At 38.4% G+C, this 144179-nt stretch overlaps 6 protein-coding genes and 1 non-coding gene across 8 annotated transcripts; 3 read left to right on the forward strand and 4 right to left on the reverse strand.

Moving 5' to 3' along the window:
* Positions 1-4667: 4667 nt before the first annotated feature.
* LOC126377217 (uncharacterized) lies at positions 4668-9089 on the forward strand. Its single transcript, XM_050024916.1, has 2 exons — positions 4668-5070; positions 8836-9089. Exons 1-2 carry the CDS (start codon positions 4668-4670, stop codon positions 9087-9089), a joined length of 657 nt encoding a protein of 218 aa, XP_049880873.1.
* Positions 9090-26622: 17533 nt separating this feature from the next.
* Positions 26623-71706, reverse strand: LOC126377047 (uncharacterized). Its single transcript, XM_050024670.1, has 11 exons — positions 71566-71706; positions 42410-43133; positions 37302-37517; positions 35827-36080; positions 34659-34816; positions 33125-33231; positions 31840-31939; positions 31249-31330; positions 30223-30378; positions 28917-29089; positions 26623-27901 (listed from the first exon to the last, which is right to left on the reverse strand). Exons 2-11 carry the CDS (start codon positions 42921-42923, stop codon positions 27760-27762), a joined length of 1902 nt encoding a protein of 633 aa, XP_049880627.1. The 5' UTR covers positions 42924-43133; positions 71566-71706; the 3' UTR covers positions 26623-27759.
* A 6463-nt stretch (positions 71707-78169) lies between these two features.
* Positions 78170-78241, reverse strand: Trnae-cuc (transfer RNA glutamic acid (anticodon CUC)). The gene has a single exon. It is a non-coding gene; the product is annotated as a tRNA-Glu (tRNA).
* A 4058-nt stretch (positions 78242-82299) lies between these two features.
* LOC126377183 (uncharacterized) lies at positions 82300-83604 on the reverse strand. The gene is made up of 3 exons (XM_050024876.1): positions 83069-83604; positions 82850-82996; positions 82300-82495 (listed from the first exon to the last, which is right to left on the reverse strand). Exons 1-3 carry the CDS (start codon positions 83568-83570, stop codon positions 82305-82307), a joined length of 840 nt encoding a protein of 279 aa, XP_049880833.1. The 5' UTR covers positions 83571-83604; the 3' UTR covers positions 82300-82304.
* A 5295-nt stretch (positions 83605-88899) lies between these two features.
* Positions 88900-93388, reverse strand: LOC126377105 (protein SHQ1 homolog). Its single transcript, XM_050024765.1, has one exon. It carries the CDS (start codon positions 93230-93232, stop codon positions 91838-91840), a length of 1395 nt encoding a protein of 464 aa, XP_049880722.1. The 5' UTR covers positions 93233-93388; the 3' UTR covers positions 88900-91837.
* Positions 93389-94457: 1069 nt separating this feature from the next.
* LOC126376942 (fumarylacetoacetate hydrolase domain-containing protein 2-like) lies at positions 94458-98417 on the forward strand. The gene is made up of 6 exons (XM_050024491.1): positions 94458-94615; positions 96788-96866; positions 97058-97201; positions 97540-97704; positions 97944-98110; positions 98261-98417. Exons 1-6 carry the CDS (start codon positions 94458-94460, stop codon positions 98415-98417), a joined length of 870 nt encoding a protein of 289 aa, XP_049880448.1.
* LOC126377151 (fumarylacetoacetate hydrolase domain-containing protein 2-like) lies at positions 96792-110526 on the forward strand. Of its 2 annotated transcripts, XM_050024840.1 has the most exons (6): positions 99130-99657; positions 102379-102457; positions 102944-103087; positions 104909-105073; positions 108611-108777; positions 109380-110526. In XM_050024840.1, the coding sequence occupies exons 1-6, from the start codon at positions 99371-99373 to the stop codon at positions 109534-109536; spliced, it is 999 nt and encodes a 332-aa protein (XP_049880797.1). In that variant the 5' UTR covers positions 99130-99370; the 3' UTR covers positions 109537-110526. The 2 variants fall into 2 exon arrangements, with proteins under 2 accessions (XP_049880798.1, XP_049880797.1); XM_050024841.1 differs by lacking the exons at positions 99130-99657; positions 102379-102457 and adding an exon at positions 96792-96866.
* Positions 110527-144179: the final 33653 nt, after the last annotated feature.

Raw genomic sequence — 144179 nt, forward strand, 5'->3', positions numbered from 1 at the left:
ATAATTTAGTCGAATGAGATACTTTTTTCGAAACGTCAAAGCGAAAATCTTCTATGGAATTTCTATGCATATACTGTCCTGTGACGTCATCAGTAAAAAAAGGTCAAAAGTCGTACTTACTGGTACTTAATTTATAATTAAATTTCGAAAATAAGTCAAAAAGAAAAATGAGATTGATTTATGGTCATTTTAGGCTGGCTTCTATTTCTAGATAAGCATTTTATAATTCATCTTTGATCCAGTCAAATACTGTTTTGTAAAACTCCGTGGTCTCTGCCTTACCCAAAAGAAGCGTGGTCTTTTGAATGTATGTATGTGTGATTGTACAAATCGGCAATTTTGTAGTTAAAAACCTAATACGTACCACTGTCCATCACATTAAAATGCAGTTTATAAAAAGTAGCCCTAAACGGCACATTTTGATCACGCGTGTCCGATTCCTAACGATCTTACAAAATTTCAACAAAACGTTTTCACTCACTTGAGTTGAATCACTTGTAACTTTAAGAAGATATCACTCTTACTGCTTTAGACATAAAGACAGACACCATAAAACAGAAATTTAATGGACAGCAAAACGAGTTTGTAAACATCCGACGAAAAAAAGTCAAAATATTAGTTTTTATAGCTCATAGTGTGACCACAGAAGACAATATATAAAGGTAATAGAATACTTAATTTACACATTGTTTTTACCAACTGGTCACACCAGACGTATTCAATTAAATAGTGAACGAAAAATTTTAATCAAGTTAAAAATTTTGCACAAAATGTTTTCACAAATAATGATACTTTTGACAACCCTAGCTATAGCCAACGCATATCCACAATATCCAAATCAGGAAAGCTCAATCAAACCAATAACTTCTTCAGTCATCAAAAGTGACTGCGCTAAGGGACTATTCAACCCAACTTGTTTCAAAATCGGTGCTATAAAAGTGATTGAAAGTCTTCGTAAAAATAAAGTCATACCTCTATTTCCTGGCATAACATTAGTTCAAGACACAGTTACGAATGATTCAATGTTAACTGAATTAGCCAAGTCTTTGCCATCAGAATCACAAGAAAGGCTGGATAGAATTTTCTTGTATAGTTTGGAAACGTTCTTAGATAGTCATTCGGTGAGGCTAAAGTTAATGGATGAAGCTTCCATGGAGGAAACGAGAAGTTTAGTGGAAGAAGGTAGAGCGAGAAGGAAGAAAAATTCCATGGGTACCCTCGTCGCTATGGCCGCTATGCTGAAGGGTAAGTGAACAAAATTCTAATTATTTATTATTTTTGCACTCACATTCTCTACCAAGTACCAAAGAAGCTCATTAACAAATTGATACATGCATAATATAAACTTGTTCTCTCTTTATTTAAGAGCTGCGCTCTTGTCGGTGGAGTAATCGCCTTTCCTCTCTTCTTCCCGCTAAATCCTTCACATGATACGACACAACCTGGACCTTCTCTTTTATTTGTTTCATAAATGTTCTCCTAGGTCTACCCCTTCCTCTCTTCCCTTCAATTTTTCCTTCTATGATGTTTGTTATAAATGAATCGTGTCGTATCAGGTGGCCAATCATATACTTGTTACGTTCAGTATATTTTTAGTCTGTGTTCTTTGTAAAAAAGCAAGAGATTCTCGATTGTTAATTTTCCTGGTGGCAATTGTAAAACTTTTTAAAAGCAAATAACCGCGCCGATTCTTGCATACACCTCCTAATTTTATTTTAAGTTATACCTGTCTTTTTCTTATCCGTCGAAAAGGAAAGGGACGGATGATTGACAACTGTTAATTTTAAAATGTTGAGCGTTTGTTTCACTTGACACAATGAGTTATCATTCCAATTTTCACTAACACAGTTAACTAGACTATTATAGACGGCGATACGGCTCACCACCTATTATGTAGGTCTAACAAAACGCTCGATTAAGCGTAACCCGTAAAATTATCGATCAATTCAATAAATTTTATCGAAATCGATAAGTTTGTCTTTTTCCCTAACATGCGTGCCACGTGATTTTGTTAGTATTTTAACAGAACGACATGACGTATTTGGGTTCACATATTAGCAATCGACAAAACGACATAATTATATCGTCAGAATCGATAAAATGACCGTGACAAAATTTTATCACGTTGCGCATATTAACCCTACAGTTCATTTTGCGATAAATGTAAGTCTAACCAGCCCAATCAGCAATATAGTAGTCAGCTTGCTATACCCTTCTTCCGTCTTTTGAGGGGTATAACGGCTTCCGTGGTCCAGTGGTTGAGCCTTCTGCTTACGACCCGGAGGTCCCGAGTTCGAAACCCGGTGGGGAAAAAACACTTTCTGATCCCTAGTTTGGTTAGGACATTGCAGGCTGATCACCTGATTTTCCAGAAGTAAGATGATCCGTGCTTCGGAAGGCACGTTAAGCCGTCGGTCCCGGTTACTGCTTACTTATGTAAGTACGTGATCGTTACTTGAATCACGTCAGGGGCCTTTGGCGGCTCAATAATAACCCTGACACCAGGGTAGATGAGGTTGGTTCCACCTCACAACCCACACGATAGAAGAAGAAGAAGGGGTAGTACAGTCATGAGCAATATAATGTACCCACTTTAGGACTCTGTCGCACTAACATATTTGACATTTAATGAGACTTACAGTTCAATTTGTCAAAAAGTTAATGTGACATGGTACCAAAGTGTTTACATATTAGGTAATGCTCGTGACCGTACCCTTTTGCATATCACGTAACAGAAGGGTATATGCCGAAAGATATCCTGCATAGTACCATGATCGTGTTAGATTAAAATCACTCCGGCCAAGTAGTTAATGCCATCTGCGGCAAATCTACAATAAGTCACGTCAAAAAAAAAAAAATGACCGTAGTTTTGGTTTCCGTTGATTTGGAAGCTTGATTTTCTACAGCTTCAAGCTTCAGATTTAAGTAGTATAATTACGTTTATTACAACTTGATACCTCGTCGCGTTTCCGAGTAAAAGGTCTTGACAGACAAAAAAAACTGAGCGACAGATGGAAAGCAAAGTCATCCTATAAGAGTTCCGTTTTCCCTTTTGAGGTTCGAAACCCTAAAAAGATTTTGATGCACGCGACCCTCAAAAAGGAACTACTTTGAAAACTCCGTAAAGACTTGAGATATGCATCCATGTAAAGTATGTAAGTCATTAGGCGACACCCTATATATGCCACGGCCACGGTCAAAGTAATTTGTGTCTTTTGATCATTGACCGCTGGCTTTTTTTCTTAACCCGACCCGCGTGCGGTCAGAAATAGCAAAAACTAGATCACAGTTTAAATCTTTTAATTGCTTTTTTTTTGTTTTACACTTTAATATAGGACGATGTCTGTGGTAGCTAGACATCTTGATCACCAAGTCGGAGGTCCTGGGTTCGATTTCCAAGCTAGGCAATGTAGGAAAGTTAAGTTAGGGAGGAAGTGGTGGAGTGTGTTATGCTCGGTTAATTCAAACATAGCTGGTTTAACTCCGAATAGGGGGTGATAGGGGGTGCTGCCCAAAAGAATGCTTTGTATTTGTGTGTATACAGAGTGTTTGTGACATCGAAATGAGAACTTTGATTTAATTAAAAAAACATGAATTTTGTGACGGAAAATTCCACTTCATATTAACTCAGAATCATGGTCTGAATCATCGCCCTCAGTATTCGTTACGATGTCATTAACACATTGTATATTTATATTATTATATAAGTATGTTGGTGTGTGAAAAACACTGAAATCTGTATTGTAGTTAGGATCATGCAGGTTTGATAAGGACGTGATATACGATCCTGACGACCCGATTACTCTAGCCATAGAGGCGGCCAATCAGCTCGCGACACCAAACACTTCAGAAACCCCGCCGGCGTGGTCGACGATTTCCCTCATTCAGCGCTTATCGCTATCGACCCACTAGGGTCGATTAATACTTTCAAATATTCTTCCTCTCTGACGACGCCCTGAGCCGAGGTTCACGCCCAACTGTGCACCCTCAGGCCTGTTGTCTTAAACGTTGTACCGGGTGAGGGCCTTCAGCGCTCCCCATTTGTCCGGCCAAGTAGTTAATGCCATCTTGGGCAAATCTATAATAAGTCACGTCAAAAAAAAAGCAGGTTTAATATTGTGAATGCAATGCTGAAGCAGGCTTTCTTCACTATAGTAATGTTCTACAACAAAGATTACTAACCGGTAGTTAGGTAATCGCTTCCACAATGAAAAGTGATAAAGAAAAAACATTATTATATGGATCATAAAGACATCTGTATCATTTGACTCTTCTTCGATGACTGGCTACGATAATGAACCAAAACCTCACACTGAGAACGCATGCAGAGAAAATTGCACCTTCTTAACATACTACTAAGTACACTTTCGAATCAGACACGTTTGTCTTTTTGCAATCAGTCTTCTATGAAAATATAATGGATGCAAAAATGCTCTGTACTAATAATCCAACTATGTGAGACATATAAAAAGCTGAACGAAAGAATTGTCTTATCATAGTTCAACCGCATTTGAAACGGACTACACGCGTGGTTTTTGTACGTACATACGAATATGTATCGGTTTTTTGTCATATTAGCTGTGGTGGTAGGGTCAAACGGGTTACCTAATCCTGAAATTCGGAATGAGGAAGTGCCAAAACCAACAGTTGAAACCGCTGCCAGAGCGATGGGAAAGGATTGCGCCAGTGGCATCTTCAGTCCGACGTGTTTGAAAATAGAAGCATTATCCTTGCTTGAAAAATTAAACACTAAAGAAGAAGTGAACCTCCTGCCAGGATTGAGTTTAGTGAAAGACCCTAGCAAGGAGAATGGTAGCAAAGCCGAAGAGTTTGCAGCTGAATTGGCGAGAGCTTTGCCGTCCAAACCCGATGAACGTCTCGACAAATACCTACTGTTCAGATTGGGAAGTTACTTAGATACTCATTCAGTGAAGTTGAGGCTGTTGGATGATAGTGCTACGGAGGAAGCCAGGGCCTTGATTGGTGAAGCGAGAGGCAAGGGAGGCGTCCTCGGGGGAGGGAAGAAAGGAGGCATGGGAGGACTTATGGCTATGGCGTTGATGATGAAAGGTACGTTAATAAGGGAACGAATTACTTGCATATAACGATACATCACGAAATCTTCCCACTTACAAATCGCTATGGCTTCTTTCACTCGTAATGAAATCTTAATATATGCTCGCCGGGTTTGAGTACCTCATGTTTGGATCATGGATAAGGATTTGTGCCCGGTTAATGGCAATAGGCTCCCCCAATTTATGTGGGACTGAAGCAAAGCTGGCGAGGAGCGAGTGTACAGTCATGAGCAATATAATGTACCCACTTTAGGACTCTGTCGCACTAACATATTTGACATTTAGTGAGGCTTCCAGTTCAATTTGTCAAAAAAGTTAATGTGACATGGTACCAAAGTGTATACATATTAATGCTCGTGACCGTACTAGTATATACCTCTGCCTATCTCTTCGAGGATACAGGCGTGAAGCTTTGTTAGTTTAAATTAACATAACTAGTTACTCGTTACCTCTTTAAAGTATCCTAATTTTTTTATAACCAAACTACATAGGTCTACCACTAAATAGAAATGCGTCAAGCTAGAAAATGGGTGCATAATTATGTTTACTACCTACTCCAAATTGAAGGCTTTTTAAAAGTCGAAAGGATAATTCAAATTATCATTCAGGTTTCACATAACGCAACATGACGTATAAATTCACGAGTATATCCCAATTGGGGTAGTCAGATGTACATCCAACGCAAGTTCAACTAAGCAACCACACCTCACCGAGATTTCTGTTAGACCAACGTGATAGATGGTGAGCCGTATCGCCGTCTATAATGGTCGGCCTTCACAGCTACTGTAATTATGTTTTTTTTGTAACTCCTTCATTTTGTATTGGTTGTGAAGTTGATTACCGACTATTTTATGGGCGATGGGATGATTACCTGTCTCTATTTGATTCATCATATCGGTCTAAGGAATTCGTATTAACGATGGCTGCAAGTTGTCTTCGATAACTTGTGGTCTATTGCGGTATAAACACCCCATGAAGGACTACGGGCGTGAAATATTTGCGTACATAATAGTAAAGAAGACATGATTGACAACACATTTTGTGTCAAATTGAGAAACAATTGAAGTTGCATTACATAACTTAGGTTCGCGACTTCATTCCCAACTAAGTTAATCAGAGGTAGCCTGGTTGGAAGAACGCTGGACTCTCATTGAGAGGTCGCAGGTTCGATTCCAGCACGGGTCTAAAACAATAATTTCCAAAATTGTTATCGAATTCATGTTTATCACGTGCTCAGCGGCGAAGGTAAATATCTTGAGGAAATTCACATACTTACTCAAGAAATTTTAATAATGTTTTCGGAGGTATGTGATTCCTGTTCACCATTAGTTCATCACACCCAACAACGGCCTCCGTGGTCCAGTGGTTGAGCGTTGTTCTCACGATCCGGAGGTCCCGGGTTCGAATCCCGGTGGGGACAAATCAGAAAGAAAGAAAGAAAGAAAGAAAGAAAGAAAGAAAGAAAGAAAGAAAGAAAGAAAGAAAGAAAGAAAGAAAGAAAGAAAGAAAGAAAGAAAGAAAGAAATAAAGTATTTATTATTAGAGGACACCACAGTAAGAATACAAACACAGTAGGAGAAAAAAAATATTACACAAATCACAATTATTAACAAAAACGTAAAAGAAACAGAAAAATAATAATAAAATACAAAATATTGGTCGTAACAGTCATGTGGCGGTGGTGGACGTCCTCAATAAATGGACCTCGCTCAGCATAAGCCGCGGCGTGAGCCACGACACGCTGGTATTCTGTGGGCCCAGACACACACAAATCACTTTGTGATCCCTAGTTTCGCTAGGACATTACAGGCTGATCATCTGATTGTCCAAAAGTAAGATGATCCGTGCTTCGGGCACGTTAAGCCGTTGGTCCCGGTTACTACTTACTGATGTAAGTACGTAGTCGTTACGTGAGCCATATCAGGGGTCTTTGGCGGCTCAATAGTAACCCTGACACCAGGGTTGATGAAGTTGGTAATCCACCTCACAACCCACACGATAGAACAAGAAGAACCCACTCCTCGCCTAATAGGGAGCGAATCTCTTGCCATTAACCTGGGTATAAATCTTGGAAACCACGTGATAGGCATCTATTATCTATGGTCCAAACAGGAAATCAAACTCATAAGGAGTGGAACTCTCTGCCGTCTTCTGTATTTCCGAATGCATATAACCCGGGTGTTTACAAGTCCAGAGTGAACATGCACCTTCTGGGCGAGCTCGCTCCATCTTAGGCCTCGTCAATCCCTTCGGGCAAGTCTGGGGCTAAGAGCAAACTCATAAAAAGTAAAAAAAAAGTCGAATTCAGTGGTTTAGAGCCGGGATTTGAACCCACGACTCTACGTAAGTTACGAATTTTCCGAACAGCGATAGCATGTGGTTAAAGTTTCAAATGAGCTTGTGGTTGTCCACCCCGGTAGGATTACAGGCGTGAGTAATGTCTGTCTGTTACTGACGCACTGGCGAGACTAATAAATAATAATACGGATTCGTTGGACCCTTAAAATCAAGATTGGAAAGAAAAGTTAGTAATAAAACACAAGCGATAACCAGAGCGTAGAAATTATAGAGATTTTAACTACACACGTCTGTCGTACAAAGTTGTCGCGGACATAATTAGGTGGTGCGGTATAAAGAATAACCACGCATTTTTTTTATTTCCTTGATTTTCGGTTTGATATTTTCTACGAATCGCAATTTTATACATTTAATTTTAAAATATTGACCACTATAAGGTGAGGAAATATGACAATAGCTATAGTTAAAGCTCAATTAAAAATGCTCAATAATCTCACATACATCATCGGATAGGCATTAATAATTTAAAAGGTGACACATTTTTCCAATAGAATTCCGAATGGAATATCTTGCTAGTTTAGTTATAAGCATTATTTAGTATTTACTAAACTAAATACTTATGAGGAAATAGAAAGAGTAAAGAAAAAAAAAACAAATAATGAAAGTTATCGAGGACAGAAGAGGAGGAATATGATTGGACACTTAATAAGACACGATAAAATTAAAAATGTCATAGAAGGGAAGATAGAAGAAAAGAGATGAAGACCAAGAAGAGCTTACATGGAACAACTTTAACAGAAAACGAATTTTGTGTCTTATAAAGAAGTCAAAGAATTGGCATTTGATATAAGAATGGAGAATGCTACACCGACAAGAGCGTAGCTCTTAAATTAAAACATAACTTAAGCTCACGACTATAACGAGGTAGTCAGAAGTACGTCCAGTCATAAGCAATATAATGTACCCACTTTAGGACTCTGTCGCACTAACATATTTGACATTTAGTGAGACTTACAGTTCAATTTGTCAAAAAAGTTAATGTGACATGGTACTAAAGTGTATACATATTAATGCTCGTGACCGTCCATCAGAAGATGAACTAAGTACCCACGCGTCACCGAGCTTTCTGTTAGACCAACGTGACTTAAATGATGAAATGAATTGAATACTTAAATTACGTCCCTAGGAGTTACAACCATGAGTTAGTCATTAATCTTAAGTGCAATTTTCATTAACGGTCTATAGACCGTTAATTTATGGTGATAGCCTATAGTCTATTTATTTTATTTATTTCTTTAAACACTTTCACCAACCCGCAGTGGAGCAGCGTGGTGGAGTATGCTCTATACCCCCTCCGGTTGATTGAGGGTAGGCCTATGCCCAGCAGTGGGGCTGTTTATGATGATGATGATGATTTCTTTAAGTAACAAACCACTAATCCTACCTTTCTCTGTTTTCACAGGTACCCTAATGTCAATCGGTCTCGGCGGCCTAGCAATGTTGGCTGGTAAGGCTCTAATGACAGCAATGATGTCCCTCCTCCTCTCAGCCATCATCGGCATCAAATCGCTGTCATCAGGCCAAAAATCCACTACTTACGAGATTGTCTCGAAACCTATATATAGCCACTCCCATAGTCACTCCACTGCCCACGAGGATGTGGGCGCATATGGGCATTCTGGGTACGGGAGAAACTTAAACGTAAGAAGACGTTGATTACTCTGTGGTTACTCTGTGTAACTTATTTATTTATGATTATTATTATTCATTGTACACGTAACACGGAAAACAATATGAAAGCATAGGTTGGTTTATCTCTAACGAGATCTCTTTAATATTTTGTTAGGTCATGCAATGTACAAATCAAAATATCAATCAATTATTCGCATAGGATTCAAGAAGAGAATCTAGTAAGAATTGATAAATATTTCATCTACTTAATATTAATTAATAGTTTATTCAAACAACAGCTGGAGTCGCCCATAATTACTGTCCATATGACGTAATTATTAAAGCTTGTTCCAGCATTTGCTTGTAAACTGTCAGATAAGTTTTGGATAGGATATCAGACAGTCAACAGCAAATGGTAAAACAAGCTCTTGGTAATTTTGTGACAAGCCCTGGTGATATTTTTTTTATTTTGTCCCAATCCTGGGCAATAAAATGGTATTTAAAAATGTATTAGTAAAAAACGTATTGTGATTGTCGTATTCGTCAAAGTATTTGTTACCAAAGTGTTGAATACGTTCAGTTTAATAAATTATAATTTATTCTGAAATCATCAAGTACCGAAAAATACTCTAAAATTATTTATTATGACTATTTATTTGTAATTTTAAGTCACGTTTTCATTTTCTGTCTGTAATTATTTATGCTATTTTGTTTTTATGTCTTCTAGTCTGTTATTTATTTTAAGTACTATTTTTTATGTATGTACAAAACCTTATTAAAATAGACTTTTTTTAAAATATTTATTAATTACCTATTTATATTTTGTATTTTTGCTAAGTATAAGTAAGCATAACAATATAGTATAGTAATATATTATGGCGTATTTATGTAATTATCGATACAAAGTCATAATGATGTATTTATACTATTTTAAAATTATTTGCATTTATCAAATTATTTATACTTTATTGTAATTTTATTATGATGTATACTATGTATAATTCTTTGAAACTTTATTTTATGTAATACCTTAGTATATTTAACACATTTTTTATATTTATTTTCTTAATTTGTTCAGTAGCGTTTATAATATTTATTTTACTTATGCATTTATTGTATTATGTTATTATTAATTTATGAACGAGCTTATAATTATCATTTTATTTTATTTTAATAATTTATAGGTTTTTATTGTGTGTTATTTTATACATGTATATAAAAATATGTGTACATCTATGTAATATTGTATCATATTTTACATATTGTTTTTTCCTTGTTTTTTGGTTTGTCTGTTTTTTGTCTGCCTGACATAATAACTGTTCCTACTGCACAAAATGAAAAATAAATTATTGGAAACATGGTTGTGTATTTTAACTATACCTACAGCACAGTTGCAAATCTATAAGGGTCTTTCCAGGCTACGTTCCCAAAAACAATACAGATGGCGTTGTATAGACCTGATAATACCTATTTTCTCATTACTCGAGTACATCATTATTCAAATACAAATATACCTTATTGCACCAAAATAAAAAGAAATAATTACAAAAAACTCGGTACATGGAAAATGGTGGGCTTATCGCTTAAAGCGACAACAATGTACTTAATGGCAGAGTCACGTGTAAAAATAATTGTTGCTTGATATTAAGGTAAGATAATTATGTTTACCTATATTGCCTCTCTCTTTTTTGATCAGAATTATAATTGGTGGAAGATGTGTCGTGCCATCATTTCTACCCAAAAACAAAAAGATAAAAGTTACGTCTTTTATCCATGAAATTAGAAGGTTAAATGAAGACAAATTTGTACAGCGCCATCTATACAGGGTGTTAGTGACATCGTAACGAAAACTTTGACGGGTGATCGAGGCCATGATTCTGAGATGATATCAAGTGGAATTTTCCATCGCAAAAGTATGGAAAAGAAAATAATTTAAAAAAAACAAAAATTTTTAGGAATATTCAGACTGAAAATTCCACTTGATATCAACTCAGAATCATGGTCTGAACCATCCCCGTCAGTATTCGTTACGGTGTCACTAACACCCATACCTACTTGTATGGCTACCGTATGTACTTGTGTGGGGTGTAAGTGACATCGTAACGAATACTGAGGGGGACGATTCAGCTGATTATTCTAAGTTAATATCAAGTGGAATTTTTCATCGCAAAAGTATAGAATTGAAAATAATTAAAAAAAAAACTAAAAAAAATCATGAATTTTGCGACGAAAAATTCCACTTGATATTTACTCAGAATCATGGCGTGAATCATCCCCCTGAGTATTCGTTACGATGTCACTAACACCCTGTATATTTTTTGGGGAACGTAACCTGGAAAGTCCCTCATTAGGTATAATGGAAATATTTTCGTCGACATAGATACAGAAACTCACGCCCGTAATCCCTAATGGAGTGGGCAGAGCCGTAAGTAATCAAACCATCGTATGATGGTGACAAGGACTATCGCCTATAATATTTTTTGTCCATCATGTTAAAGGACACAATCCCTCTGTCGGATTTTACGACATGCCCGAAAAGATAAGCAGCTGATCATAATTATGTGTTCTAAAATCCAAACATGGCTTCAAACCCATAAAAGTCATTTTTGAAGCATTTTATACATAGTTAACAATTTTTAATGGGTCGTGGTGTAATTAAATCTTAAATGAGGTAAAAAACAATTCTTATTATTATTTTTTATCATGGTTCGGCCTCTTAAGATTCTTAAGTTAAGAAGTGTTAGGCTTAACGTGCCTTCCGAAGCACGGAATTATCTTACTTTTTCGGGCAATCTGGTAATTCAAGCCAAGAATCTCCTTACCAAACAAAGCAGTCTCACATAGTGATTTCGATTTCCCCATCGGGAATTGAACCCGGACCTCCAGATCGACAGCCTAACGCTCTAACCACTAGACCACAAAGGCTGATCAAGAAAATTTATTACGAATTATTTAAGTATTTATTTATGATCCAAATATGAATTCGAAAAAGTAAATTCCGAAACCAAATTATATCAATTATTATCATTTGATGACTTCATGGGTTGTCATCTTAACATGAATTCTCTATCATAAAGTCGAATTCAGTGGTTCAGAGCCCGATAAATACATAATGGCCCCGATTCCTGTCGGCACCTCCTAATTTAATTTTAAGTTATACCCGTCATTTTCTTATCCGCCGAAAAGGAAAGGGACGGATGATCGACCATTAACAAGAACCCTGGCGAATATAAAAGGCATCTCGCTTATGTAACCCTTTTAACGTGTGCTGTCAACTAAATTCCGTCAGGTTATTGGCCAATATAAAATTTTGGGAGGGCTTCTTTTACGCGTGTTCCATAAATGTTATGCTTGTCGATTTCCCGTCCCTTTCCCTTTCGGCGGATAAGAAAATGACAGGTATAACTTAAAATAAAATTAGATGGTTTCTACAGGAATTAGCACCATTATATTCCAATCACTTATGAAAGTGTTTGTAATACATAATATCTAATGGTCATTATTGTCTTTTATTTTTGATTTAGAAAGATATTGAAAGAGAAAGTACCTACTTATATTTCTTTTTCTTTTACGTTATCGTTATACATGTAATATCTATTTCATTTCTAAGTGATAGTTTGTATTAAGATAATGTCACTCGTATAAAAAAGTAATCTACATATTGAGTGCCTCTGTGAGACTTCTTCTTCTATCGTGTGGGTTGTGAGATGGAGTACCAACCTCATGAACGCTGGTGTCAGGGTTACTATTGAGCCGCCAAAGGCATGACATGGCTCATATAATGACTATTTCTATCAGTATGTAATAACCGGGACCAACGGCTTAACGTGCCTTCCGAAGCACGGATCATCTTACTTTCAGACAATCAGGTGACCAGCCTGCAATGTCCTAACCGAACAAGGGACCACAAAGTAATTTTTGTGATATGTCCCCACCGGGAATCGAACCAAGAACCTCCGGATCGTGAGTCCAACGCTCAACCACTGGACCACAGAGGTCGTTTACGTCGTCTGTGGTACTGTGATTGGGATAGTCAGAGGTACATCCATCGCAAGATGAAGTAAGTACCACCGCCTTACCAACTGACCTTTCTGTTAGACCAACGTGATAGGTGAGCCGTATCGACGTCTATAATGGCCGAGACAATTGTTTTAATGGAAAACAAACACGTTAATGCGTAACGGAAGCGCGACAACACAAAATGTTACGTTTGTTAAGTTTATTTAGTGGATGTGTTCTCACTCTGAGCAAACAAGACGCCAGCTACCTGAATCTAACAAACACGGAAGTTATTCGAACTTAGGTCATGTCATCTTTTGGATATTCTCAATTTAGTGTTGTCGCGTTTCCGTTACTCGCACTATGGTGATGTTGAACCTATGTTTTAAAACCTCATTAACCACAAAACACCACTTCGAATTGATTATTTAGATTATTCAATGAAGAAAGAAATTGTCCCGTTCCCGCCAAAAAGCCGGAAAACAAACACGTTGAATCATAACTCGTATACGTCAATTGATTTACGAAACGCCAAAACGAAAATTGATCTTTGAGGTAAATATGAAGTACTGGTTTATGAGGTCATCAATAAATTCGAAATTCAAAAACAAGATTGATTTTTGATCATAATAAAATGGCTTATATTATCGATCATTTCAATAAATCTTGTAGAAAAGTAATTTAACGTGATTTTGTTCGTATTTTGACAGAATCAAAATCGTTTATTCAACGTCATTATCATAGATTGTTGTTGAAGGTCAATTTAACATTTATGAATCCACGTCATTTTGCAAGGTGTTATGGCTGAGGAGAAGAAATGACAAGAAACTGCAACAGCAACACATCTTTTAAGTTATATTTAATCACTAAAGAAACACATTTAATACCAGGCATTTTTATCATTTAGGTAATCATTATTCTTAAAAAGCTTTTTTACATACTTAAAGTAAGCTTCACATGAGCTTTAAATTAATTTTCTGACAAATTCAAAATACTGTCTGGTATTTTATTACCCCAAAACAGATGGATTTAGTTTACTAAGCCTAGACATGACTTATTTGGGTTCACATATTAGTACCAATCGACAATATGACATAATTAATTATAAACGATAAATTGACCGGGACAAACTTTATATATAGTTAATTAGTGAAGTTACTGATGTAAGTAAGTAATCGTTACCAGGAGCCATGTCAGGGGCCTTTGGCAACTCAATAGTATTCCTGACACCAGGGGTGATGAGGTTATGGTACTCCACCTCAACCCACACGATAGAAGAAGAAGTGAAGTTAGTGTCGCCAATAACACATCTCGAATACACCCTGACATTTTGTTCAGTGGATATCATGATGAACTGCATGGTGACAGGTTATCAGCCCATCGTCCAAAAAGATAGTCCAACATCGAAAAAAAAAACGCAACTTTTTTTTCAGTACCAACAGAAATCACTCTCCAAAAGCAATCTTGATAATTTAACACCATCCAAGATTAGACTAACTTTTCCATCGGCTTATTTGCTTTATTTACAATCGAAAGTGTCTTGGTTTCGCCGCGAACAATAACAGCTCCACAGCAATCGATGTTTTGTTTTTTTAACTTTTCTACTTACTTCTAGTTTACTTTTTGCAGTTCACAGAACGGTATAAAATAAATTGTGATCGGTTTGAGAGTATCAGTCCGCTTTGAACTACTTACGATATGAAGCTAGCGGCCTGTTAGGAACTGTATCTTGAAAAACATCGTGCAGTGACAAAATGTTGGACAAAAATGTGGTGTTCCTCGCCGCTTTAGTGTTGTGTTTTGTGACGTCAAACGGAGCTATAGAAGGTTCACAACCGAACGCGATAAACGAAGATGTAAAGAACGAAACTCATAAAGGCGAACGGACTGGAAGAGCCGCTCTGCACAAGGAATGCAGCGGTAGCCTCAGCCCTAAATGCATGAAGATCCACGTACTGTCGTTTCTAGAAGACTTAAACTCTCGCGATGAGTTGCCTCTTCTCTTGCCAGGACTTAGCATCGTTAAAGAGAACAACACCAAAACTCCAAGCGCTGAAGAATTAGCAGCTGAATTGACAAGGAAATTCCCAGGAAAACCTGAAGAGAAACTGAACAGGTTCATTTTGCATCGTCTCCAGGATTACTTGGATGGTCACTCGTTGAGGTACAGGTTGCTGGATCCTCAGACTACGAAGAAGGCTATGGATATGGCGGAGGATGAGTCAGTTGGCCGTGGCAAAGGGGGCGGTCTCGGGGGAGGCGGCGGCGGCAAAGGGGGTGGCGCGTTGCTTGCAGCTGCTCTTATGATGAAAGGTAATTATTTCAATTTCAATTTGGAACAATTTAAAAAAAGAAACAAACAATTCCAGAATGACCTCACGACTTTATTTGGGATATAATATTGGGTAAAAAATTAAGACGCTAAACACTATTGGATTGCGCAATCTATAAGCGCTTTTTTTTACATTTTAAGGTAATTATGCATCCAATTTGCATTATAATTATTGTTATGCATCTATTTCGTTATTTGATTCTGTATACTCGTGCATATCGTGCATATCTACATACTTGTGTTATGCTATAATAATATACTCACCTAATATTAATTATTTTTTATAAACATAGGTACTACAGTTGATTCAATACGATTTATACAGAATCGGATAATTGCGATCATCTTCGAGCGCTTTAGATTTTTTATAAATATACGTAAAAGTTCTTTAACAGCATACTATTATGAAGTTTGTTCACGCAGTTATTATTGTTACTTATTTGTATGAAAACCTTAATTAGATGACACAGTTACAAAGTGTTGCAGGCATCGAGACCAAGTTTTGCAGGTTTACCGATGTCTGTATTCCAGTGTTTGTAACATTGTTTTTATAAGAAAAAAAATAAAAAAAATAAAAAAATACAAATTGTACGGAAAAAATAATACATAGACATTCTGTACCTACAATTTTAAAAACGAATAATGAATTCAACAAAATAAAGTAACAAATTGGGATAGACAATAATAAAAGTAATTATGTGACTATTCGTTCTAGGGTGCATCTTCACACATATAAAAAAAAGGTCTTCACAGATAGACGGACAGACGGACGGACAAGAAAGTGATCCTATAAGGGTTCCGTTTTACCTTTTAAGGTTCGGAACCCCAACAAAAAAGAAACCATTTATTTTTGTGTCACACATGTTTTAGTTTGGCTACACACACATCTTATTTTCGCAACTCCATGTTGTGTCTTGATAACTTACTCCAAGCAAATATGAATTTGACAACTTCTACTATCGTACACTTAGAGCCTTTTCTCACTAAGACACCATTTGGCGCTCCCCATTTGTCCGGCCAAGTAGTTAATGCTACCTGCGGCAAATCTCATCATCATCATCAATTTAAGAGCCACGCTCTTGTCGGTGTAGCATTTTCCATTCCAGTCTATCAAAGGCCAATTCCTTGACTTCCCTATAAGACACGACGTTAACCTTTTCTTTAATCTGTTCCATGTAAGCTCTTCTTGGTCTTCCCCTTCCTCTCTTTCCTTCTAGCTACTAAGAAAGTTTGCTTCGCGGCAAATCTAAATCTACAATAAGTCACGTCAAAAAAAATGTGCAACCTCGATCACGTGACCAACAAAATGTATGCAAAAGAAATATTAGTACTCAATATTCTTGATAGATGGCGCCGGCGGCGTCGGCTTAATAATACATAGATCGCAAGAAATTCGCATTGAAAGGAGGAGGACCCGGTTGTGTAATGATTAACACGCTCGTCCCGGCTTGACAATAGCTGCGGGTTCAACTCAGTCACCCGTCCGAGACAGATTTTTTTTTTTCGATTTTAAATTTTCTCTTTGTAATAATGTATGCCAATATTGAGGACCGATCGTCGTGGAGATCCTTGGGGGAGGCCGTCGTACGGCTGATAGATAATGATGATAGCTGGTTGATTGCTGGTTGCGCAGCAAGACTCCAAGTGACAACTGCATAGTGGCCCTTATCCGACAGGCTTTTAAATATTATATCAGCCATTAGCCTAGTTCAGCCTGTTTCTCCAATCACATTAACCATTTTTTTTTTGTTAGAACTTTCTAACCATATTTTATTCCTCAATCAATAATCATTCTTTATCATCATCAGGTACCCTAGCTGCTGCCGCGCTGGGGGCACTAGCACTCCTCGCCGGAAAGGCTCTAATGACAGCACTAATGTCGCTTCTTCTCTCCGCGCTGGTCGGCCTCAAGGGCCACGGCGGACACAAGTCAACGACCTACGAGATCATCACCAAACCAGAAGTCTCCCATCATCACTCCCATAGCCACGAAGAACACCACGAACATGAACACGGCCATCATGGTGGATACAGAAGAGCCTACGACACAGCCTACAATAGCTACATGCCCTATGACACGACCAGTACTAATATGTAATTTTCACACGAAGCATGTAACTGGAATTAAGTACAATAAAATGCAAATATACTTTATTGTACTAAAAAAACAATAACCGAGTTAAGAGACGGTTATGTTGGTAACATTGCGTGAAACCTAGTAAGAGAGATGACCAGGGCACGCGCTTTTCTGGTTAAGTAATTAATGCTGTTCAAACCAAATTCCGGTGTACCTTAAATAAAACTCCTTCGAGTTGGTAAGAAGTGGACTGTATTAAAATAACCAGGAATCATTTTCATAAGTTTAAAGACACAAGAAGAACATGCCTAGTCGGCAAAGCCCATGACGTAAGTCCCGTAATATTGCCAGAGCAAATAATTATTACAGTAAAAATATATCACGACTTTGATGTCGGCAACAACTGCGTTGTCAGGTCAAAGTGATAAGTGCTAGCAAAAGTTGTTGGTAAAGTTACAGTGTTCCGTTTACAAATGCATTCTTGTATTGAGTTTACGCCTACTAATTATGTTAATTAAAGGGTCATAAAGTCAATTATAATTGGCATTTGAGTGTACTTGAGCGCAAGTAGTGATTTGTTAAGAATGCTTAACTGCTTATCTGACCAACAAAAAGATGTATAGTAACTTGAATGCGAGTTATTGTACCCAGTTACTTGCAAAGTGTGAAGTGAATAGCTCTCAAAGTTGTTAATAATGTGTTAAGTTGTAGATATAAGTTATTTATTGTCAACTAATTTATTTCTTGTCGTTGTTATTAATTTGATTGTTCATTGCAGTCTTTTCTGGGTGTGTTATAGATGTTATTTATTTTATTTACTTCGCTTTTGTTTCGCCTTTTTATTCACTAAGCTTACCTTTTTATTTTACTTCCCACCGTTTACTTTTCTTTGCTTCTTGTTTATTTATTTATTTCTTTTTAATAAATAATTATTAGATAAATAATAATAATTATTATTAATTATTAGAATTCATCTTCATCTGCCATTATTATAATTATAATACAATTTATGACAATGTATATTATTTTTTTGTTACTCATTATTTCTCATTGTGTATTTAATATTTTGTACACTTTCATTTTTATTTATTTTAATTGTCACTTGTCTATCGGTTGTTCTGTATATATAACTATTATTTTATCATCTATTTTGTAATATTATCTGTACTTTAAGCGGTATGTATAACTGTGATATAACTCTATTTAATTTATTACCATTTCATCTTAGTTCTTCTTAATAACATAAACCAAATACTATTGTATAATAATTATTTATTGTATTACTGCATATTATATAAATTGAATTATTTCAACAAAATGATTATGTGAAATGATGTATTTTTCATTGATCCCTTTTGACGACTTCTGAAAGGCCTCCGTGGTCCAGTGGTTTGAGCGTTCGGCTCACGATCCAGAGGTCCTGGGTTCAAATCCCGGTGGGGACATATCACGAAAATCACCTTGTGATCCCTAGTTTGGCTAGAACATTACAGGTTGATCACCTGATTGCCCCGGTTACTACTTACTGATGCAAGTTAGTTGTCGTTACATGAGGCATGTCAGGGGCCTTTAGCGGCTCAATAGTAACCCTGACACTAGGGTTAATGGGGTTGGTAATCCACCTCACAACCCACACGATAGAAGAAGAAGATGACTTCTGAATGTGGTACCAAATCTACGTTCGATTCCCTGTTCGGTCAATATCGGAAAGGAACTAATACAATATGTAACCCTTTGTGATCTTGAAATCACAAGATGCCTAGTTTTACAAGTACAAGCAAATAGTTTTTGCTTATTACCTGCCGACGCATCTAATTCTATTTTAAGTTATACCTGTCATTTTATCATCCGTTGAAAAAGAAAGGAACGGGTAATCGACAGGCATAAAATTTATGGAACACACGTCAACTTTAATCAGAAATCTAAAACAACCGTCTAAAAATTTTTCATCGGTCAATATCCCGACAGAATTAAGTAGACAGCATATCAAACGGATTGCATACCAGGGTGACGCCTATTTTATTCGCACGGGTTATTCATTCATTTTAAAATTTACTTGTTGACAATCACCCGTCCCTTTCCTTTTCAGCGGATAAGAAAATTACGAGTATAACTTAAAATAAAATTAGGAGGTGTCTGCAGGAATCGGGGCCAATATATTATGTTAGATAGGTAATTGTCCCATCTTGAAGCTGTTAGAAACCAACAGCGACCGGTCGACTGACTAACTAACACCCATACGTACCCGTACGACTACCTGTACGTACGGTCACAAGCATTAATATACATAATACACTTTGGTACCATGTCACATTACTTTTTTGACAAATTGAACTCTAAGTCTCACTAAATGTCAAATATGTTAGTGCGACAGGGTTCTAAAGTGCTGACATGATATTGCTCATGACTGTACTCGTACGGGGTGTAAGTAACATCGTAATGAATACTGAGGGGGATGATTCAGCTCATAATTCTGAATTAATGAAGTGGAATTCTATAGTCTCTGCTTACCCCGGTGGGAAATAGGCGTGAGTTTATGTATGTATGTATGTAATTTTCTGTCGCAAAAGTAAAAAGAATTTAAAATAATTTAAAAAAAAAACAAAAATATCGAACAACGCGAACAGTGAGAGAGACTATGTATACGTAGTCTAGCGACTTTTCGCCTTGTTCGATTTACATTGATGGTTTTTAATAATTTATCTTTTTTATTTTAAAATTGGATTCTATGCAGCTTAAAACACAATATGGTACTGAAAATAAAGTTAAAAAACAAAGAAATATCCTCACCCCCTTGATTTGAACTCAGAGTCAATGTCTGAATTATACTCCAAAGTTTTCGTTACGATGTTACTAACACCCTGTGTTTTTATCACTGTCACCGCCTTGTTTTGCGATCATTTGCAATAGGAGAGATTGTGGTCAAACGTGAATGTATTTTAAAAATATTTTACTTACTTATACCTATCTTATGCCCGGGAGTTTGTTCTATTTACCCCCAGAAGTAAGACATATTATTATAACATACTAATTATGTTGTGTTTATGTATTTAAAATTATCTCAACCGCACATCCGCATTTCCTAGAAAAGTGATTATAAGTACTTCTCTTTATAAAAGGCTTTATTTACAGTTTACAACTTGATGGACTTAAGAACATTAGGAACTGATAGATAGGATTCATGTACGTTATTCTTAGCAGAATGGGCAGAGCGATAAGTCAATAAGATGTCTACCCGCAGCCGCTCCTAATGATAGCTATGATGGACAGAAATGTGACATGGTGCTCATTTTTATGAAACGGACACAACTTAGGTAATTTGGCAAAATTACTTAGATGGATTAGACGAAATATAACAACATAATATTAATAAATAATAGGTTTTGTTAGAAAGAATAGGCTAGTTTTCAAGTAGTCAAATCAGTTACGTTTTATTTAACGTCAAAACATGAAATTTGTGTAAAAAAGCAACCATGAGCAAAATGAATGAATGTCAAATTAGTGGTGTTCCAATTCAATCGGTATCACTCTATTTGACTCTAATGTGTTTTATAAATAATATCTAAGACATATAAGATTAAAAATATTAAAATAAAGTAATAAAACATAACAATTTAAATTAATAATAAAACGGTTTACTAACAGAATGGAACATAAAGACATAATTGAATTAAACATAATAACACAAATTAGAATAAAGTACAAATTAAATGGACAAATTAAAATAAAGTAATAAAACATGACAAAGTAAAATAATTATAAAACGCTTTTCTAACAGAATGGAACATAAAGACTAATATATTATAATATACATTTTTGTATAAGTAACTCTAATAAATTTCGAACTCTACGTAACAATATTTACATCCGTTTTACGTTTGGATTTGTGCTTTCTTTCAATGCCACAGGGTTAATAAGAGACAAACGTCTATCCTCAAGTCGTCATAAGCCCATAATCCCACCCTTAAACCACAAATTATAATTGATTTGTTTTCACATTCAGCTCAAACAGCGTGACATTTAACCTCCTGCGCTAAAAAAGAGATAATAAATATTTGTTACCCACTCAAACAGATTTCATTCGAAAACATAACTTCTGAGAAAAATGTCTTGGATACTCCTAATTCTTATAACGATAAATACATCACAATCTCTCGTTATTCAAAAAGATAATATAACGATATTCTCGCGTGATCCAAACAGTGATTTTAGTATTCAATACGAGAATGCTGAATCCGCGTCGAGTGTATTCAACGGCGTATATACGGAATGTTTTTTGTATTTATCGTATTCGTGTTTGCAAAAGAAAACACTTTTGTATCTAAATGAATTGAATAAACTTAGTGAGGTATCCGTTATTGGAGAATATGTAAAATTCGGTAAGTACTTTAACTCTATTAACCTTAGTGCCTATAATGTGTAGTGTAGAGTAGGTATAATAATAATAATTCTTTATTGTGCAAGACTTGTACAAGTTGAAAAATATCTTTGTTCAGTAGGAATGAAAGAGGAATACATGTTGTGCCGCCCACACCTAATGTGGGATAAGGACAGGAAGATAGAATTGAAGAACGCAAAAAGTAAAGTTGCTTTAAAAACAAAATAATTTAATTTCTCTCTTGCAGTAAAAGTGAATGATACGGAAACAGAACAGAGCTACGAGGATAATTCAACGAACTTGAAGAACTCAGAAGAACTCTCTTCTCTCATAGACAAAGCTGTAAACAAGTTCTTCAACAGCCACATTCTGAAATTCAGTGCACTTGGGAAAGATGTCTCTACTACTCATACAGGTGAAAAAATATGTTATAATTATGTTAATGTCCTACTAGATTGAGATTTAACTACCGCGGAGGTCCGGGATTTACTAAATATCCGCTCTATGGTGCCAATGCTTATTTGTCAGCCAAAACAAATTGTTTGACTATAATAAGTACGTATGTTACTATTTGAATCATCATCATCCTAATTTAAGAGCCACGCTCTTGTCGGTGTAGCATTCTCCATTCTTGCCATTAATAATGGTCAATTCTTTCACTTCCTTATAAGACACAACGATCGCCTACATTTTAATCCGTTCCATGTAAGCTCTGCTTGGTCTTCCCCTTCCTCTCTTTTCTTGTATGTTTTAATAGATTCCTCGTGACTTATTAAGTGTCCAATCATCTTACCTCTTCTGTCCTCAATAAATGCCTCGTTTCCCTTACCCTTACTAGCACTTCCTCATTAGTAACCCTTTCAGTACAAATTATTCTTTCGATCCTCCTCCAACACCATATTTCAAAGGCTTCTATTTCAATGTCGAACAAAAGTAGCACGAGTCAGCCATTATTTACCGTCGCGGCATGAGCGGCGCGAAATGTATCGAGGTTCTCGACCAATAGCTGTACGACGTTTATCTACGTAGATAGCATTCGCTGTGTCTATTGGTCCAAACCCTTAATATAATTTGGGCCGCACGCGGCGTGGTTGCCGTGCAGACCCCGATGATGAAAACTCCTCGAAACTCAGATCTCAGCGATTTATTTATACATTTATTGTTACAAAATATTGTTACAGACATTATTAATATGACGTCGTTAAACCCCAAGAGGGCATCTATGACTACTAAAAACCGGACGCGTAGTAACATGACGAACTCCGACGCCATCTTGACTAAATCGCTTTATTTTTATTTCCTAAACTGTAGTTACCTACTTAGTGGAAAATTCTATAACTTTTACCTCTTTTCCTGTTGCCATATTGTTTTTCTGTGTTAGCCTGTGAAAAATAAAGTGTTAAATGAATAAATAGATGATATAATTATATTTTTACAATAATCCACCTTTTCATTTCCTCAGTGGAAGAATTCGTGGGTAGAAAGAGGAAAGGCGGCGGCGGGGGAGGAGGCGGGGGCGGGCACGGCGGTGGTGATGACGGCGGCAAGAAGAAGATGATGATGATGGCGATGATGTGCATGAAGATGAAGCTTATGATGGTAATTTAACTTATTTATTTGTACACAATAAAACATAATCCCGGTGGACACCCATACCTACTTGTATAGGTAGCTGTATGTACTTGCACGGGGTGTTAGTTACATCGTAAGGAATACTAAGATACATGATTCAGCTCATTATCCTGAGTTAATATCAAGTGGAATTAACTCAGAATCATGGTCTGAATGATGTCACTAACACCTGTATATAATATATATTTTTCAGATGGTTCCAGCGATGATGGGGATGATGGGAATGATGTCCTTCAAAGGAATGATGTTTAGTATGATGTCATTTATGGTGTCTAAGGTAAGTCACGCATGCTAATCCTTTCCTTATACTTACATAAATATTAATCTCTTGGCCTTATAATTAATCCAATTCTTATATTTGTTATAGATGATGTTACTAATGAAGATACTGGAAAAGAAAGGTGGTGGCGGAGGCGGTGGCGGCGATGGGGTAAGTTCATGCAAAAGTTTCACTTTAAACCAAAACGCCTGTGTAAAATTTTAAGGCAATTGTTGTTGAAAATATGATTGCATTCAGAAATATACAGGCGTTATGATGATTTATTGCGTAATTGGTGCAAGTCTGGGACCGGGGTTTGAACCGGGAGTAATACTTAATAATGACATTATTCACCATTTTATCTGCAGGGTTGGGCGGCAGCAGGCGGCGGAGGGGGCGGGGCTTGGATGCCAGCAGGTATTTTCCCAATATAATCTTTAACTCCATTAACTACATAACGAAATAAGAACGCATTTTAAATTCAGGTGGACAAGACTATGGAGGCGGCGGCGGTGGCGGCGGAGGATACGATGCTAACGGCCAATGGCAAAGCAGATCCATAGCCGAAGACAGAGACAAAATCGACAAACAACCAATAGGACACCTTCCTATCGTGTCTTACGCGCCCCCAGTAAAATACAAGAACAAACACATCAATAACAATCCTTATTCTACTCTTAAAAGCCTCAATGATGAAGTCATAAAGCTAAACGAGACAAAATCAAGGAAAAAAAGAGGAATAGTAGACGTGCTGCAGAGTGCATATATGTATTGGATCAATCGAATGCTTGGAGTCAATAGGCGACAAAATTTTCCCCCAAAATTTCCCAAATACAGGATTATAAATGGTGTTAAATATGTCTACTATCCAATGAGGTTCGTCCCAAAAGTAAAAGCACCGAAAAATCTTCACCAGGAGAATTTGCAGCAAACTGAGACTCCAATTATGATAGCTGAAGATTTTGACAAAGGAGAGATTGTCGAAGGTCCGATTGAACCAAGAATGAACAAAAAGACCCTGAAGAAGATGGAAAAGTTCAAAAATGACGTCGATGAGGTTGTTGAAGAGAATCCCTGGGAATGACTATGGTATTTTTTGAAGTTCTATGCTCTTGAGAATTTGGTTGCGCCGGACTTTAAATCTTTTCTGTTTTTGTAAGAAAATGTTTATAAGAAATAGTGACAGTCATATATGAATACAGGGGGGTCAAAAACGCCACATCAGCAATTCATCTAAAAAGCAATATTGCTATTTGACATTTCTTTACTCAATATTGCTATTTTACTTAATAAGACACGACGAAATCAGAAGGAATGAGAGGGAGGAGAAAACCAAGAAGAGCTTACGTGGAACAAATAAAATAGAAGGCAAACGTTGTGCCTTACAAAGAAAAGCAAAGAATTGGCTTTTGATAGTCAAGAAGGGTGCTACACCGACAAAAGCGTGGCTGTTAATTTGATGATGATATTTCTTGGCATTGTGCACTTCTATTAAAAGCGCAAATGTTAAATAGCAATATTTATTTTTCGATGAATTGCTTCTATGCGCCCCTTTTTACTCCCCAGTTATTTTATAATAGGATGATTCATTCATGAGGGCTAGCAATTGCGGATTTATCCTCCTGGATATGATGTATGGGCGATGGTTTTGTGACCTATCGCCATATTGTTCATCGAGTGAGTCTTAAAAGTTCCGCATTAACTGCCCACCCGGTTAAGCATTAGGAGTGCGAGTCTTGTTTGTGTCTGTCAAGAAGATTATCAGCGGTTAGAATAATATTGGTGCTGATTCCGGTACACACCATCTAGGGTACTCCTTCACAAGGGAGCATTTCTCTGTAATGTAATAATTGTGATTCGATTTTGAGCATTACGTTAGAAAACTGCATAGCTGCTTATTAGCGGTTCTCCTCCCTCACCAATGTAATGCTCGGATCTCTAACATTACATTGCGAAGCGAGTGTTCGCGTTGAGGGAGTAAGTTTATTTTAAGTTATACCTAAATGTAATTTTCTTATCCAACGAAAAGGACGGGTCCCTTCCGTTCGACACGGACGCGTCCGACGGGTTATTGACCTTGAACAAGTTTAATCCATGATAATTACGTTGAATAAATAATTCTGATTTCTGGTAATCGACAGGCATCAAATTTATGGAACACACGTCAATTTTAGGCGGAAATTTAAAACACCCTTCCACAATTTTATAGCGGTCAATAACCTGACAGAATTAACTTGACAGCTCATGTCAAACGGATTGCATATGAGTGAGATGCCTATTTTATTCGCCCGGGTTATTCTTTCATTCTAAAATTAACAGTTGTCAATCATCCGTCCCTTTCCTTTTCGGCGAATAAGAAAATGACAGGTATAACTTAAAATAAAATTAGGTGTCTGCTAGAATCGGGGCCATTTTCTCTTTACGTTGTAATTCTCTGTCATGTTGTCATTTAATTTTATAAAATTAAATAATGTAAAAAGCTAAATTTTGGAAAATATGTTGACTCTTTTATGGTTTGTAAATCAATAAACATCAATTTTGTTTTATTTTGTTTTTTTCCAACTGACACTCCAAAACTATAAAAACCTCATAGTACATATTTAATTATATCCCGTTAGCTTTGAAGCATAGAACCAAATTATTTTTATAAATTAAATAGCTTAACAAAATAAAACAAAATACAATAAATAAATAATTTATTAAAACTATTAACAAAATTATAACAAATTTAAATAATACAGATGACACTTAAAGCTTAAAAATAAACGAATTTAAATAAAAATATTTGAATAAAATATTGGTCATTTGGACATTTTCACAACAATATTAAATAAGTTTAAAGAGAATATTTTTCTAGTAAATGCAATAGTCGACGATATACCTACAGCAGTTTAGTACATGTTGAAATAAATAAATAATTCAAATTAAGTCTACGTCATTCTATACATTACCTACGCTTACGATAAAACTTTTAAGTATATTGACAAGTATTCTATGAACAAATATAACATATTGAATGTTTCTCTACAATTGTTAATATCTATTAGTAACATCAAGCTAATGTCCTAGTGACTGGATTGATTTATATCTAAATATAACAGACGGGATGAGCACGGGCTGCGCTGTCGCGTGTGACGCGATAAATAAAACTTTGACCAATAGACGCAGTGAATGACGTCGAAGCTCGAGATAGTAGTCGCGTTGTGCGCGGTAGCATAACCATGCCAACAGTTAATGTTTTAAGTTATGGGTCACATTCAGTAAATCGAATGAATCGCCTTTTCTACTATGATTCGAATCGTCAATATAATTTACTGTGAAAAATTATAATTAAAGTAGTCAACCCGCACGAGTAACCTTTCGGGCAAGTCGACCACATAGATCCATTGTTAGTGTTAACTGGCACACGTGCCAGTTTTCATGTGTGCGAGTTACCACGTAAGCCAAATTAGCTATTCTATTTTCTAAACGCACCTACAAATTACACGCGGGCGTTGACCTCTGACAGTGCAGAAGGCGTAAAATGTCGTCTGGTGTGAAACTACTCGACACTTTTTCACCAGAACATTTATCAGACATTTTATAGAGCCGATGTAGCCCATTTGGTAGAACGCTTGCCTCTCACTTTGAGGCCGCAGGTTTGAATCCAGCAGTGGCCTAAACCGGTTGTCGAATTTCTTTTGGAATTCCTGTTTGGATCATGAATAATTATCACGTTGCCAGGATTGACATTTACATCCTCGATTTGAGGACTTTACTTACTGGAGTCGAGCATATCATACTGCCAACAAAACAATACGAAAGTCATGACGTCATGTCTCTACTCAACGTCGCTGTAAGTGTAAGAATATTTGAGCCAAATTCGAGGTGAATGTCTCAACTGAGGACAGAGTCGAAGAAGGTTCGATTTAACGTCTTAGAATACGGGTGTTAGACTAGCTACATCTCTTTCTTGCTCGTATTGTAAGTGAAAGACGGCATTCGTTTAAGACCTGTCAAACTAAAATTATGTTTTTGTGTGCGCACGAATGGGCACCATTATTTATTATAATCAGTATCGCAATTCGGATAGGTGGCGGTGCAGTCCTTCCCCTCCTGTCCATCTCTTGCAGCTTGTACGTAGATGTAGTACCGAAGAGCGTTCTTGCTGTCTGCTGGAGGAAGCAGTTCGCTTGAATCTCTGTGGAACGAATATGACAGTTAAGCTCACAACTACATTCCAATTGGTGTAGTCAAAGTCCATCGCAAGATGAACTAAGCACCCGCACTACACCGACCTGTCTACAGCAAAATGTTTTCAATTATTCGTCTTAACGGTGCTGATTTCGGTAGAAATCTCTTAATTTTATTTTAAGTTATATAGTTGTATGCTCCATACCCCCTCCGGTTGATTGAGGGGAGGCCTGTGCCTAGCAGTGGGACGTATATAGGCTGTTTATGTATATACACACAGTTAATAGCTGTTAATTGTGCCTCTTGGCAGTTCACGGAGGACCAAGACACTACGTTATCGGCAAACAGTGTAATACTTAGAAGCCCTGTATTACAAAAGAAATTTTCTTGTACAAATTACATGTTACAAGTGCCAATATTTATTTCACAAGTATATTTTACACTCCGTCTACTTTTTTTGATAAAAATACGTGCGGTTTTTTTACACGTACTTGTAACTTGTAGCTTGTGAACGTGTAGACTTGTAAGATTTGATAAACAGTGCACAGGACACTGTGATTGCACATGCATAGTACAACTGCCCGGACCTGTCCTGTCTCCCCTAAAGCGATTATTACATTTGCTAATCCATCCTGCCAGCTGCGTCAAGGCCTCGGGCGCGGCGATCGGAATCGTGTACTACTGCCGTGTTTATCAAAACTTACAAGTCTACACGTTCACAAGCTACAAGTTACTCAGAAGTTCGTGTAGACTATGTTTATCAAAAAAAGTAGTAGGATTGTAAAATATACTTGTGAAATAAATATTGACACTTGTAACATGTAATTTACATGTGTAATTTTTATAAATTAAAAATTTCTTGTACCTAATACTGGGCTTGTAAGTTTTGATAAACAGGACAATTCGGGCGTAACCATGGTAACCGTTTCCCGATCTCGATGGACGAGTCCGTGACCTTGACGCGTCGGCCTGGGTGGATTGAATATGATAACCGCTTAATAGCTATTAAAAAGTCAACTTACTTGCTAAGTTCGTTGGAAACCAGGTTGCTATACGGGGCATATTTGAATGGTTGTCGGTACAACCCGCACAACGCTCGCTCACGACACCCTCGCTCTGTCGCGCCGAATGACGTCAGAATTTTGTCAACTTTCTCCAGTAACTGACCGTAGAATTTCTCCGCTGCCATCGTTTCCTGGGATAAGTAAGACAAATAATAATACTTTTTATTATTGCGTATTGCAGACAAAAATAAAATATCCTGCGTGGATCATTAAGATCCCCTAGCCAAGTCTCTGCCGCATCCGTCAGACAATGCAGCTCGGCTATGCCACCTGGAACCGGTGTAGAGGGCACTCGTTCACTATGTAAGATAATAATACTTAGACATCATAGATTCAACACAACATGATTTGCCTTATAACTATTATAAAATTCTGTACTTATATTATACTTAATCCACTTCTTATCATGTGGGTTGTGATATGGAATACCAGCCTCATCAAACCTGGTGTCAAGGTTATGATTGGACGTGGTATTATACTTAATAAAGAAAATGTATTATATAAGTACAGAATTTTAGAACTAAATGTTGAAAGTAAAGTAAGGCTTTAGGGATAAGCTTCTTGAATTAATTTCTTGTTATTTAATGCATGATCAGGGACTGAAAATAAACTTTTAATGGATTGCATTGAATTCTTGCTTGAATATTGTACATAAACTAGGGGTATTGTGTCTCGAGATAACGTATTGAATAGTCTGTGTCTGAAAGTGTGCCAACATAATACAGTTCCTAAATCAAAATCTTATAAACTAAAAAAAAGAACGTAGAATAAAAATAATAACATAACATAAGCGTCTGACTATATCCCAATTGATGTAGTCAGAGGTACAACCATCGCAAGATGAACTAAGTACCCGTACCTCACCGAGCTTTCTGTTAAACCAACGTTATAGGTGGTGAGCCGTATCGCCGTCTACAATGATGGAGTCGTATTGGTGAAAACTGCACTTAAAATAAATTAATTATTAGCCACAAGTAATATAATGGAATATGTCATTAACACCAACCCCCAGTGCAGCAGCGTGGTGGAGTATTCTCCATACCCCCTTCTGTTGATTGAGGGGAGGCCTGTGCCCAGCAGTGGGACGTATATAGGCTGCTTATGTTATGTCATTAACAAAAACTTCAAATACTTTACTGGTGGATCACGTACTAGGAGAACCCTGTATTGCGGAGGTCCTAAACAAAGACTTGCAGTGACTTTCGAAGTCCAAAGGTGAATATGATGAACTTCATTTCATTCAAGACACTCTTCGTGATCTTACCGGATCCTGAGCCGCAATTATCTGCTGTTGCTGTTTCACCAGGTCTGTCTCTAGCTTGACTCGATTGTTCTCTTTCAGCTTGGCAGCTGATACCCGGAGTATCTCATCCCTCACTGGCGACGGTGGCGCACGCGCAGCTAGAGCAGCTGCTCTGATCTAAAATCAAAAGCAAATGTCATTATTTTATTTATTTACTTCTTCTTCTATCGTGTGGGTTGTGAGGTGGATTACCTACCAACCACCTCAACCCTGATGTCAGGGTTACTGTTGAGCCGCCAAAGGCCCCTGACATGATCCATGTAACGACTACGTACTTACATCAGTAAGTAATAACCGGGACCAACGGCTTAACGTGGCTTCCGAAGCACGGATCATCTTACTTTTTGGACAATCAGGTGATCAGCCTGCAATGACCTAACCAAACTAGGGATCACAAAGTTATTTTTGTGATATGTCCCCAGCGGGATTTGAACCCGGGACCTCCGGATCGTGAGAACAAACCTCAACCACTGGACCACGGAGTATACATAATTAACATCAGGGTATTGTGTATGTATGTATAAAATGTGTCTATTATTTTATTTTACTTATTTGCGCGCTACACTGCAGCTGTACAAATGTACCATATCATTTGCCGAAGGTTGTCTGGAAGAGATCGCTCTTAGCGATAAGGCCGCCTTTGCCCACCTTAGAGGATGTAAGTTACGCTTTCTCCGAACAAGGTTATCACAGCTTCACTACATAGTATAAAACAAAGTCGCTTTTTCTGTCTCTATATCCTTATATACGCTTAAATCTTTAAAACTACGCAACGGATTTTGATGCAGTTTCTTTTAATAGATAGAGTGATTCAAGAGGAAGGTTTATATGTATAATAAGATCCATTAAATAGTGGAGAAATACTGTTATTTTTAAGGTTTTTAATGTGATGTGGTAAATAATTTCATTTTTTCCTCAGCATTGCACCCGAACGAAGCCGGGGCGGGTCGCTAGTTCAATATAAATTATAAAGTAAATTTTTATTACCAGCGCTTCCTTTTCCGCTTGCGCAGGATCTTTCGGTGTCGTTTTTTTGTTTCTCAAGTATGGGTTCGGCGGTCCAATCGGCCTGAAAAACGACACAACAGGGAGGTTAAAAGGCCACATCGAAGCAATTCATCTGAAAAGCAATATTGCTATTTAACATTTGTTTGCATTGCGCACTTACTTTTATATGCGCAAAAATAACACCCCCCCCCCCCCCCCCCGTACTTGTTTTATAATAGCTGACTAAATGTAAAATATATCAATTCATATCTGGCGCTCAGCTTGATAAATACACCAATACATTTTGAACTATAGAAAATAACATACATACATAAACTCACGCCTATTTCCGACTGGGGTTTGCAGAGACTACGGAATTCCCTTTACTTTGACCCTGACACTTCTCTTGCTTCCTCCATATTCATCAATCGTTTCATACACGCACGTCGAGTAGATCGTAATGAACCAATAACCCGCCAAAATTAAGTTGACAGCACACGGCAAAGAGTCATTGATTCAATCACACATTAATTTTCAAAATGGCGGAAAGCAAATGACGTGTAAGTGGATAACTTTTTAAATTGTATTTACCTGTTAGGATTATTGCTGGCAGAGTGTTTTTGTCCCGGATTTTGAGCCACTGTAGGAACTACGTTGCTGTTCGCTAATTCCCCTGAATTTAGAGATTGTCCTGAAAACAATATTGCATCGACTTTATTTAAGGCAAAACATACAATAAAGAATAATAGGTACTAATAGTTACACCTACTACTAATAGTTAGTTAGAGCGGCGCGATTGTTGAAGTTAAGCAACTTTCGCAAAGGCCGGTCACAGGATGGGTGACCACAAAAAAAAAGTTTTCATCTCGAGCTCCTCCGTGCTTCGGAAGGCACGTTAAGCCGTTGGTCCCGGCTGCATTAGCAGTCGTTAATAACCATCAATCCGCACTAGGCCCGCGTGATGGTTTAAGGCCCGATCTCCCTATCCATCTATAGGGAAGGCCCGTGCCCTTCTAATAGCCATAAGCCGCTAAGGAGTAAGAGGTAGAGCGCGCGAACTGAGTTTTTTTTTTTATTAGTGTGCCCGGGGAATTCGTGCGGAAGTGCGTCTGTAAATAGCCTAAAGTGACCTTTTATTTTATTTTTTCTACTATGGATCATTTCCCTGTTATCCCGTTTTCGCGGGATCTTTTTGTGACATGTGCGCTGCAAATTACATCAAGGGCTTCGACCTATAACCAAATAATGTTTATGTACGCAGATAGCATCCGCTGCGTCTATTGGTCGAAGCCTTCGATATAATTCGCGCCACATACGGTGCGATTTCCATGCCGCAAAGATTTCACAGGTCCCGTTTTTTACAGAAGCGACTACCTACCTGACCGTTCTACCCACGAATCCTATTTTCTAATTAAAAAAATAAAATATCCTGCGTGGATCAAATATTTAGCCAGATATTTTATTTTTGTCTGCCATACGCAAAAATAATAATTAAAAAAAAAATAGTCCATATACGTCCCACTGCTGGGCACAGGCCTCCCCTCAATCAACCGGAGGGGGTATGGAGCATACTCCACCACGCTGCTTCACTGCGGGTTGGAGGAGGTATTTTTTACGGCTAATAGCCAGGACCAACGGCTTAACGTGCCGTCAGAAGCACGGAATAAACTTATTTTTTCAGACAATCAGGTGATTCAAGCTTGTAAATTCCTTACCAAACAAAGGACAGTCTCACAAAGTGATTTCGACAATGTCCCCATCGGGAATCGAACCCGGACCTCCAGATCGTGAGCCAATGCTCTAACCACTAAACCACGGAGGCTGTTCTTATTATGGATTTTCTAATTATGGATGAAATACGTATTATGGAACTTACCAGCACCAGGTGGGAAGCCAAGTCCCCATGCGTTGATTTCATTGACATCGTTTACGTCAGGTTTGAAATTGGCTATTGCGTTTCGATGTATTCCTGACGCTATATATCTGAAAGATAAATCCAATATTTTTATATACATAGGATTATCACTTCTTAGAGCGGTACACAGGTTTGGGCACGTAAAAAGAAGACCTCCAGATTATGTGGGTAATGTTATAGTCAATCTTAACATACCAGGGCTTAGACCAAGAGGACGACCAAAAACAAGATGGGCGGATGTGGTCAAAAAGGACCTGTGCACGTGCAATGTCTCCGAGAACGACACGTCCGATAGAGCGAAGTGGAAGAGAAGTACGAAGACCCCACCATCATATGGGAATAATAAATGCCAAGGAGAGAGAGAGAGCCGCCTATTGTACTTATTCTATTTCTCTTTTATTTTGTATTTTGCTTTTTCCTGTTTGTGCAATAAAGTATTTGTTATGTTATCTTATGTAGAGTTTGCAGTTTTGTTTTTAATTATTTTCAGTTCCATAATTCTATAGTCTCTGCTTACCCCGGTGGGAAATAGGCGTGAGTTTATGTACGTATGTATGTATAATTTTGCAACGAAAAGTTCTTGCTACGATGTCACTAGCGACCTACCCACGGGGACCGAAAAGAAAAATTATACGTGCTTTCACTGGAACATGAAATCATGAAATTAATGACGTCATGCCTTACTGAAGTAAACGCGAGTGACTTTCAGGCGCCGTATAAGAATATCGATTTTAGACTGAGTTCGAAGAAGACCTTGAGGGCGCCTCAACCGAAGACGGTGTCGAGGAAGGTTGGTTAACATCTTGGAATACAGGTGTAAGTATTAGAATGCAGAATCAAAAAAATATATCTCACTTAAGCAGTTCTTTTTCCGTGTACGGTCACGAGTATTAATATGTATGCACTTTGGTACCATGTCACATTAACTTTTTTGACAAATTGAACTGTAAGTCTCACTAAATGTCAAATAATGTTAGTGCGACAGAGTCCTAAAGTGGGTACATTATATTGCTCATGACTGTACGCTGTGAGACTTACAATTCTCTGCCCCCCCTAATAGGCAAGCCAAATCCTTGCATATTTTTTCAAAATCTTCTTCGTTATTATTATGAACGTCAGTGTGGTTACTCATAAATTATTATTTACTGTTTTTATATTATGTATATGTATATTTATAGATTTTGCTTATTATTAGGTATTTTGTGTGTACTATTTATGTAAGCAGGTTATATATTTATATTTTTGTATGTATGTTATATATTTATTTGCATGTATTTATTGGTAAGTTGTACTTATAGTTTGTACCCGCAATTTTTCAATTTTACACTTTTCCTCACTTTATGCTTGTCTGTAAGAAATCGCTTTAAGCGATAAGGCCGCCATTTGCCATATACTTAGTTAAGGGTTTTTTTGTAATTATTCCTTTTTTTATTTTGGTGCAATAAAGTGCATTTGTATTGTATTGTAGTTCTTTCGAATGGTTTCGCATACTTACTCGCTGCCAAGTCCAGGACCAGACAGTTCCCAATCCTGGGGGTAATGCTCGTGTGTTGCGGGGTAGTGGTCGTGGTGGGGGTGAGGGGGTCCCGCCGCGTGGGGACGCACCACTATCGTAGACTCGTGGTGGGGGTGGTGGTATGGCGCGTGTGGTGTCTGGAAATGTAGATAATGATAGATTACTATTAACTTTTCTTATTAAATAATATTTAATCCCACTTATTTGTTTATTTATCAATAAAATACCTAAAGGAGGAGCTCGGTGGCGCAGCGGTTAACGCGCTCGGTCTGCGATTGTTCAAGTTAAGCAACTCAAACAAACAAACATTAAGCTAAGCTTGTTTCACGAATCTGTGTCCACAATCTAATACTGTCTATATCTATAAAATATTTGTAACACTAAGATGGTAGCTGATGCCTATAGCACAGGCTTGAGTCTATTTTAGACATCAGCTGAAATTATTATTCTGTAACTTGCTCCTTACTAATTTTGTAACTCTAAAATTGTTGTTAAATGGCTTTGTGTGGAAATAAATAAATTTTATTATTATTATCTTTTTAAACTATAGTTTATCTTCTCTTTCGGAGGGTATTTACCAGAGACACGGGTCACAGACCAAGTGCCACTGGAAGGAGGGTAATTATGTCTTATTATTATTATTATTTTCTTGTAAGATTAATGTTATCTCAGCTTAATGCTTATTATTATAACTTTCGCAAAGGCCGGTCATAGGACGGGTGACCACGAAAAGAAAAAAAAAGTTAATTTAACGCCTAAAAAATTGGACCCTGTGAGGACGGGATAATGCTAAAGAGATGATCTTCTATAATGGGGTTGTGAGGTGAATTACCAACCTCATCAACCCTCAGGGTTATTACTGAGCTGCCAAAGGCCCCTGGCATGGCTCATATAACGACTACTTACTTACATCAGTAAGTAGTAACCGGGACCAACGGCTTAACGAACCTTCCGAAACACGGATCATCTTACTTTCGGACAATAAGGTGATCAGCCTGTAATGTCCTAACCAAACTAGGGATCATAAAATGATTTTTGTGATAGGGAACCTCCAGATCGAGGGCCCAACGATCAACCACTGGACCACGGAGACCGTCAATAAAAACATTTCTTTTTTATGTTAATAAAATTAGTGTAATTTAATTACCTTATGATGATGCGTTATCAAATGATGATGATGATGGTACTTCGTCGTATGGTAATTATTGTGATACCAAGAGCATAACTTGAAGATGTGGCTCAATGCAGGGAAGATAAACAGTAGTAACTTCAGGAACATCTTCTTGGCAGTAGTGACACCCAGTATAAGAGGCAGAACAAATATTAGTTTCAGTGCTATCAACTTGATAACTAATATTATCGCTAATGCTGCCATCAGTAACTTCCTTTTGATGTATTTCTCTGAAAAATAATATTAAATTATCTGTTACATACCATAACATAAATATAATGGCCTCCGTGGTCCAATGGTTGAGCGTTAGGCTCACGATCTGAAGGTCCGGGTTCGATTCCCGATGGGGACATTGTCGAAATCACTTTATGAGACTGTCCTTTGTTTGGTAATGATTTTTCAGGCTTGAATCACCTGATTGTCCGAAAAAGTAAGATGATTCCGTGCTTTGGAGGGCACGTTAAGCCGTTGGTCCCGGCTATTGGCCGTAAAAACACCTCCACCAACCCGCATTGGAGCAGCGTGGTGGAGTATGCTCCATATCCCCTCCGGTTGATTGAGGGGAGGCCTGTGGCCAGGAGTGGGACGTATATAGGCTGTTTATGTATCTGTTACATAACATAAACAACCTACTTACCCACTGCTGAGCACAGGCCGCCCCTCGATCAATCGGAGGGGGTATGGAGCATACTCCACCACGCTGCTCCACTGCCGGTGGGTAGAAACATTTGAGCTAATAGCCCAGGACCAACGGCTTAACGTGCCTTCCGAAGCACGGAACCATCTTTCTTTACCGGACAACCAAACCAAACTAGGGATCACAAAGTGATTTTTTGTGATAGTCCCCACCGGGATTCGAACCCGGGACCTCCGGATCGTGAGCCCAACGCTCAACCTCTGGACCACAGAGGCCGTTTAGTTCTTATGCCTATGTAACACCACACATGGAATGTAATAAAAATGATTGAGTACTTATTTAGTATCCCTCAGCGCTCCTCATTTGTCCAGCCAAGTAGTTAATGCCTTGAGGCACCTCAAAAACCTTACAATGGTGATTATTGTTATGAATATGTACAGTCGCGTCTAACAATGCATATATATGTATGATTTGAAATATTAGCTCGATACACGTTCGAAAACCTTTGCAGTCGTACTTATTAGATATTTGAAGACGTGACTATACATAGTTCTGGCCACATAATTTTTTTCCAGCTGATTTATATAGTGTCTAGGAAGTTTTTTATGAGTAAGCCAATGCGAGAGCGGCAAGGTCTACCACACGCTCTGCAGTTGTAGTCAATGTTTTCTTTTCCTACTGTGGCTGTGTCTTCTAATAATAGTTTTTTTATTATTTTCTTTTTTTTTTCTTTTTTCTTTCAATGGCAGGAGATCCCGTGACACTTTCGTACCGCCCAATTTTCTCAGCCAACAGATCAAACCATATAACTTACTGATTTTATGAAAGAACAGCCTTCCATGGCCCTCGGAGTCTCTCGGCTCGATGTCAATATGGACTAAGGCACCAGTCTTGGTCAGAGCCCTTGGTGACACCTTCAAAGTCGCCCCGTGAAAGAACAGCTCTGGGAGTTTAACTTTCATATCATGTGTTACTAAGAACTTTACTCCTTTGGAATATAAGCTGTCCGTCACTTCTTCAAACGGCGTTTCTGTAATTAAACACAAAAACAATTAAAAAAAAACAAATAGCCTGTATTATTGTAACGGTGTCAACCTCATTGGTTGACATCCTCCATCGAAATTAACATTCTGGCTGATTAGGTACAGTTCAGAATTCATTCTTAATTCAAATAATTGGAATTAAGCCAATGACAAGAAAAGCCGATGACGATTTTGATGATTATATCTTTTTTCTGGGTAGTGTTTTTTTATATTACTTAGATCAGGGGGATTAAAATGGCCACATCGGAGCAATTCATCTAAGAAAGAAATATTGCAATTTGACTTTTGCGCATATAAAAGTAAGTGCGCATTGTAAACAACTGTCAAATTGCAATATTGCTTTCTTAGATGAATTGCTTCGATGTAGCCATTTTAACCCCTCCAGTAATATCTTAAGTGGCGCAAATAAATATGTTGATTATATAAAAAATCAATTTTGAAAACAATAGAAATAGTTTATTATAAAAGGACGCCACTCACAAAAAAAGACAACAACATCATATCAAATTTCCACTAAAACAATTACAAAAAAGCAAGACGGATGTTTGTCGAAATGACCATAAGGTGGTGGTGGACGTCCTGAGATAAAAGGGCCTCACTCAGCACAAGTCGCGGCGTGAACCATCACGCGTACTTAGGTATGACATTTTAGATCAGTAATATCTTAAAGTGTTTCGATTTCCATACTAGTTTATTTCCTCAAATATAGGCACACGCCACTTAATTTTATAATTAACATAATTTTATTTAACATTGAAACTTATTTCGTTAGCATTTACTTTTCAACAGAAGATACTGTTAAATCATCGTAGAAACGATATTAATATTGTGTATAAAATCCAAAAATAAATAATTAAGTCAAATTCAGCACTAACGCCATCTATTGACGGTTGAGCGCCTAGGTAACCGTGTCGAACCACCTTAAGTGGCGCAAATAAATATTTTAATCGTATAAAAAATAATCAGGTTTGTAAAAAAAATAATAATAATAAAAAAGTTTATTTAGGTAAAATCTACGACACACATATACAATATGTTTGTGATTTTTTTGCATGTCGTAAAAGGCGACAAAGGGACAGCGTCCTGTCGAACATGATGGATCATCTGTAAGAGCGATAGGCTGACCCCCTATCATCATACGGCTTATCATTATCCACCTTACGACTGTGTATCAAAAGTGGCTGCAAATAGTTTCTTGATTATTTGTAGTTCTGCCCACCCCTTCGGGGAATACGGGCGTGAGTTTATGTATGTATGATTTTAAATATCCAATGTCAATCAATCGTTCAAGGCAAACAATTACTTCACGTCTAAAAAAGTTGTGAACCAATTTTACTATTACTTATATCTCTAATCCTCATTGTCTGTCATGCATACTTTCCTTCCTTAGACTCACGCTCCACATTCTATCCATACTGTTTAATTTCACCTTTCTACAACCATGCAATATTACACATTTTTCAATTATAAAATCGCACATTGTTCATAATAGGGTTCCTTGTCTCGACAGATTGATTTATTGCTGTTAGATAACACGTTTTAGTTCCATTTTTAAAATATTCGAATCGGCCTCCATGGTCCAGTGGTTTGAGCATTAGGCTCACGATCCGGAGGTCTATAAGTTCGAATCCCGGTGGGGACATCACAAAAATCACTTTGTGACCCCTAGTTTGGTTATAGGACATTACAGACTGATCACCTGATTGTCCGAAAGTCAGATGATCCGTGCTTCGGAAGGCACGTTAAGCCGTTGGTCCCGGATACTACTTACTGATGTAAGTTAGTAGTCGTTACGTGAGCCATGTAAGTATTTTGTAAAATATTTTATGCATGATTATGAAGAGTAAATTTTTGAAAGTGCCTCTCACTTCACAATTTCAGTAGCGCAATTGTTTCTTAACGATAAAGCGACTTTAATTGCGCATTCTGATGTATTTTTGTCAGTCGCATTGAGTAGTCTATGAGTAACCTATGAAGTAGTCTTTGAAGTAAAAAAATAAAAAGTTTATTTAGGTAAAACCTACGACACACAAAAAAGAAGAAGAAAAAAACAAGAAAAAGAAGAGGAAGAAAAGAGGTTTTTGTGGTAGAAGTCTTTCTGGAAGAACCGAAAGTGGTGTGTCAAAATCGTAGTAACTGGAATTCCGTGGTTTCTGCCAACCCCAATGGGAAATAGGCGTGATCTAATGTATATAAACGCGCTTCGCATCATTCTTCATTATATGCACTGCTGAGGAGTGAAATTCTCTACCGTCTTCTGTATTTCCAAATGCATATAACCCGGGTGCTTTCAAGGCCAGAGTGAACAGGCACCTTCTGGGCGAGCTCCATCTTAGGGCTCGTCTATGCCTTCGGGTAAGTCTGGGGCGAAGAGCAAACCCATATCAAAGGGGAAAAAAATAAAAGAAATGTCTGTAATTTAGAAATATATGCAAACAATGCGCCACCTAAATTACGTAGATATAGAAACAGTTTTGAAAATTCGCCCACCTTTTCACTGACTTATCCAGAACCTTATCTCTATAAGTCAGATTCACTCTTGCCATAACTTTTCCACGTTTTTTATCGATATACGGAAGAGTTACTTTCCTTTGTTTGTAAGTTACCTGTATTGTTTTTCTTTTTTTCTCTTAAACGTTTCCATATTTCACTCTTATCTTTTTACGTGATTCGCACACGACATTATACACAGACGCGATTGGTGATGGAGCGGTCGGTAAGATCGCATTGACTTGTATATCAATACATAGGATTGGAATACATAAACAGCCTATATACGTGCTGGGCAGGCCTCTTCTCAATCAACCGGAGGTGGTACGGAGCATACTCCACCACGCTGCTCCAATGCGGGTTGGTGGAGGTGTTTTTACAGCTAACAGCCGGGACCAACTGCTTAACGTGTCCTCCGAAGCACGGAATCATCTTACTTTTTCGGACAATCAGGTGATTCAAGCCTGAAAAGTCCTTACTAAACAAAGGACAGTCTCACAAAGTGATTTCGACAATGTCTCCGTTAGGAATCGAACCCGGAACTTCAAATCGTGAGCCTAACGCTCTAGCCACTAGACCACGGAGGATGTTACGCTGCTGAGGCTGTTGACGAATGGAATAAAAGTGCCAAACATTAGGGTGCTACCAGACCAATCGATCGATCATCGATCAACGTCGATCGAAGTTGATCGACTGGTCTGGTAACTTTAATTGATCGACAGATACTGTTCGATTAAGCAATCGATCGATTGCCAGGCGGTTGATGACAATAATCGATCCGTCGGTCTGGTAGAAACTATCGATCGACGTCGACTATTCCATTCTACCATCGATCGATGGTCGATCGATTGGTCTGGTAGAAACTATCGATCGACGTCGACTATTCTATTCTACCATCGATCGATGCTGTCGATCGATGATCGATCGATTGGTCTGGTAGCACCCTTAGACAGACAAGAGCCATGAGACAAAGCGTCGATAACGCCAACATACAGGACTGACATCCTTAAACATGCACCAGTCCTTTCGACTTTTCGAATTCTTCGAACGCACTTTCCAAAGATGTAAATTTGTTTCACTGTACCATGACACAATTCCCGACAACTACATTATTTAAGGAAGATGTAAATGTTACTTATTTTGTAGATTATTATTGGTTTATTGTTTTTATTAGTTTGTATTAATTACGTAAGATAGCCGTGGTAATCCAGTTGGTAGAATGCTTGCCTCTCACTTTGAGGTCGCAGGTTCGAATCCAGCACAGGCTTAAACCAATTATAGTCGAATTTGTTTTCGAATTCATGAATTATTATCACGTGCTCAGCGGTGAAGGAAAACATCGTGAGAAAACCTACATTCCCGAGAAATGCATCTAAGGTATGTGACCTAACCTGTATTGGGTTGGTTTTCCCTTCGTGGGTTAGAATGTCAGACAGGCAGTTGCTTCTGAAAAACCGGACCTGTCAAATCTTCAGGTTAGGTAAGCGGACCCTGTGAAAAAAGGGAAAATGCTAGGGAGATGATAATTAACATGACCGGATCTACCTATGGGCTAATTGGGTTGCAGCCCAGGGCCCCGGGGTTACAAGGGGCCACCAAATCCCGCTAAAAAGTAGACCATAATTTAAAAAAAAAATGTCTGTTAAAATATTTTTTGCTATTAGTTGAGTATTAAGATAGGCCCCCAAGTAGTTTCAGCCCAGGGCCCCACAAATTCACAATCCGGCCATGATGATTAATTAAGTAAGATAACATCACCGGCTTAGAAGGTAATGTGTTTCACTATCTAAATAAGTTCATAATATAAATAAATAAATACCTAACACCCGAACCACATATAGTTATATATTATATCCAGCGATTGGTAGTTATAGAGACGTTTAGCTCGTGACAACAAACACTTCAGGACCCCTATACAAAAATATTGTTATAGAATTCAGTAATTTGACTACCAATATCTGTTCCCAGACAGTTAATTCCATGGATTCATATTTTTCACAAACTTTCTGTCTTAAAACTGTTCAAAGGTAAATTCCGAATGTCAATCACTGTATTTGTACAGAGAAAAGTGCATGGTTGATAGTATTCAGTAACCATAACCGTTGGCTGTGGTTGATGTTAACGAGCTATTGTGTCTGTATCTTTGTGGTTACGTGGTTTCTCCGTCGAATTGGACAGTGGAAACCCTACAGTGGCTTATACTGTAAGACCCCAAGACACACAAGTCAAACTCAAACTCAAACATATCCAGTAGTCTCAGTTGAACTAAACGAATTTTTGTGATTTGTTCCCACCGGGATTCTCGCCCGGGACCTCCGAATCGTGAACACAACGCTCAACCACTAAATCACGGGGTCTGAATTATGTAATAAAAAATGTATTATCCCACCTGGTTCTTCTTCTTCGTCGATCTCATTTTCGTCATCAAGTAATCTTTCTTCATCACTACTGCCAGTACGATAGATGACATTCGCTTCTTTAGTATATTTATTTATATCAACACCATTCTTCTTGAAACACACTCCACCGCCCACGTCGATATCACCCTCGAACGCAAGTTTGTCGTCCAAATATGAATAAACGTTCTTCTGAAGACAACTCACTGACGGTTTCACTGTACACTTGTTTAATAAATTGTCCCACAAAGAGTTACCAGTTCTGAATGTCCCATTTTGGTACACATCACTAAAAAAAGATCGTCCTGCTATCGCTTCGATGATTCTCATTTGTTTTGGTATGTCTTCCACTATTGTTTCATTCGTTTCACTAGCATTGACTACGGGTACGTTTGTTGCTAATATAAACGCAAATATAAATGTTAAATCGATTTTTATCGATTTTCTACCGTTTTTTAGTCGATTATGTTTTGCGCTCTCGCTCAAATAACAATGTTCAGAAGCCATTTTTGAAGTATCACTGTTCTAAAACTGTATTTGGTATGTTTATATATTTGTTTAAAAGCAAAGGGCGTGGTCTTCATTGCCCGGTGCAGGCTGTAATTCCATTCTGTTTGGAATTATGAATATTAATGTTGGAATGTAAGCCAGTGTTTCTCCGACTTGTCTGTATTTCCGAAAGTTCTCCGCCTGCTGCGCAGGGTCTGGTCATCTCATCTGAAACAAAGAAAGTCAAATGTTTAAAATATGTATGGTTTGTATGCTTGTCTCACGTGCTTTGTCCGGCCAAGTAGTTAATGCCATCTGCGGCAAATCTACAATAAGTCACGTCAAAAAAAAAAAAAAAAAAATGGGGCACGGGCCTTCCCTATGGATGGATAAGGAGATCGGACCATAAACCACCACGCGGGCCCTGTGCGGATTGGTGGTTATTAACGACTGCTAATCTCCCTATTGGGACGTTAATGGGCTGGTGATGATGAACGACTGCTAATGCAGCCGGGACCAACGGCTTAACGTGCCTTCCGAACGAGATATGTCTGGTTGGTGAAGGGGGGCATTTTGATTCATCATCCTTTACATTTGTCGCCATTTTACATACAGACACTAATTGAACACAAAAAAACGATTTGATCCGTGCTTCGGCAGACACGTTAAGCCGTTGGTCCCAGTTGTTACTTACTGATGTAAGTACGTAGTCGTTACATGAGTCATGTCAGGGGCCTATGGCGGCTCAATAATAACCCTGACACCAGGGTGGTAATCCACCTCACAACCCACACGATAGAAGAAGAACGGAGCGAATTGCTGTACTTTGTTATGTCCAATGTGTGCTTGAGGTAGTTTAAGGGAAAGGAACTAGAGATGAGTCATTTGTGGCCTTTTAAAATACCTTTCTCGGCGTAAGCGCAGAATAACTTAGTCATAGTCACTTTTAGTCAAAGAGGCGAAGGATTGTATGCATGCAGTTTTCACTTTTATGTAGGCCAGAGGTGCTTTAAACAGTTGACTAGCAAAGTAGAGATGTGATAATAACTTACTCCATGACGTCTGGAGTAAGAAGTTGTAAGAAGTTGCCATAATGACAAGTAGGCCATTTGCGAATCCGTTGCCATAATGAGAATTAGCCCTAATGCGCCTAATTCAAATTATCGATCGATCCAATTTCGACAAAATCGATAAGTTTATTTTTTCCCTAACATGCGTGTCACGTTTGTTCGTATTTTACCAGGCTGATCACCTGATTGTCCGAAAGTAAGATGATCCGTGCTGCGGAAGGCACGGTAAGCCGTTGGTCCCGGTTGTTAATTACTGATGTAAGTAAGTAGTCGTTAAATGAGCCATATCAGGGGCCTTTGGCGGCTCAATCATAACCCTGACACCTGGGTTGATGAGGCTGGTATTCCACCACACAACCCACACGATAAGAAGAAGAATGATATTAACGGGGCGGTAACACACAGAGGGATTTATTTGTGGTCGTGCGTCTTCATGTCACTTCGAAAATATATACCCACTAGCGACTCGCCCCGGCTTCGCTCGGGTGCAATGCTGAGGAAGAAATGAAACTATTTACGACATCAAATTTAAAACTTCAAAAATAACAGTATTCCTCTACTATTTAATGGATGTTATTATACGTATAAACCTTCCTCTTGAATTACTCTATCTATTAAAAAAACCGCATCAAAATCCGTTGCGTAGTTTTAAAGATTTAAGCGTACATAGTGATATAGGGCTCGGAGACATAGGGCTGATATAGGGCTCGGGGACATAGTGATATTAGCTCGGAGAATTGCAAAGCTGAAGTGGCAGTGGGCAGGACACATAGCGAGGAGAACCGATGGCCGATGGGGCGGAAAGGTTCTGGAGTGGCGACCACGTGTCGGACGACGCTCAGTGGGTAGGCCCGCTACAAGGTGGACCGACGATCTGGTGAAGGTCGCGGGAAGCCGCTGGATGCGGGCAGCGCAGGACCGATCGTCGTGGAGATCCTTGGGGGAGGCCTATGCCCAGCAGTGGGCGTCGTACGGCTGATGATGATGATGATGAGTGATATAGGGACAGAAAAAGCGACTTTATTTTATACTATGTAGTGAGTTCACATGGCGCACTAGAACATGTGACTTATACGTAAGTGTTATATGAATAAAACATAATTAACCTTGACTGAGAGTTTAAGTTCAAAGCAATTTTGACATTATGCGCGTAACATAACGGTTCTACGGGCTACTCCAGTTTCCCCACAGTTCAGATATTCACAAAACAGTCTCTGAACTACTACACTAGGTACTAAAATTTTACTTACTTTTTTTTTAAATATGTAATTACATTTAGATGATTCCGTGCTTCGGATTGCACGTTAAGACGTTGGTCCCGGCTATTAGCCGTAAAAACACCTCCACCAACCGGCAGTGGAGCAGCGTGGTGGAGTATGCTCCATACCCCCTCCGGTTGATTAAGGGGAGGCCTGTGCCCAGCAGTGGGACGTATATAGGCTGTTGATGTTTGATGATGTAATCACATTTATAATATAATGTCGGATAAAACCTATAAATATATTGGAATTAATCTATTAATTTATTGCAACTAATTAAAAAGAAAACAAACGTAACTTATATAATAAAACACAAGGGGCAAGGTGCCCAACAGTCTGGCAGCATTGGCTCTCTGAATAGCCAGACTTACTCTAAAAAATAAATAAAATGGATTTCATCATCTCCCTAGCATTATCCCGTTTTTGACAGGGTCCCCTTACCTAACCTGAACATTTGACAGGTCCGGATTTTACAAAAGCGACTGCCAGTCTGACCTTCCAACCCGCGAAGGGAAAAGAGCCCAATACAGGATAGGTTTTACATACCTCCGAAAATGTATTTCTCGGGAATGTGGGGTTCCTCACGATGTTTTCCTTCACTGCTGAGCACGTGATAATTATTTATGATCCAAACAAGAATTCGAAAACAAATTCGACAATTCGGGTTTAGGCCTGTGCTGGATTCGAACTTGCGACCTCAAAGTGAGAGACAAGCGTTCTACCAACTGGGCTACCATGGCTTCTCACGGGATTTATACATACATTATAAAAAAAAGTGTTTAGAAAGTGGCTTACGAGGTTTTTACTAAAAGGTGCCGATTTATACCAGATTAACCAGATATTTCAGGACGTCACATAAACAGTGTACTATTCATATACTTAAAACTTCTTTTTAACTAATATTTTTTTTTAGGAACCAACTAATCTAAGAAACTCGAATTGTAGGTAATAATAATAATAATATAACGTTTATTTCAGACCAACACAAATATGTATAACAGTCCATAGATTAGTAGGTAAATAACAATTGTGCTTAATATATTAATTTATAACATTATCCCATCCTCTTTTTTTTGACGTGACTTTTTGCAGATCTGCCGCAAATGGCATTAACTGCTTGGCCGGACAAATGAGGGGGCGCTGGGGGCTCTCACCCGGTACAAAATATACCGGGTTTACTCGCTTATTACAGTAAAACATCATTTTGTATTAAAATTAGTATCAGCAAATAACTACTAGATGTCGCTGTACGAAATTAGAACGCGCTATCGAGGCATACATTCAGCAGAAGTAGGGTACCCTTATTACTTGAATGCTTTCCTAAATTTAAGATTATGCGTTAACTAAAATGTGAATTTTTGAAATCTGCGTTACTTCGTGACACTTGTTATGTTGATAACGTAGGTTAGAAAAAGAGAAATTAGAAATGTCGTTTCACCATGGTATAAAAAATCAGGGGGGTTAAAATGGGCACATCGAGGCAATTCATCTAAGAAAGCAATATTGCAATTTGACATTTGGGCATATAAAAGTAAGTGCGCAAGTTCTAATAGCAAAATGGCTGCTTTTCTTATACCACGGTGAAAACGACATATTTCTATTCTAACCTACGTTACCAACATGACAAGTGTCACGAAGTAGCGCAGATTTCAAAAATTTACATTTAGTTAACATTTAATATTTTAAATTTAGTAAAGTATTCAAGTATTAAGGGTACCCTACTTCTGCGGAATGTATGCCTCGATAGCGCGTTCTAATTTTGTACAGCGACATCTAGTAGTTATTTGCTGATACTAATTTTAATACAAAATGATGTATTCTTTATGTAATAAGCGAGTAAACCTCAGGCAACGTTTACGTTTACACAAGTATATCCATGATAAATAATGATTCTGATTCGTTTAATGCTTATGTTTATTAAGGAATACTTATGGTTGTTTTTAGAAAATGTAGTAGAAAAGTGTAGATAATGTTAGAGAGAAAAGAACTGGGGGGTTAAAATGGCCATATCGAGGCAATTCATCTAAGAAAGCAATATTGAAATTTGACAATACATATTTGCGCATATAAAAGTAAGTGCGCAATGTTATGTAAACAAATATCTAATAGCAAAATGGCTGGTTTTCTTATAACACAGTGAAAACGACATTACTAATCTAACCTACGTTACCAACATGACAAGTGTCACGAAGTAACGCAGACTTCAAAAATTAACATTTATTTAGAGATTATATTTTTAAATTTAGTAAAGTATTCAAGTAATAAGGGTACCCTACTTCTGCGGAATGTATGCCTCGATAGCGCGTTCTAATTTTGTACAGCGACATCTAGTAGTTATTTGCTGATACTCATTTTAATACAAAATGATGTATTCTTTATGTAATAAGCGAGTAAACCTCAGGCAACGTTTACGTTTACACAAATATCCATGATAAATATGTCAAATAATGATTCTGATTCGTTTAATGCTTATGTTTATTAAGGAATACTTATGGTTGTTTTTAGAAAATGTAGTAGAAAAGTGTAGTAAAAAGTGTAAATAATGTTAGAGTAAAGAACTGGGGGGTTAAAATGGCCACATCGAGGCAATTCATTTAAGAAAGCAATAATGCAATTTGACATATTTGCGCATATAAAAGTAAGTGCGCAATGTTATGTAAACAAATATCTAATAGCAAAATGGCTGGTTTTCTTATAACACGGTGAAAACGACATATCTATTCTAACCTACGTTATCTTCATGACAAGTGTCACGAAGGAACGCAGACTTAAAAAAATTAACATTTATTCAAAATTTGGTATATTAATTTTGGTTTAGTAAAGTATTCAAGTAATAAGGGTACCCTACTTCTGCTGAATGTATGCCTCGATAACGCGTTCTAATTTCGTACAGCGACATCTAGTAGTTATGTGCTGATACTAATTTTAATACAAAATGATATTGTATTATTTACTGTAATAAGCGATTTTGTAATTGTAAATGTTGTGTATACCTGTAATTATGACACATACATACATACATAAACTCACGCCTATTTCCCACTGGGGTAGGCAGAAACTATATAATTACATTTGCTTAAATTAAGTACACATAATTATACAAACATTACCTTAGCCTTTGTATTGGCATTACGATATAGATATGTACTGTTGCTATTTAAATACTTAGCGTTTCATAAACTTCATAATAATCTTATATTATATAAATACATAAAGGAGCTCGGTGGCGCAGCGGTTAACGCACTCGGTCTGCGATTGTTGAAGTTAAGCAACTTTCGCAAAGGCCGGTCATAGGATGGGTGACCACGAAAAAAAGTTTTCATCTCGAGCTCCTCCGTGCTTCGGAAGGCACGTTAAGCCGCCTGACATGACTAATATTTAAATATCTTCCTGTACTTTACTTATTTTTCACAGAGTTCGCTTACCTAACCTGTAGATTTGACAGGTCCGGTTTTTTAACAGAAGCGACTGCCTGTCTGACCTTTCAACGCGCAAAGGAAAGACCAGCCCAATACAGGTTAGGTCACATACTCCGAAAATGTATTTCTCGGGAATGTGGGTTTCCTCACGATGTTTTTCGTCACAGCTGAGCATGTGATAATCATTTATGAACCAAACATGAATTCGAAAACAAATTCGACAATCATTGGTTTAGGGCTATACTGGATTCGAACCTGCGACCTCAAAGTGAGAGGCAAGCGTTCTACCAACTGGGCTACCACAACAACGTGGTCTGGAACGTTCCTCATTATAATCAATAAATCGATTACAATCTAATAATTGTTATTTGTAATCAATTACATCGATATTGTATAATATCTGCAATGCTATCGGGCATATCGATATTTAGTAAAATTGTTTAGAGGCTCCATAATCGATTATTCGATACCACCAATTCAAAATTCAAATACGTAGAATGTACGTATGTCGCTGAAACTGATAGTTTACATCAACAAACATCATAAAACAGAATTGCGGACTGAATTTCGACTGTACATTACTTCAACATGTAGCGAACTCCGAAAACATAATAGATCGACAAGTCATTGCTTCGACAGACAAGACAGACAGTACTTAGACAAGACACACCTTCGAATGACCATTACTTAACACAGCCGATTGTTCGACAACGGAATTAGGTAGGGTTCCACAGATGAGGTGGACCTTCAGTGTGAGTGTGGAGCAGCTCCACAGACCATGTCCCACCTAATCGCAAGCCTGTGCCAAACCACTGTGCCCTGAAACCTGCACGCGGAAGGACTTGATAAGCTCTTCCACCGGTGCTGTTGCCGTGGCAGCATTTTGGGCTGACAAATTATAAATTACGTTGTTCGACTGTCATCGACACGAAATAAGAAAAAGGGACATTAAACATCGTCACGAAAAAAATTAAATAATAATTCGTTGTGTAAACGACCAATCAGTGGGTAGGCCCACTACAAGGTGGACCGATGATCTGGTGAAGGTCGCGGGAAGCCGCTGGATGCGGGCAGCGCAGGACCGATCGTCGTGGAGATCCTTGGGGGAGGCCTATGCCCAGCAGTGGGCGTCGTACGGCTGATGATGATGATGATGATGATGATGATGTGTAAACGACATTTCTAACCTACTCGTCTGACGGAGCAAGTAGAACATACATACATAAACTCACGCCCGTAATCCCTAATGGGGTGGGCAGAGCCACAAGTAATCAAAGACAACTTGCAGCCACTGTTGATACACAGTCCAAAGATGGATATGATGAACCTTATAGTGATAAGGGATCAGCCTATCGCCCATAACATTAGTCCATCATGTTAGAGGACACAATCCCTCTGTCGGTTTTTACGACATGCCCGGGAAGAGATCAGCTGAACGTGTTCTATGTAGAAGGAGTAACTGCAAGTAGAAGTGACTTTATAATACATAATATTAAGTGCATGTTTAGATATGCAAATGAAACCATTTTAGTGAGAAAGTAGTCTTAACTTGGCCAATTTTCATCCCGCGATGAATCACGCATAGCGATGTTTCCAATTTAATGATCTAAAGTGATCTGAACCTCAGCGTCATGTATTTTTATTGTAGTGAAACTAATTGGAAATAACTGCATGTATGCTGTAAAATACGCTTGACTGAAAACCTCGCATAAAAAAAAAACGATCGCATTTACTGCCATAACGGCCTCCGTGGTCCAGTAGTTGTACGTTGGACCCACGATCCTAGGTTTGAATCCCGGTTGAGACATAATAGTCTTGTGATCTCTTATAATAGGGGCAAGCCTATTTCCATTAACCGGGCACAAATAGATAGATAGATAAAATACTTTATTGAGCACAATGGACACAAAAATCCTGGGAAACACATGATATCAATTATCGAGTATCTAGGATACTAGATTTCAGTATTTTTATCTTTGTTATCTAGTATCTAGGAGTCCGGTATCCGACGATTATCATGGATAAACTTGTTGAAGGTCAATGTAACATTTTTGTATTTACGTCATTTCGCAAGGTGTTATGGCTTAGGAGAAGAAATGACAAGAAACTGCAACAGCAACACATCTTTTAAATCAATGAGGGTATACATTACAAGTTATTTAATAACTAGATTATTTAGTTTGGTTACGACGTTACAGGCTGATCACCTGATTGTCCGAAAGTAAGATGATCCGTGCTTCGGAAGGCACGTTAAGCCGTTGGCCCCGGTTACTACCCTACTGATGTAAGTAAGTAGTCGTTACTTGAGCCCTGTCAGGGGCCTTTGGCGGCTCAATAATAGTAACCCTGACACCAGGGTTGATGAGGTTGGTAATTCACCTCACAACCCACACGATAGAATAAGAGTAACTTATTTATTTATGGAAAATAACTTATACCGATCTGTTTCTGTATACGTAAGCAAGCAAACTTCAGCCATACACATTTTATTTAGCTTCATGTTATCTCGGCACGCGTCTTCTGAAAGCGTAACGAGTGCGTAGGAATCTGCGCAGAGATCATTCATGTGTGTAATGTTTACAGCGCGCATGCCCACAGATGCGCTTGCGCTTTTTAGAATTTCGTTAAAAAATACTAAGATCCGCAACACCGCAACGAACTGAGAACTGTATATCACTGAATGAGTGAGCGAATTAACACATATTATTATTTCACACGGAAATACAAGTATGTAGTCGTTACATGAGTTATGTCAGAAAAAACACTCCTCGCCAGTTTTTTTAAGTCCCGTGATCTCAGGGCTTGGACTCTAAACCACTGAATTAAAGTTCGGTTTTTTACAGAAGCGCCTGCCTGGCGCCCCGCGAAGGCTGGCCTCACGATGTTTTCCTTCAGCGCTGAACACGTGATAATAATTTATGATCACAACATAAATTCGACAAACACGGGTTTAGGCCTGTGCTGGATTCGAACTTGCGACCTCAAAGTGAGAGGCAAGCGTTCTACCAACTGGGCACACGCAACATAATTATATTTCTTGCTATGAATGGAACTAAATTAAATAATTTTGCATACAAAACAATTATAATCATTTTCCAGCTGGTTACATCTGGTAAGTACGTTTTAGAAAAAAATAAATAGGTAGATGTCGTGTTGTTATACAATTTACGTAAAGATTTCTAGTAAACAAGCTATTTAAATATTAAAAAAAAAGTTTGCAAAAGAAGAAAGAAGTGTCCATTATAGACGGCGATACGGCTCACCACCTATCACGTTGCTTTAAAAGAAAACTCGGTAAAGCGCAGGTACGGTCGCGAGTACTACCTAATATGTATGAAAATGAAAAAATGAAAAAATGCTTTATTTACCAAAATAATTAATACATAGCGGTTGAAGTCTCTTTTAAGTTATAGTTAGTGTTGTTAGTTAGTGTTGTTAGTTTTAAGTTAGTTAATTAGGTGTTAGTTTTTAGTTAGTTAGTGTTTTATGTATACATTTTAAAACCATGTCACATTCAGTTTTTTGACAAATTAAACCGTAAGTCTAATGTCAAATATGATAGTGCGACAGGGTTCTAAAGTGGGGACATCATATTGCTCATGACTGTCTGTACTTAACTTAGTTCTGATGTACCTCTGACTACGTCGTGAGCTTATGTTTTATTGAGAATCGAACCCCGGAGTTCCAAATCGAGAGCGCTCTAACCACAAGACCATGGAGACTGCTGTGTATTTTGTATGAGCGCATATAAATGACTAATTACCTGATTCTATTCGAACTAGTTAAGCGGCCCTCTACTGTGGCCCTCTTTCGCGACCATCGACACTAATACCAACTTTCACTCATTTATTCTGAATTATTTACATTTTGTACAAGTCCACGCATGCCGACCAAACAGCTCGCGACGACAAATAGTACAAAACTCATTCCGCACCCAGTGCAACGACCTCAGTGGTCCAGTCGTTGAGCGTTCAGCTCACGATCCGGAGGTCCCGGGTTCAAATTCCGGTAGGGACATATCACAAAAATTACTTTGTGGTTATTTTGGTTAGGACATTACAGGCTGATCACCTGATTGTCCGAAAGTAAGATGATCCGTGCTTCGGAAGGCACGTTAAGCTGTTGGTCCCGGTTACTACTTACTGATGTAAGTAAGTAGTCATTACATGAGCCATGTCAGGGGCCTTTGGCTCAATAGTAACCCTGACAGCAGGGTTGATGGGGTTGGTACTCCACCTCAGAACCCACACGATAGAAGAAGCTATCGGCCCACTAGGCGATTAATTCTTTCATATGCAATCCTCACAGACGACTCCCTGAGACGAGGTTTGAGCCTAACTAGACACTCTCAGACCGGTTGTGTTAATTTGTATACCGGGTGCCACAACACAACAGCCTCCGTGGTCTAGTGGTTAGAGCGTTGGGTCACGATCTGGAGTTCCGGGTTCGATTCCCGATGGGGACATTATCGAAATCACTTTGTGACACTGTCCTTTGTTTGGTAAGGACTTTTCAGTGCTTAGGTGGGCACGTTAAGCCGTTGGTCCCGGCTATTAGCCGTAAAAACACCTCCACCAACCCGCATTGGACCAGCGTGGTGGAGTATGCTCCGTACCCCCTCCGGGAGGCCTGTGCCCAGCAGTGGGACGTATATAGGCCGTTTATGTATGTATACCGGGTGAGAGCCCTCAGCGCTCCGTTTATCAAAGGTATTTTTTTACTATCTTATAAAACGCGACGTTCGCCTTCTCTTTAATTTGTTCCATGTAATTCTTCTATTTCCTTCTATCTTCTCTTTCAATTCCTCAATAACTCGAAATGTTTACCTCATTTTCCTTACTCTTAGGCTGGTATTAATAAACTAATCTCAGCTTTGAGACTGCTCTCAAGATCATGTCAATGTGACAGTTCTTTTATAAAAACAGGGACTTGAGCATGATCTTAAGGGCAGTCTCAGCTGAGATTAGTTTATTAATACCACCCTAACTAGCAAGATAATTACGTAAGTAAATTTAAGGGACGGGCATAAGTTCATTTATATTTATTTATAAACGTATAACTTTCAAGTCGGAAAGATCAATTACTTAGCGGTCATTGGACAAATGGAAAAATTCGCTGACCCCGTCTGCTTGGCTTCACTTGACCTTAACATGGTAATTTTACGAATTTTACACCTATTCATACATTCATGGAATATGGTAGACTTAACCTACAAAGCCGAGGAAATGGATTCTGGTATGGCTCTAGCGAGAACATTACCGATTGAGAAATTGGTCGGTGTACTGCGGAACGGAAGGCGGTTGGGGCAACCACCGTTCTACACGCCCTATCTATGGAGTGATGGAGGCGATTACTCCACCGACAAGAGCGCAGCTCTTAAATAAAGAGAGAGAACCTACAAAGAAGACAAGATTACGGTTTAGATATTACTATAAATAGAAGCCAACAAAAACCTTTTTTCTTGAGAGTATAAGTTCATAATTTATTTACACGGCCATCCCCGAAGGGCTAGGCAAAGGTGTATACATACGTAATACCCACTCCTCGCCAACAATGTTTAAGTCCCATGTAACAGGGGGCGAGCCTGTTGCCATTAATCGGGCACAAATCCTGAAAACCACATGATATCAATTTATCTATTTACCGGGTGAGAGCCTTCAGCGCTCCGCATTCGTCCGGCGAAGTAGTTAATGCGATCTGCGGCTAATCTACAATAATATGACAATATTTGACGTGACTTATTGTAGATTATATTATTATGTTATGTTATATTATATATGTTTTATGTATGATATGTTATCGACATTTTAACATACATAAAACATAAATAGCCTATACTATATATCCCACTGCTGGGCACAGGCCTCCCCTCAATCAACCGGATGGGGTATGGAGGATACTCCACCACGCTGCTCCACTACGGGTTGGTGGATGATTTTTTCTATGACATTCAGAATTTGCCTTTCAACTGTTTTAAGACAGTAGTTAAACAAAAACTTTACAATAAAGTTAGTGATTATTTAGAAGATGAATGCATGGGATTAACTGTCTGAGAACTGATATTAGGCAGCTAAATTACTCAATTGTATACCAATATTTTATGTTTATTTTTATTTTTTTAAAGAACGTCTAGGGCCCTGTGCCGAGGTTTTTCTTGCAGCTTCTTTTCCCCGGCTATACAGGTTGTGAGAAGCTGCAGTAGTTTTAGGCGGATGAGACGTTCGTTATGTAAAAATTGACGATACAAAGTGTAACTATGTTACCTACCTACTGAATAAAGATATTTTTGAATTTGAATTTGAATTATGATCTCAACACAAGAAATTTAACTCATAAAGTCGTATATAGTGACTGAGCCCGTGAAAATACGATGTAAAGTCAAGCGTTCTTCGATGTATTGGATTTTATGTATGTATGTAAGTAAATTAGCAAGCTCCATATTTTCCTACGGAAGCATACATAAACACGTATTAAGCCTTTAGAAGGTGCGGCGAGACGAAAGTAAGAATGTCTTGATCGCCGAGCTGCAGAGAAAGTGATCGAAACACCTCCATCGAATGAAAATAAAAGTGTATCAAAAACCGTTCGACTATAAGTGGAAACTTTACTTTTACGAGCGCAAACGCAACAGCTGTACTTGCGTCTTCTGTGACTGATAAGTTCCAAAAGTAGAAGCACGCACGTACAGTCATGAGCAATATAATGTACCCACTTTAGGACTCTGTCGCACTAACACATTTGACATTTACAGTTCTATTTGTCAAAAAAGTTAATGTGACATGGTACCAAAGTGTATACATATTAATGCTCGTGGCCGTACACCATAACACATACATACATAAATAGGTATATATGTTAGGTATATATATTTGTATGCATGTAGGAAAGTGAGAATACTATGGAAGGATAGAATGGGTCACGTCAAAAAAAAAAGATCCTGACACACCTTTCGCTTCTTCCACTCTCAACAAAGACTTCATGCATGCTCGCCGGTTTAGAATACTCTTGGCCTGGCCTTTCTTAAAAACATCCTGGATCTGATCGCGTACAGAAATCAGAAATCAGAATAATTTATTCAACGTAATAATTATCATGGATAAACTTGTTGAAGGTCAATGTAACATTTTTGAATTTACGTCATTTCGCAAGGTGTTATGGCTGAGAAGAAGAAATGACAAGAAACTGCAACAGCAACACGTTTTTTAAAAACCAATAAAACCAAGCACGCCTTTTTTTACGTTGGGAAATGCGTTACGCATACCACGAAGCCCGGGGACCCGCCAATCAAAAAAAAACCTATTTTACCAGCTTCTTCACAGGGTCAAACAAATTATGTCAAGTGCAAAGACAATCCTTCAAGTTTTCTCCAACCCGTTTAAACTATTCTAGTTGAGTGCTAGAAACCCGCCTAAGTGTTGTATTGTTTAAAGTACAATGAATAATAAGCGCTTACAACGTTTGCAAACTGAAACTTATTTTGTGCTAGAATATACCTGAAGCTTTCTATCTGGTAAGTAGGTACTAGGCCGATGCGAAACATATAATACTTATTTCAGGATGAAATTGGGAGCAAATAAAAACAATATTTAGGTAATTAGTATCGATAATGGTAAATGATTGATACCAGCAATTCATCTAAGAAAGCAATATTGCTATTTGACATTTGTTTGCATTGCGCACTTACTTTTATATGCGCAAATGTCAAATTGCAATATTGCTTTATTACATGAACTGCTTCGATGTGGCCATTTCAAACCCACAGAAGACACCTAAGATTATTTTAGGTTACACCTGTCATTTTCTTATCCGACGAAAAGGAAAGGGACGAGTAATCGACCGACATAAATTAATTTTATTTAATTTTAGGCAGAAATTCATAAAACCCATCCAAAATTGTACATTGACAGCACACGTCAAATGGGTTGGAAGGTCAGACAGACAGTCGCTTCTGTAAAAAACCGGACCTGTCAAATCCTCAGGTTAGTAAGCGGACCCTGTGAAAAACGAGATAACGCTAGGGAGATAATGAATCATCCGTCCCTTTCCTCTTCGGCGGATAAGAAAATGATGGGTATAACTTAAAATAAAATAAGGAGGTATCTGTAAGAATAGTCAGTCAGGCCCCTGGGGCCTGTTTAATAAAACTTAGGTACAACTGTAATTTACAACGACAATTTGGTGTTCATTACGTAGCTAATATGAAACTGCAAAATATTTGTGATCACAAACTCCGCAATGTACCTACATCAAATTGACATTGTAATTTACAATTGTAAGTTTTATTAAACAGGCCCCAGGAAGGAAGCAGTATTTTGTTTGTTTTATATCAATTCGGACATCAGCTGAGTCGAAGAACATTAGCTCTCTCCCTCCACAGCATACTGAGCGACTTTTAATCTGTTGACAAGTAAGTGTGAAGTGTGTGAATGGTCACAGTGACTTCCTGTGCCACATACATAATATCGGGTGTTAGTGACATCGTAACGCACACGAAGGGGAATGATTCAAATCATGATTCTGAGTTAATATCAAGTGGAATTTTTCGTCGCAAAATTCATGATGTTTTTAGTTTTTATTTAAATTGTTTTCAATTCTATACTTTTGCGATGGAAAATTCCACTTGATATTATTCAGAATAATCAGCTGAATCATCACCCTCAGTATTCGTCACGATAGAAGTAGTAATGGGTGTTAGTGACACCGTAACGAATACTGAGGGGGATGATTCAGATTTCAGACCATGATTCTGAGTTGATATCAAGTGGAATTTCCTGTCGGAAAATTCATATTTTTTAGTGTTTTATTTAAATTATTTTCCGTTCCATACTTTTGCGACGGAAAATTCCACTTGATATCAAGAATCATTGCCTGAATTATACCTCAAAATTTTCGTTACGATGTCACAAACACCCTGTATAAACCAAAGCAGATAAACCGTATTCTATTCGAGTATTACGTCTCATTAAGACTATTCGTGAAGATCCTGACACACTACTTTCGCTTCCTCTACTTTCTACAAAAAATAATTTTGACGGCTTCCGTAGTCTAGTGGTTGAGCTTTAAGTTCACAATCTGGAAGTTCCGGGTTCGAATCCCGTTGGGAACATAAACAAAAATCACTATTGTGATCCCTAGTTTGGTAATGGCATTACAGGTTGATCACTCGAATCTCCGAAAGTAAGGTGATCCGTGCTTCGGAAGGTATGTTAGCAGTGGGTCCCAGCTATTCACTTAAGTAAGTAGGTATGTAGTCGTTACATGAGCCATGTCAGTGGCCTATACATATAAACTCACGCCTATTTCCCACCGGGGTAAGCAGAGACTATGGAATTCTCTCTTGCTTCCTCCACATAAGACAAGTAGATTTTTGATAACAATTCATATTATTGACTTTTATAGTGTGTTTTGTTTGTTTTTCTAAACTACAATAGTTATATGAATGGTATAAATTGGCAACCACGATCTAATGGACACTGTATAGGGAAATCATTTGAAGTTTTTTATTGCGCTTGCGTGCCTCCGCAGTAGTAATCTTTCTCGAGCGATTACATTTTGTACCAGATTGAAATGTTGAGGTCAATGACACTTTGATTTCTAATGTTTACGCATACAAAAATAGATGAAATCACATTTTATATAAAAAAAACTCGTTATGTAAATAAGTTCATGCATGTATGCTTAATTTCAAGTTATTTTAGATATTTTTAGGTACATAATGGTGCTAACACCAGTACACACTACTTAATTTTATTTTAAGTCCTCTTCTTATCGTGTGGGTTGTGAGTTGGAATACCAGCCTCATCAACCCTGGTGTCAGGGATATGATTGAGCCGCCAAACGCCCCTGACATGGCCCATGGCCAAATTTGGATTTTTTGGATTTTAAGTTATACCTGTCTTTTTCTTATTCACAGAAAACACACACAGGCATGAAATTTATGGAACACGCGTCAATATTATACAGAAAAAATAACCTCAAAATTTTGCATTCGCCAATAACCCGACCGAATTAAGTTGACAGCACTCGTCAAACGGGATACGAGATGCCTATTTGATTCGCCCGGGTTATTCATTTATTAATTTTAATACAGAATATGGTCATTCGCTAGGAACAGACACAAATGGTAATAACACCCAGGACACTTCATATTAAACACCTCGTCTCACACAAACACCAAACATTGACGTTATCGTACACGCGCATATGGTGTGTGTGACGTTTGACGCCCATACGATTGAAGACTAAAGTAAGAACGAGGGGGTGAGGTAAAGCTACCTCAGTCGCTGGTGGGGAGTGGCTAGTGGCCGTTCTATACGTAGTCATCATCATCATAATCAGCCCACTAAAGTCCCCACTGCTGGGGCACGGGCCTTCCCTACGGATGGATAGGGAGATCGGGCCTTAAACCATCACGCGGGCCCAGTGCGGATTGATGGTTATTAACGACTGCTAATGCAGCTGGGACCAACGGCTTAACGTGCCTTCCGAAGCACGGAGGAGCTCGAGATGAAAACTTTTTTTTTTGTGGTCACCCATCCTATGACCAGCCTTTGCGAAAGTTGCTTATCTTCAACAATCGCAGACCGAGCGCGTTTACCGCTGCGCCACCGAGCTCCTCATATCCTATACGTAGTATTATTCCTTTTTCTATAACTAAGTACTATCTTTACCTATACACTTCAAAGTGAAAAGCTAGAGTCAATTGTTTAGTAAGTAAGTTCCTTACGCCACATCTTCATTTATCCGCAAGTGAAATCGTAAATGTTTGAATAAGAAACAATAATTATAATAATAATTAAAAACGACACGTTACGTTACGTTCTGCGCGTGCGCATGGTCAGGGACGAAAAGAAAAACATACAATGTTCCAAGCTGGTGCGCAACCCAAGCGTGTCGTGTCGACTTAAGTATCAGACACATCACGTCATCATTATGGGATTTCCTTAAATTCCACACAATTAAAACACCTACTTTTAAAATCAATAAAAATAATTACAAAGTATATGTATACATAGCGTGCGTTACATTATGACATGTCGTCAACTTTTAGTGAAAACCTCGTAAGATTTTTTAAAATTCAAATTCAGAAGGCCACATTTGAACAATTCACCTAAACAAACAAATTGCTATTTGACATTTATCGACATTGCACACTTACTTTTATAAGTGCAAATGTCAAATTGCATATTGCTTTTTAGAATAATTGTTTTAAGGTCTTTTTACAGTATTTTTAAAGAAAACCTCAAAGATAAAGAATACATTATTTATGAATGGAAAGTATCATTTTAAAAATGGCGACTGATGCTCAAGGAGGCCGCAAAGTAGGTATACTGGGCGCAAGTGGCGATAAATATTCTGTTTACCTTAATTCGTACCACAGTGCAAGAACCGGTAAATAAAAAGTGAAATTTAGTAATTCCGGACGCGTGTAGAGGCGGCCATTGGATTTTTCCGTGGTCATCAGTGATTGCTCATAATTAGGTTTAAGAAAGAGTTGTTTTTAGCACATAACATAAGCTCACGTCTATATCCCAATGGGATATCCAGAGGTACATCTATCGCAAGATGAACTTAGTACCCACACCTCACCGTGCTTTTTATCAGACCAACGTGGTAGATCGTTTTTACATAAAAAAATAATATAAAAGCAAATATATACTAATTACTTAATTCACTCACAAGTCTCGAACGTTTACTAACCTTAAAAGAGAATAAGAGCAGATACTCGCGTCACTAATAGACTTGTCACTAATAAAATTAGTTTTAATTTTAATAAAATCAGTTTTGATTTTAATTAAATCACTTTTAATTTTAAAGACTCTGTCGACTCGCTCCCGATTCACCGCAGGCGACCGGGAAGTCGGCCACTGGCTCACTTGGTCGCAATCGACCGAGCGCCGCCTTGACGGGGACCTGTGGGTGGTGGTCGGGGGACCGCCGTCCACAACATAGGTCCCGTGCCGTAGGGCTCCCCAAGTGTTCCGGGCAACCCTCGGCGGAGGAGGAGGCGCTTGACGCTCCCATGGGCGCTGGGCCCCAAAGGGCATCCGCCGGCGGGGACGCGGTTGTGTGCAATTGCGTTCCCGTATCCCCGCCACACGGGGGCAAGGAGGAACACCGTTGGGTTTTAGTGGGTATATCGGGTAGCGTAACGCATTTCCCAATGTTAAATATACAGGATTTTCAAGAGAACCCTTAACGCTGTCCATTGGTCCGGCTAAGTAGTTAATTTGGCTAATTAGCAATAAATAAAAGTGCAAAGCATCTTCTGGGCGACTCATCCTCGCTTTCCAACAGGCGAGATTGAGGTCGTTTATAATCATTTTATAATTTAAAGAAAAGTTCATTTCATGTAACCATTAGTTATCATAATTTGCATGACTTTGCTCTAGTCATTAAATATATTTTAAGGATCAGATCTCTTTTTTTAGTAAATGGGTAATCATTTGATTTGACTTTTGGGTTCAAAAGACTTTGATTTAGAGCTCTCAACTACCAAAAATCTACAAAAAAATCTGCTATTAATACTATTATTTAGGTAGGTAAATAAAATACTTACTTATTATCTATTTTACTAATACATAATTGGATCGTGTACTTACTAGGTTCAAGATAAATTATGAGATTCTTATTACTAAATAAAGACAGATCTAAAACTAACGAAAAACATTTTCTTTTTTCTATTTAATAACTTATTTATGAATTTTAATCAAGAAAAACGTAATAATAAGTCCGTTATTTTATCACGTTTTTCTATGACGTCGCAATGTGCTTTCTCATCATACAAATTCCATAGTAATTTTGTGTATTTACGTTTAGTAAAAAGTAATTGATTGACTAGTTGGAAACTAGTCTATTGATATCATGTTGTTTCCAGGATGCGTGCCCTGTTAATTGCAATAGGCTCGCTTCCTAGCATACATGGGACTTAAACATAGCTAGTGAGGAGTGGATGTAACTTTACACTGCCACCCCTTCAATGATACAAGCCTGATGTTGCGATTCTGTGTTCTAACTAAATAGTATCTACACTGGCCTGCAAAGCCAAACAAAAAAAAAACAGTTCTATAGATAATTTTATCAGTTAGGAATAGTCAGACTTTCTTTGTAACTATTAAACAATACTTTCGTTACTTTTCGAGTATTTTTTATTACGAAAGTATATCCTGTGTAAGTACTTAAAAAAATTACTCATTATAATTTTAAAAGTTTTGCAGGTCATTTTTTTTACTTTGTTCCACTCAACATTGAATTGAAAAGTAATTGCGGTCAGTGATGAATCCAACAAGAAATTCTTTGGCAGAAGTTATGTTCTTTAACAATTAACACGTTAGGACTCTTCAAGGTCGGAGAAAATCCATTTTCTAACTAAGCTTTCCATCTTCGGCCACATCGTCGCTTTCCATCAAAGATGGCGGACAAACGCAAATGATAAAAAATATGAATCAATTCGAAAAGTGAATGAAAAACCGGTATGAAAATGAAAATGAAATTCGCGGTAGGTCAGTTTAAAATGGCAAGAAAATTCCGTTCTTTTAGCTTTGGGAGTGTGCGTGTGTGCTCTAAAAGCATGTAAGTGCCTTTGCGTTTGCTGACCGTCGTAGGTTTCAGACTAACAAAACCTGAAACTCAAAAAACAAATGAAATACTTTTCGAATTCATGTCTTACTTGCACACTACGGGTGGTATTAATAAACTAATCTCAGCTTGGAGACTGCCCTCAAAATCATGTCAATGTGACAGTTCTTGAGGGCAGTCTCAGCTGAGAATTGTTTATTAATACCACCCTACGTTATCTAGGTAATACCACACTCCCGACATTTCATACGAAAAACCTCGTTTTTCACAGACACTACACCAATGTGTAGTTGCGTCAATGCAATCATACACGCGCATCGCGCGCGCGCGCGTGTGTGAGGTCTGACGCCCATACGATTGAAGACTAAAGTAAGACTGTGGGGGGTGAGGTAAACCTAACTCAGCCGCTAGTGAGGAACGGAGAGTTGCCGTTCTATTCCTTAGTTTATGGTAATACTATACGACATATAGATACAAGCTTACACGCACACACCTTTTCAAACAGATAATTTTCTATTGTAGTTTTCTGAGCTCAGTTGAAAAACAGCGTTGTGACATTCCCGCATCGTAATCATGTTTAAATCATAAATAATGATCACATGCTCAGCGGCGAAGGAAAACATCGTGAGGTATCCCACATACCCGATAAATGCGTTTCGGAAGTATGTGACCTAAGCTGTATTGGGCCGGTTTTCCCTTCACTGGTTGGGTTGGAAGGTCATACAAGCAGTTTCTGTAAAAAAGCGAACCTGTCAAATCTTAAGGTTAGGTAAGCGGACCCTGTGAGAAACGGGAGACCTCTAGTGGGATGATAATGTGTAAGAGTTTTTCTTTCTCTTGATGTGATTGTATTGTTTTTATGTGTGCAGCGTCCTTCCATTTAAATGCTTTTTAATCATATTATTCATCGACTCGCGTCATGTGCAAAAACGTAGTGTGCAAAAGGCCTTATACGCAGTAGAAATTGCCGCGTAATAGGTACGTCAAACACTATGTTAACAGGGTCAGTGTTATTGAACTTTGGTTCGAAATCTCTCGTTCATACAAACCAGTCTACAATACAAGCGTCTCGAAATATTTACTAATTGAATTGTGGTATGAAAAGCGGAACGCAACCGCTTCGATCTATAGATAGATATCTACACACCTTATGTGGAGCGACCTTAAGGTTGTTGTCAACGGGAAATACATACTAAATCAGAAGCATTTTACTTTCACAATAACTACACAAGAATGTTCTATAATTTTGAATATTCATATCCTTATTATTGGTTTCTTTACTATATTAATCATGGTATAAGAAGACCAGGGGCCAGTTTAATAAAACTTACAATTGTAAATTACAATGACAATTTGATGTACATTGCGGAGTGTGTCATCACGAATATTTGGCAGTTTCATATTAATTACGTAATGAAAACCAAATTGTCGTTGTAATTTACAATTATAAGTTTTATGAAACAGGCCACAGTAGGCTCTGCACGACAAACGCGCCGCGCGCGGCGCTATTTGTATCGAAGACTTCGACTAATAGCCGTTTGACGTCCGTCTACGTAGATAGCATTTGTCTTGTTTATAGGTCGAAGCGCTCGATATAATTCGCGCCGCGCGCGGCTCGGTTATCATGCAGACCCGGCTGGTATGTTCAAAAGTGACAGCTAACATTTCAAGGTTAGCCCAGCTGACGTCATCCCACCCTATGTTGCCATTTCGTAAAAAATAAATTACCCATAATATGTTTTCTTATTTACTTTGCAAGGAAATTTTGAACTTTTAGTAGAAGATTTACTTACAGTTTTAATATTTTTTAAATATGTAACAAGTAATAGTCATTAAATACATTAGTCAGTAATTCACTTGATTTTTAATAATAAAATGACAATGGGCACATTTGTATGAAACTTGGTCCAAGAACCTCCACTGATGAGACTTATATGTAATGAAAGCTTATACTTTCCCTATGATTCTGGCAAAGTTCTACCAGATTCTGTTCCGGGGTTCTTTTTCTACAGCCATGTTTGTCCTGGCTAAAAATGTGATAAAATACAGTGGGGGACTAAAATCGACTCAAGGTTTGTTGCTCAGTAACTAAATCTACATAGCGAGGACAAACACGGCCGTAGAAAAAGAATCCCGGGACAGAATCTGATAGAATTTAGCTAGAATCATAGGGAAAGTATAAGCTTTCATTACATATAAGTCTCATCAGTGGAGGTTCTTGGACCAGTTTCGCCCATTCTCCTTTACGTCCTTGGAATGTTGGAGATACTAATTTAATGGTAACACTTAGGTACGTCATCAATGGGCTAGCAATGGCGGCTTGTCATAAGATTGAGCATACCTGGTCTTCTTATACAATGATTTTAAAATAAGATCCAGCAATCATAGATTAGATTTAATCTAACCTATACTGACTATACCTGTTTTGTATCAACCTGGCCTGTATGTGTATGTATAAGCCGACACCGTGAAAACCTTACCTGTCCTGAGCAGTGGAAATAGCTACTTATTGATATCAATTTATCTATTTACCGGGTGAGAGCCTTCAGCGCTCCCCATTTGTCCGGCCAAGTAGTTAATGCCATCTGCGGCAAACCTACAATAAGCCACGTCAAAAAAAAATATATATATATATATATATATGTGTGTGTGTGTGTGTGTGTGTGTATATGTATATGTGTTTTATGTATGATATATGATCTACATTTTAACATGCATAAAACATAAATAGCCTATATACATCCCCCAGCTGGGCATAGGCCTCCCCCAATAAACTAATTCCAACACTTCATTATTTCCTGCCTCTGGTCGCCTGGAAGAAATTGCTGTGGAGTCTATCTTGTGTAAGTATGTGTTTTGAAATATTTCTTGTTTGTAAGTATCTGCAAAATCTACGTTTTAGATTCAAAAATTGTTCTATTGAGCTTCAACAAGTTTATCCATGATCGTTGAAAGAAAATGATTCTGACTTCTGTTTTTATGTTGTTTTGTCAGTTCAACCAGCGATTATATTTGTACCTCCATTTCGATTCAGTACAGTGACGTTGAAAGCGATGAGAGATACAATCGGAGAGAGAAAAGTGATGTTATTTTTAAACATTAGAAGCTCGCGACTGTGCGCGTGAGTTGAATCGTAATTTTGGAATGGAGTTGGTTAATGGTGCATCCACACCGGAGTTACTTTATGAAGGCTAACGTTTCCAAATTATTGTTAAATGTACGTGAAATTTATGGGACCACTTCCATATATCATAAGTTTATGGCCCCACTAAGGCTGTTTATCAGGACTCTAAGTTTATAACGCTTATTAACGACCTCCGTGGTCCAGTGGTTGAGCGTTGGGCTCACGATCCGGAGGTCCTGGGTTCGATTCCCGGTGGGGACTCATCACAAAAATTACTTTGTGGTCCCTAGTTTGGTTAGGACATTACAGTCTGATCACCTGATTGTCCGAAAGAAAGATGACCCGTGCTTCGGAAGGCACGTTAAGCCGTTGCTCCCATTTACCACTTGCTGATGTAAGTAAGTACTACATGAGCCATGTTAGGGGCCTTTGGCGGCTCAATAATTACCCTGACACCAGGGTTGATGAGGTTATTACTCCACCTCAGAATCCACACGATAGAAGAAGAAGAAGGACTCTAAGTAATTTTAAATAGATTTTAAAAGTAACTTTTAATAGTAATAGTAAAAAAAATATTTTTGGGTGTATCAGGATCGTAGTAAGTGGAACTTCGTTGTTTCTACCTACCCCAACAGGAAATAGGCGTTATCTTATGTTTGTATGTACGTAATTTGTATGGAATTGGGTAGTTTCTTTTAGATAAATTATTAAATTCTGATTACTAAATAAAGACAGATCTAAAAGTGATAAAAACATTTCCTTGCCCACTACCCGATATGTTTAATTCCCAAGGGTGTGGATCTGGGTACTACTTTAGTCTTAAATGGCCGTAAACGGCTAAGGAGTTAGACTGCGTTTCTACTGACGCAGAGCTGTGCGGATATGTGCAGGAATCGACCAATCACCGTAAGGGAGAGAGTGACAGAGCGTCTTCGTTTTTCGCTCTCTCGAACGCTGTGATTGGTCAAATCCGCACATCTCCGCTCTTCTCCGCCCATCTCCGCGTCATTGGAAACCCGGCCTAATGGTACATAGTCGGCTTAATAATAACCCTGACACCAGGGTTGCTCAGATTGGTAACCCACCTCATAACCCACACGATAGAAGAAGAAGAATGGCCGTATCCGCTAAGGAGTAAGAGAGAGAGTGCACAGAGTCTCTCTCGCTCGTACGGTCACGAGCATTAATATGTATACACTTTGGTACCATGTCACATTAACTTGTTTGACAAATTGAACTGTAAGTCTCACTAAATGTCAAATATGTTAGTGCGACAGAGTCCTAAAGTGGGTACATTATATTGCTCATGACTGTACTTACGCGTTAGGCGGCTCTCAATTAATATTGAATTTTTGTATGGACTGTCCGGGGTGTGCTAATAAACTAGATGGAAAACACCGGTTTACGCTCTGACACATTCTCAACTGTTATTAAATAGTTTAATCTGACTCGGATCTACTTAACTCTAGACCATAAACCTGTAATATTAGGGTCGTCTTTCACGGAGTGGGATATCTTCCACCGATCAGAATACTAAACGAATAAAAACAAACAGGCTGCATAAAGGTGTATGTATGGTCATGAGTACTAATATGTATACACTTTGAAACCATTTCACATTAACTTTTTTGACAAATTAAACCGTGTGTTTCATTAAATGTCAGATATGATAGTGCGACAGGGTTCTTAAGTGGGTACATGATATTGCTCATGACTGTACACTAAAGATGCTTCTATTTTACGAAACAGTAACAAATATAATTCTCTCAGACGACGCCCTGAGCCGAGGTTCGCGTCCAAATTTGCACTCTCAGGCCTGTTGTCTTAAAGTCTGTACCGGGTAACCTAAATGCTCCCCAATTCGAAGTCCTTTAAAGTTCAGCCCAGTATAATAAGCTAATTCCAATTAATCAAATCAGTTACTTTTTATGAATCGTCGAAACACGAAATTACTATGGAATTTGTATGAAAAAGGAACCTGTGACGTCATAGACAAACGAATTATACATTTTGTCACCTTTGATCTGTCTTTATTTAGTAATTAGAATTTCATGATATATCTTTGACCTAGGAAACTACCCAATTATCATTGTTATTTACAACGATCCCGGTTTCAAATCCCGGTGAGGACATATCACATAAATCACTTTGTAATCCCTAGTTTGGTTAGGACTTTACAGGATGATCACCTGATTGTCCGTAAGTAAGACGATCAGCGTCAGTGGTCTAGTAACAGCCTCAGTGGTCTAGTGGTATGAGCGTTAGGCTCACGATCTGGAGGTCCGGGTTCGATTCCCGATGGGGACATTGTCGAAATCACTTTGTGAGACTGTCCTTTGTTTGGTAAGGACTTTTCAGGCTTGAATCACCTGATTGTCCGAAAAAGCAAGTTGATTCCGTGCTTCGGAGGGCACGTTAAGCCGTTGGTCCCGGCTATTAGCCGTAAAAACACCTCCACCAACCCGCAGTAGAGCAGCGTGGTGGAGTGTGCTCCTTACCCCCTCCGGTTGATTGAGAGGAGGCCTGTGCCCAGCAGTGGGACGTATATAGGCTATTTATGTAAGACGATCCGTGCTTCGGATGGCACGTTAAGCCGTTGATCCCGGTTACTCTTACTGATGTAAGTTAGTAGTCGTTAGATGAATCATGTCAGGAGCCTTAGGCGGCTTAATAGTCACCCTGACACCGGGGTTGATGGGGTTGGTAATCCACCTCACAATCTACACGATAGAAGAAGAAAATTGTTACATAACAACTTAATGAATGCTCGAGTTTATCGAAACAGATCTGCAATGTCACAGTTCTGTTTGTTCATATTATTATAACAATAATAATCTCCACTATTTGTTCAACAAAATGTTGTTGGAAAAAGAAACAATTACAATTGAAACAAATGCTACTTATCTTCTTCTTCTATCGTGTGGGTTATTAGGTTGATTACCAACCCCATTAACCCTGGTGTCAGGGTTGTTATTGAACCGGAGTCTCATATCTCTGAATAACGCGGTTAGAACCCGGTAACATTATATAACATAAACAGCCTATATACGACCCACTGCTGGGCACAAGCCTCCCCTCAATCAACCGGAGGGGGTATGGAGCATACTCCACCAGGCTGCTCCAATACGGGTTGGTGGAAGTGTTTTTACGGCTAATAGCCGGGACCAACGGCTTAACGTGCCCTCCGAAGCACGGAATCATCTTACATTTTCGGATAATCAGGTGATTCAAGCCTGGAAAGTCCTTACCAAACAAAGGACAGTATCACAAAGTGATTTCGACAATGTCCTCATCGGGAATCGAACCCGGACCACCAGATCGTGAGCCTGACGATCTAACCACTAGACCACGGAGGCTGTTGAACTCGGTATTGTGTTTAATTACAATAATAACCGCGTAAACCTCAAACAATGCAGGGCCCTAATAGTCTATCAACCATTGATATTTTATTAGTGATAACAAAACTTCCACGTCTTAAGTACAGAGAACAGATAAGATCGATTTATGGCCTTATATTATCATGGGAAAGTGAAAATAACTTCCTACCTCGGTTTTTTCCTCTTCAAGTTACTGTAAGTTACCAAAACGAGATAAACAGGTCTTCGTAACCTAGTTACCGAGTGTAAAAATTTGACCCTTTTAGTTCAACGACATTTCAATAAATATCCTGTTTAACTGCGATAAAGATGAGTTTCAATTGTGGATTATACCTTTTTTTTTCTTATGAATTTTTTTTTTCTCTAAAACGGCGAGTGTGCATGAAGTATTTGATGAGAGTGAGGGAGGAAGCAAATTTAGTGTGACAGGATTGCAGTATGGGGAATTCCGTCATATTTGCCTAACCGAACGGGAAATAGGCATCTCCTTATGTATGTATGTATTTTTTTACTTTTAAAGTTCTTTCTCTACAGGACAGCTTAATGATAATACGTAGAAGTTATTTCTGTTTCAAAACGATCAGTGGCGACCCTAGCAAAATATTTAGGTGGTGCGATACCTCATATTCGCACCCCTCAGCCCCTTAAAATACATTTTTTTCCATTAGTTTACGGCCACCGAAAGGACAAAGAGTCAAAACGTCCCCCGCTATCAACAGATTCCAGACATATCCCATTCGAAGCGTCTTAGTGAGTTGATATTTTTGGTCTATGGCGACTTTCTCGAAATACGCGGGGTTTAGCCGGAATTCGGGTTATTAACTACTATTTTGGGTACCAACCAATTTCGATTTTCGTCATTTTTTTTTTATTTTATTCCTAAACCTCATGGAATTTGAAGTTACAACTAATTGGTAATATTTTTAAAGATACTATTGAAATACAATAAATTACCTGTTGGAAGGGGGGGACGGGTCTCATACAGTTACGGTCATGGTCCTTTACCTAATTAAATCTTTCAAAAATGTTGGTTACGGCAACCCTGTATGAGTTTTATGTGGCCGCAATCTAACCCGATGAAATTAGTTTGCGGCCAAGGTGGACCATTCTTCGTTGATTTTGGCAAAATAAAAATGTCGACGCCCGGTGCGGGTGGCACATCTTACACCGCCCTAGAGCCGCCATTAAACATAGGAACAGACTCGTCCCAACCGTATTGCTCTATGAACTCGCCCCCTATCACATGACACTTTCTTTATAGCTGATAAAGATCGGTTGCGGCACGATTTAATAAAATTCCACTTGATATTAACTCAATCATGGTCTGAATCATCCATCAAAGTTTTCGTTACGACGTCACTAACACCCTGTATTTGTAGTCATTTTATGGACCATTTGATGGACGATTGGCTGTTCATATGGTACTTCTTATGACGAGTGGAAGCAAGATGTATTTCACATCTTCAATTGAGAAAGTACAAGCTTACAACTATATTCCAATTGGGGTAGTCAGTACATTCATCGAAATATGAACACAACAAGATAACAGCGACACGGAAAGGACACATCAAAGTAATCAGTTACTTGCTTCTCCGCCTACCTCATTAGGGATTTCGCTGGTGAGTTTACTTATCTTTGGATCTATTGCACTGGAACTGATAAATACAAGTGTCTAAGTATGCTATGGTGACCCCAAATAGGGATGCAAGAAGGTGATTTATTTACTATATTGTTGTCGATAGGTTGACCGCAACCTCACTTGGTTAGTAACGATGTGGCCTAAAGGTCGCTCATAAACCTAGTACAAGCCTGAATCACGCTACTTCCAGATATAAATAAGCATACTGCCTTTACCCCCGTTTGACCCATGGTACAACCCACCTACCACTTGGTATAATTAGTTTTACCACAGGGTTTTTCTCCTGATAAACCGACCGTACTGTCCGATGGTACAGCTAAACATATTCCTGTTTGTACAGGTACAAGGAAAGTAGATACTTAAGAAAAGAGATTTTAGTAATTTTTAATCAATGACAGTTTTGTCATATCCCACTCTTAATGATGATGTCCTCCCAAAGGTATCTGTCGACGGCGACACCCTTAGCTAGTAGACTAGCAAAACCAATTTGGTTTTTAAAGCCCTGTTGCAAGCAGCAAAGTGATATATTATCTTATTTTCTTTTTGACATTATGTAGAAAATGCATCTAACGATTTCGACTCGAGCCAACCGGATTTGGTGATATGAATTTCAAATCTTGCTTCGTTCACGCACGTAAATGACTACCAAAAACCAATCAATACATTCTATCCTCTTCTTTAAACTTTCTATTTCTATGCCCAGTCGTAATTCCTTAAAAATATGTGTATATGTGTGTATGTGTTATGTATATGTGTGTCGTAGATTTTACCTAAATAAACTTTATTATTATTATTTATTTTTTTTAAATACTCAGAATAAATTATGAGCTTTCAAAAATATTTCTACGTGAATCACGTATAACATTCTTTCTACTTTCATTGATACTCCGGAAACCTACATAGTCATATATGACTAGAATACTAATCATATCATAGTAAATTAAATTGTTTACTGTTAGTCGAACAAGAGAAACTACGCAAACCACGTCACACCCTAAACAAATAAAGAAAAAATGAAGAAAACCTGTAAAAAGTCATACCTCAAAAAAACCGGTTGTCGCAAGTCGCGAATACTGTTTCACTGTTTTCATGTGTTATGTCTGATTGTTGAAATTTTAGTTCTGTGCAATAAAGTATATTTGATTTGATTTGATTTGAATAAATTAAAAAGTAATAAAAGTTTTTGACACTTACATTTGTCCAAGCGACGAGTATCCAAAACTATGAACACACTCAGAAAAAAAATGTTGGCAAAGTTTTGTTTACGTCGGAATTAGGTTAGGGAAAGAGGTCAAGGAATGTCGGTTGATACGACACACACATGCACCACGGTTGTGGTCGGTTAACTCACTAAGTTGGTTGGTTGGTCCAAGTCATCTCGCGCGCAACCGGCGAGTAGGAAAAGGAGAAAGCTGTCTCTTTCACACACTTGCAAAGCCGCAGAGATGGGAAAACTGCTTTTGCTGGTCGGTGATATCGATGTTTATGAGACATTCACTATATTTATTCTCAAGGTTTAATATCAACTATTGATATTAATTGATGTCGTCAAAAGCTTTCACTTTTGACTCGATTCTGTTACGTAAAAGTATGCTCGATACTCCGTTCGATAGAGAAGCCTGAGGTGTTAAAAAGGCAACACACTGATACAACCAACTGAAACAATATTGCTTTTTAAAATTTGTTGACATTGCGCACTTACTTTTCTATGCGCAAATGTCAAATTACAATATTGCTTTTTAAATGAATTGCTTCAATGAGGCATTGCTTTAATGTGGATTGTATATAGAATGTTTACTGTTTGCTTAAGTATGTCCTCGATACATGGGCAATGTTAGGGGCCTTTGGTGACTCAATTTGAAAAGGTCGATCATTGCTCTTTCAACCCTCACGAGACAAGTAGCAGGAAGTTTATATGTTACATAGGTACAATGCTTCTTCTAACTTCGCCGCTGGACCAACGTCAGGTAAATTTGAAAAAATATATAATTTTCTATCGTGTGGGTTGTGAGGTGGATTACTAACCCCATCAACCCTGGTGTCACGGTAACTATTGAGCCGCCAAAAGCCCCTGACATGGCTCATGTAACGATTACTTACTTACATCAATAAGTAGTAACCGGGACCAACAGCTTAACGTGTCTTCCGAAGCACGGATCATCTTACTTTCGGACAATCGGGTGATCAGTCTGTAATATCCTAACTAAACCAGGGCTCACAAAGTGATTTTTGTGATATGGTACAGTCATGAGCAATATCATGTACTCACTTTAGAACCCAGTCGCACTATCATATTTGACGTTTAGTGAGACTTACAGTTTAATTTGTCAAAAAAGTTAATGTGACATGGTATCAAAGTGTATACATATTAATGCTCGTGACCGTACCTCCGGATCGTGAGCCCAACGTGCAACCAGCAGTGGTCCAGACCACGGAGGCCGTGATATCGATATCGACAGCAGCACATCACTAGTGTGCCAAACCTTTCAAGAGCAAGGTGAAGATCGGGGTCTTTGACTCAATGGACAACACTTGACAACTCTACCTCCAGTTAAGCTTAACTCATGTGCTCTGACCTTTATCATTATCTTGATCTACATACCCGCACATTACACACTACACGCCTATTATCCGTATCGGGCAAGGCAGAGCTACTTGTAGGTAAACCTGAAGTTATTTTTGATATTCGTAATCCTCTTCTATCGTGTGGGTTGTGAGGCGGAGTACCAACCTCATCAACCCTGGTGTCAGGGTTACTATTGAGCCGCCAAAGGCCCCTGACATGGCTCATTTACCGACTACTTACTTACATCAGTAATTAATAACCGGAATCAACGGCTTAACGTGCCTTCCGAAGCACGGATCATCATGGTGATCAGCCAGTAATGTCCTAACCAAACTAGGGATCCCAAAGTGATTTTTGTGATATGTCCCCACCGGGAATCGAATCCGGGACCTCCGGATCGTGAGCCCAACGTTCAACCACTGGACCACGGAGGCCGTCACATTCGTAATAAATGATATGTTAAGGTCAGTCGCTTCTGTAAAAAAGCCAACCTGTCAAATCTTTAGGTTGGGTAAGCGGAACCTGGGGAAACCGGGATAACAATAAATGACAAATGTTTGTTTGAACACTGTGGCTTGCGAGATTTTTTAGAGTTATCACGTTTTAGTACGTGATTTAAACGCCTTGTAAGTTGGCTAATCCCTAAGGTACCTTACCTACTGTGATGATGTGACCTAAAAAACCGGACCTGTCAAATCTGGTTAGGCGAGCGAACCCCCGCAGCATGTTTTTTTTAAGTGACCTTTGTTTCTTTTTTTGAGATTTTTTGTCTTTTTAATTTTTTTAATTATTGTTGTCTAATTATTCAATTTTGTTTTTTTTTTTCATTACTTCAATTAAGTCTAGAAAGTCTGAATTGGATGAGACTTGAACCCGCAGCTCCTGCCAAGCCAGGACGAGCATGTTAACCATTACACCACCGGGTCCTCATCCTGTCCATGCGAATTTTTCAATCTAAGTAAATATAAATCTCTTATGTTTTTCAAATTTATCTCTTGTGTTATATAAACATAATATAAGTAGCTATAGACACTAATCATCCGAGGGGGGAGCCTGGGGATCTGTTAGTACAGAAGCCTGGGGATATGTTAGTACAGAACCCCAGGCTCCCCCGCGCTAGCTTGTAGTCAAGCTAACGCTTCTCACAGACCCCAGTTTCTCTCACTTACAACTGTATCTTAACTTGTTTTATTGTTAATTACCAATTATCGTGTTGACGTAAGAGTAATAAACATATTTTTATTAAAAAAATAAATAAAATAACAACAACATTATGCATGTCAGCTGCGGCAAGTGGACTGTAGGGCTTGCTTGAAGGTTTGGAGCTGTCTTCATTACAAAGTAAACACCATGGTACTAGAAAGAACACTTTTATTTGCGGTAAGACGCGGAGCAATTTTTTTTCTTGACGTGACTTATTGTAGATTTGCCGCAGATGGCATTAACTACTTGGCCGGACAAATGGGGAGCGCTGAGGGCTCTCACCCGGTACAAAATTTCAGACAACAGGCCTGAGGATGCCCAGTTGTGCGCGAACCTCGGTTTGGGGCGTTGTCTGAGAGGAAGAATATTTGAAAGAGTTAATCGATCCTAGTGCGTCGATAGCGATAAGCGCTGAATGAGGGAATTCGTCGACCACGTCGGCGGGGTCGGTATCGGGGTTCTGAAGTGTTTGGTGTCGCGAGCTGATTGGCCGCCTCTATGGCTAAAGTAATCGGGTAGTCGGGATCGTATATTACGTCCATCAAGACGCGGAGCAATACAGAGTGTATAGTACAGACACAAATGTTGATGAATCATAAATGTTCCTATTATGAATTGAATTGCAAATCGTAAAATGGCCACTTGTGGATTTTTATATTTCAATTCATATTACGATTCATAATATGAATTGCCCATTTTGACAGTTCTCTATGGAAAGTCGTAAAATGGCCAACTTTAAGATGAATTAAAGTAGTGACGTCAACAAAATTTTATTATATATTTTTTAAATGTAAGTTCTGTGTTGGTGTTGCCAATAATGCAGACGAACAATATTGACTACTATTAACCTTATTCTTCACTGGAGTAATCTTAATAAAATTATGCACATATGACTATGAAAAGTGAATGAGCGAAATGCTTTAAATCACCATTTTGCATAATTTCCGTTGAAACAGAACACCGAAGTGAAAATATTCCATTACCAAGTCAGAAAGTAATCTAAAATGAAATGTTTCTCAACACTATCTTATGTACACACATAAATTCACGCTCGTAATTCCTATTGGATTTAATAACCATCAATCCGCACTGGGCCCGCGTGATGGTTTAAGGCCCGATCTCCCTACCCATCCATAGGGAAGGCCCGTGCCCCAGCAGTGGGGACGTTACTGGGCTGATGATGATGAGGTGCATATATCTCTTATACATGAAATTAGAAGGTTAAACGAAGGAAAATCTGTACAGCGCCATCTGTATTGTTTCTGGAAAGTCCCTCATTAAACGCATTCTTTTATTTATCATTATACTTCTAGTTTAGTAGAGAAACACTATATTTTTTATTATAATCTCGACACTGCTGATCTCTTTAGAAAGATACAAATTATGTTTTACAACGTTTTCATTTTTACTACTGATGTAAGTTATACTAATAGATGTATCCCATCAATCCCCAGAGATACCTATAAAATAATTAAACACAAAGTTAATATTTTATAGACTCATAAAGTAACAGCCTCTATGGTCCATTGGTTAAGCTCTGCGCTCACGATTCAGAGGCCCCGGGATCGAATTCCAGTGGGGACATATATAACAAAAATCACTTTATGACCCCTAGTTGGTTAAAGCATTACAGGCTGATCACCTGATTGTAAGATGGCCCGTGCTTCGGAAGGCACATTAAGCCTTTGGTCCCTGCCAATTGATGTAAGTAGTCGTTACATAAGCCATGTCAGGGGCCTCTGGCGTCCCAATAATAACCCTGACACCAGGGTTGCTGATGGTAATCCACCTCACAACCCACACGATAGAAGAAGAATACATAAAGCCTGCAAATAGGTTGGTTTTGGGGTAGATTTAAATACCATTATGACTATAACCATCACCTATCGTAATATAATCACCTAGGTACCCATAACCGTCAAAATCTATCAAAGAGTTGAGCTCAAAATCACGACGCGACTCTCCTCAATATGCTGGAAACATACCCTAAACTTCTTCGGACATGTTATGCCCTCAAGGCACGGTCTGGAGAAGCAGATCGTCGTTGAGCAAATGGAGGGCAAACGAAAGATAAAAGATAAAGATTTTTATTATGATTAAAACACATAATAACGGGTTCTTACCGCGTTTAAATCAGGGATATGAGACTTCCGATATTTCCCGATATTTCATATCCCTGATTTAAACGCGGTAAGAACCCATTAGTATGTGTTTTAATTTGGTAATAACCGCGTAAACCTAAAACAATGTATAAGATTTTTATTGTGTATAAATTTAGGTACGGTTATAAATCATAGTTGCAATTATAGTTGCAAATTACGTCTCACAATTTTGCCTTTGCAGGCATATGTCACATTTGACACAGGCAATGAAATAACACAAGATAGAAAAAAAACGCACGAGGAAAGGCACCTACGAGGTGGTCTGACAACCTGAAGAAGACGGTGGGCGACAGTATGCAGAGAGCTGTCCGCGCAGCATACAGCAGTACTGAATGGAAAACCATAACCTGTGGTCGCGATCCTCAGCAGTGAAGGAACGACGAAGAAGACCTATAACCGTAAAGTTTATGTAATAAGGCGGTCGAAGTCGCGGGCATTCGCTTGTAATATAATACTTGATCTATTCATATATAATGCCACTTTCACTGTTTGGATGCTATTAATAGAGATATACTATTCATTCGCACTACCATTAATCATAATCATAAATTGTAGGTACTTATATTAACTCGCCTTATAGTACACACAAACGGTTATAATGTTAACTCGCCTTGTAGTATACACAAACAGTTATGTTAACTGGCCTTGTAGTATACACAAACAATTATGTTAACTCGCCTTGTAGTATATACAAGTGGTTATGTTAACTCGCCTTGTAGTATACACAAACAGTTATGTTAACTGGCTTTGTAGTATACACAAACAATTATGTTAACTAGCCTTGTAGTATACACAAACGGTTATATTAACTCGCCTTGTAGTGTTTCCAAACGGTTATATTAACTCGCCTTGTAGTATACACAAACAGTTATGTTAACTGGCCTTGTAGTATACACAAACAATTATGTTAACTAGCTTTGTAGTGTTTCCAAACGGTTACATTAACTCGCCTTGTAGTATACACAAACGGTTATATTAACTCGCCTTGTAGTGTTTCCAAACGGTTATATTAACTCGCCTTGTAGTATACACAAACAGTTGTTAACTGGCCTTGTAGTATACACAAACAATTTATTATGTTAACTAGCTTTGTAGTGTTTCCAAACGGTTACATTAACTCGCCTTGTAGTATACACAAACGGTTATATTAACTCGCCTTGTAGTATACATAAACGGTTATATTAACTCGCCTTGTTATATACACAAACGGTTATATATCAACTCGCCTTGTAGTATATACAAACTGTTTGTATATGCCGGTTACTATGCCATCAACTACAAGTACTTAAACCAATTAAAATAGCATTAATTAGTCCACTATCAAGTTAATGATTTCCGCATCACTAGAGCTAGGGGCCATGAACTGTGTAAAAACAAATTGCTATTCGCAATTTTTGCAGTCAATCGACCATCAACAGGTAAACCGCAAAAATTTTTCCCGACTGAGCGAGAGGTGGACAATTTCTACCGCAGAAATTCTAACAACAAAAAACATGTTTGAGAAAGACATTTTCAGTGTTACTACAAAACACAAACTAAAAATAAAATAGGTTTAAAATAGTATTTCGCGCCACGAAAGAAGTCGGCGGATTTTAATGAAACTAACTTGACAAGTCATAATAATTGTATGCAGAATCTGCGACAGTAGCGCCGCGGCGTTCGGGACTTCTTTCGTGTACGGATTATATTTTAAACATAGTTTATCTTTAACACTGTTTATGTCGATTCTGAAAAACAAAATACATTTTAGATGCTTATAATATAAATGAAATATTTGTAAGTAGCTGTTTGAAAACTAAAATAAGAAGGATTTCTGATGATGGCAGGTAATTTGAAAAGAAACTCAAAATTAATCATCAAAAGGATATTCCGATACCGGGAATCGAACCCGAGCCTCCTGGGTGAGAGCCAGGTATCCTAGCCACTAGACCATATCGGATGATGCTTCTTGTATCCAAAATACGGTATATTTACTTTATACCTACGTTTAAAATGTTATTAAATAATTTATAATAGTACACCCAAAAAAATATATTAAAATTTAATGTAAGCACTGGTAAATTATTTAGAATGAAAAACTAACAAAAAAATGTTATCCGAGCAGCATGTATTTTGTTACGCCATCTATGCTATTTCTTACGAAACTCTACATATTCGAGTTACAAAGCGTTCCAATCACTAAACAGAAAGAGCCATTGTAGTTCAAATAAAAGTCGCTAGATGGCGCTAATCCAAAATATTGTTATCAATTTGTTTATTTTATTTTTTTTGTACTTACCTAATTATTATTATATAAATGCCAAGTGCGGCAAAGAAGGTACACGTCAAAAAAGTAGGAATTATTAGGTAGATGTATTTGGATTCTATAATTAGAATCAATTCAAAACGATCTCTTAAAAGGTAACTATACATGAAATATTGAAATCGATCATTACCTATAATTACACTTATTAAAAAGTGTCAGTTGGGTACCTATTGGTGCTAATTCCTCTAGATTAATTTTATTTTAACTAATTTTAAGTTATACCTGTCATCTACTGAAAAAGGAAAGGTACGGATTGACAGCGATTAATTTTAAAAAGTATGAGTCAATGAATGAATAGCCCAGGCGAATCAAATAGGTATCCTTTTCTAGGGTATCTTCGTTTGGTACCTAAATTGTTTTCGTACCTATATACGTCCCACTACTGGGCACAGGCCTCCCCTCAATCAACCGGAGGGGGTATGGAGCATACTCCACCACGCTGCTCCAATGCGGGTTGTTGGAGATGTTTTTACGGCTAATAGCCGGGACCAACGGCTTAACGTGCCCTCCGAAGCACGGAATCATCTTACTTTTTCGGACAATCAGGTGATTCAAACCTGAAAAGTCCTTACTACTAAACAAAGGACAGTCTCACAAAGTGATTTCGACAATGTCCCCATCGGGAATCGAACCCGGACCTCCAGATCGTGAGCCTAACGCTCTAACCACTAGACCACGGAGGCTGTTCCTGCGCACTACTGTGTGCTTAAATTTTGTAAACAAAATTTCGTCACTCCCAGTTTCTGTAAACACTAGCCATATCAGACATTATATAGTTCCATATTAGTTCGATAATATGACTGTGTTTCGAGCATTACTATTACTGGCTATTATATTGGTAACTATAAACTAATCATAGTGTAAGGGAGTGTTGTGGTGTGAATAAAAAATGCAGTGCGGAGAATTGCGAAAAGGATGTTTAGATGGTTCGGACATGTAGAGAGAATTAATGAAAGCAGACTTACGAAAAATACCTGTGATGCGAGTGTATGTGGTAGAGTTGAAAGCGGATGACCTATGCGTACATACCGCGATCAAATCCAGGATGTTTTAAAGGAAGGGCAAGTCAAGAATATTCTAAACTGGCTAGCATGCTGGAAGCAAAGGTGGTGTGTCAGATTCCGTGTTCTCTGCCTACCCCAGCGGGATATAGGCGTGATCTTATGTATGTATGTATATAACACCAATCATCCTCTAAAATTTACGGTTCACTAATCCATCTTAGGACTCGGTATCAAAAGACAAAGTTGCGATGATTACTTCAGGCTCTGCAGAAGGAGTTTATGTAGATATGTACCTATATTTGTATACTTGTATACATAGATAATCGATGACTAGAATACTACAGTTCCATCTGACTTATTATCTAATAGCTCTTTCTGAGTGGTGGAGACCAGGTGTCCCAAAACACAGGTCCTTCCTAGTTTGGGTTCCTGTCTCCCTCATAAATCCGTACATACATAATGTAAGTTAATATAAACTGTTCTAAGGACGAAAAATAAACTTAAGTATTATTTTATTATTTATTAGCATTTACAAGCTCAACAGTAAAATCGATCATCATACAATAATAGCATTAACCACTTGGCCGAAACATAAGCAGTGATGTGTCGTTCCCGGAAATATTCCCAAAGTGGGAAGGTTCCTTTGTAAAAGCTCTTTAATAATAAAAGAAACAGGGCGCTTTTCTTTTTCAAATTGTTCGTTCTTATACTCTGGTCTTAAAGGTTAGGTAATAAAGATCTTCTTACATAAGTTTTGCGCTTTTTTACTGCCGGGAAAGTTCCCAAAGTAGGAACATTCCCGGGAACGGCTGCACACACTGCACTGCACTTATTGATTGAAGGAGTATGACACATACGTCACAAGGCAATTTAGAAAACTTAGTATCCGTCATATTGATTTCCCGTTTCAGTTTTCAGGACTTTACACAAGCAGTTGCAATTGCAAAAGGTCGAAGCGAGCGAACAGCGACACATTCGATATCCTACTCCATCTTTACAAAATAAATCCTTTGAGCAAATCGAGTGTCTTCAAAACATTCACTAACACTATACTTTTACCAAGCAAAGAGCAGGATGGCACGATGAATTTTGATACCAAAGAAAGTGTAGAGCAAGAAAACAGCAAGGATGTAGAGGCGAAACTTATTGAAGAAACGATACACGTAGGACCACAGATAAACAAAACAGATAATGACCCAGTCACATACCCACCTAGAACCAAACCGGAAGACGTAGACACGGTGAACGATATAGCAATAGACTTCACAGAATTTGAAACTGATTCAAAAAACGAAACAGGTGACACGAAAACTTTGCCAACCGCAAAAATATTGTCCCTAGCCGAAGACTTCATTCCCAACGATAACATCGTAGTGCCTGTAAATGAAACTGAAAATTTTATCATCCAAACAAACGGTTTGAACAGTGAAGAAGTAGTCAATTGAGAAAAATCTACGACAAGAAATAAGCATAGAAAATTCGACAAAAATAATTAAGTAAGTTTTGTAATCACTTACCATACTACGCAAAAATGTAAAGTACCTAAGCTCGTAATGAATTATTTTTTAAATTGTGATTGAACAGAATCGATCCTTTAGAAGAGTAACATTCCGAAAGGTCATTGAAATTCGTGACACGTCCGTTAGTAAACTACTTCGCGAATTTTGATGAGACTTTCACTGATCTATTTACTTGTATGTTGGCTACCACAATAAATTCCTGATAGAAAAAATATATCTACCGGATCTAATTATTTACCATTCAACAGTTAGCTACTTCAGTAGGTACCTATTTTTTCTTTTTGTTACTACTGGGTGCCCACTTGGGCGCGAACTTCGGCTCAGGGCGTCATCTGAGAAGGTTACACTTTAACTAAGCGACCCTAATGGGCCGATAGCAATAAGCACTGAATGAGGGAACTAGAAACTTTTAGTGTCTGATTATGTTGTACTATTTCTAGCTCTAAATAAGCTATTTACGATTATTATAAACACTTACAAACCGTATGATTTTTTTTTTTATTGCAAATTACGACTGAGTTCATAAAATGCATTTGCGCGAGACTTTTAACAGAGTACAAGACTAAATAGTAATTAATCGGATAGGTAGGAGATATAATTAGTTTCAGTTAGCGACCAATCAATCCCACAAAAGGACAGCGTGGTAGAGTATCTATTATTCCATAGGTACCCTTTCAGATTTCGTTGAGGAGCTCGGTGGCGCAGCGGTAAACGCGCTCGGTCTGCGATTGTTGAAGTTGAGCAACTTTCGCAAAGGCCGGTCATAGGATGGGTGACCACAAAAAAAAGTTTTCATCTCGAGCTCCTCCGTGCTTCGGAAGGCACGTTAAGCCGTTAGTCCCGCCTGCATTAGCAGTCGTTAATAACCATCAATCCGCACTGGGCCCGGGTGATGGTTTAAGGCCCAATCTCCCTGTCCATCCATAGGGAAGGCCCGTGCCCCAGCAGTGCGGACGTTAATGGGCTGATGATGATGATGACCCTTTCAGATAACAAGCACCAAGCTATACCGCCCATTTGCTGTGTCCCCATCACAAAGGAAAAAAAATCAACCACCTCCAATTTAATTCCAAAACCAAACGAAAAACGAAAACAACAATCATACATTGATTCTTAAGTGTTTTATTTACAGTCAATAAATAAATAAATTAAATAAATAAGGGTCGTGGTCGGTTAGATCTGGGCGGAGTAAGCGATTTCGTGGGCGTCATGGGCGTCCTCGTATGATCGGGCTTGGTATGGGCCGTGGGCGTCCCACGCTGGGGCGTGATGGTCAACGTGGTGCTCCACGTGGTGTTGAGGGTAGTGGATCACTTCATAGTTCACTACCTTGGGCTTTGTGAACTTGAAGATTACCATGGCACCTGTGGGAGATAGTTTGAAATTAAGAGCTGTGTTGAGAAGGGGCTCAATCATCAGAGACTGTTCTGTTTGGCATTTGTCAGATCTTGTCCATGTATTTACATGTATAAGATCTATGTTTAGTTTATTATTTTTCTCTCTCATACTTTTAGAAAAAAAATCTCTGATCCTATCGGTCTACCCGTGTGGAAGACGTTCAATTGCGAATGTCACCTGATAATTCTATGCTTTCTTACCTAATTACAATTTTAAAACAGGATATTATTAACAAACAGTACTTACCAAACGAGTTGAAAAAAGGGTAAGTAAATGGTAAAAGCAAAAGGTAATGTCATTTTCTTAATGCCAAATCTTACCTGATAAAACAAGGGAGATGAGACCAAGCGTCAAAGCCTTCCAGGTCTTGAGAGCGATCAAAGCCAACGCCAGCGGAACCAGAACGGAAGCCTTGAATTTCAGACCGAGGAGGAATGGCAGGAGAACCTTCTTAATGAAACCGTGCTCTGAAACAAAACAGCATGTTCAAATCTATTCAAAATCTTTAAAAAGTAGACGGGTTTATTAAGATCACTTACTGCTCTTGATTCTCAAAGGCTTAGGCAGCTTGATTTTCTTCTTCCTGCCTTCGAAGACCTGGGCATCTTCTTCACCATCCAAAGGCATATCCAATTCAGAAGGCAAGTCCTTTAGCAGGGACCTGGGCACATATTCTGAAGCAGCACTCTTTGTAATCTCCTCAGGCACTTTCACTCTAACCGAATGCGTATCTAGGAAACGGTCTATTGCGTCGAAGATTTCATAAGCAGGGTCCTTTGCAAGCCTAGGGTCCGCCTCGGCTTCTTCAACTTCAGCAGTCTTCACGATCGAAAGGTTTTCAGTGATCTTGATCTCGTCATCGTTGGCTACCAGCGACATCCACTGCAACGCTCTGGGTTTCACACATTCCACCGAATACTGACTTAGGCATTCATTGTAAATGTTCTTTACTAGATTTGAGGCTGTGTACTGTGCACTCGCGAAACACAGGAACGGTAGAAGCACTAATATTTTAGCCATGATGCACTTTGACTTCACCATTTTTTTTAAGACGGCACCGACGTGTGTCTGCCGTCGTGTTGGATATCACAATGTATGCCAGGATGTGTTAGGGCTTGGTTTATATAGGAGCATTAATACGTGATTTGCGGACTGAGCAGTAGTGCGCCTGTGGTACATTTTAATTGTGTTTGTAAGTGGTGATAGCGTAGTGGAAAACACTTTGTTGCCTAAGCTTGAGACGTGGATGTCCCTTTAATTAAACGGAAAGGAAACTGCTGCGGAAGTACATAGCTTTGTATCACGCCTGCATCCCCAAAGGGGTAGGCTGAGGAGTAGGCGAACTAACCACAACACCACGGAGACTGAATTATCGCCTATCGGTGTAAACGTCTGTCATTAGACTACAGGAGCTAAGGTCCTTGGTGTAATAAAGGCTTAAATAAAGCGTAAATGATGTCATGTAAATTTATCTGCACGATATCAGTATTACTATGGAAAGTCAAACCATTACCTACATAAATAGGGCTTAAAGGAGTCGCCATACTGTGAATGTGGTCACCCGGGTCAAACCATATCTCACATAGTGAACGAGTGCCCTCTGCACCGGTTCCCAGGTGGCATAGCCGAGCTGCATTGTGTGACGGATGCGGCAGACTTGGTTAGGGGAGCTTAAGCTGGATATATGATCCACGCAGGATATTTTATTTTTTCAGCCATACGCAATAATAATAATAATCAGTATTACAGTCAGTCAGTTACAGTGAATTATCAGTCAGCCTGTTTATCTCTGTCACTTTTCGGAATCGTTTGCTTTCTTGGCTTGGTGTCAGTATATTTAAAAAAAGCAGGGCTAGCATGCGCAATGTGATAAAATTTTGTCACAGTAATTTCTGACGATATAATAATGTCGTTTTGTCGATTGGTGCTAACGTTGAACCGAAATAAGTTATGTAGTTCTGTCAAAATACGAACAAATTCACGTGGCACGCATGTTAGGGAAATAACACAAACTTACCGATTTCGACAAAATTTATTGAATCGATCGATAATTTGTTGCTTGTTGTAAATAGACTCACACTCACGGAAGCACGGAATCTTTACATTTTTCGGATATCACATTTTTCAGGATCAGGACCTATTTATAAATTCCAGAATGTGTGATATTTTGTAGCTTTGTATTTTATTTACCCAACGACCACCTAATTTATAATTGTTAGTTTTATGCAATAGGCTACATGGGCAATAATTATAAAATTTTTAGAAATTTGCCTTTTCAAGCCTGCAATATCCTAGTCAAACAAAGGTTAGTGTCCCAAAGTAATTTTCAATAGTGTCTTCATTGGGAATTGAACCCGGACCACCGATCGTGAGCCCGATGCTCTAACCATTAGGTCAACGTAGGTTACAAAGGCAAGCGTCAAATCATCATCTTTCTACTCATAAGTAGGTAGGTAGGTAACATAGAGCTACACACACGTTACTCCAATGAGACGTACCCCAGAGTGATCCCACTTTGGGAACGTTCCCGGTGGTGAAAGGGCGCAAAAGTAATATAAAAAGAGCTTTATTACCTAACCTTTCATCATCAATTCATCTAAAAAAGCAATATTTATTGCAATTTGACATTTGCGCATGTAAAAGTAAGTGCGCAATGCAAACAAATGTCATCATCATCATCAGCCCATTAACGTCCCCACTGCTGGGGCTCGGGCCTTCCCTATGGATGGATAGGGAGATCGGGGCTTAAACCATCACGCGGGCCCAGTGCGGATTGATGGTTATTTAACGACTGCTAATGCAGCCGGGACCAACGGCTTAACGTGCCTTCCGAAGCACGGAGGAGCTCGAGATGAAAACTTTTTTTTTGTGGTCACCCATTCTATGACCGGCCTTTGCGAAAGTTGCTTAACTTCAACAATCGCAGACCGAGCGCGTTTACCGCTGCGCCACCGAGCTCCTCCACAAATGTCAAATAGCAATATTGCTTTCTTAGATGAATTGCTTCGATGTGGCCATTTTAACCCCCCAGGTCAAAGAGTACAAGAAAGAACAATTTGAAAAAGAAAAGCAGCCAGTGTCTTTACTATTAAAGAGTTTTTACAACAGGAACGGCGTATCATTGAACACGGACCTCCTTTGGTAGGTAAGTACCATCGCATCCCAAACTTAATTACTCTATGACCATTATTATAAAAGAAAGTGACGCCAAACAAAAGTAACCTGCTGATCGCATTCCTTACGTAACAGGGGCACATTTTGTTTAATCATTCAATTCCGGTCACAGCTCAAGTGAAAGATGTCTACTATACGGATGCTTGGCCCGTGCGGTGGTTGCTAATGAGCCCTCTTCAGGTCAGACCATCCGGCTTCGTTTTTAAATTCAAACGCATTTATACTCCTCCCGATTCTAAAAGTTATAGATACTGTGTTAAAAGCGATAGTTTGAGAAGTGGTTTCTAATCATGAAGATAGGTACTAACGCTATACTAGTGTTTAACGGTAATGGGGGGGGGCTATTTGGTGACATTGTCGCTCCCCGGACACTTAAAAAAAAAGTTTATTTAAGTAGGTAAAATCTACGACACATATATACATTTACAACATTAAAACAAACCACTACAAACCACCTCGTTTTACACAGACACCACACATTGACGTTATCGTACACGCGCATCTGTGTGTGTTACGTCTGTACCATACGATTCAAGTCTAAACTATGTTCGAGGAACCGAGCTCAGCCGCTGGTGGGGAGCGGAGAGTTGCCGTTCTATACGTAGTATTAAGTATTCCAGCAACGGCTTTGCATGCCGTTGTCACCTATAATTAAGGTAACAATTACTATGTCATTTTATGAAGATCTTTACTGTAAGAGACTTGTTATTAACTCTGTTAGTGACCTTTAATAAATAAATAAATATACAAAAAATCTCTGCTTATCATAAGCGTAAGTGCGAACGGGACAACAGCCCGTACTCTTTAACGGATATGGTCATATCCATTTAAGACTAAAGACGTTTACAAGCCCACGACTATATCCCAATTGGGATGGTCAGAGATCCATCGCCATATGAACTAAGTAGCCACACGTCACCGAGCTTTCTGTAAGAGCAACGTGACAGTGAACCGTATCGCCGTCTATACAACAAGTCATAGGTGCAAGTCCGATACGGGGAACTTGGGTAAGGTATCTAGTATTCATAGGCATAGGTATCTTATTAGCTTCCATACTACTAGATACTATCTCTGGCTATAACCTACTCCAATAAACTTTAACCTATGTGTTTCCCACGTTAGCAATTTACACGTCTTCCTGGGATATTGTGTGGAAGTAATTATCAACGAGGGTTAGAGGACATTTAATAGATATTGGAGATGTCCTTAGACAAGGTTCAGTACGATCTACTCTGAACCGGCGTGCGTGTATGAAACGATTGATGAATGTGGAGGAAGCAAGAGAAGTGTGTCAGAATCGAAGCAAACGGAATTGCATAATTGTTGGCAACATCAAAAGTGTTATTTATTTTACTGTAACATATTTTGCTATGGCAATATTACAGGACTTACGCCACGGACTTTGCCGTAGCATCTCTAATTGGTCTGTGGACTTTGCCGTAATATGTAAATATGTCCTAGTTTTTAATTTAATACAGTCCATTTAACAACATCTCGAAGGGTTTTATTTACCGGAGCAACCATCGCCTCCAACAATAATCTCTGCTTACTCTCTGTTTATATATGTATGTAGGTACCTAAGACCTCTAGTCAGCTGTTCATAAGGGTGCGCGTGAGTAGGCTTGACAGTGACCATCGATAGATTTATATTAGCGTCGTGACACCTCGTTTAGTCAAAGCATTTCATTGGTATTCTTCCACCGTAGTCACGGAGTGAAATCGACACAAATACTTCCCAGCCATAAGCACGCTAATCAATCAATTTTTCATTCCAACTAATAATCCTTTTCGACATACATTTAATCATGCCCTTGATCCCTATTGGGGTGGGCAGAACAATGAAGTTAGATGATTGGGTCAAAGGTAAATGATAGAAATGGAATCCCGTGATGATTAAAAACCAATCTCATTTTATTTTTGACAGTCCCCCCTAGCATTATCCCGTTTTTCACAGGGTCCGCTTGCCTAACCTGAATATTTAACAGGTCCGGTTTTTAACAGATGCGACTGCCTGTCTGACCTTCCAACCAACGAAGGGAAAACCAGCCCAATACAGGTTAGGTCACAGACCTCCGGAAATGCATTTCTCGGGAATGTGGGTTTCATCACGATGTTTTCCTTCACCGCTGAGCACGTAGGTAATGATCATTTATGATCCAAACCTGAAAATCACTGCTTAGATCGGATACAAGCCCTCTGTTGGACTTTACCCCAGTGATGTGTCCTTCATATTAAATGGGCGAAAAACTAATGTAAAAACCTTTATTACCTACCTTAGGGGTTAAAATGGCCACATCGAAGCAACTCATCTAAGAAAGCAATTAAGCAATTGACATTTGCGCATATAAAAGTAAGTGCGCAATGCAAACAAATGTCAAATAGTAATATTTCTTTGTACAATATAGCATTTTAACCCTCTTTAGGCAGATAAGCCCCCTCCCCTCCCCTCTCCGATTGATTGAGAGGAGGCCTGTGCCCAGCAGTGGGACGTATATAGGCTATTTATGTTATGTTATGTAGGCAGATAAGATCAGAGTACAAAAAAGAACAATTTCAAAAAGAAAACCATCCAGTGGCCTTGCTCTTGAAGATTTTCTTGAATCTTGAAAGCCTTGCTTCCGAAACATTGTCCGGTTAATTACAGTTCACTTTATATTAAATCTCTTATTTCGGAGTGCCTCATGGCAAAGGCCTCCTCCAATCCTTTCCAATGCTGGCGATCACGCGCCGCTCTTGTCCAGAAAGGGCCCGCAGTCATCTTGATCTCATCGTCCCATCTCCTTTTCGGTCTGCCCCTTTTTCTGGCACCGTCTCGTGGATACCACTGGGTAATTGTCTGGCTCCACTTCTCCACTTTGGATCTTAGCATATGTCCGGTCCATCTCCATTTCTGCTGGTCTATTCTATACGTAGTTAGAACGTCAGTCAGTTTAGTTTTTGTCCTAATTTTTTCACTTTGTATCTTGTCTTCGAGTTTTAGACCAAGCATGCTTCTTTCCATCCGTCTTTGACACTTTGCTAATTTTTCCCTATGCTGTTTGTTTAGGGCCCAAGTTTCGCATCCATATGTCAGACATGGTAGTATACAAGTTCAATGTTCCCAAAGTGGGAATATTCCCACTTTGGGAACATTCCCGGGAACGGCAAGCCACTCTTTACGATGAACCAAATAAAAGATAAAAATAATACACAAAGATTCAGAGTAAATAGTTATTTATTCAGATTTATACAACATTCATAAACTCACGCCTATTTCCCACCGGGGTAAACAGAGACTATGGAGTTCCATTCAATCCTGACATACTTGTCAGATTCAGATTTTTACTATTTTATTATTCAAATTACACAAAGGTATGTAGGTATCTATTCTCTATATCACTACATAATCACAATTAAAAGTAAACTTATTACATAAGTACTAAAAAGCAGATAGGATACTTCTATTGACTATATGAAGTGTCTTATCATGAAAATCTTGTAAGCGCCTTATTGAAAAATCACATTCAGATAAGATTTTTGTCATCTATTTTTTTTTCTTTTTTTTGTCGTTTTAAAGTGCAATAAACCGTTTTATATACTGTTTTATAATAACATAATAAAGGGTTAGTGTGTGTAATGAATTAAATTAAATTATATTTTAAATATTATGTAAAAAGCAATAGTAATTGAATACATTAGTCAGATTTTTGTTAACAAACCCTCGCAACAGACACACTAGTTTCAATCTAGGTAAAAAAAAAATAGTCTCAATTTTTATCCCGAATGAAATTAATTGAATTAAACCGAGATGTTTTGCTGTAGAAAATCACACCAGAATGTGATATTTCCAAAAGGCGCTTTCCAGATTTTTCCTAAGGCGACGCGACGGTATAGATCACCAAATCCAAAAAAAATGGGAAGCAGTTATTGGATGGATGACCATTTAGCAACTGATTAATAATTCAAAATATATCTCCTAAGTAAGAAATAATATTAAGTACTTAAATACATCTTAAATGCGTAGAACAAGTGGACTAAACAAAAGGAGAGTACAGTAACAGTAACTACCAGTATAATTATTAAACACACTGCTCATAACGTCATAATTAATAAACACTGGCCTGCAAAATTAAGTTATTTTTTCTAAACCATACATAAAAGAGATTTAAAATAAAATACGTTTTACAGATAATTTTATATCAACTTTCTTTGTAACTATTAAACTATAAATTCGTTATATTTTAAGTCATTTTTATTATTGTTAGCGATTGCGTAAATCTATTTAAAAAAAAAAAACAAACCGGGCGACGGTGGCGCCACCCCGTGGCTTTTGCCGCGAAGGAGCATTAAGCAGTTGTCATTTAGCGGAAAAAGGCGCGATGGAGTAAAAATAATTACAACAAGGGAGTTCAACAGAGATTATTGTGTTAACGAGAGTACTAGAGTGAATTAGATAAAGTATTTTATAACTGTTTTTATTTGTTTTACTTGTTTAAAGTTTATATTGGCCCCGATTCCTGCAGACATCTCTTAATTTTACTTTAAGTTATACCTGTCATTTTCTTATCCGCCGAAAAGGAAAGGGACGGATGATTGACAGCTCTTAATTTTAGGAAGAATGAGTAAATAAATGAATAATCCGGGCGAATTTTTAGACGGTTGTTTTAGATTTGTGCTTAAAATTGACGTGTGTTCCATAAATTTTATGCTTATCGATTACCCGTCCCTTTCCTTTTCGGCGGATAAGAAAATGACAGATATAACCTAAAATAAAATTAGATGGTATTTACAGGAATTAGCACCAATGTGTACTTAAAAAGTTATTGTAATTTCAAAAGTGTAGTACCTACTTAGTTTTTCAGTCCAGTATGAGTTTACTTGTCTAGAACTTTGAATCCTATACAGCGACAATGATAACATTACAGATAATGCTTAATCTAATATTACCAGGATCTTTTTTTTGCTTTCACTTTATCCCCTACACCTACATTCAATCAATCAATAATTGGGTAGTTTCTGAGTTCAAAGATAAATTATGAAATTCTGATTACTAAATAAAGACAGATCTAAAGGTGACAAAAACGTTTTCCTTTTTCTATTTAGCTTATTTATGAATCTTAATAAAGAAAAATGTAATAATAATTGTGATATTTTGCCACGTTTTCCTATGACATCACAAGTTGCTTTTTCATACAAATTCCATAGCAATTTGGTAATTTAGTAAAAAGTAACTGATTTGACACATCATTTGATGCACTAAAATAAACTTATTATTTGTGCAATAAAGCATTATTATTATTGCTAAACAGCAATTTCTGCCAGACAACCTTAGGCTACATTCTTGTTGTATTATATAATAGGTAGCTATAGCTTAGTTTCTATGCGAACTAGCTTAGTGTTTAAATGGGGATATGAGACTCCCCATTCATAACCCCATGGGAGTCTCATATCCCCATTTAGACGCGGTAAGAACCCATTATTATGTGCTTTAATTATGATAATAACCACGTAAACTCAAAATTTATTATTTTTAATGTTATCTATACACCTATGTTTTTCTACAATATTTGATGTGGTTATAATAAACTATTTTTACTACTTACTTACAGATTATTATATACTTAGGTATTATTTTAGATTTTTTTATACTGGAAATATAAGATTACAACTCTACCAGACCGTACAGCAGTATAACGGAGTATATACTTACTAAACTAGAGTTACATAGCCTGTATAATATAATTTGTAAATTAATCACTAGAGTCCGCGCCGAAAGAAGTCCTGCATCCACGGCGCTAGTGTCGCAATATCCACATATAATTATTATGACTTGTCAATTAGTTCCATTAAATTCCGTGCGCCTTTCGTGACACGCACACTACTATATCCCAATTGGGGTAGTCAGAGGTACATCTATTGCAAGATGAACTAGGTATTCACACCTCACTGACCTATCCGTTAGACCAACACGACGTTTTTAACATACTACAAAAGAAGTACATATATGGTAAATTATTTAGAACAATTCGCCTGTCTTATAAGTAATATTTGTAAGCTTGTGACACCAGACACATTACAACTTCTTTAGCCAACTGTTAGCGCAACCCAATTGTTCACAAGCCCAAAGACAATTCCTAGAATTCCAACCAACACTGTCAAGACGGATCATCATCGGAATCCAGGTCGGAAGACTCATCCGATGAATTGCTGCTCGAATCAGATGACGAAGTGTTGCTTTCATCGTCACTCTCCTCTAAATACGGTCCATTGCTACGTCTCACACCGGGTAAGAGAGTCATAGACGCCATTCTAACAGCCATTTCATTCTCTAGTACATCAGTTTCTTCTTTCTGAACTAATTCCGCTGCAGCTTCCAATTCCTCTAACTCTAAATCCAAATCTTTCTTCGTCACATCTATGTTTATTATATTATTGTATAATTCGTCAAACTCCTCATTTCTACACTTTTGTAGAAACACCAAGTAGTCTTTGATGTATAATTGATTCAAAATGTATCGAGCATCACTACTTGAATTGAACATTTGGTGGATTTCAAGTACGCATTTAATTAAGAATTTCTTTCCTTTCTTCAAGAGGGATACAACATCATTTCTCACTTTTTTACAGAGTTCAAAGTTTCTAAATATGGGATAAATTAAGGCTCGTCTAAAACAAGCTATAAGGACATGTTTTATGTCTTTAAATACACAGAACCAACTAAAGGTTGATGATAGTTTGTTAATAGTCCAACTGGACTCAACAGTACTCTCATTTAGTGTGGTTCTTTTATCATAGCAGTAACCATACAAAATATCTACAAGACCAAATAACACCTGCCTGTACTCAGTTTTATTCAGTAAGTAGTGTTTATTTGGCAACTCTTTTAAAATAGCTACTTCATCATCAGTAAACTCTGCATTTTTATTAAAATCAGAAGCCTCCCAGAACGGTACAGCTGTGAGGTATGGAGCTAGGAGTTCATCATCATAAAGGTCTGCCAAGTAATGGTCTGAGGAAAACTTGTCATCTTCGTGCTGAATCCGTAGGACATGGCGCTCATCCAGAGCTACTTGCTCAGGCACACGTAGCTCAAATATTTGAGGGAACTCACTCCCTATATTTACGAATTCTGTAGTAATTTTATTAGCAAAACCAAACGCATATTTCTTGCTATCATCATCAACCTCTCTATCCTCTATAGTAATGCCATCTTCTTCTAACAGCTCCACTAAACTAGGGTTGATGTCTGGTATATCTCGAGGAGCCAACAGACTGGTGATCATTTCTAAATTCTCAAAGTGTTCGCCGGGAGAATCTTTGTCAAAGGTTAAGTTGAAGTCTCCAGAATCACACACATACGAACCTTTAGATTTGTCATTCTCGACAATCTTTCCGGGCAAACGAAGCCGCAAAAAGTAGGGACTGGATACAAAGAGGAAATTCTCACCATCTACATCTATCTCAGTATCACCAATATTGGTGTAAGGTGCGTGGATCGTAATGAAAACATGGTTTTCATCCTGGCTCAACTTGAAACGTGGAGTCAACATTTTAGTAGAACAACACGCAACATTTATAACTCTTCCTTCTACTTTAAATTTCTCTTATTTTTTTCTCTTGAGTAATTAATTAAATATCATGTATTTTATTCACAATTTCACGTTTTTTATGGTTTTTAAGATCGACAGAATCGTGGTTAATTTTGACAACTGACTGCAGCTGACAGCAGTGACAGCTATTCCTTTTTTAAATAAAATGTCCGTAGGCAAATGGGACGTATCCCATACACCCTATAATAAATGCTCCGAATAAGGATGTGCCCACCACAGCTTTGAATCATCGATAAAAACGATACATTATAATCTCTTGCAAAGAGGCCCACTAACCACTACTGCACATACGTTTAGTCTCGTGTGACCGAAGCTTAATTTTCATGACGTTTTGTAAGTAAACATAATATTTTCAGTGCTTTCAAAATTCCCGTTTAACATTTACAGTCAAACCTGAATGATTAGAATTCCAAGGCAAAAGAGGTAGTCCACTTTCCAAATACCCCGTGTCTTAGATTATACATCAATGATTTCATGTTGCAGGTACGGTATGTGTGAACTGTTGTGATTATTAGTCTCAGCTTTAGTAGGTATGGACCGTTGAGCTAGAGGGCCAAAATTTTATGAGAGAAAGGTTTAGGTATAAGAAGTATTTTTGACAAATTCTACACTACGGTGATTCGCAATTTTTCTTTTTAAATAAAAAGTCGACGCTTTTTTTGTTGCCGAAGGAAGCGTGCCAACTAGCGTTGCAAAAAGAGATGTATATCTATTTGATCATTTAACTCTTTAGTTCATTTAGCTGAGTATAAGAAAGATCAAGTCTCTCAATAAATAGCTCAGAAATGAAGTCACGACTCATATGTATACAGGTGGGCAGCCGTCATATTCCATCAGATTGGGTTATCCGTCAGATAATGACCTCAGTAACCATCTCCCTCTATCAGTCAGACACAAGATTCTACGCGTCTTTATGCTTTAAGGGTAGTTCAGAAATTGGGCCTAATATCTCCCTCCCCTCCTCTCAGCTCTATCTCCTTCCCACCGTTTTATTTGGTAACCCGTTGTAAAACCTTGAACATTCTCCAAAAAAGTTATGCGTCTCCGCACCTTGGGGGTTGTGCAGAAGAGTAGCCTCCCTCTCTTCCACCGTCCCTCTAAACCCCTAATTTAACGGTCTATATACTAAAGCTTTACCAGTTTCTATGTAACACAGAGTAGAAAGATGAAAGTAATTCAGTTCGCATATAATGAGAAGCCTGAAGACGTTCGCGTCGGGTATATCATAGAAGATACTATAATAGATGTAAATAAGGCCGACACATCATTGTCTACTTCATTGCTACAAATTCTGAAGGATGGGGACTTTGACAAGGTGAAAAAGTAAGTAATTCCATGACTTGTTAATTAGATTGTTTACTCTTTTACATGGCTAATTTTATTACACTGGCTTAAGGCATTTGTCCGACGTTGAATTTGTCCAACGAATAATTGAATTGAAATTTGGCTTTTCGTCAACGAGAGCACATCAGTGCCTTTTCTGTTCGGCGCTGACAGACGTCAACGAGCCCCCAACAAGAGGTTATTAATATAATATCATCGAGCACCATCAAGTTATTATCCCGTTTTTGCGGGGTCCGCTTACCCAACGTGAAAATTTGACAGGTCCGGTTATTCACAGAAGCGCCTGCCTATCTGACCTTGCATTTCTCAGGTATGGGAGTTTCATCACGATGTTTTCCTTTACTGCTGAGCTCGTCATAATCATTTATAATCCACTCGGAAACTACTTCGAAAATCCTTTTAGACCTGTGCTGGAATCGAACGTACGACCGCACAATGAGAGTTAATCTTTCTTCTAACTGAGCTACAACGGAATGTATAAAATAGTTTATTTAGAATATAATCGAATTACAGAATCACTTGGCCGGTCCCGCGTCGCTTTCGCGGTAACGTCTGTGATAGGTGTCGCGTGTTTGCAGGGCCTAAAATCAAATGTGCAGAAGCAAATATGCCAGAGGTGAAGTAAGTGGCGTTTACGTTCATAAAAGTATAATAGGTATTAGACGACACTCTTACTGGTACCAATACTACGTAAAGAACGGCAACTTTTCGCTCCCCACCAGCGGGTAAGCTAGGTTTATCTCACACCCCTCCCCCTCAGTTTTATCTTAGTCTTCAATTGTATGCGCGTCAGACGTAACAGATACAGATGCGCGTGTACGATAACGTAAATGTGTTGTGTCTGTGTACAACGAGGTTTTTTGTATGAAATGTCCAAAATAAAAGCTAGTACTACAAAGTCTTCCGTAGATTAAAACATCAGCTCTCGAACCCCTGGGTACCAAAACTGCGCTAAGTTTTGTCGTGTGGGAGAATAATAAGTACGTAGGTTATATGCTGTGGTTCCATTATTATTGGTTCTATGATTGGTGAAGTGATTCTGTGATTCGGTTTAGCTTTTCCTCTTTTATAATAATTTATAACGTGTTATCCGATTTTTTTTCAACGTATGTGAAGGCTTTTAACAGCCAGAAACAAAAAAGTAACTTTTAATAATTTTAGAATCGGACAGCCGCTAGCCATTGCCACATACGATGCGATAATTATACGGCAAGCTTCGACCCATGGACGCAGAGTGTGTTTCCTACTTTCATTAAGTCACGCTTATACCCCAGGACCCCGACACCGGACCCGCCGGCGTGGTCGACGATTTCTTTCATTCAGCGCTTATCGCTGTCGACCCACTACGTTCGATTAATTCGTTCAAATATTTTTCCTCTCAGACGACGCCCTGAGCCGAGGTTCGCGCCCAACTGGGCACCCTCAGGCCTGTTATCTTAAACGTTGTACTGGGTGAGAGCCTTCAGCGCTCCCTATTTGTCCGGCCAAGTAGTTAATGCCATCTGCGGCAAATCTACAATAATCTAAAAATCTCGCGGTATATATCGCATCGCGTATAGTAGGTACAGTCCTGTGCGGAGTCAGTTTACATCTTTTTAGGTAAAGCAAATTTTAATCGAATTACAGAATCGCTTTACCGATCCTAGAGGAATGCGACTTGATTCTTATGGGTGAAGGAATCTTACTAGATCCACCTCCGAAAAAGTATTGTCGGTAAGCGGGACATATGATGAAGTTAGGTATTATACAATTTGATACATATCTCATAGGTATGGATATTGTCCTAACATTAAAAGAAGAAAAATATATGTACCTACATATATATTTACACCTATATAGTAACTGATAAATAAGTCTACATAGCCTATTTTCGCAGTCTTGTAATAAGCACTAGGTATATCGTAGATGAAACCCAAAACTATGTTATCTCGAAATAGTGTATTTTCAGTTGAGATATACGAGACCCACGTCATAAAAAATTCTCGTATAATATTTGTGCACTTATTTGAAACTCGTAGATACCTACAGTTACTACGTTGGAAGTTATCAAATTCAAAGTCGAATCAAGAACGTTTTCTTTAATATTTGCATAAATGAAATGAGTAATCTCAGAATTGATATTATTTTAAATAAAATTATTGTTTTCTGCAGAATCACGCCGCTAAGCCATCTGCCCACCGTGCCTAGATCAGAAGTCACCCTAAAAGCACCCATCACTGGTCAAGACAAGGTAAAATAAGGAAAACACTAATACAAAAGCAATTAAGGTTAATTACAATACCAAATATATTAAAAACATAAAATAAAGAATTAGTACTTCGTATAGAACAGTAACTCTCCGCCTATATAGCAAGAAGTTAAGTCCGCATACTCCAACAAAAATTTCTATTGAGGAAATCTAAATGATTATAATTTTGTCAGGTACTATGCATAGACATGAACTACCTGGACCATTACACAGAGCAGAAGATTGAGCCTCCAGAGGTGCCGATAGCATTCGCCAAGTTTACCAGCTGCATCATAGGGCCGGAGGACGTTGTGCGTTTAAAGACTAACGTCACCACGGTATGTTCACTTATTATTATTACTTTTTACTTGTATTATTATTACCACTAGCTGTGACATAAAATGTGAAGTAGTTTGGTCATCAATCTAACCGATAGAAGAAACTTACGATGCGACGCACATAAAGTCAACACCCGTAATTCCTACTGGAATGGGTAGATCTCTACCTAGTAAAAAATCCTGATCTACAACTGAAATGGGGTCAAAATTTTGCGCAATCATAGTTTCCTGATACATTTTTTGCATGTTTTATTTGCGAGAATTTTAGAGGTTTTTGTCAAAGAATCAATATTGTTTGGCCGATGTTGTTATACATCTTGTTCCATACACTCCTGAAGAAAGTGGATTGGGAAGTGGAACTGTGCCTAGTGATAGGCAAGACCGCACAAGATGTGAGGGCTGAAGACGCATACAAGTACGTGCTAGGCTTCACTGTGGCTCAGGATATCACCGCCAGGGACTGGCAGAAGAAACTGAACGGCGGACAATTCCTGCTTGGCAAGGTATCGCATTTTTATGTAAATGTAAGGATAGCTCAAGTGAGGCCCGGGCCTTGTCACCTTTTCCGTAGGTTTACAATGAGAAGTCCTGACTGCGACTTACTCGTATCTAATTTTACGATAATGTTAAGTACACATTTTGAGATTGCTATATAGACCAATCCATCCAGAAATTGGTCTGGCTGGTTAATAAAAATGGTTTTCGACACTGTGTCAATTCACAAGATACTTTTTTTTTATAGGCAATGGACACCTTTTGCCCGATTGGCCCTTGCATAACAACTATCGACGAAATTGGAGACCCTGAAAACCTTGAGATATTCTGCAGCGTCAACGGAATACTCAAACAGAAGAGCAACACCAAACAACTCGTGCATAAAATACCCGCACTCATTGAACGCCTTTCTAGGTATTTTTTTTACAACACATACACTTTACATTAGCATTATTTAGCGGATAGTTTCGCTTTGTACAGGTAAAATTTACTTAAAGAAACATTTGGTTAAAAGGTAAAAGTCAATTTACTATATTGTACTAAAATATATCCATCTTGTTCCAGTGTAATAACACTTCTCCCCGGCGACATAATACTTACAGGCACCCCCGGGGGACTAGGCATGTATCGCAACCCGCCTGAATACCTCAGACCAGGTGACGTTATACGTAGCGAGATCGAGAAGATCGGCGTTCTCACTACCAGAGTCCAGGAGTTTTAAGTTACACGGAGGAGGTACCTAGGTTATACTGTATCTGAAGTCCATAAATATAAAATCGATATTAAAGTTTCGTGTGTAAACTTGATCCGCTAGGGACGCTGGCGTCCGCTTGTCTGCTTAGTTCTTCTTTGAAAACCCAGATGGCGTTGGAGCATTGTCATATTACTGAGCTTGTTCGTTCTAGGTACTCATACTCACTCACATTTTGATTTGCATCAATAGATGTTACAACACTAAACATCAAACTGACAAATAGCTGTCATATCACTTTATGCTGTCAGCTTAATTATTATTAGTCGGCGGGAAACGGGAACGGGACAGTTGCTTTCTTCATTGAGTAATCTAAATAATTAATACGAAGTGGTGTTTTGTGGTTAATGATCGCATTAAGTTAGTCAGAAGACATTCGCGAGTGTTATTATATTGGAGTATTCAATAAACAAAGTGTATCTGCCTATTTTTGCTTCGTGCCGGGAAGCCGCTTCATAACTCAAAAGTTTATGCGGACTTTTGAGTTAATTCGTTTGGGGTTCGGAGTAGGAGTCTACTCCGAGGGTGGGGGCTTAGGTTTCATCATCATCATTCATCACCTTTCATCATTTTATTAATCATCAAGAAAAAAAATAATACGTAAGACATGGCTGTATGGGCATAGTTCCCTTTGCCTTACACTTCGGGGAAAACCAAAACAAAAAAAAAAAACTAATTATTATTATAATAGGCATAACCTCTTAATTTGTTTACAATTTTTTTTTTCTTATCAATATTATCATAATTTTAAGCGATAACTTTGCGCTATTTTCTTATTTAAGTATCTTATAGACAAAACTGCACAGCGTAGGACCCTAGACATAAATGCGGCACGCGTATTAAAAGTTATAAAATAGTTTACGTAACTGTTTAAATTGCTTTAAATTCGTTGGATATTCGTGTTTGTGACGTACGCCTTGACCATGAACATATCTGTTTTGCTGTCTCGCTCGATAACGTGTATTAAAAGTCGATTTCCAGCGAGGAAAATCGTCAGTAACCAAATATATTTCACGCCGGTTAGAAACTTTTCCGTAACACAAAGTAGAAAGATGAAAGTAATTCAGTTCGCGTATAAACAGAAGCCTGAAGATATTCGCGTCGGGTATATCGTTGGAGATGCTATAGTAGATGTAAATAAGGCCGACCCATCATTGGCTACTTCATTGCTACAAATCCTAAAGGATGGGGACTTTGAGAAGGTGAAAAAGTAAGTTATTCTGTGACTTGTTAATTAGTTTCTTTACTCTTTTACCTATAATGCTAGTTTTATGACACTGGTGGTAGTAGATAAGTACTTTGACCATAGATATACATATTTTTTGTTGTAATTTTTTGGTAACAATGTTAACTTTTTATTGTCATTGTGGGTTTTGTTTGTAATGACATTTGCCCCTGAGACTTAATCTCGTCCCACCTGATAGTATAGCAAGTGATAACAAGTACACAATTCAGTTTGCAGTGCTAAACAAATAATATTTCATTTAGTGATTATTTAGAAGATATAAATGCATGCATACAACTGTCTGGGAACTAATACTAGGCAGTCAAATTACTGAATTGTATAACAATATTTTATGATTCGTTTTTGAGAATATCTATGGTCCTGCGTAGAGGTTTTTCCTGCAGCTTCTTTTCCTCGGCTATACAGGTTGTGAGGAGCTGCAGTTGTTTTAGATGATTGAGACGTTCACTATGTAAAAATTGACAATGTTATGTTACCTACTGAATAAAGATATTTATTAATTGAATATCTAAAGACCAGCTACCTATTATAATTTTGCTTTCACACCCTATAGTAACGTAATATTATACATCAATGGTTACACTTGATAATTTCATAAATATTACATAACGTAACATAAATAGCCTATATATGTCCCACTGCTGGGCACAGGCTTCCTCTCAATCAACCAGAGGGAGTATGGAGCATACTCCACCACGCTGCTCCACTGTGGTTTGGTGGGACCAACGGCATAAATGGCATAAATATCAATTAGGTAAATTTAAATTGAACTGATAGATGCAGATATTTAATTCTTACTGAAAGTTCTCAATCTTCTTAATCTAATAGGCAGGTACCTACTAAAAAACATTGTGTAGGGCAAATCTTATCATCTGAATCTTATCATGTACCTGAGATTTATCTTTAGGTAATACTGAAGTACATAAACTCACGCGTATTTGCCACCGGGGTAAGCAGAGACTATGGAATTCCATTTGCTTCATTCCTGCTTCCTCCACACACACTTATCTTGCTTCCTCCACATACTGGAATACTATAAGGATAAATTCTCTGGTGCCTAATACAGAAGCATTGATACATACACAGACATACATAAATTCACGCCAGTAATCTCTAATAAGGTGGACAGACCCACAAGTATCAGAAAACAACTTGCAACCACTATTGATGTGAAGTCCTAAGATGGATATGAGGAACCAAGGTGACAAGGGATCAGCCTATCGCCCATAACAATATTCCATAATGTTAGAAAGCACACAAACCCCCTGCTTGTTTATACGGCATGTCTGGAAAGACCAGTTGTATTCATTGTTTGTTATTCGCAAAAAACACCTGATTGAAAATTAAAGCAAATCTGTTTTGACTTTTCGTTGCTATTTTTTTCTATCAGGAGTATTTTCATACAATAGATAATTTATCGGGTACGTTAATTAGTCGTGTATAGTTACAGTGACTGATACTATTTATTGTCTTTTGCTTAGTAGCTTCGTAGAAATGTAAAGTAGTTAGAATCGTTAAAAAGGAATTTGTAAGTAAGTATTTACATTGCGGTATAGGTACCCTAAAGTCATCATCATCATCATTAACAGCCTACAGTTCTCCACTGCTGGATATAGGTCACTGAGCTCGGTCCTCGGATTTTCTCCTCCAGCCGCTGCCGACCACCTTATGGATGTCGTCTCTCCATCTAGCCCAAGGGCGTCCTAAACTACGTTTTCCAAGACGCGGCCTCCACTAAAGAACTGAATCTCTTTTCTTGAGTCTCTTTTGTAACTATTTTCTTTTATTTTGGCCCAATAAAGTACCTACCTATATTTGAATTTGTATTTCGAATTTGAGAACTACACGGAAATTACACTTGATATCAACTCAGAATCAAGGTCTGAATCATCCCACCCAGTATTCATTACGATGTCACTAACACCCGGTATACTATGACCCGTTGAGAGGGGGTATATGTGCTGTAGGTACAGATTACTGTTGCAGATAATTAGATTGATAATTAGCCCATCGATTGATGACCTTGAAAATCATGTGTAGTGTCGTTAGTTCCTAGATGCATTAGAAATAATACAACAATCAAAAGTATCCTTTATTACAAAAACAACAAAATAGGTACTCAGACATTTATATTGGAATGAATGAACTGTAGAATAAATTGACAAAGACGGAATTAAATCGATTTTTTTTCTATCTCGGACGGGACTTGAACCCACAGCTCTTGTCAAGCTGCGAGAGTGTTAACCATTACACCACCGGGTCCTCTTCCTGTCCATGCGAAATTCTTTGATCTATGTATCGTCATTAAGCCAACGCAAAAAAAAAAACAATTTAATTTTCTCCTCGTGAGTTTCCCTAAGCACGGTTGAGAGCCACTTATAAAAAATTATCATTATCAGCCGTACGACACCCACTGCTGGGCAAAGGCCTCCCCCAAGGATCTCCACGACGATCGGTCCTGCGCTGCCCGCATCCAGCGGCTTCCCGCGACCTTTACCAGATCGTCGGTCCACCTTGTAGCGGGCCTACCCACTGAGCGTCGTCCGACACGTGGTCGCCATTCTAGAACCTTTCCGCCCCAGCGGCCATCGGTTCTCCTCGCTATGTGTCCTGCCCACTGCCACTTCAGCACTCACTCACAAAACACTTATAAAAAATGTTTACATAAGATTGTGTGTTCTACAGAATCACGTCGCTAAGCCACCTCCCGACCGTACCTAGATCAGAAGTCACTCTGAAAGCACCCATCACTGGTCAAGACAAGGTAAAATAAATAAAAACAACACAAATTCAAAAACATTTCTTTAATATTTTTTGCAATACAAAACAGAGTAGAAGCATAGAAAAAAGTAATTAGTACAACGGAAAAAAAAATACTGTTTGGTGTGTTTTAAAAATATTTTTATAGTTTGTCCATAGTAGCAGTTTCAAAGGTTATTTTTGTGTACCTACCACTCATTATATAAAGAACATTTTAGAATATGAGTGTTAGACTGCGTTTCCATTGACGCGGAGCTGTGCGGAGATGAGCGGAGATGTGCAGAAATCGACCAATCACCGTGACGGAGAGAGTGACAGAGCGTCTTCGTTTTTCGCTCTCTCGAACGCTGTGATTGATCAAATCCGCACATCTCCGCTCTTCTCTGCCCATCTCCGCGTCATTGGAAACCGGGCCTTAGGCCTTCAGCAGAAGCGCATCAACACAGACAAGAGCGTGGCAGACAATTATATAGGCAGTGGCTTTTGGCAGGTACTTTGCATAGGGCTGAACTACCTGGACCACTGCACAGAGCAGAAGATTGAGCCTCCAGAGGTGCCGATGACGTTTGCCAAGTTCACCAGCTGCATCATAGGGCCGGAGGACGTACTGCGCTTGAAGACCAAGGTCACCTCGGTATGTTCATTTGTATTCTTATTAATTAACACCACCTAGTGTTGCCCGATAATCGATTGTAAATAGATTAATAATCGATTATTTTAAAGCCCTAAGTAATCTAAATGTCGATATGCCTATCGATATTATCGATTAATTGTTAGATAAAATCGATTATATCGATACTATCCATTGTAAAATAATTGCAATACTATCGATTTAATCGATTATATTGCAATCATCGATTAATCGATTATTAATCGCCTGCTGTGACATAAAATACGAAGTAGTCTGATGATCAAGCTAACTGATAATAAAAACTGATCATAAGATGCTACACACATAAATTCATGACGATGGCTCAGCGGTTAAGCGTTGTGCTCACAATCCGGATGTCCCGGGTTCGAATCCCGGTGGTGTCATATCACAAAAACTACTTTGTGATTCCTAGTTTGGTTATGACATTACAGGCTGATCACCCGATTGTCCAAAAGTAAGATGATCCGTGCTTCGGACGGCACGTTAAGCTGTTGGTCCCGGCTGCATTAGCAGTCGTTAATAACCACCAATCCGCACTGGGCCCGCGTGGTGGTTTAAGGCCCGATCTCCCTATCTTAATTTACTCCAAGTCTAGCAGATACTTTTTATGTTCCTGTGGTGTTTTTGTAATAACAATAAAAACTCAGATAAATAGGAATAAAGGCTTCATTGTAAAGAAAAACAAATCCTTATCTCTTACTGAAATGGGGTCAAAATTTTGTGCCATGAATCACAGGTCGATCTGACCTCAGCATCGCACAATTAGGGTCAATTATTCCATGAATTGAGCTGGTAATTTATAGTGCGTAGGTGGGAGGAAGATGGAATTATGAGGCCCACGTCTCTTTTATTTTATGGTCATTATATCATACTCGCTGGTACATATTTTGCACGCTTTATTTGCGAGAATTTTAGGGAACATAGTTTTAACGGTTTTTGTCAAAGAATCTACGAGTAACACACCATCAGCTCACGACTATTCCAATGGGGTTCTCTTGAGGTACAGTCTTGAGCAATATAATGTACCCACTTTAGGACTCTGGCGCACTAACATATTTGACATTTAGTGAGACTTACAGTTCAATTTGTCAAAAAAGTTAATGTGACATGGTACCAAAGTGTATACATATTAATGCTCGTGACCGTACATCTATCGCAAGGTGAACTAAGTACCCACACCTCACCGAGCTTTCTGTTAGACCAACGTGATAGGTGGTGATCCGTATCGTCGTCTATCATGATCGAGCAGCGGTGTTACTGAAAACTGCACTTAAGTCGGTCCCCGTTTGAGAAGCAAGCCAGTGCGCCACAGTGTCTCTGAAAGAATCAAAAAAATCTAATACAGACATTGGCCCCGATTCCTGCAGACACCACCTAATTTTACCTTAAGTTATACCTGTCATTTTCTTATCCGCCGAAAAGGAAAGGGACGGATGATTGACAGCTCTTAATTTTAGGAATGAGTAAATGAATGAATAGCCCGGGCGAATCAAAAAGGTATCTCGCTGGTATGCAAACCTTTTGACGTGTGCTGTCAACTAAATTCTGTCGGGTTATTGGCCAATGTAAAATTTTTAGACGGTTGTTTTAGATTTGTGCTTAAAATTGACGTGTGTTCCATAAAATTTATGCTTGTCGATTACCCGTCCCTTTCCTTTTCGGCGGATAAGAAAATGACAGATATAACTTAACATAAAGTTAGATGGTATTTACAGGAATAGCACCATTATAAACTATTACAAATATTATTTGGCTGATGTTGTTCTTTTGTTCTTGTTTCATATACTCTTCTAATCTCCGAAGAAAGTGGATTGGGAAGTGGAACTGTGTCTGGTGATAGGCAAGACCGCGCAAGACGTGAAGGCTGAAGACGCATACAAGTACGTGCTAGGCTTCACTGTGGCTCAGGATATCAGCGCCAGGGACTGGCAGAAGAAGCTGAACGGCGGACAATTCCTGCTTGGCAAGGTATCGCATTTATATCTATAGGCCCATATTCCACCATTTGCTGAGCTGTGTATAAGTCTTCATCACATGTCAATAATGAAAATCTAAAGGTTTGCACCATCTTTACCATCTTTTTTGTAGACTTCTATACAGTGTAATCTTATCTTAACAAGAGAACTTAGAAAGACTTATTTTCAATCAAAACTGCCTTTTTCCAATTGGCTGCTTTTCTTTTTCGTAACTCATCCTTCAGACGGGGTACACTCCGCGTTGCTCCACATTGTATAGCAATTTATCCCGAATTTTAGCTGGACAGTATAGAGATCTGTCAAAATTTAGAATAACTCAACAGTGCTGCTGCCTACATTTCTGTACCGTCGGTGAAAAGTAATACAAGTCCAAAATTCAAGTTTTGAGAAAATCGAGTTTAAAGTTAAAAATCTTCTAGCTCGCGACTTATAAGGAATAATGGAACAGAAGTTAGATGTGTTGATAGGTGATGATGGAAGGTTTCTTTTCTAATATTTAGTTATATTTAGAACCTAAACAGAAATGGTAGAGGATAAAAATAAATTACATGTATCAGTTGACACCAACTTTTATACTGTGTAAATTGATACAAGTCTAGTTATACCTTTTTACACACATAACTATACAAAAGTCATTGTTGATATATCATATTTCAATTAATAATTTTACAGTCTTATTCTACAAAAAACAAAATGTCTTGGAAGAAAGTTTATTTCATAAAGTTGTAGAAAGGCAAAATTCTATTTATTTTCTTTAAAAAGTAAAGAAACGTAACTTATATCAATTGACACAAACGATAAACTATAACGAATTTGTGTCAAGTGGTTTAACATGACTTATTTTTTCGGTTTTATTGTGTAAAATGATACATGTTTTTACGAATTTCTAGTAATAAATACATATAAAGATGGCACACGTATATATAGTGTAAGGTGGCGATAATAAGATATTTTTGTTATGATTTTACTCTCAAAACTCATAAATAACCGGTCAAAACCACCACTGCTGCCCGCTACAAACACATTTTGTCCACTACACTACGCCCCTAATCAAAACCACTTTTTCCACCCCTAACAAATGAAGGTAAGAGAAATCATATTAAGACTGGTCATTAGGAATGTTTCGGGCTAGCCTGGCAGTATGGCCTGAACATAAAGGTGATGTACCTACGTACTTTTAAACCAAAATCACACAAACCGGTAAGTGTTACTTCTTTCCTGCTGAAACTATTTAAAAGATCACAATCACTCACTCATTCCACAATCAAAATCCCTTAGAGTAAAGTAACATTCGATATTTCGAATTATCAAAATTCCCGGTCTAATGTTAAAACGATAAACGGAGTCGAATCAATGTTGACGATAAGAATAGGTAGTGAAAATGAAGATCATTGGTTCACCTCCAAACCCATAGGTTACACAGGGCTATCCTCAGGGTAGGTCTTATCACCTTTACCATGGTCTGTTATGGTTAAGCTAAATGAGCTCGTTTCCGCAAAAATCTACACGTAAGCACACGTGGGGGACTTTCCGCGTATCCTCGCGTATGGACCACTATTGTGAAGTGGGCAAACTTCCCACTATATCATCATCATCCTCCTGCCCTTATCTCACTCTAGGTGGGGTCGGCACAACATGTATGGGCAAATGTCCCATCTTCTTCTTCTTCTGTCGTGTGGATGTGAATTACCAACCCCATCAACCCTGGTGTTAGGGTTATAACTGAGCCGCCATAGGCCCCTGACTTGACTCAATGAATACTCGAATGTCCCATATGTAATGTTATTTTAATGGGCTCAGTTTTCCGCATAAACGCAAGTGGTCCATTATGCGTGCTTTTATTGACTATGTAAGCCTACTAACTCCTTTCAGAAGCTCAAATACCTCCTGGGATTTTTACAAACTTTGTGACCTGGTTTAATAAGGGTCTGTGCCCATGGTGTTGCCAATTATTTATTCTAATCTAATCTATCCTACAAGATCCCACTGCTGTACAAAGGCCTCCCCTTCCTTTTTCCATTTTTCACAGTCCTGTGCGTAATTCTCTCTGAAGTGCGTGCGTAAGAGTTCAGAGTAGTTATTTCGTTTATAAAAAATGAGGTAGCTCGACAAATTTACACCATTCAACGTGTTTGAGAAACTGGTAATCTTCTCTTGAGAAGATGTGGCAGATCCCGATTCTGCCGATGCCGAGCTGGATCCCAGTAGGACCTTAAACCCAAAAGTATGAACGATAATCTACGGCTGTGTAGGTTCAAAAATACCACTACCGGCGCTTGCATCAAAGATCTAACCAGCGTGTATTGAATGGCTTGCATATTAATTGGAGCTCGATAATATTTGGAGCCATTATTTCACGTCTACAACCTCCTTAGCAATGAAGGCAGCGTTCAATCTGCCACCGCTTAACCTGCATGTAATCAACAAAACTATGTAAAACAGCTATGCTTCGAGCTAAGGGAAGGAGACTAACGACAGTTATGACAAATCTCAAATACCTCTTGACTAACCCTGCCATGGTGATAACGACGCCATGATCAGGACCCACAACTTATTGAGGTACTGTAATTAAGTACTACAAGGTGGCTATAGCAGAAAGAGAAAAAACACGGTTTGGTCTGAAGTACTAACTTAACCTATACCCACTCGCACGGTTTGCTGTGGCTCTAGACAAAATGTCTTCCCATAGACAGGTTTATGCGGAGGTCACCCTAGGATACACACTGGTGGCGCATGGAATCGAACTTGTATGTATCATTATACACGACACGTTATTGATATCCAAGATCGTATTTTCTGAAATATTTTGATATATATTAATTTATATTACTTTTCACGAAAAAGTTAATTTGGTGTTTGATGTTACAACTAAAATTATATCAATAAACACGGACCGTGAGAATTCAAGGTTTGCGTGTATTTTAATATATGTTGAGTTGCATTTACTTACACCAAAATATTTAGTGAAAATCTTCATTTCACTTTAATGCAAGTTAAGATGAATTATGTTACACGTGTTATAACAGCATGAATCCTTCACAAACAGTACTTATATCACTGAACACAAAAATTATCTCCGTATTTATAATAGCTACAGTTACGAGAATTAGACAGAAAGAAAGAGAATTTTTTGAACATGAAGTGTGTGCTAATAACTCAAAAGTGATACAACTCGAGTTGTATTACTTTTCACCGACGGTACAGATTTGAACTTTTAGTTTTTATCCGGAGGGTACAGGTCCATACGGACCTGTCCCAGAGATGGAAATTTGGCTAGGTTGTGAGAGTACTGAGGCCGGTGCACTATCTGGTGAGAAAGGATAATGGCGAGACAAGCAAGAGGCTGCTGACCAGATGCTGCAGACCTTGGTGTTACTGATAACAAGAGAGCAACAGTAGTTAATTACAAGATTTTAGGCGGGAGACCTGTGGTATATCTATGTTGTTTGCTTATGGTTTTATGTCATGTCAGATATGATTGATAAAAATGCAAATGCCGTTTTATTGAATATATTACACTTTGTTATAGTCAATGGACACATTTTGCCCGATCGGCCCTTGCATCACGACGATCGACGAGATCGGAGACCCTGCGAACCTTGAGATATCCTGCAGCGTCAACGGAGTGCTCAAACAGAAGAGCAACACCAACCAGCTCGTGCACAAGATGCCCGCACTCATTGAACGGCTTTCCAGGTAATTACTTCATCATTATATCTATCCGGGATCCCCCTCCTGTTGATTGAGGGGAGTTCTGTACCAGTGGGACGTATATAGGCTGTTTAATCTGAATAAGTATGTTATGTTACCGTGTTAGCACAGTTGGAAGAAAGCTTGACTCTCCCTGTAAGGTCACAGGTTTGAATCCAGCACGATGACCAATATATTTTTGACTTCATGTTTGAATCCTAAGGAGCACTGTCCAATTATTTGTAATTTCATCGACGATTTTGTTTTTCGGTAAATTCAAGAAATATCTACTTTTTACTGTACTACCACCCTACAACCCACACGATAAGAAGAAGACTCTACTAAGACTTACACAATAGATAGTTAAAGATATAAAATTATACACATTAAGCCAAAACAGTTTCCACAGATGTATCTAACGTAATTATATTATATTCCATTGCAAATTGCGGTCAACTAGTCTGTAAATTATATTAAATTATCCTATTAGGCCCAAGCATTAAATTAATAGGTACAAAAAGAAACCTCTGTAAACAATCCATCTGTATCTTAGCATTAACATTGTTTTACAGCACTGACAAAGGCATTTACCTTCCATCTTGTTCCAGTGTAATGACGCTTCTCCCCGGCGACATAATACTGACAGGCACCCCCGGGGGAGTCGGCATGTATCGCAACCCGCCTGAATACCTCAGACCAGGTGACGTCATACATAGCGAGATCCAGAAGATCGGCGTACTCACCACCAGAGTCCAGGAGTTTTAAGCTACACTGCTGATAATTGTGGTCTATGGCAGAAGAGGTAGGCTATGCTGGATATCAATATAATTACCGTTAACGCCAAAATATCTTAGAATATTTGGTCTTTTGCAAATATCCAGTTAGAAGTAACTGAATATTAGTAACAACTCTAGGATTAGGAATTCTAGGATATTTTTGCGTTTACGGCAATTATATTGAATTCCAATGTTCGAACTACCCACGTAGTTACTCCTGGAGATACGGATGCCACAAATTGAGCTCTGATCATTACTTCAAAGTATCCAAAGAAAACATATGTAAATGTAAAGAAAAAGCTAAGAAACAAATTGTACAAAAAAATAAGTTAAAATGTATCTGTTATAAATATTTTACAGTAATGTAAGTAAACTTACGGTATAATTATTCTCTAAATTATAAAAAACATTGACGAATGTAATCTTGTCAAACAATGTCAATAGTAAAGCTAGTTTTGGTGTTAGCTAAAGTTTAACCATTACGAAAACTGAGTGGTGATTCAGACCACGATTCTGAGTTGATATCAAGTGGAATTTTCTATCGCAAAAGTATAAATTGAAAATGATTAAAATAACAAAAAAAACATGAATTTTGCGGCGGATAATTCCACTTGATATTAACTCGGAATCATGAGCTGAATCATCCTCCTCGGTATTCGGTACGAGATGTTCAGTAGCGGCCCTAGGGTGGTTATAAATAAAAGTCCGAACTGGATGGGTATCTTCTATTATTATTTAAAAAATTCCACTTGATATCACTCAGAACCATGGTCTGAATCACCCCTCAAAGTTTTTGTTACGATTTCACTAACACCCTGTATATTTTATACCCTTTTTGTTAGTTATTTATAAGCTAATATTGTTAATATCAAACATTTTTGACTGGTTTAAATAATTGTTTAATAGTTTTTATACAATAATTAGATACTCAACGCGCGAATAAGGTGCAACTTTTAATATATTGTTATTACAAAAATAATGTTTGTTTAATTTATGAATTAAGCAAAAGTAGATGGCCTAATCAAAGCCGTTAAATATAGCTTGAATTATATAACAGCTGTTAGAATGATTATAGACGTAATATAATCATCATCAATAATATATGGGCTGGCCCTGATTTCTGCTAACACCTAATTTTATTTTAAGTTATACCTGTCACTTTCTTATCTGCCGAAAAGGAAAGAGACGTATGGTTGACAGTTGTTAATTTTAAAATGAATGAGTGAATGAATCATCTCGCTGATGTCCTACCCGTTTGACGTCAACTTATTTTTTTTTTGGTTATTGGTCAATTAAAAATTTTGAGAGGGTTATTTAAAGTTCTGCCTAAAATTGACGTGTTTTACAAATTTTATGCCTGTCGCGCTGTCGATTACCCGTCTCTTTCTTTTTCGGTGGAAAAAAATGACAGGTATAACTTAAAATAAAATTAGTTGGTGTGTACTGAAATCGGCACCGCTGACTAAAGCAGATACCACCTAATTTTATTTTAAGTTGTATGGCTCTGTGATTTTCTTATCTGACGTATGAAAAATGAATGAACTTCTCAAAGTTTTACATAGGCTAGTAATGGGCCGAAATCTTAAGCAACTCTTTAAAAACTAGTGTATAACCCTACCTATGAATCAAGCAGTGAATTGAAGTACGTTGTTGTTACATGAGCCATGTTAAACGTTTTAGCGGCTCAAAACGAAGCATATAGTTCAAGTACCAGCCAATCGTCCATTTTGTATCGGATGTATGCAGCACAAATTGGGCCATATTCAGTCAGTTACAAATTCGTCCCGCATTGTCAAAAGGATGCATCATCTCAAGATTCTACATTCAAATTGTCCAACTAGCTATTCTGAACGCTGATTGGCGAATAGCCCGGGCAATTGAACCAATAGCCGTCTTCCGTTGTTCACAGGAAGAACCGCTTGCGCCGTCCCTTTCATAGACTATTAAATTTAATGCAGTCAAGGGGAGTTTTATTGAGTTAAGTGGTATACGGGCTGACTGTAACGACTCTATAGAGCTACTCTGTGTTCGGAGTTATAACAGATTTATTCCAAAATAGACACAAATACCAGACCCACAGACCAGACCTACGGGGTATAACGTAGAACCCTTGCCCAGGGATGCGGGTGAAGACCTCAACGGTTGCAGACCTTCAATCTCAGTAGATCCATTCTCCAGATCCATTATAGATCTAGTGTGATTTTTTTTTCTCAGTAGATCCCATTTTTAACAGGGAGGATCTACTGGCAAGTCTTTTTCTCGCTAGATCCGTTACAAAATTCAGAGATTGTACTGTATCTATCATCATCTGTGTGAATTTGTTTTGTATGTTGTGTGCAATAAAGTATATTTGATTTGATTTGATTTTCAAAGATTTTCATGTATAGGGCTACTGAGAAATTTCTTTCTCACTAGATCTAGTCAGGGATCTTTAGGGAAGTTTCTGTTGCAGTAGATCAAATGTTTTGATATTAAAAAATTTTGGATGAATGACTACTACTATAGAATCTGGTGTGTGTATGGGTTACGCCATCGCACTAATAATAGCATAGAAGGCTGGAACCACAATATCAATACAAATATTAACAAACACGAAGTGCAGTTTTTACAGATACTGCACATTATACATCAAGAATCATCACTGACTTCACTCAATTGACCGTTGGGAAAGATATAAGAAAAGGTCATCACCTAAACGCCGCAAAATAAGCGTCCAAAATGATGATTGCATTTTATTCGCACAAATGCAGCTCTTAAATGGCGAAATTGGCATTGGCCACTTTCTGGGAAAATTACGCAAATAATTAAATCTCATTTTTAAAATTGATTTGGGTTTCATTTCATTCGTTCTATCTAGTGACACTGAACAGAATCAATAGATCCAATCAATTTAAACATATTTTTGTAATAGATCTATTTCCAATAAAAATTCTCATTAGATCAAGTTTAACATAAAATAGATCTACTAAGAAAAAAAATTCACACTAGATCTATGATGGATCTGGAGAATGGATCTATTGAGATTGATGGGGTTGCAGAGGCGAAGATGGGAGCCATCGGTACGGCAATGCAGGACGGAAGGGGCAAGTCACAGGGACTGTAACCTGGAACCTGACAGAGTGCAGCATTACTGCTGCACTCTGTCAGGTTCCAGGTTCTGACAGTTACCTGTCAGTACTATTCAGAGGTGGAGGACAAGAGTCCTAGTATGGCTTTGTAATATACTACTCTGGGCGCCATCCCACTCGCGTCAGACAGAGTACTGCGGGGCGGAAGGCAAGAGGGAAACCACTGCCCTATTTTTCCCTAAAAAAGTAGCATGGAAATGCTGCACCGACAAGAGCGTGGCTCTTAAATTGATGATGTGATGAGACACAAATACCTATTTGTGTCACTAGCACAGAATAAAGGAATAATACTTACCAGTCCAAAATTCACATTTACGTAGAATGTTACGTTGAAACTGATAGTTTACATAACAATACCATAAAACGTAATAACGACAAATAAATATTCTTTATGAATACGAGAATTTCCTACGTTACCAACATGACAGTTGGCATTAAGTAACGCAGATTCAACCATTCAAGTTATGTTATTATTATTGCGTATGGCAGACAAAAATAAAATATCCTGCATGGATCATATATCCAGCTTAAGCTCCCCTAACAAAGTCTCTGCCGCATCCGTCACACAACGCAGCTCGCCTAGCCACCTGGGAACCGGTGCAGAGGGCACTCGTTCATTATGTGAGATATGGTTTGATCCGGGTGACCACATTCACCACATTCAAGTTATGTTGACACAACATTATATGGACATTCATAGTCGGTACATCTCTACTATACACAAACATAATTAATAACATAGCACCCAGCAGTGGGACGTATATTCTGCTGTTTACATAAACTGCTGCACTGCTGGACACAGGCCTCCCCGCAATCAACCGGAGAGGGTATGGAGCATACTCCACCACGCTGCTCCATTGCGGATTGTATTTTACGGCTAATAGTCGAGACCAACAGCTTAGCTTATAGCCGAGACTAACAGCTTAACGTGCCCGCATTGAAGCCTGCAATGTCAACAAACCTTACCAACCAAACGACAGTCTCACAAAGTCATACACCATAATTTGAAAATAGTGATAGATGGTATAGGGGGCATACAAAGCGGAATTCACAGATCATATTATTCTATTTGCTACCGGATATACTTCGTTAGAATCTTTAGAGTAATTTCTGAGTTGACTACATTGAACGCTATTGAGGGTGTTAAAAGTGCAATTTTCTATTTGTTATCAAATTGCACTCAAATTTACTAGCGCCTGCCAGAAGATACGTCTAATATCCTCTTTAATAACAATTGCTCAACAAATTGGTTAACAATAATCACCTACTCACAGATACAGGGTGCTAGTGACATCGTAACGAAAACATTGATGGGTGACTCAGACCGTGTTTCTGAGTTGATAACCAGCGCATTTTTCCGTCCCAAAAGTATGGAACTGAAAATACCAAAAAATACACAATTTTCATGAATGTTTCGAGAGGAAATTCCACATGTTATCAACTCAGAATCATGGTTTGAATCATCCCCTTCAGTTTTGTTACGTTTCCCTAACACCGATACGTACTTGACATCGTAACGAATACTGCGGCGGATTATTTAGCTCATTAAAAGAGTCAATATCAATTAAAATTTTCCATTGTTTAAAAATTTATTTAAAAAAACAAAAATATGAATTTTGCGATGGAAAATTTTACTTGATATTAACTCAGAGTCATCGTTTGAATCTTCCCCCTCAGTATGCGTTACGATGTCACTAACATGTATAGTTTACCGGACTTGCTTTCTTGACACGACTTAGTAGTCCGGTCAAATTAGACCAAATGATCAGTTTGAAGATACATAAATATAATTCCAACTACTTGTGACTGTCTTTTGCATTTTCACGCTTGAACTACTGAACCGATTTGGATGAAATTCGGTGTGGCGATAGTTTGAGATCCAGAAAAGGACATAGAATAGTTTTTATCTCCGAAATTATCCTTTAAGGGGATGAAAAGGGGTTGAAAAGAACGCATTATGTTGTTATTGCACTACGATTCTTTTGCGGTTTTAAAATCTACACTTCCTATTACAATTAATACTTATATGTATATACACTACATATACGTACGCTACGCTATATATACGTACATATTGCTTATATTATTATAAGTATCCAAACGAAATGTTCGTTTGCGATAACCTTTAGCCTATTTTGTCTGGTTATTCATTATTTCTAACACAATTTCAATACTGATCTTAAAATAGTTCCATGAAACAATAAGATCGTACCTATATACTACTTATACTTATTTAAGTATGTAGGTACGACCCAGGTAAATTATATATTTAAGGACGGCCTCCGTGGTTGCGTTGTGATCCCTAGTTTGGTTAGAACATTACAGGCTGATCACCTGATTGTCCGAAAGTAAGATGATCCGTGCTTCGGAAGGCACGTTAAGCCGTTGGTCTCGGTTCCTATTTACTTAAAATTAGGAGGAGTTTGTAGGAATCGGGGCCATTGGTGCCAATTCCTGTAGACACTGGTGCTAATTCCTGTAAACACCATCTAATTTTATTTTAAGTTATATCTGTCATTTTCTTATCCGCCGAAAAGGAAAGGGACGGGTAATCGACAAGCATAAAATTTATGGAACACACGTCAATTTTAAGCACAAATCTAAAACAACCGTCTAAAAATTCGCCCGGGTTATTCATTTATTTACTCATTCTTCCTAAAATTAAGAGCTGTCAATCATCCGTCCCTTTCCTTTTCGGCGGATAAGAAAATGACAGATATAACTTAAAGTAAAATTAAGAGATGTCTGCAGGAATCGGGGCCAGTATCTAATTTTATTTTTAATTATACCTGTCATTTTCTTATCCGAAGCAAAGGAAAGGGACGGATGGTTGATAGCTGTTAATTTTAAAATGAATGATCGAATGAATTAATACCTCAGGCAAAACAACTGTTGGCAATTGGAATACCATTGCATGTAAGTTTACATGTAATACAAACTGGACTTTAAAAAATAAAGAAAGGAAATCATGAAACAGTAGGACTAGAGCCCTGTGTTGGGAGGTTTTCTGGCCACGTCTTTCCCTCAGCGATACAGCTTCCGATGTGGTAATAGTTTTACAGACAGTTACATAATACGCGTGCTTGTAAGCAAATTTTGAAGAATAAATAATTTTGATTTTTTTGGCAGTATCGGTCATCGACCTTACCAGCCACGCGAGATTAATCAAAAAGCTTCTTTCGCTAATCTTCTCAGCAGCAATAGACCACGATGTATAACTAAACCCTCATTGATAAGCACTTAAGCAGCAGGAGACTGGAAAATCACTCCTGCGGCACTAGTACTTAGGAACAAGGTTTAGTTCTCTTCTCTTCTTCTTCTTGTTTTTTTTTCTTGGTCTTTGTTCTTCTCTCTTCTGTTTTTCCCGCCAAAAGCCTGATGAGAGTTTGCCTTTCAGATGCTAAACCTAGTATCTACACACACCTACTTGAGTTTAACATAACATCACATAACATCATACCTGTATCCCCGAAGGGCTAGGCAGAGGTATAAGTTATACACCTGCTCGCCTCCGTCCGTTCGTCGTTCGAATGGCCTCCGTGGTCCAGTGTTTGAGCGCTGTGCTCACGATCCGGAGGTCCTGGGTTCCAATCCCGTTGGGGACAAAATCACAAAAATTGCCGACAAGAGCGTGGCTCTTAAATTAGTGATGATGAAGAACTTCTAACGTATTGTATCTCTGACTACCCCTTTAGGGTTAACAATCGTGTATGTGCATGAGTTTTACGCGAGTGTGGTATGCGGTACATTAGTGATGGCAGTCATTGACTAATTAAGTCGTCTGGCACGACAATTACAGAGCACAAAACACTAACTCTATAGATACAAGATATATTTAAATTGGGTCCTGTACTAGGTTCAAGATAAATTATAAAATTCTAAATTAAAGCACATAATGGTGCTAATTCCTGTAAATACCATCTAATTTTATTTTAGGTTATATCTGTCATTTTCTTATCCGCCGAAAAGGAAAGGGACGGGTAATCGACAAGCATAAAATTTATGGAACACACGTCAATTTTAAGCACAAATCTAAAACAACCGTCTAAAAATTCGCCCGGGTTATTCATTTATTTACTCATTCTTCCTAAAATTAAGAGCTGTCAATCATCCGTCCCTTTCCTTTTCGGCGGATAAGAAAATGACAGGTATAACTTAAAGTAAAATTAAGAGATGTCTGCAGGAATCGGGGCCAATAACGGGTTCTTACCGCGTTTAAATGGGGATATGAGACTCCCGATATTTCGACACTGTTGCAAGTGCCATGATCACGGGATGAGTAGATCCATGATTTTCTACGGGCAGACATATCTGTCTATCCTCTTTCTTTGCCGCTTGTTTATGTTTTTGATATCGGAATGTTCGGAACTATCTGTACTCGCACCAAACTCACTACGACAAACCGCACTCACTGTAAACAATAAAATTCTGATTACTAAATAAAGACTAAAACTAAAAAACTAAGGAAAAACATTTTCATTTTTCTGTTTTTTGTATTTTAATCCAAGACAAACGTAAATAATAACTCCGACATTTTATCACGTTTTTTTATGACGTCATTGTGTGCTTTTTCTAACAAATTCCATAGTAATATAGTGTTTTGACGTTTAGTAAAAAGTAGCAAAGTTAACCAAATGTGAAATTCAATTAAATATTAAATAGCTTCTTCAATAAGTGATAGAAAAATTCAGAGTTTAGTACCTATATACGTAAAAGGATTCGAACTACCGACCTAAAAATCGGCAGTGAAACCCATAGCTAACTGAACCAACACTTGGCATGCTATCTTAATTGCTCAATTGTCGAGCCATAGAGCGAGGAACGACCAGAGCCGGCGATCTCACTAATTTTCTTAACTCTATCAATTGCAGATGTGATTTAATTGACAATGATAGGTGACAATTGTACCTCTGAACTCTTGAAACGCTAAAGATTAGAAAATGGCCGTTCTTCAGTTGTTTGCTAGACATATTGTTTAAAATGAAAATCAATTACCTAATTATAATTAGGTAGCGCTGCTAGTGTCATGGGCACTTTTGGGCCAAGTTTGACATGGAGTGGGTTCTAAGTTAACTAATTTTAAGTTAGGTTATTTGACGACTTTTTTGTAATACTTGTAAAATAAATAAATTATTTGCTATAAGTAGTTTTAAACAGAAATCCGTTAGACTACGTACCTTTCTAGGCTAGGTTTCAACTACTCAAATCAGGTCATCATCAGCCCATTAACGTCCCCACTGCTGGGGCACGGGCCTTCCCTATGGATGGATAGGGAGATCGGGCCTTAAACCACCACGCGGGCCCAGTGCGGATTGGTGGTTATTAATGACTGCTAATGCAGCCGGGACCAACGGCTTAACGTGCCTTCCGAAGCACGGAGGAGCTCGGGATGAAAACATTTTTTTTTTGTGGTCACCCATCCAATGACCGGCCTTTGCGAAAGTTGCTTTACTTCAACAATCGCAGACCGAGCGCGTTAACCGCTGCGCCACCGAGCTCCTCCTGCGCCACCGAGCTCCTCACAATCACAAAAATCAGGTACTTTGTACTAAATGTGAAAACATGAAATGAATAATGGAATTTGTATAAAAAGCCACATATGACGTCATAAAAAACGTGACAAAAGTTCGCACTTATTATTACATTTTTCTTTATTAAAATTCATAAATAAGTTAAATAGCAAAAAGAAAACGTTTTTTGTCATCTTTAGCTCAGAATTTCACAATTTATCTTTGACTTAGGAAACTACCCAACAGTCGGTCCCAGTTTCTACTTAAATGATGTAATATTCGGTATAATAACGCATATTCTGTGCACAACTAGGTAGCAAATATGGTTCAAAATATAACCTTTTAAAGGTAGAACTTTGAAACCCTCTCACAGACTCAAAAACGATTTAGGGGTACTAATCGAAAGCCGTCTCTATACAGAACCAGAAAAGTACTTTATGATATCCATTTTTCGTTGTAATAAAAAATAAAATGTTTAGTTATAAAAAATCAAACGTTTTTTTTATATGATCGAAATATTTATTTGCGCCACTTAAGTTGTTTCTGATTTTAAATAGTATAAAAAATTACTCTTACAAAAGAAAAATATGTAGACTTGGGATTGCCTATTGTGCCTATACGGATAAAAAGTTATTATATTAGGCATGGTAAATATAGGCATTAGTTTAGATAAATTTGTATAAGTAGGTAAGATGTTATGTCTTATGTATTTGAAAGCAGACGCTAAAGTAGAATTTCCCTATTGCGTAATTAGAAATTAATCACATTAGGTAAGTACATATAAACAGCTCATAGGTCACGGCATTTTTACCCGACGAGACGAAGCAATAAGGAGGGTTATGTGTTTGATCGCTTTATATTTTATATTTAGGCAACTAAAAGAAGAAAACTTGTAAACACATTGTTTTTTTTATTCAAAAAACAGAATCAGATTGATCTTCACTATTTATTTTATTCTCATCAGGATTCTTAAAATGACAGATTTTTAAAAAAGACATATGGTAGGTAAGTACAGTTGCATTGCACGCACACACATCAATTGCGTGTCTAAATCAACAGAGATTAGAACTTTTGCTTTCATAAATGAAAATGAAAAACTAAATGTATAAAAAATGAACGAATGATTGATTGATGTAATGAATTGAATGATGTTGAATGAAATGGAGGCCTGTGCCCAGCAGTGGGACGTATATGCGCAGGCTATAATTTATGTGTAAATGAAAATACAGTGGAGTGATGTACGTTTGTCATGAATAATAATTTCCCTTATTAAAAATAGCTTTGCTGAAAGTAACATATTTATATTACATCAATGGCATTACTAGCCAAAATGTGCTATTAATGATACCTAGCTCTATATTTTTTCTAACCCTTATCAATCTTCTAATTCAAATTCAAAAATATCATTATTCAGTAGGTTATATAGTTACACTTTGAATCGTCATCTTCTTAAATATATAAAAGGAGAAACTGACTGACTCACTGACTGAGCCTAAACAACTAAACGTAGGCACTTGAAATTTGGAAGGGACGTAGCTTAGGTACCGTAGAGGTGCACTAAGAAAGGAATTCCCGAAATTCCCACGGGAACGGAAATTAGCGGGAAAATCCTTTTGTATGAAAAATTTAAATCACTTAAGTTAGACGCTTGAAATTTGGCATGCAGGTACCTTAGTAAACTTAAAGCTTAGTTGCAACAAGATATTGCAAAATTCCCGCGGGAACGGGAGTTAGCGGGAAAAACATTTGTATGAAAAAATCTAAACCGCGTAAGATACGAGTAGATGTTTTCAATCTAGCATGCATGCATACCTTAATAAATATAAAGTTTAGTTATATGTTGGATGAAAAAATCTAAACTGCTTATGCAGTTAACAGTTGCAGTTGCATCTAACTTATGTTAGATGCTTGAAATTTGACATGCACTCCCACACACACAAAGATCTCTCTTTTATAACACGCCACGCGTACGAAGTCGCGGGCAAAAGCTAGTTTTTTATATAACAAAAGTCTCATCTGCCTAAAACTACTGCAGCTTCTTACAAACTGTATAGCCGGAGAAAAGGAGCTTTTAATATGCAAAAAACATAGTTACACTTTGAATCGTAATTTTTCACGTACCGAACGTCTCAGAATTTATATTGTTGATTTTAAGTTAGATTTTATGAATTATTCAGTTATTTAATATTCGTACACCTACATGGTTGAATGAAGGACTTGTGCAATTCAATATAGGTATTATTTAATTACTGTATTTATTAATCTATAACGTATAAATATTATTTCATTTCATTTCCGGAGCATCCAAAACAAATTTGGGAAAACCCAACACCTATTGACGAAACCAAGACCAAGGTACTTCTAAGTTAATAAGTGTAATAGTCACTCACTCACTTTTATTTATCAACAAGGAACTCTGTCAACAAGGAATTAAGCATTAAATATACCTACATACTTAATAATTATAAAAAAATATGCAAATGCGTACGTGTCGGTTCTAAAAGTTCTAAACCCCGCGTGCCCGAACATATGGCTACGGGATGAATGACCAGATCATTTCGGAAGCCGACGTTCGTAATTTAAAATTTAAAAACATTTCTTTTAATTACTCTAACAGCAGTAACAGCCGACCGGCCAGTAGCTTTTGCACGAAATAGATGATACATCGCTTATGAAACGTAATACCTATTATGGAAGAGTATAACGGACGACATTAAATCAACTTTTAGCATCATTACCAGCCGGAATTCGTCCACTGCTGGACTTAAGCCTCTCCCAAGGCATAGAATAAGGAATACTACGTATAGAAATGCAATTCTCTGCTTCCCACCAGCGGCTGAGCTAGATTTACCTCACTCCCGCTCGGTCTTACTTTAGTCTGATCTGATGCGAGCGAACGATAACGTCAATATGTGGTGTCTGTGTAAAATGAGATTTTTGTATGAAGTGCCCGGGGCCCAAGGCTCGCTACAGACCGATCTTCTGCTGCCCACATCCAACGCTACTTTTCGAATACTTTGTTTTTTTATTATTATTTAGATAGATCTCAAGAGAGGAGCTCGGTAGCGCAGCGGTAAACGCGCTCGGTCTGCGATTGTTGAAGTTAAGCAACTTTCGCAAAGGCTGGTCATATGATGGGTGATCACAAAAAAAAACATCTCGAGCTCCTCCGTGCTTCGGAAGGCACGTTAAGCCGTTGGTCCCGGCTGCATTAGCAGTCGTTAATAACCATCAACCCGCACTGGGCCCGCGTGATGGTTTATGGCCCGATCTCCCTATCCATCCATAGGGAAGGCCCGTGCCCCAGCAGTGGGGACATTAATGGGCTGATGATGATGAGATAGATCTCAACTCAGCGATCTCATACAATACAATACAATACAAATACACTTTATTGCACCAAACTAAAAATAAATAATTACAAAAAGTCTCTTAATGAAGTACATGGCAAATGACGGCCTCATCTCATCTATATCAATGTTATGAATCTGGTACCTAAGTCCATCATCGTATAAAACTTTGGCGAAGAGTATAATAAAAGAAAAGAAAATCAGAAATGAGAAAGCGATATTGCCTAAACCAATGATTTTCGAATTTGTTTTCGAATTCATGTTTGGAACACAAATGATTATTGCTCAGCGGTGATGGAAAACATCATGAGGAAACCCACATTCCCGATAAATGTGTTTTGGAAATATATGATGTGACCTAATCTGTATTGGGCTGTCGGGTTGGAAGGTCAGACTGGCAGTCGCTTCTGTAAAAAACGGTTAGTTAAGCGGACCCCGTGAAAACGGCATAATGGATGGATAGGGAGATGATATCTAACAGGCATCCATCTCTTCCTTGGTCCCATTCACAGAGACATACTTGGTTCGCTTTAGGTAAGCGGACCAGAGGATTTGACAGGTCCTAGGTTTAGGCAGATGATGAATTCAAATTCATTTATTCGTCAACATAGGTAAAAGGGTTGTTAGTAATATAATTTATGTCGCACTATGTCGCACCTTTCGGTATACAAATTTAAAACATAACATATTAAAATAACAAAATTAATAAATAAATTACAATAGCATTCAAATAAAGTTACACAATATAATCTAAATAGAAAATTAACAATAAATATCATTTAGACAAAAATTCGACTTTCTAAATTACTTATTTATTTACTTATTTATTTGGGTTTCAGTGTCGTAATGTAAGAATTTTATAATATCTTTTGTAATGAATAAATAAATAAATAAATAAATATTACAATTTTGAACTTTTTATTCTCAACGAACTCAAACAAATAAGTGAGTGTTTACCACATGTAGTGTTAAGAGTATTTCGTTATCTGTCGAGCACCATTCTTTAACTTTTGCCCCTTACTATCAGTTACTAGCTGTATTATCTGTTCTTGTTAGCGCCGAACAGTGCTCTATAAGTCTAACTATTCATTCACTAATAAATGTACCTCTTATTTCGAACATTCTTATGCACAAAGAACAAAGGTGTGGATCGTACGATAAATGTAGCACCGTATTTTGTTAGACATTTATAAATAAGCATAGAATAAAAAGAATAATACAACGTATAGAACGGTAATTCTCCGCCCCGCATCAACGAGAGACTTTCCAGGCTACGGCCCGTGCCCCAGCAGTGGGGACGTTAATGGGCTGACGATGATGATAATAAGCTTCCATTCAAAAATATCGTGAGGAGACCCACATTCCCGAGAAATGCGTTTCGGAGGTATGTGACTAAACCTGTTGACTGGTTTTCTCTTTGCGTTGGAAGGTCAGACAGGCAGGGAGATGATGATTCTATGAACTTACATAATATTTAAAGCTGCTTAAGTCATTAAAAACAGTCCGTTAATCGAAAATGCAACGAACTAACGAAAATTCAGGAATATATGAGCTGTCAAATTTCAAACGTCAAATTCCGGAGCCGTTATTTGAATTTGGAATTTGTTCCCAATTTTAATCTTAGGGTTGTCCTTCCCTTGTTTTCGGTGGATCTGACGGAATAGACACTATTAAGCTTGACACCCCTATTATACTTTCACCCCATAATTTACTTATTAAATTCCCGCATACTCCTCGCATGATATCACATGAACGTACTTAATGTTAATTTTTGCCTCAACCCTGATGTATGGAAATTAATGCTGATACCTATACTTAGATATTTTTTTATGCGACACTCGCTTAGCTCGCGGCTAATGTTGCCCGATAGTCGACTGCATATCGATTAATAATCGATTATTTCCTAAGCCCCTAAATAATCTAAATATACCTGGAATTAGATTAGTTAACGAGACTTTTTGTAATTATTTCTTTTTATTTTGGTGCAATAAAATGTATTTGTATTGTATTGTATTGTAGATACCTATAATTATATCCATTATTCGGCAACACCAGTCACAGCACACCCCACCCTTACCGTGTGTAGCCTTACCGCGTAAGAGTGAGCGAGAGACTATTCGCGCCCGCTTCCCCTTACCCCTAAGTGCCTTACGGCCATTTAGACTAAAGTAAGTCTCAGAGGAGCTCGGTGGCGCAGCGGTAAACGCGCTCGGTCTGCGATTCTTGTAGTTAAGCAACTTTCGCAAAGGCCGGTCATAGGATGGGTGACCACAAAAAAAAAATTCATCTCGAGCTCCTCCGTGCTTCGGAAGGCACGTTAAGACGTTGGTCCCGGCTGCATTAGCAGTCGTTAATAACCACCAATCCGCACTGTGCCCGCGTGATGGTTTAAGGCCCGATCTCCCTATCCATCCATAGGGAAGGCCCGTGCCCCAGCAGTGGGGACGTTAATGGGCTGACGATGATGAAGTCTCAGAGGGGGTTAGGTAAATCTAGCTCTGCGCCTAATACGAATTGGCGCGGGTCGGGGATTTAGTTAGTACTTATGACCTTTTTACAACAACTCTAACTACAGCAGCGGTGCGAAACGAACTATTCAAAAAAAGAACAATTCTCGATTTAAAACGCGGACCGAACCGCTTGCCGAATCGGCTAAAGACCCAAAATGTCAACGTGAGTAAGCGAGAAAAAGTTATGCGAAATTTGTATTTATCATCTCTTTTATGCTGAACTATTCAAACGCCTGAGTAGCTAGTTCGCCCTTGTGTAGGGCATAGCCAAAATACTTTTTGTTTATATTAACACTTTCAAGGACAGAACGTCTAATGACGTTCCGATTCCAAGGTGTCTTACTATTATGAACCATCAATGACCCATGATCTCTGCCCGTGAAAGGGTTAATAATAGATCTTTAGGAAGATCTTAAAAGGATTCTATTAAAACACAATATCTTAAGCAAACCTTGAAGATATCTACTTAAGTCTAATCCACATTCTAAAGGTGTTCTTCGAACTCAGCTCAAAATCGGTACTTATTCTTAGACGGTGCCTCAACCTTAACCCGAGTTTACTCCAGTAAGGCATGACGTCATGAATTTCGTATTTCGTTGCCAGTATGATATGCTCGACTCCAGTGAGTAAAGTCCTCAAGTCGAGGACGTAACTGTCAACTCAAAAGTTAGCGCTTTTTGAACGTCAGACATAATTAAATTACATATTATGTAACTAGCTGTAAAACTACTACCACATCGGAATCTGTAACGCTGAGGGAAAGACGTGGCCAGAAAACCTCCCAGCACAGGGCCCTAGTCCTACTGTTTCATGTTTTCCTTTCTTTTCTTTTAATCCAGTTTGTATTACATAATTTATAGACTTAAATACAATGGTATTCCAATTACAGTCGGTGGAAGGAAAGTGAAACATAAAGAGTTTATGTGACTTTATCACAGAAACAGTGTTTTATGAGCTCCCTGTCAGAAGCAGGCCTGTCCACATACGCAGCACCCGATCACGAGTTGACGCGAAAGCCAGCCATCGCTCCCTTCGCACATTTTTGAGGGAAAGGTGCGACCCGACTTCCGGACGTCACCGCGTACACGAACATTTCGAGGCGAGCATGCACCACTTATAAAAAGAAGCTCAAAAATCCTCCGCCTGGATATAAAAAGAAAAAGTACTCTACTGTTCAAATATCATCAAGTGTTTCACAATCCTTTTTAATCCACTTACAAAGTTATTTCAAATTCAGTATTTTAGGGCCAAGTTTTTATTGCAAACATTCTTGTCTTTTTTGTGTTGAGCTGAAGTATTCCATTTAATATTATTATCCTTAAGATAGTCTCCTACTTTATAATAAGCTTTACTGATTAAAGTAGTTTTTATAACATTCTTAAACATATTTCCCGAAAGGCCTAGTACATCTTCTGGTATCTTATTATAGTATCGCACACACAGCGCTACAAATGATGTGCTAATTTTGGATAGTCTGGAACTAGGAACTGCTAATTTGTTCTTATTCCTTAGGTTGTATTTGTGCTTATCACAGTTTCTTAAATATAAGTGTAAATTTTTCCTAACATACATAATGTTCATATATATGTATTGACAAGGTACAGTCATAATGGAAATCTCTTTAAAAATTTTTCTGAGAGAATCGCGGCATCTCAGTTTGTAGATAGATCTGATTGCCCTTTTTTGTAGAATGAAAACGGTTTCAATATCAGCTGCTCTACCCCAAAGCAAAATACCATACGACATAATACTATGGAAGTAGCTAAAATATACCAATCTTGCAGTCGTCACGTCAGTCAGTTCTCTAATCCTTTTGACTGCAAATGCAGCTGAGCTAAGTCTACCTGATAATGATTTAATATGTGTGTCCCATTTGAATCTATCATCAATATTTAATCCCAGAAAAACTGTATTTTTAACAAAGTCTAGTTTCTGGTTATTTAGAAGTATATCACAATCAGCAGAATTTACGTTAGGTAAACTGAATTTAATACATTTTGTTTTCTTTCCATTCAAAACTAGGTTATTTATTGTAAACCAGTGGTGGATCTGGCAAAGGGCGTGATTTATATGGTCATTGTTGGGCTTTCGTCTGTCTGTTTTAAAAATAAGGGAAGTATCGTCCGCAAAAAGTACGATATTTGACAAGTTCTGACCCTCCACCATATGGGCCAAGTCATTAACATAAACTAAAAACAAAAATGGCCCGAGAATGGAGCCCTGCGGAACACCTATCTTGACTTCAGAGCCGAAAGATTCTGTATTATTTATTTGAACCTTTTGTGATCTACCAGACAAATAAGATCGCATAAATTCCAATTCTTTACTTTTAATACCGTAGTGTTCTAATTTGAGAAGCAAAGTTTCATGATCCACACAGTCAAAAGCTTTTGAGAGGTCGCAAAAAACTCCTATAGCATCTTGGCGTTGCTCCCAGGCTGCGAAGATATGTCTCATGAGAGCAACTCCCGCGTCACTTGTCGAACGACCCTTTGTGAAACCAAACTGTTGCTCGTGTAGCACCTTAGTTTGGTTAAAATGTAAGAGCAATTGATGCAGTACAATTTTTTCGAAAATTTTACTAAAAACGGGTAATATAGCAACAGGTCTATAATTTCCAGGATCTTTTTTGTCACCGGATTTATATAACGGTACAATTTTACTTTGCTTCATCAAATCAGGAAACATACCCTTGTCAATACACATATTGAAAGTAACAGCTAGATATGGAGCTAGTGTATCAATGACGGCTGTAAAGGCTTTCACACTCATCCCAAACAAGTCCTCTGTTTTTTTTACTTTGATTTCTCTAAAGGTTTTTACAATAGTGTGCGGAGTTATATACTTAAATTTAAATTCTAATTCACAGAGAGGCACATTTTTCTTAAGTATCTGAGCTGAAAGTAGCGAAGAAGAGTTAAGAGATTTTGTAGTTTCAATTGGAATATTACTAAAGTAATCTAAAAATTCTTGTGCAACTTCTGCATCAGACTTAGTAAGACCACGAGGTGTGTTAAGCACAAATTCATTATCTCGGGGTTTTGCTTTACAAGTTTCAATATTAATCACTGACCATGTAGTTTTAGTTTTATTATCTGCGCTTTTAATCTTGTTCGTCAAAAAATTCGATTTAGCTTTAGCGCAAACAGCTTTGAAAAGTTCAGAATATTTTCTAATGTAATGTAATGCTCAGCCGAGGCCGACTCGAATGGAGGAAGAATCGAGTGAACAGTCATGAGCAATATAATGTACCCACTTTAGGACTCTGTCGCACTAACACATTTGACATTTAGTGAGACTTACAGTTCAATTTGTCAAAAAAGTTAATGTGACATGGTACCAAAGTGTATACATATTAATGCTCGTGACCGAACATCTTAGAATTCGGGTGTTAGTCCTGTAGTTAAGTAAACGCTTCTCGCTTACAGTAGTCACACATTCCTTCTCGAGTTGAATGAACATGTAATTTTATCCTTAATTTATTTTCCTCATAATAACACAATCACAGCATAGCCAAATGACATTGATATATTATAACATAAACATTATAACAATAATTACTCATTCGTATATCAATTGTATTAAAGTTAATAACTATTTATTGCGATATAAAGTTATTGCTAATAAATTAATACTAAGTAGAAGATAGATAGGCAGTAAAAGAGATAATTTAACACTAAAGCTTGTAGAGTTAGTACCTATTTCTACCAGAAAAGGCTTTTCTGGAGATATGCAGAACTGCAAATTGACAAAAGATAATTTGCAACGACTTTTGGTGTTTAAGATATAAGTAAATAGTAGTAACTGCGACATAGGTTACCAGGCGATCAGAACTTCGTCGTTTTTAACAAGGCGCATCAATTTTTAGTACACTTCTACGACATGCTTTGGATAGTAATTAGCATGGAACATCCTAAACCCTGATCATGCACGGAATAAAATAATATCTAAAGAAAGAAATGAAAATGTAATTCATACAAAGCTTGCAGTAATAATTAATTGCAGTAAGTAATGCAGACTTCAAACAATCTCCTTTGTGTGACAAAATGACGTCATTTAAAAAAAAATAACTCGACTCACCGCCTTAAAAGTTCATTTAAACTTATAAATTAATATATATCCATAACTAACTGTCACTGCGGATTGTCAAACTGGCACAAGAGCGACCGGCGCGTTCGAAATTTCAATTTAAACTGGATGGAACCAAGATGGCCGCTGACACACGTCAGGCGTCGCTTGCGCATCGCCGCTGACTACTCCTTAACTGAGTTTGATTAGCTTTAAATAGTGGTGCCCATATTATCTAAGTACTTATTTTATTGAAGAGACCCGGCTATTGTCGCACCCGCCTGCTTTTTGGTATTAACGCGTCGATCTTATTAAGTGACTACTCCAACATGATCAACTGAGCTTTACAAAACATTTTCTATTGTGTTAAAGCAATTGCGATGATTTCTGTAGCGCGGCATAGTTTATTTGATTCTTGAATAATATTCTTAATGAATAATGCTTGCCTCTCACTTTGAGGTCGCAGGATCGAATCCAGCACAGAATTCATGATTATACGTGCTCAGCGGTGAAGGAAAACATCGTGAGGAAACCCACATTCCCGAGAAATGCATTTTTCAGAGGTATGTGACCTAACCTGTATTGGGCTGGTTTTCCCTTTGCGGGTTGGAAGGTCAGACAGGCAGTTGGTTCTGTCAAAAACAAATCTGTCAAATCTCCAGGTTAGGTAAGCGGACCCTGTGAAAAACGGGATAATGCTAGGGGGATGATGATTGTGACAAATATTTCTTAGCAACAGGAAGTGATTTTCTTTATTCAAATTCAAAATATAAGTATCTTCTCCTTCTTTGGTATCTTTTTTGACGTGACTTATTGTAGATTTGCCGTGGTTGGCATTAACTACTTGGCCGGACAAATGGGGAAGTAGGTACCTATTATAGAGTATTTCACACTTAAGAATTTCGAGACGTGATTTTATATTTTATGATAAGTATAACAAGTTATGCCCATTGTAAAGTTGTAGGGTTATATGCAAAATGCATACAATGCAGGGACAGTGATTGCATCGGATTATTTTATTAAGGTCCATCGGCACTGCTCCACCACAAAAGGCTCCGAAACATCTGTAATGGGCGCGTAACAGCTTGAATAGTCTCAATTGCATTTCCTTTAGGCCTGTGAGTGGTTTGGCAAAGTTGCGAAAAGCTTTTGTGTTGTGTTGATGGTGAATTTAGTCTCAATCTAAGGGTCTTCTTATCGTGTGGGTTATGAGGTGGATTACCAACCTCATCAACCCTGGTGTCAGGGTTATACTATTGAGCCGCCAAAGGCCCCTGGCATGGCTCATGTAACGACTACTTACTTACATCAGTAAGTAGTAACTGGGACCAAAGGCTTAACGTGCCTTGCGAAGCATGGATCATCTTACTTTCGGACAATCTGGTGATCAGCCTGTAATGTCCTAACTAGGGATCACAAAGATGATTTTTGTGATATGTCCCCACCGGGATTCGAACCCGGGACCTCCGGATCGTGAGCCCAACGCTCAACCACTGGACCACAGAGGTCGTTATTAAAGAATTGTCACAATAACAAGATCTTCAGAGCAGTGTAACGAAGCATTTCGGACCAACGAGCCTTGTAGCGACATCTTGTGGTTTCTGACGATATATCGTTGTTTTATATTTTACCCGCAGGAAATCACAGATGGCGCTGCAGGGTTATCGATGGGCCCGAACATTTTATAATTTTCTTTTGTTCTAAATTATATATTAAAATTATCTGCAACATTTATTTTTGATATATTATAATTATATTGTTTAAATTTTGGGATCAAACAAGTCGATCGATTGTTGTCGTTGATTCGGCGAATTTATGGTTTGGTAGATTTTTTCTAGTTGGCAACATGGTTGGTTCTTGTGTCAGACTGACAGCTGGCTGAGCTGAGAGACAGGTTTTGGAAAGTGGGGACGTCGCGAGAGCGCCGGAGACTCCATTGCCGAAACCCAAATGTGGGCAAATTAAAGCCACAATGTATTGGCGGCATCAAGAGCCGATGTAACCATTTATATAAATAACTTAACCGAGATGGTGAGTCCTCGCAATTCTTCGTGCATATTTTTGCACCAACTTTGTGATAACCTCGAGGTCCTTGTTTTCAGCAACATCATTGAAATCCCATCGCCTAAGGTCCAGTGGGTGGGTTTAGGTTTCATCCGAGCGATGCCCAACTATCCCGGATGAACCTGTAAGTTATTTTCTTTGTTTTACACTCGTGAGTTGCCTTGCCACGCTGTCAGCTGAACCACATGCTAATCATTGCCATTCCTTGTTGCAGATGGGGTTTTAATTGTTAAACGTTTTAATTTTTTAAACGTTTTAATGTTCTTAACGTTTTTGCAAGTTTTTAACGTTTTAATTTTCTAACGTTTTGCAAGTTTTAATGTAAGAAGAAGTTTATGATTGGATCAGATGATTTCAACAATGGTTTTGTGAATGAGGATTCCTACTGTTTTCTTCTGCGTTTGCAAGTTATTTCAAGCTTCATTACGGCGGAGCTTGCCTTGGTTGTTTGCACGTCGAAGCTTTCCTTTGTGCGGCGCGCATGTGGATGTGCCGCGCCTCTCCTTTTGTCAACACACCGGATAAGGCCCGGTGAAGGTCTGCGAGGTTGACCGGTGGACGTGCAGCCCGCCAGCTGCGTAACAGTTGGCCCGCTGCGCCGCCATCGTCCAGCACGCCCTGGCCTGAGCCGGCCTCTACTCATCACCTGTACGGTATTCCGGAACGCCTCAGGTAGGCCTGATAGTCGGAGGTCCTCGAGTAAGTGAGGTGCCTACAAGGAGGACGGAAAGATATTTTAAAACCTAGTGCTATCTTATGGTCATGTCACAGAGTGATACTTTACCTAACGGCCCACTAGTTTTCATTGAATTCCATTCTCTAAGTAAAAAAGATTAGCCGTTTCAGTGGCGCCCTTCTTGGTGAAATTGTCGCTCTGTACAACCATTTTAGTATATAAGTGGTGTTGGCATAAACTTTAAGATTAAATTTAGTGAAAACAGTGTATTTTTTATTATTAAAAGTGATGGGATTTTGTGTGAATTGTTTGTGTTTTGTTTGCATCTTAGGTTAAGTTGTGTTTGTTTCTTAGTATAAGTAAGGTTCTAGGCCTCCTACAGAGACCTAACCTAAATACTTATTTTATTGCAATAAGTTTAACCCAATTCTAGGGCTTATTGTCAATTTTTATTACTACATTTGTGTTTTGTTATCATCTTATAAAAAAAAACCATTTAGTATGAATAACAGGTTAAAAACAATTATTAACATAATTTGATGCTAACTAGCAAATATTTTTTATCAGTATTGAGTTTTTTTTTTGTTACAATTTGGACAAATAATATCCATATAGTACTGCATTTTGAGATTTCCCAACAATTGAATTTTGAAAACATATTGATTTAAAAAACAAACAATATCACTATTAAAAAACAATAATAAATTACTTTCTAGTTTTTTAATTACATTTATAACAGGACATTGGTTTGTAATTGGAATTTTGTGACTTAGTTTCATCATCATAATATTGATAGTTGTGCCGCTGCTTGGCAAACATTTCGCTTATTTGTTTTTTTGGAAATAATTTTATAGAACTGTCTGTCAATAACAACTTTATTGAGAAATATTTAGTAGTCAACTTACTTTACAATCTTTATATATTCACAACATATTACAACTTGACAATAACAATTAAAAGTAAACATAACCTTCAACAAACAAAAATTTAATTAAAAACACTGTTGTTTCTTTTATTATTTTGAAAGTTAATTACAGGAATAAACTAAGAATTGATGTTGTGTGATAATAACAGTTATTTGGTCTATATTTAATGAAAATATTGTACATATTCTAGAAAATAAGTTTTGGAGGCAGACGGGTACATTTTGATATAAATTTACTTAGTTAACTTCAGAACTCTTTTCAAACTTGAAATTATAGCTAAGACACAACCATGGATATCCAAACTGTTTACAATCACTGCTCCGTGATGAGTTGGTTTATGGAGTGAGTATTTGTGCTGAAGCACCAGCTGATATTGTTCTCAAAATGAAGAAGCAGCTTAGGGAGTTGATCACTGGTTTCTCTCCGGATGAAATACTGGACGATGAGCGGAAGCCACAGGCCGAATTCCCAATTATCACCGAAAAGCTGAAGGAGCTGCAGGCAAAACTTGATTTAGCAGTGAAGTCTAGGGACCGTCATCACCTTATGCGTGCTAGGGCATTGTATAATCATCTTCATCACCGTCTTGAGTGTGTAGTATGCACGGAGTCTGTCGATAGGGACATCCAATCGAAGCAGATTGGGAATCTTAAAGCTTGCGGTCACTCATTGGAGAATTTTTCCTTTTCATGGTTAGCATTCAATTACATTTAGAAAAAATTTTGGTGTGTTTACTTGTGTCGTAAGTGGCCTAGTAACAGCCTGTTTATGACAAACACGTTTTTTTATGTAGTTAAAGACTATTAATTGAGTCTTTTGATTTTAAAATAACTACATTTACCATTAAATGTTTTATGTTGTTTATGTTTAATGTTTTTTTTTAGTGTGTTTATGGTGCGCTGATAAGGCCCATACACACTAGCGTCTGCAACGCAGCGTTTTTATGAACGCCCACTTTAGCGTTCCATATTTTTTGTTTAGGCGGTTTTAGCCAACTATTTAATATAGTTTTTTATGTTGCTCGTGACAACATTTTTTTAGGCTTTATAGTAGCCATTTATTAGAAATTCATTTAAATAGGAAACCTCATTAGGTTGACTATTTTTTTGTTTTTCGACGGAGCGGGTAGTGACTCCTTAAATAAGCCTCTAGCAACTGTTGTTTTGTTTTTTTGTCTTTGTCTTTAGAATTGGGATATCGAGTGACACTAGGAGAGTCGTCAGCTCAACAGGGGTATGATTGTGGGTAACACCCAGTGAAATGGATACTGGGTGCTACTTTATGAAAGAAGTGAAAGGTGATCAATAAATGGTGAAGAATAACAGGTCGGGGTAATTGTTGTGCTTAGGGTTGTGCGTTTAGATGTTGGTGTTTGTGCTTCGTTACGTTTTTTTTTATAAATTGTTGTTGTCTCGTCTTCTGTGACAGATTTTTTTTTTTAAATTTGATAAAATTTAGACTGGTTGTGCGCTCCAGGCTCTATGGCTGAGGGCAGCCGTGTTTCTCACCCAGTTCGAAACCTCTCGTGGGTAGGGGGGTATTGTAACGAAGCATTTCGGACCAACGAGCCTTGTAGCGACATCTTGTGGTTTCTGACGATATATCGTTGTTTTATATTTTACCCGCAGGAAATCACAGATGGCGCTGCAGGGTTATCGATGGGCCCGAACATTTTATAATTTTCTTTTGTTCTAAATTATATATTAAAATTATCTGCAACATTTATTTTTGATATATTATAATTATATTGTTTAAATTTTGGGATCAAACAAGTCGATCGATTGTTGTCGTTGATTCGGCGAATTTATGGTTTGGTAGATTTTTTCTAGTTGGCAACATGGTTGGTTCTTGTGTCAGACTGACAGCTGGCTGAGCTGAGAGACAGGTTTTGGAAAGTGGGGACGTCGCGAGAGCGCCGGAGACTCCATTGCCGAAACCCAAATGTGGGCAAATTAAAGCCACAATGTATTGGCGGCATCAAGAGCCGATGTAACCATTTATATAAATAACTTAACCGAGATGGTGAGTCCTCGCAATTCTTCGTGCATATTTTTGCACCAACTTTGTGATAACCTCGAGGTCCTTGTTTTCAGCAACATCATTGAAATCCCATCGCCTAAGGTCCAGTGGGTGGGTTTAGGTTTCATCCGAGCGATGCCCAACTATCCCGGATGAACCTGTAAGTTATTTTCTTTGTTTTACACTCGTGAGTTGCCTTGCCACGCTGTCAGCTGAACCACATGCTAATCATTGCCATTCCTTGTTGCAGATGGGGTTTTAATTGTTAAACGTTTTAATTTTTTAAACGTTTTAATGTTCTTAACGTTTTTGCAAGTTTTTAACGTTTTAATTTTCTAACGTTTTGCAAGTTTTAATGTAAGAAGAAGTTTATGATTGGATCAGATGATTTCAACAATGGTTTTGTGAATGAGGATTCCTACTGTTTTCTTCTGCGTTTGCAAGTTATTTCAAGCTTCATTACGGCGGAGCTTGCCTTGGTTGTTTGCACGTCGAAGCTTTCCTTTGTGCGGCGCGCATGTGGATGTGCCGCGCCTCTCCTTTTGTCAACACACCGGATAAGGCCCGGTGAAGGTCTGCGAGGTTGACCGGTGGACGTGCAGCCCGCCAGCTGCGTAACAGTTGGCCCGCTGCGCCGCCATCGTCCAGCACGCCCTGGCCTGAGCCGGCCTCTACTCATCACCTGTACGGTATTCCGGAACGCCTCAGGTAGGCCTGATAGTCGGAGGTCCTCGAGTAAGTGAGGTGCCTACAGGTGTACGGACAGTGTTTTTAAATATAGTGATATCCCATGGTTGTTACGGAGTGACAATTAACCTGACGGACCAAAGCGCGACCTGTCTCCCTCCATAGGGTTTTTGACCTACCTATGGTTAACTAAATCTGTATATTGAAAATTATACATTGTACAAATTTAAAGGGAGTTTTCTTTGTCTCATGCTCACCGGTCTATAACATCTAGCTGTGCCCTTCAGGTAAACACCACTTTATAAATTTCTGAAACATATCAGTATTTTAACACCATTTCCTATTACACTTACCTTGTCTATAGGTAGCAAAAGATTTACGTTTCAGCAGTCTCGAAGCTGAGATTCGTTTATTAATACCACCTTAAAAATCGCGTTCTCTGAGATCTAGTAGTTTATCCTTGGGCTTAAGATTCGGTGGCAACATATCACAAAAATCACGTGGTTAGGTTAGGCTGATCACCCGATTGTCCAAAGTAAGATGATCAGTGATTCAGAGGATACGTTAAGCACCAGTCCCGGCTACTATTTACTTAAGTAATTATGTAATCGTCTTCTCCAACTCAGGTGGGGTTAATGAGGTTGGGAATCCACCTCACAACCCACACGATAGAAGAAGATGTCTTCATCAATATGGAAAAGATCCTTATTACAGAATCTACTAGCCATACTCATACACTTGCGGCGACAGATTTAAATTTGATTAAAACGGAAGCCGCTCGTTGTGGCACGCTTCCCGCCGGAAACACTTCTATTATTACATTAAATTGACCCCTAGTTTGTTAAAGGGGGTGTCATAGCCCCTTTCTTCTAAGGCGAGTCTCACACGACACTGCGCGCCGATGCCGTTGGCGGTGAAGCGGTCGGTTGTGTGGTGGTTTACCAACATCATCAACCCTGGTGTCACAGTTATTATTGCGCCGCCAAGGCCCGCATTGACTTGTATGTAATCTGTTGGTGCCTAACCCATTTACTCTTGCCATCGCGACAACAAACATTTCAGAACCCCGATTCCGACCTCGCCGAAGTGGTTGACGATTTCCCTCATTCAATTAAGTCTATGCCGAGGATCGCGCCCAACTGGGCACCCTCAGGCCTGTTGTCTTAAGTTTTGTACCTGGTGAGAGCCCTCAGCGCTCCCCATTTGTATCATCGATAATTTAAGAGCCACGCTCTTGTCGGTGTAGCATCCTCCATGCTACTTTTTAGGGGAAAATAGGGCAGTGGGCTTCCATCTTGCCTTCCGCCCCGCAGTCTGTTTGACGCGAGTGGGATGGCGCCCAGAGTAGTCTATTTCAAAGCTGTACTAGGTCTCCTGTCCTCTGCCTCTGAAGAATAGTACTGACAGTTACTGCTGCCCTTTGTCAGGTTTCAGGTTACAGTCCCTGTGACTCACCGCATTTGGATAGTCAACCAAAAAGCTGATGCCTAACGCTATTAAACCCGCGTCGTTTCAGAATCGCCTTAATATTGAGGACATAGATAGCTAGAATATTAAGTACCTAAAAACCATAAGCAGTCTGTATATGTCCCACTGCTGGGCACAGGCCTCCCCTCAATCAACCGGGGGCGTATGAACCAAATTCTACTAGAATCATAAAGTACATAAAACATACATAATATCACGCCTATTTCCCGTTGGAGTAGACAAAAACTACGGAGCTCCACTTACTTCGATCCTGACAAATCTACGCTTCTTCTACTCTTGACCTGATCCTTCTTTAAAACATCCTGCACCGCAGTATGTACGGTCACGAGTACTAATATGTATACACTTTGAAACCATGTCACATTCAGTTTTTTGACAAATTAAACCGTAAGTCTCATTAAGTGTCAAATATGATAGTGCGACAGGGTTCTAAAGTGGGCAGGTACATCAGATTGCTCATGACTGTACGCCTAGGATGGTATCAAAGGAAAACATTCTAGAACGGAGTATAGAGTCTGTATCTATCTGAGTGCTTGATTTAGCTGCAACAGGGTCATGTGGTATAAGTGCCAGCTTCCTTATTTGCAGTCTTTGTGATTGAATATGATCACGCGGCCACCACGGGACCGCTGGCGCAAACAAACCTCACGTTGCATCGTTTGCAAATTCATATCAGAACGAACCCGTCTTGAAGATCTTGACGCCAAACGCCAGATCCGAAAAACTCGACCCAAGCCTTCCTACCACTACACTTATAACTCTCTATTGTGCTTCTTGCAACTGGACTTTCAAAACTGAATTTGGTTTTGCTAGTCACGCCCGCGCCCATGCAAGAGTCCAGGCTAACACTAGCTAAGGGTGTCGCCGTCGACGGATACCTCTGGGAGGACATCATCATCATCATATCAGAACAATCTGCGCCTGAGTTGGCTTCTTCTTCTATCGTGTGGGTTGTGAGGTGGATTACCAACCTCATCAACACTGGTGTCAGGGACTTTTGAGCCGCCAAAGGCCCTTGACATGACTCATGTAACGACTACGTACTTACTAATCAGTAAGTAGTAACCGGGACCAACGGCTTAACGTGCCTTCCGAAGCGTGGATAGTCTTACTTTCGAACAATCAGGTGATCAGCCTGTAATGTCCTAACCAATCTAGGGATCACAGAGTGATTTTTGTGATATGTCCCCACCGGGATTCGAACCCGGGACCTCGGGATCGTGAACCCAACGCTCAACCACTGGTCCACAGAAACTGTTAAGAGCATAACTCTGAATTTGGTTAAGATCATAGAATAAGGAATTAAAAAACAATGCTACGTATAGAACGGCAACTCTCGGCTCCCCACCAGCGGCTATTCCTTATTCTATGACACCAGTGTGGGTGCAATATTTTGTTGGTGAAGCGGGCAAATATGGTGCCATATCTATGGCCCTTATCTTATACCCCTTAGGGCGAAGAAAGCCTATTATTTTATAGGTAGCAAATATAAAATACTATGTAGGTACTTTATAATGAAGCCTTTATTCAAAAGTAAAAAATAGCAAAGATAAATAAAATTTGTAGCTATCATAATAGGTACATCAGGGAAATCTCTAAGTAAGTATTTTATATTAGTCTTGTTGGTAACAAAGTACCTATATAAAATACGAACTTACGTATCAATTATCCAATAGAAAAAGTCTTAATTAATAAATGTACGATAAGCTGCAAAAGTCCAATCAGTTTCTTCCAAAGTAATGAACATTGCACTTAAGACTTCCTGGTTACGTCGTTTCTGTAATAGACCAAAAACATCTACAAAAACTTAAATTTTATAATTATGACAACTCAAATTCAAATTCAAATTCAAAAATATCTTTATTCAGTAGGTAACATAGTTACACTTTGAATCGTCAATTTTACATAACGAACGTCTCATCCGCCTAAAACTACTGCAGCTTCTCACAACCTGTATAGCCGGGGAAAAGAAGCTGCAAGAAAAACCTCGGCACAGGGCCCTAGACGTTCTTTAAAAAAATAAAAATAAGTTTCATAATACTAATAATAACTAATGTTTCATAATTTCACCACTGTTTACAAATAATTCGATGGGCTCAGTGACTGAACTATTGCTCTTTGATTGTACAGTAAACTTGTAAATTACAGTCATACATCCAAATACGCTTCGAAGTGCTGTATACAGAAAACGGCCTTTCCAAACGTACTTAAAATTGATGACTTCAAAAGACTTCAAACACTACGGTCCAGTAGTTGAGCGTTGAGCTCACGATCCGGAGGTCCCAGGAGTCCCAGGTTCGATTCCCGAAGGCGATATATCCCTAAAATCACTTTGCAGTCCCTAATTTGGTTGAGACATGACAGGCTGATCATCCGATTATCCGAATGTAAGATGATCCGTATTTCGGAGGGCACGTTAAGCAGTCGGTCCGGGTTACTATTTAGGTTTAAATAAGTATGTAGTCGTTACATGAGCCACATCAGGGGCCTTTGGCGACTCAATAGTAACCCTGGCATCAGGGTTGATGAGGTTAGTCATTGATGTCACAACTCATACGTGAGAAGAATAAGAAGAAGACAAAAACATACATACATACATAAACTCACGCCTATTTCCCACCGGGGTAAGCAGAGACTATAGAATTCCATTTGCTTCGATCCTGATACACTTCTCATGCTTCCTCCACATTCATCAATCGCTTCATACACGCACGCCGGTTCAGAGTAGATCGACAAAAACAGTCTCTACACAATGTAGTATCAATACATACCTACACACCTCCTTGTCACAGGCTTTTCCACAAATTAGGGGTTCGCGTTTTTCAAACACTTCGTTCATTGTTGTTCATAATTTTAGCTCAAACTTAAGTAGGAAAAGGTCGGCTTTGATGTAGAAAAAGCCGGACAAAACCTACTTAAGCTCGCGCTAAACTAGAAACCGTGGACCGAACATTCTTGATATGATGATGACGTCTTGAAATATAAAATTCCATCGAAAATAAAAGCAGGATTCCGACGACTTTGTTACGTTAAAAGTCGTACGAAACCTACTTATAGACACGACAGAACAGAACACGATTTGGCTTAAAAACTTGCTGAATAGTTGCAGACCAAAGATAATTGTACCACAAATAAAAGCAGGATTTGAACGGCTTTGCTGACTAAAAGCCGGACGAAAACCTACTTAAATTCGGAACACAATTTCGCAGGATATAAAAAGCTGCAATTAATAATGATGAAGTACTCATGCTTGAATCAGTCGCCATTTTTGCCATAAACCACAGTAGAGTTTGTGCGACTCTATAAGGTAAAAAGTCGGACGAAATCTACTTAGGTATACAGCAAAATGTCTTCGTACATTTTGACTCTCCAAAACTGAAGACCACTTTATAATTTTCACGTTTAAAATTTTCTAAAAATAACTAAATTTCGCGCGTTTGCTTTCATGCACTCGGAGCGCATCCCTTAGAAAACTTTACTCTTGAAATGTGCACTACACTTGTTCTTTTCTCCCGACTGTCGATGTAACTATTGAAAAGTCCAAGATGCGAATGCGTTTTATACAAATATCATTAACAAAATTCCCTAATTAGGGGCAAAAGTTGTTTATGTAACTAATTGATTTGTTTTGACAGTCATTAAGACTAACACCCTTATTCTAAGATGTCCACTCGATTCTTCCTCCACTCGACTCGACCTCAGCTGAGCAGTTTGGTATTTCAGGTTTCCAACCTCATCAACCCTGGTGCCAGGGTTACTTACCGCCAAAGGCCCCTGACATGACTCATGTAACAACTACGTACTTACATCTATAAGTAGTAACCGGGACCAACGGCTTAACGTGCATTCCGACGGATCGTCTTCCTTTCGGATAATCAGGTGATCAGCTTGTAATGTCCTAACCAAACCAGGGGTGGTATTAATAAACTAATCTCGGCTGAGACTGCCCTCAAGATCATGCTCAAGTCCCTGTTTTTGAACTGTCACATTGACATGATCTTGAGGGCAGTCTCAAAGCGGAGATTAGTTTATTAATACCGCCCTAGGGATCACAAAGTGATTTTTGTGATATGTCTCCACCGGGATTCGAACCCGGGACCTCCGGATCGGGAGCCCAACGCTCAACCATTGGACCACCGTTGCCAACAATAATACGGAATTAATAACGTAATGCCTTATTAGTGTAAACTCGAGTTTGGGTTGAGCGCCTTCTACGAATACCAATTTTGAGCTTCTTCTTCTATCATGTGGGTTGTGAGGTGGAGTACCAACCTCTTCAACCCTGGTGTCAGGGTCACTATTGAGCCGCCAAAGGCCCCTGACATGGCTCACGTAACAACTACGTACTTACATCTGTAAGTAGTAACCGGGACCAACGGCTTAACGTGCCTTCCAAACGGATCATTTTACTTTCGGATAATCAGGTGATCAGCCAGTAATGTCCTAGCCAAACTAGGGACCACAAAGTATTTTTTGTGATATGTTCCCACCAGGATTCGAACCCGCGACCTCCGGATCGTTAGCCGAACGCTCAACCACTGGACCACGGAGGTCGTTGATTTTGAGCTGAGTTCGAGGAAGACCTTGAGGTCGCTTCAACTGAGGATGGATACGAGAAACGTTCGAGTGACCATCTTAGAATACGGGTGTTAGAATAATAAACGTTATCTGAAGAAGATAACGATCTTTTGACAATAATTATTATATCACCCTTAGACTTTTGTTGACCGTAATTTCCGTCGTACCAACAGCCTCCGTGGTCTAGTGGTTAGAGCGTTAGGCTCACGATCCGGGTTCGATTCCCGATGGGGACATTGTCGAAATCACTTTGTGAGACTGTCCTTTGTTTGGTTTTTCAGCCTTGAATCACCTGATTGTTCGATAAAGTAAGATGATTCCGTGCTTCGGAGGGCACGTTAAGCCGTTGGTCCCGGCTATTAACCGTAAAAACACCCCCACTAAACCGCATTGGAGCAGCGTGGTGGAGTATGCTCCATACCCCCTCCGGTTGATTGAGGGGAGGCCTGTGCCCAGCAGTGGGACGTATATAGGCTTTTTATGTATGTATGTATGTACTTTCCGTCGTAATTTCCATTCGGGCGGCCAGAGACACGATCTCTCTTAGGCAATTTGCAAGTGCTCCAAGAAACTACACTCTACATAAATATAAGTTATTGACGGCGATACGGCTCACCACCGTGATAGGTGGTGAGCCGACAGAAATCTCCGTGAGGCGTGTGTACTTAGTTCATCTTGCGATGGTTTACCCCAATAGGGAACAAAACTGCCTATTTCTCCCATCAGGCGTCGCTACTGTTGAGTGTTCTTAAATTTATATTCCTGCAGACACCTCCTAATTTTACTTTAAGTTATACCTGTCATTTTCTTATCCGCCGAAAAGGAAAGTAGTAATTGAATGAATAACCCGGGCGAATCAAAAAGGTATCTCGCTGGTGTGCAAACCGTTTGACGTATGCTGTCTACTTAATTCTATCGGGTTATTGGCCAATGTAAAATTTTTAGACTGTTGTTTTAGATTTGTCCTTAAAATTGACGTGTGTTCCATAAAATTTATGCTTGCCGATTACCTCCCGTCCCTTTCCTTTTCGGCGGATAAGAAAATGACAGATATAACTTAAAATAAAATTAGATGGTACTTACAGGAATTAGCATCATTATTGATACACCCACTCCTCTTCACCTATGCTATTACCCAGGCATTAAGCAGGCAAATTATTCTGGAAGCCACTTGATACCGCAAACATGAAACCAAACTCATAAAGTGGAATTCAATGGTTCAGAGACCGAGCTAGGATTCGAACCCGCTCATACGGAATTAAACCTCCTTTGTATGGCGACAGTGCTTGTATATTTATCCCGAATACATTCAATAGGTGCTTGACGGACATAATGATCGGGTGGGAATTGAACCCGGAGCCTCTAGTAACTAGTGGTATCTTGTCAACACGGATGTCGTCAGTACATGGTAAGTAGAAAGAAAGGTAATGAAAATACAATATTTTAAGGTTTCCATTTGTATATTTATCTTTACAATATAATATCATACATTATAGCTACCCCGATATCGACCATGACGGCGTGGTCGATGTTTTCCCTCATTCAGCGCTTATCGATATCGACCCACTAGGGTCGATTAATTCTTTCAAATATAATCCTCTGACACCACGTCCTGAGCCGATGCTCGCGCCCAGCTGAGCACCCTCAGGCCTGTTGACTTAATTTTGTACCGGGTGAGAACCCACAGCGCTCCCCATTTGTCCGGCCAAGTAGTGCCACCCGCGGCAAATCTACAATAACTTACGTCAAAAAAAACAGGTTCTTTATTGGACACAGTGTATTACAAACACATACTTAAGTACCTAAGTACATTTAATAAATATTCTTAATAGACAAAGACGGCAGATACACAAAGGATGGCGTTATTTCTAAACATTAACTAACAGCTTGGTAACTCCAGGGCAAGAAACAAACTGAGAAACTATAGAAGCCAAGAAAACCGTGAATATATTTTGATTCACTTTTTTCCACAAGTTTTGTCGATAAAACATTTAATTTCAGCACAGCACTCTATTATGGGACATTCTGTATATCCGAAACTAAATCCCTAAACTTTCTGTTTTTCTTCTTCATTCTTCATTTCGTCTCTTCTCCTTCACCAGTTCTAGAAGGATTATAGTCAAGCGAGTTCATTTTGCGATCGTCAAAACGAGCAAATCTCAATTTTACTGCCCGTTAGTGACGGTCACAAACCAACTTCGCTTAACAGCTCTTATTCTTCTTCTTTCTCGCTTCTTCTCCTGTCTTCTGTTTCTTTCTTCATAAAAAAATCGAGATTCTAAATCATAAAGAAAAACTCAATCTCACATTAATTTTGGAACAAACATCAGGTTTACAATATAAGTCCGCGTCACGAACGAAGTTCACGGATTTTAATGCAACTAATTGACAAAACATAATGATTCTATGCAGACTCCACGACACTAGCGCCGCGGCAAGTGACTTTTATCGTGGCGCGGATTATGTATAAGGTGTTAGTGACACCGAACGAAATTTAAACGTGTTAGTTTAATTATTATCAATTCCATACTTTTGTAACGGAAAAATCTTCTTAATATCAAAGAAGGGTCGAATCATGCTCTGAATCATCCCTCAAACTTTGAGGAATTGATATGGAAACTTTGGTATGGAATTGATAATAATTAAACTAACACTTTTAAATTATTTTCCGACAGGAAATTCCATTTGATGTCAACTCAGAATAATGCAGTGTGTTAGGGAAACACAGTTGGCTCGACCATTATAAACGGCGATACGGGTCACCCATCACATTAGCAGCATATTCATGCAGACTCCTATTTTCAGCAGCAAAATCTGAAAAGGAAACATTCAGTTGATAACTGATAGTGATCCCCACTTGTCCGGGCAAGTAGTTAATTTCATTTACTTACAGCTAATCTACGATAAGTCACGTGAAAAATAAAAGGGCACAGGCACGTTACACCCGTCCCTTACCAGCTATGTTTAAGTTTAAGTAAGTAAGTATAAGTTGAGGAGCTCGGTGGCGCAGCGGTAAACGCGCTCGGTCTGCGATTGTTGAAGTTAAGCAACTTTCGCAAAGGCCGGTCATAGGATGGGTGACCACAAAAAAAGTTTTCATCTCGAGCTCCTCCGTGGTTCGGAAGGCACGTTAAGCCGTTGGTCCCGGCTGCATTAACAGTCGTTAATAACCACCAATCCGCACTGGGCCCGCGTGGTGGTTTAAGGCCCGATCTCCCTATCCATCCATAGGGGAGGCCCGTGCCCCAGCAGTGGGGACGTTAATGGGCTGATGATGAAGTAAGTATAATGTAATAAGAGGCGAGCATATTGCCATTAACCGGGCAAGACAAGGATAATTCCTGGAAACCGCGCAAAGTTCAGTTCAGTTCTGGGGGGTTAAAATGGCCACATCGAAGCAAGCAATAGCACCGGGTGAGAGCCTTCAGCTCTCCCCATTTGTCCGGCCAAGTAGTTAATGCCATCTGTCAAGGAAGTCACGTCAAAAAAAGAGGGCAATATTACTTTACTCTCTTTAAAGTTGAAAAACAATCCACAAGTAGTTAAACTTTATCTCTTGTAGACCTAGTAAACAATAATATCAATGGAAAGCACAATAATATTAGTTAATTACCACTTTTTAATCACC

This window comes from Pectinophora gossypiella, chromosome 22, assembly GCF_024362695.1.
Source record: "Pectinophora gossypiella chromosome 22, ilPecGoss1.1, whole genome shotgun sequence".
In the NCBI taxonomy this organism is placed as follows: Eukaryota; Metazoa; Arthropoda; class Insecta; order Lepidoptera; family Gelechiidae; genus Pectinophora; species Pectinophora gossypiella.

What these genes read in the sequence shown, in the direction of transcription:
- LOC126377151 (XM_050024840.1), top strand. Translation starts at nt 99,371, where the DNA reads ATGAACATATCTGTTTTGCTGTCTCGCTCGATAACGTGTATTAAAAGT. An exon ending in GACTTTGAGAAGGTGAAAAA is followed by an intron (nt 99,658 to 102,378) that starts GTAAGTTATTCT and finishes TGTGTTCTACAG; the next exon opens with AATCACGTCGCTAAGCCACC. An exon ending in TGAAGACCAAGGTCACCTCG is followed by an intron (nt 103,088 to 104,908) that starts GTATGTTCATTT and finishes TAATCTCCGAAG; the next exon opens with AAAGTGGATTGGGAAGTGGA.
- LOC126377105 (XM_050024765.1), bottom strand. Translation starts at nt 93,232, where the DNA reads ATGTTGACTCCACGTTTCAAGTTGAGCCAGGATGAAAACCATGTTTTC.
- LOC126377217 (XM_050024916.1), top strand. Translation starts at nt 4,668, where the DNA reads ATGGGAAAGGATTGCGCCAGTGGCATCTTCAGTCCGACGTGTTTGAAA. An exon ending in TATGGCGTTGATGATGAAAG is followed by an intron (nt 5,071 to 8,835) that starts GTACGTTAATAA and finishes CTGTTTTCACAG; the next exon opens with GTACCCTAATGTCAATCGGT.
- LOC126376942 (XM_050024491.1), top strand. Translation starts at nt 94,458, where the DNA reads ATGAAAGTAATTCAGTTCGCATATAATGAGAAGCCTGAAGACGTTCGC. An exon ending in CCATCACTGGTCAAGACAAG is followed by an intron (nt 96,867 to 97,057) that starts GTAAAATAAGGA and finishes TAATTTTGTCAG; the next exon opens with GTACTATGCATAGACATGAA. An exon ending in GACAATTCCTGCTTGGCAAG is followed by an intron (nt 97,705 to 97,943) that starts GTATCGCATTTT and finishes TTTTTTTTATAG; the next exon opens with GCAATGGACACCTTTTGCCC.
- LOC126377183 (XM_050024876.1), bottom strand. Translation starts at nt 83,570, where the DNA reads ATGGTGAAGTCAAAGTGCATCATGGCTAAAATATTAGTGCTTCTACCG. An exon ending in GCCTTTGAGAATCAAGAGCA is followed by an intron (nt 82,997 to 83,068) that starts GTAAGTGATCTT and finishes GTTTTGTTTCAG; the next exon opens with AGCACGGTTTCATTAAGAAG. An exon ending in CATCTCCCTTGTTTTATCAG is followed by an intron (nt 82,496 to 82,849) that starts GTAAGATTTGGC and finishes TATCTCCCACAG; the next exon opens with GTGCCATGGTAATCTTCAAG.
- LOC126377047 (XM_050024670.1), bottom strand. Translation starts at nt 42,923, where the DNA reads ATGGCTTCTGAACATTGTTATTTGAGCGAGAGCGCAAAACATAATCGA. An exon ending in GCTGTTCTTTCATAAAATCA is followed by an intron (nt 36,081 to 37,301) that starts GTAAGTTATATG and finishes ATTATTTTTCAG; the next exon opens with AGAAATACATCAAAAGGAAG. An exon ending in TGATAACGCATCATCATAAG is followed by an intron (nt 34,817 to 35,826) that starts GTAATTAAATTA and finishes CTACATTTCCAG; the next exon opens with ACACCACACGCGCCATACCA.